A 144,179-nucleotide genomic window follows, 5' to 3' on the forward strand; every position below is an offset into this window, starting at 1 on the left:
TAGGATCTGTGCCTCAGGATCCAAGACGTAGAAATTGCAAATCTTGATACCAGAGGGGACCCTGGGACAGCAGGTCACATCTGTACAGAAGGGGAACAGGATCCTCCAGGGCCATGTAGTGTAACTGGAAACCAACTTCTCTTGGGTCAGAAGGAGACTTATTACCATGGCTCGATCTTCCTCAGGACCCTTGGTATAAGGGGGGAATGTGTACAGAATATCCGTTTCCCAACTCTGAGATAGGGCTTCCACCCCTTCTTGGTTATCTCTTAGATCTATGGAGAAGAACCTTGCCACCTTTGCTTTCTTCCGGGTTGCAAACAGATCTATATGCAGAACCCCCTACCTCTGGATTAGCTGGCAGAACACTTCTAATTCAGCTCCCATTCAGAGGACCATCCCTTATCCCTGGTGAGAAAGTCTGCTACTCTATTTTCAGAGCCTTTCATGTGAGCTGCCGAGATGAACAGATTGTTCCTTTCTGCCCACTGAAATATACTATAGGAGTTGGCCTCTCAGACCTCCCTGACAACGCAGAAAGGAAACTGCGGTGGTGATGTCAGAAAACAACTCTCTTCTTCCTGTCTAGGCCAGATGAATGTCTGTTCCAGATTGAGAGGATCGCTCTTTGTAGGTGTCTTGAGTGGGCCTGACTGCACCGTACGCTTGGGACGCAGGGCGTCATTAGGCCTAGGACCCTCTTAGTTTCCCTCAGATATGCCATCTTCTTCCTCTGCAATGTCCGGATGTTGCCTCTAATCTATTCCTGCTTTATAAGGGGCAGGGAAGACATCCTGCGATGGAAATCGAGGAGGACTCCTAAGAACACTTTTTGAGTACCTGGTCGCAAGTCAGATTTTTCCTAGTTGACGCGCCATGCCAGGCCCTCTAGGATGTCAGTAGTCTGGGCCAGCTGCTGACTGAGGAGGATAGTGGAGTCTACTAATACAAGGATGTCGTCTAGGTATGGAACCACAATAATTCCCTTCTTCCTCAGAAAAGCTGCCACTAGATCTAACTTGCACATGGTGGAATCCTTCCCTATCAACTGAATGCTTGACTTTACTGTCTCCATTTTTAATTTTTTGTACCTGACCCATTGATTTAGGGGTTTAAGGTTTATAATGGTACAATATTTGCCCGAAGGCTTTTTTATGGAGAAAAGGGAGGGGTAGTGACACTGACCTATCTCTGAAATGGGTACTGGATTGACTACTCCTAATTCTAAGAGGTTCCTGACATCCACCCAGAGTCTTTTTGAAGTGAAGAGGGACTGGGGTTTGGTGGTGCAAAATTGTTGAGGGAGATGGAAGAAGTCTATCCTGTACCCTTCCCCTATGGTCTGCAGGATCCACTAATTGTCTGTAATAAACACCACCTTTCCAGAAAAAAACTGTAGTCTCCCCCCCCCCCACACCTTACTGATGTCAAGATCTCCCCTGTGGGCCAGAAGAAAACTGGGTGGATCTAACTCTGCTCGCCTTGGGGTATCTCCACCTTCCTGTCTTCCCCTTCCCTTTATAGTTTTGCCTGTGGGACTGATGGGGTCTACGAAAGGCATGGAATTTTTTAGTTTTTTTTTCTTCTGGGAACCCTTTATTGTCATCAGAGGCCCTCTCTAAAATGTCATCTAGCACTGGACCGAAGACATGTGTGCCTGAGAATGGGATGGAGCAGAGATTGTTTCAATGGCTGTCCCCCAACCACATTTTAAGCCAGAAGGCCCGACTCGCCAAATTAGATAGTAGATTACTCCTAGCTGCGAACCTTACAGATTCAGCCGAAGCCTCGTCATAAATTGTGCCGCCATTTTCAGCATAGGGAGAGACTCTAACATAACCCCTCAAGGGTTGTTGGATTTCAGTTGGGAGGTTAGCTACCAGATACACATGAACCTGGCTACCGAGGTGGCGGCCATATTAGGCCTCTTTCAGACATCCGGTGTCAGGGGTCCGGCGGCCTGCGGCGAATAGCCGGGCCGCCGGATCCGGCCTGCAGCGGTGACACCGGATGTACATGCGGCCCCTGATGCGGCTTGGAGGACATTTAAAGGAGCCGCAGCACCGGGGGTCGAGAGAGCCAGCCGGAGAGAGATCGGGAGGCGAGAGAGCAGCCAGAGAGACAGCGGGGGACGAGAGAGCAGCCGAAGAGAGAGCGGGGGGACGAGAGAGCAGCCGAAGAGAGAGCGGGGGGACGAGAGAGCAGCCGAAGAGAGAGCGGGGGGACGAGAGAGCAGCCGAAGAGAGAGCGGGGGGACGAGAGAGCAGCCGAAGAGAGAGCGGGGGACGAGAGAGCAGCCGAAGAGAGAGCGGGGGGACGAGAGAGCAGCCGAAGAGAGAGCGGGGGACGAGAGAGCAGCCGAAGAGAGAGCGGGGGACGAGAGAGCAGCCGAAGAGAGAGCGGGGGACGAGAGAGCAGCCGAAGAGAGAGCGGGGGACGAGAGAGCAGCCGAAGAGAGAGGGCGGGGGACGAGAGAGCAGCCGAAGAGAGAGAGCGGGGGACGAGAGAGCCAGCCAAAGAAAGGTATGGAGCGTATAGAGAGAGAGAGAGAGAGAGAGAAGGGGAGAGAGAGAGAGATGCGCGCCGGGCACTTGTGGGGTTAAAACTCATAGTGCCCGGGCATGCGCAGTTGAAAAAGCCGGTCCGGCGCTGCAAAAAAACGTTGCAGCCAACGTTTTTTGCAGACGCCGGACGGCGCATGTTTGCCGTATCCGGCAAAACCCGGAGGCGCCGCATGTCCATCCGGCATGATGCGGCGATCATTATATTCTATGTGAAAAAAACGGATCCAATTCCGGATCCGGTTTACACAAATTTCGCCGCATCATGCCGGATTTAAAAAAACGGATGTGTGAAAGTAGCCTAAGGCTACTTTCACACATCAGGTTTTCGGCGTCAGGCGCGATCCGGCGTCGTGCCGGAATGCCGGATCCGGCAAATGTTTTGTAAAACCTGATGTGCCGGATCCGGTTTTCTGCCGGATCCGTCTTGTTCTTGACAGACAAAACCGGATCCGTCTCATCCGGTTCATCCGTTTTTCTATCCGTTTTTTCGACGGATTACGCCGGATCCGGTTTTTAAAATTGACCCTTGTGGCCCCTCGAGGCAGAGTACACTGGCAGGATGACAGAGTGTGAAAGATTTGTGCCCTAACCAAACTTGTGTACCTTCTGGACCAACAGTATATACCTTTGCCAACCAAAGTTGGCTATCTTGTCATGGTCTTACTATTTTTAGCTTTAGGCCACAGGTGTGTACCTGGTTGTGTTTTATGCAAAGTATTTCACCTTTTAACAAAAGTTGTGTACATTGTTAGGAAATCACCAACAATAAACACAACTTTTTAGGTGAAATACTTTGCTTCAAACACAACCAGGAACACAACTGTGGCAAAAAGCTAAAATTTACCCACAGTTATATACCTGGTTTTGAATACCTTTTTACCTTTGAAATACCCTGTATTTAACCTTTTTTTAAACATAGTTCGCCGCAGAAAGAAAAGACAGACAACCATTGTGAAACGATAATTTAACTTTTATTTAAATTTTTTTTTTTTTTGTAAAATGTTTTTAAAGTGCAAAAAACTTTTTTAATAAAGGTTTTAAACCCAATGGGCATTTTTATTAAAAAACACACATTACAATTCTGTGTATTGTGGGGTGGAAATACTGCTGGAGGGGCTGCGGGACACTTCGACACTGGGTGTGTGGAGAGAGGACTGGGATCGTGGTGGGGAAGGAACAGTTAGAGGTGAAGGTGTGGAAAAAACTACAGAATGGGTGGACATGTGGGAAGCAGAAGAGGTGGTGGGTGGTGGAGTGGAGGGTTGGGCCGGGACTGTAGGAGCAGATGATGTTGATGGAAAGTTGTATGGGGAAGGAGTTTGGTACGGGGAAGGAGTTTGGTACGGGGCAGGTTGCTGGAAGTGGGGAGATGACTGGTACTGGGGAGGTTGCTGGTACTGGTGAGGTTGCTGGTACTGGGCAGGTTGCTGGTATGTAGTAGGAGGGGGAGGATGAAAAGTGGCTGGAGGGGGTGCAGATGTAATAGGAGGGGGAGGATGGAAAGTGGCTGGAGGGGGTGCAGGTGGAGGAACTACAGTGGTGGGAGGTGGAGGTTGGGAGGTAACCTGCTGTAGAGCACCGTGGCACGAATGCATTACATGCATCTGCTGGGCAGGAGAGAGCGTTTCCATGCGCTCCACAACAGACCTGAAAAAGGTGTGGTTTGGCGAAGATCTTGCTTCTGAATGCATGGTTTGCAGAAGTGTCTTCACCTCCAGAATGCTGGAGTTGATCTGCTGAAAGCCTGCGGAGATTTGCTCTGACAAGACTTTGAGACAGTTCTGGAAAGATGCATTCAGATGCAATAACTCTTGCGCATAACTCTTTTCCTGACCCCTCTGCCGCTGCCGCCCAGTACCCGCAGGTGTACTAGAGGCGGCAGGGGCAGAAGGGTGGGGTAAAGGGAAAGCGATCTCCTCACCAGCAGCTTCATGTAATGTAGGCGGCCACGATGCTCCTGTGCTGGTGGATGGGACAGATGGGTCGAATGTGTGGGAAGGCAGGGAAGGTGCAGATGTACCGGGGCGGTCGAAGTGTCCCTCGGTGCCGGTCTCCTCAGGGATCGCCTCAGAAGGGTCCAATCGTGCAGGCTCCCGAGTGCTGCTCACCGTGCTGTGGAATAAAGAGAAAAAAAAACAATTAAAATACTGACATGGTATGGCCCTGGCTGAAAAAAAAAAGTTACATCTTTTTCACATGTGGTGTGTAATATTTACCTTCTGGTGAGCATTGTTTCCCGGAGGAACGACAGGGCTTGTGCGTACTTGTACTTGCTCCTGCGTCCTCCAGATCCACTCGGGGCCCGCATCTCTTTATTGAACTCCTTCTTGAAATGATCCCTCACAGACCGCCACCGATTCACAATTCTGTTCCCTGAAACGAGAAAGGAGTGGTTAGTATACAACATCAGTGTTTCACAAACTCCAGTCCTCATGGTCCCCAGGGGTCATGTTTTCAGGATTTCAATAGTAAATAGAAATCCTGAACACATGATCCGTGGGGACCACGAGGACTGGAGTTCGGGAAACACTGGTTTACATCAAGCAACCGTTACTGTATATACTTACGCTCTTTAATCTGGTCCCGAGCTTCGAGGTCCTCCCAGCGGCCCACAAGGAGAGAACAGATTTCCTCCCAGAGTCGTCGGGTAATGATCAGGTCAGCGTGGCGGCGGTCAGCCATATTCCAGAGCGGCTCCCTTTCTCTGACGAGATCGATGAGGCGGTCCACATCAATCCCTCCATCCTCACCGTCAGAGTCGGGAGCACGCTGTGAAGGCTGTTAAAGAAAAAGACAAAAATAACATAATTAGCCTCCACAAAAGAAATGAAATAAAAAGTGCCAAAAAACAAAGCAAAAATATTTATACTTACACGCTGGTGACCGCCGCGTTGCTGTCGCCGACGACCCTGGGAGGCACTGCGAGGACCTCTTGGCCGAGCACCAGATTGGGAAGACTAGAGAAGAAAACAAAAAATGTTATGTCTTTGGATGTAGGCATTTGTTTGCTGTGTGTGGTCTGCAGAACATTGTTTTCTATGTGTTGTGTGTAGTGTGATGTTGTGTTTCTGCGTTTGATGCAAAAAACTTACGAATTGTGAGCCCACTCCAAGCGTCTGTCCACCCCTTCCTTCTTCTTCTGGGAGCTCCTCTTCATCTTGTGATTCCTGTTTTGAAATAAAAGGCAATGAATAGACATATATTACAGAGATGATGGATTTTGGAAATAAAAACTTACCATCAAACGCTGACGATGCGAGGGAGGGCTCCCAGAAGAAGATGTGCTGTCCTGTTGATGGCCAGACTCCATGGCTGTGGGTATTGCTGCTGCCAGTGATGCCATTTCTGCTGCTGCATCTCTTTGGCGGCTGTTGAATAAAGAGAAACAAAGGGCCAATGAATATCTTGATATTCCATGGCCCTAGTTTGGAGGAATGGGGGATTTGATAATTATCGTCTCTCATCTGCTTCTGGACTCCCCTCCCGTTCAGCATGCTGCTCCATTTGGGGTGGTGCTGATGGTGCTGCTGCTGCATCTCTTTGGCGGCTGTTGAATAAAGAGAAACAAAGGGCCAATGAATATCTTGATATTCCATGGCCCTAGTTTGGAGGAATGGGGGATTTGATAATTACCGTCTCTCATCTGCTTCTGGACTCCCCTCCCGTTCAGCATGCTGCTCCATTTGGGGTGTTGCTGATGGTGCTGCTGCTGCAGATGTCTGCTGCCTTCTCCTGCGCCTGGTTGCTGTCTTGGGTGGCATGTTGGGTGTGGCTGAGGGTCCCATTGTCTTCCTTTTATATATCTCCTGTGGGCAGAGCTACTGAGCATGCTCAGACCAAAAAAACCGGATCCGGCAAAGCCGGATCCGGCGCATTGCGGCGCTCATAGGCTTTCATTGTGTGAAAAGCCGGAGACAAAAAACGTTACAGTAGACGTTTTTTCCAGACGCCGGATCGCGACACATTGCCGGATCCGGCGAAAACCGGATGAAACGCATGGCCATCCGGCGCGATCCGGCGCAAATGCAAGTCAATGGGGGGGAAACCGGATCCGGCATTGCATTTCGCCGGATCCGGTTTCTGTCAAAAGCGACGGATCGCGCCTGACGGCGAAAACCTGATGTGTGAAAGAGGCCTAAGCCTTAATGACGGCTGCCGAAGACTCCTAACTCCTCTTTAATAGTCCCTCTGCCTTCCTGTCCATAGCATCCCGCTGGCAGGAAGAGTCTTCAAATGGTATTGAGGTCTTTTTTGCGACCTTGGCGATAGGGATGTATACTTTTGGGATATCTTCCTAAACCTTGACTTCTTCTGAATCAAAGGGGAGACAGGCTTTAAAATCTCTTGGAATGAAAATATTCTTCTCTGTATCTTCCCATTCTTCCAGGATCATTGCCTTAATATGTTGGTTGACCAGGAGCACTATTTCTTTGTGTCCTCAGCCCTCCAAACCTTTCATCCTGAATCGTGTGAAGCCTCTGAGCCTTATCGACCTTCATGGTGGCTCGTACAGCCCTCAACAGATCATCCGTATTTTCAGATGAGATAAAATACTTTTTCTTCTCCTCCGAAAGCATCTGGGGAATACTTTGTTCCTCCCCTTCAACGTCCTCCTCTGTATAGTGTGAGTATGGGTATGCCTTCTCTGAGTATTCCTCCTCCCATCTGGCTCTCTTATGACGGGAGGTACTCTGAGCTGGATGTGGTGGTACAAGATTAGCGACGGTGCTCTGGACCTCTTTCGAATCATAGCTCACATATCTGATAGAATGGACGCTTGCTCGTCCTTTAGGAACTTCACAATACATTCCGCGCATAACTGCTTTTTATACGATTCTGCGAGTTTCGTATTGCATGTCGGGCATTTTTTTGGTCTTTTCTGGGAAGAGGAGCCTGATCCTAAGGCAGTCCCTCTGTCCTATTTAAAAGATGGAAAATTTGTGCTCTTTTAACTAAAGTGGTTCACACCATGAAACGGATCAAAAAGGATGCTATGGAGTTTCACTTACACTGGCCAAGGACTGCTCGGCTAGTGCTTCTGAGCATTGTGATAGGAAAATTTTCCTATTGTTGCCTGGTACTGGCTGGCAGATCTCAGTGGTTGTACTGCGCATTGCGCCTGCCATTTTTTTTTCCAGGTAGATAACGCCAGGCTGGAAGACTGATCAGGAGGGACTTGGGGGATGGCGGAGGTGTCTGGCTGACTCAAGGGGCAGCATTTCTGTCTCCTCTGACATGCATATCATGTCAGAAGCGAGAGAAATCATTTAAACAGCTGGCACACTTTGTTTTTTGTGATTGGACGCCGGGAAATCCGGCCCTGATCATGTTTTCCATCTCTGGGGGGTGCTACAGCCTTATTCCCTATCGCCCTTTTAAACCAGCGATGAGGGAATAAGTACCCTTGGCGGCTGCCATTTTAATGTGTATCAGTGGTCACTAAGGAGTTAATGGGACCCTAAACTTAACATTTATAAAACATGCTCCTCTGGGGCTATTTCCTACAAATTTGAAGGGCACGTAGCATCTAGCATTAATTATAGAATTAGATTCATCGTAGGAGTGCACTGTCAGAAATGGAGGCAATAACAACCTTCAATAGTAAACGACAAAAAATTACCCTGCACCTCTGCATAGAATAAAGCAAGTGTGAGCAAGGTGCCACAACTGCATAATAAACAAGAGAATACAGAAGCTTCTGTGAGCGCTGGTCACATAAGGTATCTACAGCTAGTCAGCAGCTGAAGCAGTGAAAAAATAGCCAGTGAATTGGACAAGCTGACTGTCACCAATTCAACTAATGTCCCAGTGTATACGAACTAACAGTACAACATCTACATGTTATATCTCCTCATATGTTCCGCTATTATATGCAGTAATTGTATTATTACACTGGATCCTTTATGATGTTACATCGCCATCTTCTCCCCATTCAGGTCCCTCAAAAATCGGAACTTCTCAGTGGAGATCTTTTATTTAATACAGTTTTCCTGATTGACACAAAAAGGATGGATAGGGACAGGGACAAGATGGCTGAGAGAATATTACACCTCAACCTAGAAATCCTCTTCCAGCTTACTGGAGAGGTGAGAGATTCTGATGACGTCACATTACACCATTCTTATCTATGGGAATAACAGATGGACAGAACTGGAGAGGTGAGGACTCTGGAAATGTCTGTAGTCAGATTTATTAATGTGTCTCTCCATAACCAGGATTACACAGTAGTGAAGAAGACCTCTAGTGAGCGCTGTCAGGACCCTGTGTCTGAGGGATGGGGAAGACCCCTGAGCCCAATCACAGGGCCTCCACTCCACCCCTTGATACTTGAGAATATCAATGACCAGAAGATCCTAGAACTCGCCTACAAGATGATTGAGCTGCTGACTGGAGAGGTGACACTGCTGGGACATTATACTTCAATGCTATGAAGGGATCAGGGTTATGACGGTATCATTGTATGTGTCAGGTTCTTATAAGGTGTCAGGATGTCGCTGTGTATTTCTCAATGGAGGAGTGGGAGTATTTACAAGGACCCAAAGATCTGTACAAGGACGTCATGATGGAGGTTCCCCAGCCCCTCACATCACCAGGTAATAGACCAGACTAAATACACACGGCCTATAATTATCTGTATGTAAAGAATGAATTCAGACCCTGTATGTGTTTCCTCCAGTTCTATCCAGTAAGAGGACAACACCAGAGAGATGTCCCCGTCCTCTTCTTCCACAGGACTGTAAACAAGAATATCCTACTGTTCCTCAGGATCATCAGGTAGATGGAGAGAAGGTGTCATGAGATCTCCCCTATGATGTGTAGACGGCTGTGAAGGTCTTGTGCTCAGTCTTGTTTTATCCACCAGTATTATATGTTTTATACTTGTGTAATGAGAACGGTGGAGATGGCAGGATTAGAGCTGATCATAGGTGTGACTTCTCCATCTGTCTGTGACTTTTACAATATTTGTTTCAGGGAGAATATCTGACCAATATTAATACTATAGAGACATATGTGAGGGGTGATGAGTTGTGTAAAGAGGAGATTCCTACAAATGGCTACCCAGGTGAGTAGTAATCGCTAAATGCAGAGAAGTCACAGATTATTCTCAGTCACTGGATGTGGCTGCTTTATCTTTGTTATTGTCCACCCATATCACAATCAAGAAGCCACCATTCTCTTTCTAAACTAAAACTGTCCCGATTACTATGAGCATTGGAAGTCTTTCTGTTGGAGCAAGGCCTGTCCTGAAAGAGCTTACAGTCCGGAGAATGCGCGCTACTACCTGGAATTAGAAGGTGCTGACCCTTACCTTCCCAGATCTCTAAACTGCAAAGCCAAATGTCAGCTTACATAGAATGTGCTGATAACATAGAAAATCATGTGAAGAAAAATATAATCCATATGGTGGGCTTGCTTTTATGATGAGACACCAGACCATGTCCTTTTTATCCGTATGGTGGGCTTGCTTTTATGATAAGACACCAGACCATGTCCTTTTTATTTTTATGCTCAAATATAAACACACACATATACAATTATAATGTTTCTCCTCCTTTCTTTTTTTTTTATTTAAACGCATCCCTGACAGCCCCCCAGTCAGACGCTAGACAAGAGAACACCAATCAATTATTCGTATTTCCAAACTTATATTTTAAGAAGTTATAAAGTTCTTAAAAATTACTCCCCTTGCAGATAACAACCGTGAAGAAATTAAATCCCTAATAGAACAATCCATATTGACTCCTATAAAAAAATGAAATGCCGAAACAATATTCAGCCTCTCCGCAACAAATGGTTCCCTAATTACCCGACAGTCCCAATACGTGAGATGTGCCGCCTCTGAGTTACACTTGAGACATTTAGATTTTTTTATTTTAAATCAGATGTTTCTCTAGCAACCTTCCATGACGGCATAGGAGGATGTCGTCTCCACGCCGTAATGGGGGACAGGAAGCACGAGAGATTAAAAGGTCTCTCCCTCCTCCCTCTCACCAGTGTCTTTCCTGTCCCCCATGGAGCATGGAGAGGTCTGGTATGCTGTGTGGCCGGCTGCTGCAGCGTACCTGGAGATCCAAAAAGCCGGGCAGTGGTGGTCGGTGGCGCAGCCTTCCCTCCTCTGTTCTGCTCCCGTCTGCTCCTGCATTCGGGACCGTTTCATGGCCCTCCCGCGCTCCCCTTTGGGGAGTAAAGCGGGCCAGTGATCCCCGCCGGAGGCCTCCCGCAGCTCTCCGGCGTCTCCTCCTCCCCTGCGTGCTGTGCGACCCGGAAGTGACGTCACGCGCGCGGATCACTTCCGGGGTACGTGGAGGGCGCACTGTCATAGAATCGTAGAGTTGGAAGGGACCTCCTGGGCCATCTGGTCCAACCCCCTGCTCAAAGCAGGATTCGCTAAATCATCCCAGTCAGATGTCTGTCCAGCCTCTGTTTGAAGGCTTCCATTGAAGGAGAACTCACCACTTCTCGTGGCAGCCTGTTCCACTCATTGATCACTCTAACTGTCAAAAAGTTTTTTCTAATATCTAATGTGTCTCCTCCCATTTTGTTTCATCCCATTGCTTCTAGTCTTTCCTTGTGCAAATGAGAATAAAGTTGATCCTTCTACAATGTGACAGCCCTTTAGATATTTGTAGACAGGTATTAAGTCTCCTCTCAGTCTTCTCTTTTGCAAACTAAACATTCCCAAATCCTGCAACCTTTCCTCATAAGACAGGGTTTGCAGACCGGTCACCATTCTGGTCGCTCTTTTCTGAACTTGCTCCAGTTTGTTGATGTCTTTTTTAAAATGTGGTGCCCAAAACTGGACACAATATTCCAGATGAGGTCTGACCAAAGAGGAGTAGAGGGAAATAATGACTTCACGTGATCTAGACTGTATGCTTCTGTTAATACATCCTAGAATTGCATTTGCCTTTTTTGCTGCTGCATCACACTGTTGACTCATATTCAGTCTGTGATCTATTAGTATACCCAAGTCTTTTTCACATGTGCTGTCACTTAGCCCTATTCCTCCCATTCTATATATGCTTTTTTCATTTTTATTGCCCAGATGTAGTACTTTGCATTTCTCCCTGTTAAAAAACATTCTGTTAGTTGCTGCCTACTTCTCCAGTTTATTTAAATCTTTTTGAATCCTCTCTCTCTCTTCTCTAGTATTAGCTATCCCTCCTAGCTTTGTGTCATCAGCAAATTTAATCAGTTTACCCTCAATTCCTTCATCTAAATCGTTGATAAAGATGTTGAACAATACAGGGCCCAGGACAGAGCCCTGTGGTACCCCACTTGAGACATTCTTCCAACTGGATGTGCAGCCATTTACGACCACTCTTTGGGTCCGATCACTAAGCCAGTTATGAATCCACCTAACAGTTGCCTTGTCCATTCCATACTTAGTCATTTTTTCAATAAGGATTGTATGAGAGACTTTGTCAAATGCTTTGCTGAAGTCAAGATATACTATATCTACGGCATTTCCTTGATCCACCCAATCAGTGATACCGTCATAGAAGGAAATTAAGTTAGTCTGACATGACTTATTAGTTACAAACCCATGCTGACTCTGTTTGATCACTTCATTCTTATCCAGGTATTGACATACATGTTGTTTAATAATTTGTTCAAAGATCTTTCCTGGTATAGAAGTCAGACTCACCGGCCTATAGTTGCCTGGGTCCACCTTCTTCCCCTTTTTGAAGATAGGAACAACATTTGCTGGCAGCAAGATGGCCCCCATCTTGCTGCCAGCGCGCGGAGCTCGCCAGCACCTGCTGTGCCTGCTCCAGGACCCAGGGAGGAGGAGGGGGAATCAATCTATTGCGCTGAGGGCGGAGTTAACCCTTCATTAACCCGCCAGAAAATGCCGACAGGTAAAGCAAATCCCCTGCTGTCATGGACGCTTCCTGCACTGCATCTGCAGAGCCCAGCGCTGCCCCAGCCACGGTGAGTGTTACCTGGGGGGGTCCTAAGGGTGCGATCTGGGATAAAGGTCCTTAAAATACTTCTCCCCCTCTTTCTTATAGGGAGAAAAGTCTGCCCATAAAAGCACCAATACGTCCAGCAAAACGGCCAAATGTGCTATATGCAGTACCAAACTTCCCTCTAATTGGGAGAAAAAGTTATGTCAGGCATGCACTGATAAAGTGGTCAGGGCCGAGCACCCATCATTAATTGACGAGATCCGCAGCTTGGTCACCCGTCAGGTTCAGACCTCCTTAGCCGCCCTGTCCCCCCTCCACCCTCTTCGATTATGGGCTCACCACCTTCAAAAAAACGGAGGATTCAGGTGGAGGATTCAGAATCCGAGTCGGAGAGATCATCCAACTCGAGCTCCGAAAATTGGGAGCAACCGGGGACCTCTAGGGCACCTGACGTTAGAAGGTATTTCCTTTCCACAGAATACGTGGAGGAGTTGATTAGCGCAGTACGTGCCACTATGGGCCTACAAGATGAACCTGTCACGCAAACGGCACAGGATCGCATGTTTGGGGGACATGAAGGACCTAAACGAGCAGGCTTTCCAGTTCATAAAAGCATAGTGGACATGATCTCCCAGGAATGGGAATACCCTGAAAAACGCTACTCAGCCCCTTCAGAGCTCCGCCATAGGTTTCCTCTGGAAGGAGAGGACTTTAAATGGGACATCCTGAAAGTCGATGTCCAGGTGGCAAGGGTGGTAAAGAAAACGGTGTTACCGTTTGATGATGCGTCTCAGCTTAGAGACCCGATGGACCGTAAAGCTGAAAGCCTCCTGAGGAAAACATGGGAATCCTCCGCGGCCACCTTAAAATCAGGAGTTGCGTCCACTTGTGTCTCTAGGTCCCTCTTTCAATGGATTGAGGAGCTAGAGAACCATATTTCGCAGGGTACCTCAAGGAGTGACCTCCTTAACTCACTCCCTATCTTGCAGAGAGCTACGGGCTTCCTGGCAGACGCATCAATGGAGATGATCCATACTTCTGCCAGAGCCATGGTACAATCAAACTCTGCCAGGCGAGCCCTCTGGCTGAAGACGTGGAGCGGTGACATTACATCCAAGGTCAAGCTATGCTCTTTACCCTTTAAAGGTGAACATCTCTTTGGCCCTGCCTTAGACGAAATTCTGGAAAAAGCCACTGACAAAAAGAAGGTGCTTCCAGAGCAGAGAACCACAAGGAAACCTCTTTTTCGTGGCCCCCAGATCAGTCATCCCAACCACGAGGGAAGGGAAAGACGGGAAGATGGGGCTACGCTAAAGGGAGAGGCAGGAACATCCTGGTCCCCCAGCAACTGCAATCCCAAGAAAAACAATGACTCGATCCCGGTGGGGGGAAGGCTTTCGAGTTTCTTTCCTGCTTGGCAGTTGATTTCCAACAGCCCCTGGGTCCTCAGTGTGATCATAGAATCGTAGAGTTGGAAGGGACCTCCTGGGCCATCTGGTCCAACCCCCTGCTCAAAGCAGGATTCGCTAAATCATCCCAGTCAGATGTCTGTCCAGCCTCTGTTTGAAGACTTCCATTGAAGGAGAACTCACCACTTCTTGTGGCAGCCTGTTCCACTCATTGATCACTCTAACTGTCAAAAAGTTTTTTCTAATATCTAATCTGTGTCTCCTCCCATTTAGTTTCATCCCATTGCTTCTAGTCTTTCCTTGTGCAAATGAGAATAAAGTTGATCCTTCTACAATGTGACAGCCCTTTAGATATTTGTAGACAGCTATTAAGTCTCCTCTCAGTCTTCTCTTTTGCAAACTAAACATTCCCAAATCCTGCAACCTTTCCTCATAAGACAGGGTTTGCAGACCGGTCACCATTCTGGTCGCTCTTTTCTGAACTTGCTCCAGTTTGTTGATGTCTTTTTTAAAATGTGGTGCCCAAAACTGGACACAATATTCCAGATGAGGTCTGACCAAAGAGGAGTAGAGGGAAATAATGACTTCACGTGATCTAGACTGTATGCTTCTGTTAATACATCCTAGAATTGCATTTGCCTTTTTTGCTGCTGCATCACACTGTTGACTCATATTCAGTCTGTGATCTATTAGTATACCCAAGTCTTTTTCACATGTGCTGTCACTTAGCCCTATTCCTCCCATTCTATATATGCTTTTTTCATTTTTATTGCCCAGATGTAGTACTTTGCATTTCTCCCTGTTAAAAACCATTGTGTTAGTTGCTGCCCACTTCTCCAGTTTATTTAAATCTTTTTGAATCCTCTCTCTCTCTTCTCTAGTATTAGCTATCTCTCCTAGCTTTGTGTCATCAGCAAATTTAATCAGTTTACCCTCAATTCCTTCATCTAAATCGTTGATAAAGATGTTGAACAATACAGGGCCCAGGACAGAGCCCTGTGGTACCCCACTTGAGACATTCTTCCAACTGGATGTGCAGCCATTTACAACCACTCTTTGGGTCCGATCACTAAGCCAGTTATGAATCCACCTAACAGTTGCCTTGTCCATTCCATACTTAGTCATTTTTTCAATAAGGATTGTATGAGAGACTTTGTCAAATGCTTTGCTGAAGTCAAGATATACTATATCTACAGCATTTCCTTGATCCACCCAATCAGTGATACCGTCATAGAAGGAAATTAAGTTAGTCTTACATGACTTATTAGGTACAAACCCATGCTGACTCTGTTTAATCACTTCATTCTTATCCAGGTACTGACATACATGTTTAATTATTTGTTCAAAGATCTTTCCTGGTATAGAAGTCAGACTCACCGGCCTATAGTTGCTTGGGTCCACCTTCTTCCCCTTTTTGAAGATAGGAACAACATTTGCTCTTCTCCAGTCTTCTGGCACTTCTCCTGTTCTCCAAGAATTTTCAAAGATTATGGAGAGGGGTTCAAAAATTTCTTCTGCTATCTCCTTCAGTACTCTGGGGTGTAATTCATCTGGACCTGGAGACTTGAATTCATTTAGGTTAGCTGTTTCCTCACTATCTTTCTGTTTATAGATATCCTGGATTCTTCTATTCCCTTAATAGGACAGTGAATAACAGTTGATGTTACATTTCCTTTCTGAGAGAAAACAGATGCAAAATAGGAATTTAAAAGTTCAGCCTTCTCAACATCCTGTCTTACCATTTCATCATTTTCATCCTGCAAAAATCCTATAGCATCTTTGACTTTTCTTTTACTTTTGACATATCCCCAAAATCCTTTATAATTGCTTTTGACATCTCTTGCAAGCCTCAATTCATTTTCAGCTTTAGCTAATCTGATTTGTGCCCTGCAGGTTCTGCAGACCGCATTATATTCTTCTTTAGATATGCCTCCCTCTTTCCATTTTATAAACATTTTTTTCTTCCTTTTTAGCATGTGCTTAAGTTCTGTGTTCATCCATCCTGGTTTCCTTAAATGCTTCCTATTCTTCCCTCTTTTCGGAATTGTTAACAACTGTGCTTTGAGAATTTCATTTTTCAAGATTTCCCATCCTTCCTGGACATTTTTGTCTTTAAGGATATCCAGCCATTGGATCCCTCCAATTCTCTTTCTGAATCCCTTTAAAATCTGCCTTTCTGAAATCTAACCTTGATGTCTGAGTCTTCACAGGTCTTCCGCCTCTAGTTATCCAAAATTCTAAAATAGCATGGTCGCTACCTCCTAGGGTCCCAGCCACTTTTACCTCCTCAACCATTTCCTCCCTGTTTATAAGGATTAGATCCAAGGTAGTAGTTCCCCTTGTTTTCTCCCTTACCTTTTGGAAGATAAAGTTGTCAGCAAGAGAGGATCAGAATTTCCTTGACCTGTTAGTTTTGCCTGAGAGAGATTCCCAACAAATTTCTGGATAGTTGAAATCTCCCATGACAACTATGTCATATTTTTTGGAGAACTTGGCCATTTGATGCATAGAGGGCCTACTGCTAGAACTCGAATCCTATCCCCCGCGGGGTATAAGTCACCTCCATACCATCTTGGGAGACCCCAGCTCTAGATTCCGGCATTCTGCAGTTGCTACAGTCAAATGCCATCTCTCGAGTCCCTGTGAAGGAGCAAGGAAGACGGCATTATTCCTAGTAAGAAAGCCCACAGGAGAGTCGAGAATAATAATAAACCTAAAGGGCCTCAACCGACACATTGCATACCACAAATTCAAAATGGAGTCGGTAAAGACCGCCATTCCTCTGATAGGGCAGTCTTTATGGCAACTATAGATCTGAAGGATGCCTATTTCCACATCCCCATCCATCCTTCCCACAGAAAGTATCTGAGGTTCGCGGTCCACCAGGGTCCAGAAATAAAACACTTTCAATACAACGTACTTCCATTTGGGATATCATCTGCTCCTCGAGTATTCTCCAGGATCATTACGGAGGCTGTGTCCCACATCCGAAGTCAGGGCATATGTATTGTACCCTACCTCGAGACCTACTAATAATGGGAGCCTCCTACCGCACTCTGGAACTACAGGTGACTCAGACCCTGAGCATGCTCCAGTCGTTAGGATGGATCCCGAACATAAAGAAATCTCAGACCCAACCCTCCCAGGAGGTGAAATTCTTAGGAATCCTACTGGATTCAAAAAATCAAATGTCCTTCCTCCCGAAGGAGCACCAGAGATCCATAATATCAAGGATCTCAGAGTTCAGGGAACAGAGGTTCCCGACCCTCAGGTCAGCTATGTCCATACTAGGATCTATGACCTCCTGTATCCAGTCAGTACCTTGGGCACAGGCCCACTCCAGAGCGCTCCAGTCCCATATTTTAAGAAATTGGAATCGGGATCACACCTGTCTGAACAAAAAGGTCCAAACCCCGGGGGTAGTGAGAGCCTCGCTGGCATGGTGGATGGACCACAAGAACCTGTGCAGAGGAATCAACTGGTCTCAGACGCCTTTAGTCATGGTAACAGCAGATGCCAGCAAAAAAGGCTGGGGAGCTGTAGTGTCTCGTCACCCACTCCAGGGGTTATGGAGCCAGAAAGTGAGCGCAAGATCCTCAAACTTCAGAGAACTGAAGGAAGTGGAAGAAGCTCTACTGACAGCAAGGCACCTGGTCCGGGGCCAGCACATCAGAGTCTACTCAGACAATATAACGATGGTGGCCCATCTCAGTCACCAGGGTGGTACGAGATCCAGCAGCCTGGAGGGCATCTCAATCCGAATATTTTCCTGGGCCGAAAAGCACCTTCGCTCTTTGACGGCAATTCACCTGAAGGGTACCGCCAATCTTCAGGCAGATTTCTTAAGCAGAAAAAGCATCCAGCCTGGTGAGTGGACCCTGAACAAAATAATTTTCCAGAAACTGGTCGACAGGTGGGGCCTCCCGGAGGTGGGCCTCCCGGAGGTGGACCTGTTAGCCTCAGGAGAAAATGCTCAAGTGGGAAAATACTTTTCACTGAACCCCAGGGAAAGGCCCTGGGAGTGGATGCCTTCGCCCTCATGTGGAGGTTCCATCTAGCTTACGCCTTTCCACCAGTCCCAATCCTCGCCGCAACCCTGAAGAAGATTCGGGACGATCATACCCCAACCATCCTAGCAGCTCCGTTATGGCCAAAGAGGAGCTGGTACTCTCTGATCACGGAGCTGGTGGTAGACGGATCATTCATCCTACCCATGGAACACGACCTTCTCTCGCAGGGCCCCCTACATCACCCAAACCTTCGGGGAATGAGGTTAGCAGCCTGGCTACTGAAGCCCAGATCCTGAGGGCCAATGGCTTATCAGAGGCGGTAATAAAGACCCTACAGAAATCCCGAAAACCGGTCACTATCACCATATATAATAAGATATGGAAGAGGTTCTCTTCATGGTATCTACCAGACTTGCCTGACCCCGAGAAACCTAACATTTCTCGTATCCTGGATTTCTTGCACAAGGGGCTAGAGCTAGGTCTAAAACCTACCACTTTGAAAGTTCAAGTGTCAGCATTAGGTGCTATGTTCGACTGTGACCTGGCCAACCACAGGTGGATAAGAAGATTCATGACATCGGCCACTAGACTTCATCCAAAGAAGCTTATAGCGGTCCCAACATGAGACTTTAATGTGGTGCTTAAGGGACTCACTCAATCTCCCTTTGAGCCCTTGTCATCCTGCACGTCTCAGCTTCTCGCCTGTAAAGTCACCTTCCTGGTAGCAATAACTTCAGCAAGACGAGTAGGAGAGCTGCAGGCGCTCTTAGTTAGGGAACCCTACCTAACTATTAGAGATGATTCCATAGTTCTCTCTCTTGACCCATCTTTTCTGCCGAAGGTACTGTCTGACTTCCATAGGTCACAGAATATAGTCCTCCCGTCATTTTGTCAAAACCCAGCAAACCCCAAAGAAGAGGTGTTTCATACACTGGATGTAAGACGTGTAGTTCTCCACTACCTGGAGTGTACCAAACCCTATAGAGTCGACCACAACCTATTTATCCATACCTCTGGCCCAAACAGAGGGAAGAAGGTGGCGAAAAACACCATTGCCAATTGGATTAGAAAGGCTATCTCTGAAGCTTACCTGATGCAAAACATCACTCCTCCTGCTGGAGTCAAGGCGCATTCAACACGATCTACCTCTACGTCATGGGCTGAGAGGGCAGGCGCATCTTCAGAGCAGATTTGTAGGGCCGCAGCTTGGTCCTCCTTACATACATTTACTAGACATTATAGATTAGACCTTGTATCCAACAGAGATCTAGTCTTCGGCCGAAAAGTTCTTCAGGCCGTTGTCCCCCCCCCCCCCCCCCCCCCAGTGCAGTATAGGTTGTTATGCCTCCTATGCTGTCGTGGAAGGTTCCTAGAGAAAATAGAATTAGTTTTACCGGTAATTCGGTTTCTAGAAACCTTCCACGACACCACTATTTCCCTCCCTGCATTCTTGGACAAATTCTGAGAATCTTAAAGGTAACCGGTGCTATGGTAATCAGTTGTAAGTCACTGGTGAGAGGGAGGAGGGAGGGACCTTTTAACCTCTAGTGCTTCCTGTCCCCCATTAGGGCGTGGAGACTACCTCCTCCTATGCTGTCGTGGAAGGTTTCTAGAAACCGAATTACCGGTAAGTCTAATTCTATTTCTTTATTGAAAGATTTTGAATATAAACATTAGAATACACAAAAGTACACACGCAAGTTCCCGATCTCTCCCTCTCCAACAAAATACAAGATACAGTATATTAAAGTTCATCATGGCCAGTAAAGTGGATTCATGGTTCAGGAAAGGAAAGGAAGGTTGGAATGGCCGCTAATATGCCATTTGTTAGAATGTATTTTGTCATTTACTAATATGGTTCAAACAACATTGATACCGCATATACAATGCCTTGAAAAGTATTCGTACCCCATGACCTTTTCCACATTTTTTCATGTTACACACGCAAATATAAATGTAAATATAAATGTATTGTCTTGCGATTTTGTGTGCTATACCAATTGCCTTATGGCATCGTAGATGACTAAACAAAGCAGTTTAGACTGCATGTTACTGCATGGCAGCAAGCCTTTTATTCAGCTCTGAGCTGACTCAAGTTGTTAGATCTGTCATTCATAGGCCTTTGAGGCTTGACCCTCATGGTGAGAGAGCTGCACAGTGAATGGGGTGTTATTCGCTCATCTCTAATTATATGTTCGGAAAACGATCGCCAAACATAAATTCGGCACGAATATGGTACATTTGGATTTGTGATTGGTAACATGCGCGTTTTTCTTAAAATCGGAATAAGTCGGTAACATGCTCAGTAACTAGCGGTGACGTCACAGAACCTGTGCGCGCTGCTTCCATTCATTCCCCAGTAGTTCACAGTCGGAGCGGTCACATTAGCAGCACTCCGGCTGTAAACTGATTAACCCTCTAGATGGTTTACGCAGTGGGTCTTGACTGAGCACCGGACAGGTATGGATATTAATAGTTTATTATTTTTTTATTTTTTACAGGAAATCAATGGCTTCGATATGTGATTAGGAGTCTAATAAAGATTTTAAAATTGTGTAGTGTATTCTTTCCTTAAAATACTTTGTTCATATTGTGTGTGTTTATTTAACCCTTGAGTAACTCTAGGATTAGTAAAGGATAGGTGTCTTATTGACACCTCTCCATTACTAAGCCGGGCTTAATGTCACCTTACAATAGCAAGGTGACTTTAACCCCTTATTAACTCCACTTGCCACCACTACAGGGCAAGTGGAAAGAACCCGACAAAGCTCCAGAATAGGCGCATCTAATAGGATGCGCCTTCTCTGGGCAGCTGCAGGCTGCTGTTTTTAGGCTGGGAGGAGCCAAGATCAATGGCCCCTTATCAGCCTGAGAATAGCAGCCCCCAGCTGTGAGTTTTGCCTGGATGTTCCACAAACAGAGGGGGACCCCACGTCGGGTTTTATTTCATTCATTCTCTCCTGCTCGCTGTTGCCGGCAGAGCAGGAGAGAAGAATGACAGCCGGGTTCAGCACCAGCCGCAGGGGAACAGCGCTTACTGTAGCGCTGTCCGTGTGGTCCTGATGCGGCACACGGTTGCCACACGTGTGCCAAACTGATGTACCACATATAAACACGGACAGCTCCGATACCGTTTTTTCCAGTTCCAGAATTATCTGGACGTGTGAGACTGCCCTGAAGCTGAGAGGCATATAGTATAATATAAGCATCTACAAGATGGATCCAAGCCAATTGCTGGGAATCATCCTGTGTTAAAGACTCCCTCTCCCTTAGGGAGTCGACAAGCAACAAGTTCTACCAGTGCAGTTGTGAAGTCCCCTGGTTTCGGTGCGGCCAGTGCCTGAACTTTATTCCCCGGTCCATGTGCGGCCAATCCCTGATCCAGTATCTTAGACCGATGTGCTTGAACACAGCCCTAGCCCTAATCACCCCTGGCTTCAGCAGCTGCAGTACTGGAATCTCCCCAGGAGTGGTACCTGCAGCCCAGTCTTTCTCCACCATCAGGAGCTCCAGTGAACACCTGGTAGCTGCTTATTTAAGCCCCTCCCTGAGCAGGCTCGGCCCTGTAGCACATGGGTCCATAAATCCACGTGCAACACCGTTGAGTGTAACAGAAACTAATTCTGCCTTTACAGATTTCACTTGACAATAAATAATTCATGAAAGCATGTTACCCCAAAATGGGGTGAAGACTGAATAAAACGTATTGTGTCCATCTAAAGAGAGAAATCTGAATCCTCTAATCCTATTTGTATAACAAATCCCTGTATTAATATCTGTGACAGTAATTTTTCCCTTTTTTATCCAAAGTTCGGCACTGTAAGAAATAAAGGAGATTGGTTTTATCCCACAGTGGGCACATGCATGCCAGGCAACCCACCCACATGAGCTTTTATAAATTCCTTACAAAATGGCGTTAGAAAAAAAAAAAGACAATAATTACTATATAAAGGTCCGTTAATTTACCGTCAAGAGCCTAAAATATATCTTCTCTATTAAGAATTCTACAAATGTCCATTATGCAATAACTTGTACTGGAGCCATCCATGGATGAGGCCAGAAAATAAAAAAATGTTCATTATCAGAATAGTAAATGAACCTAACCCCTTAAGGACCAAAGTATTTCTCTTTTTTTACACTTTTGTTGATTCCTTGTCTTCTTCCAAGAGCCATAACTGTGTTTTTTTTCTGTCATCATTGACTTCTTAGTGCTTGTTTTTTTTTCTAGGACAAGTTGTAGTTTTGAATGAAACCATTCTGTTTACCAGAGAATATAATGAAAAACGGGAATAAAGTACTGATTGGGACGAAATTGTGAAAAAATTCAATTTTTTTTGTTTTTCTTTCCTATTTAAGTGATGAAAAAAGAATCTGAATATTGCAAAATATTTTTTTCCCTTTTGTGTTCACATTTTCCGAGACCCTTTTACTGTTGAAGTAAGCTTTATTAGTATAATTTTGGCCTACATAATATTTTTGCTGGTGTATTATTCCAGGATCTTACAGGCAGAACAAACAAACTGAGTTGAACATCATGCTCTACTTAAAAAATGTATAGTTTAGAACTTGCGCTATGATAATAAAAAGCTTAGTAATAAAAATAAGTGCCAATAAAGAGTTACCTTGGTATGAGTTCTGAAACTGAATAGATGAGTAGTAGCCTGTAGAGGAAAGTCCTCTTGGGAAAGCTGGATAGTCCTCTTTTTAGCGCTCCGTTCACAGTTGAAACTCTCCAGATGGTGAAGTGCTGCAGGAGATACAAATAGGACGCTGACCCGGCCGGTGACAGACGCCCGTGATATAAGATACCAGCGCCTGCTTGTGTTCAGTCCAAGCGCTGCATTCAGTTTCACATTAAGCTCTGAAAAGCGGATCATCCAGCTTTTTCAGAACTCATACCAAGGTAACTCTTTATTGGCACTTATTTTTATTACTAAGCTTTTTATTATCAAGTTTTTTTGTTTTTTTTTTTAATTATTACATAGCTGATAGTATTTATCTATTTATTATTTTATTTTAGGGTAAATTCATAGCGCAAGTTCTAAACTATGCAATTTTTAATTGTTTTTATTGGACAAACTAGGTGGTTTTGTCTTGTAACCTGCAGCTTTGTACCTTTAATTGCGCTTAGCGCCCTTGACTCTTTATTTTATCGTGCTCTACTTGTTCGTGCGCAGAGGTCTAATATTTGATCGTCAACTGGTTTTGTCTACATAACTTGCAATTTTTATGTATATTTTAGAAATATACAAATATATTTTTTAAAGATATTTTATTTTAAAATATTCTTTATTGGCAGATGACTGTACCAGGAGATCACAGGGACAAGTGACATCTGCAATTTCTAAATCAGATGACCTTGATATTACACAAGATATAACTGAAGTGAATGCCATTACTCCAGATATTACATCATCTCTTGACAGCAAAGATCTATCATCTGATCCTTTTCATCTGGTCCTATCTTCTGATTTATCACAAACTATTAAGAAAAATAAAAGTCCTGAAAGAGGCATGAAAAATCAAACTGCTCTTACACCAAATAATCCATTATCAACTGCAGAAAACATAAATTATTTTTCCCTCAAAAATCATATGAAAGAGAAAAGATTTTCTTGTGCAGAGTGTGGAAAATATTTTGACAACAGATCAGAGCTTGCTAGACATGAGAGAATTCACACAGGGGAGAAACCTTTTTCCTGTTCAGAATGTGGAAAATGTTTTGCAGTTAACTCAACTCTCCTTAGACACCAGAAAATTCACACAGGGGAGAAGCCTTTTTCATGTGTAGAATGTGGGAAATGTTTTACAAGGAAATCACTTCTTGTTATACACCAGAGAGCTCACACCGGGGAGAAGCCTTTTTTATGTTCAGAATGTGGGAAATGTTTTAATCAGAAAGCAAATTTAATTGTCCATCAGAGAACTCACACAGGGGAGAAACCATTTTCATGCTCAGAATGTGGGAAATATTTTGCAGATAAATCAGGTCTTCTTAGACACCAGATAGTTCACACGGGGGAGAAGCCATATTCCTGTTTAGAATGTGGGAAATGTTTTGCAGATCATTCAAGTCTTCTTAGACACCGGATACTTCACACAGGGAAGAAGCCATATTCATGTTTAGAATGTGGGAAATGTTTTGCAGATCATTCAAGTCGTCATAGACACCGGATAACTCACACAGAGGAGAATCCATTTATTTATACAAACACTGCAAGACAACACATAAGAGACAATCAGTAACGACAAATAAGGAAAAGCAACTTGGTACTTACATTACAATTAAAGTGTATGCAGTTCCTAATAGACCTCTCTTATCAAAAAAGCAATATAACATTAGCATTATATATTTCATATATATTATGTATATTTATATATTCACTATATGCATAAGAGTATCACGAACACCCCCCTCCCAAAAAAAAAATACCCAACATTTCTTCCTTTTTTTTTTTTACTAACACCCTAACTGGCAATCTGTGATCTGCCTTTCATTGTGGTTTCTTTAAATCCACAATCTCCATGTCTGAACAAATGTTTTTATATTGTGTAAATTACAGTAATAAACATATTGCAATTAATTATTTACATCTATGATCCATTTCTTCTTTGTAGAAACATTTGACGGGAGCCATTTTTTTTTTTTTTGAGTATAGTAGGCTTACATCATCATTAGGAACTGATTCCCTTTTCTATACCCCAATACTCATACAGTTGTGTGACAGTGTTTGCCCCTTCCTGATTTCCTATTCTTTTGCATATTTGTCACACTTAAATGTTTCATATCACCAAGCAAATTTAAATATTAGACCAAGATAAAACAAGTAAACACAAGATGTCATTTTAAAATGAAGCTATTTATTATAAAGGGAAAAAGAATTCCAAGCCTTCAAGGCCCTGTATGAAAAAGTTCTGCCCCTCTAAACCTAATAACTGGTTGGGCTGCCCTTAGCAGCAACAACTGCAATCAACCGTTTGCGATAACTGGCGATGGATCTTTTACAACGCTCTGGAGGAATTTTGGCTCACTCCTCTTTCCAGAATTGTAGTAATTCGGCCACATTGGAGGGTTTCCAAGCATGAACCGCCTTTTTTAGGTCATCCCACAGCATCCTAATTGTACTAAGGTCAGGACTTTGACTAGGCCACTCCAAAGTCTTAATTTTGTTTTTCTTAAGCCATTTAGAGGTGGACTTGGTGCGTTTTGATCATTGTCCTACTGCATAACCCAAGTGCGCTTCAGCTTGAGGTCTCAAACAGATGGCCATACATTCTCCTTCAGGATTTTTTGTTAGGCAGCAGAATTCATGGTTCCATTTACCACAGCAGGTCTTCCAGATCCTGAAGCAGCAGAACAACCCCAGACCATCAACTACCACCAACATATTTTACTTTTGGTATGATATCTTCTGAAATGCTGTGTTACTTCTTAACCATATGGATAATGGGACATACACCTTCCAAAAATTTCAACTTTTGTCCAGCTGCTTCCTGGCAAAACTGAGACAAGCCTTTATGTTCTTATTGCTCAGCAGTGGTTTTTATCTTAGAACTCTGCCATGCAGGCCATTTTTGCCCAGTCTATTTATTGTGATGGAGTCATGAAAACTGACCTTAACTTGAAGCAAGTGAGGCCTGTAGTTCTTTGAAAGTTGTTGTGGGGTCTTTGTGACCTTGGATGATGTGTGGCGGCGCTCTTGGGGTAATTTTGGTCAACCGGCAACTGGGAAGGTTCACCACTGTTACAGGTTTTCGCAATTTGTGGATAATGGCTCTTACTGTGGTTTGCTGGAGTCCCAAAGCTTTAGAAATGACTTTATAACTTTTTCCAGACACATAGCTCTCAATTACTTTGTTATTCGTTCCCGAATTTCTTTTGATTGCAGCATGATGTCTAGCTTTTGAAGAAATTTTGGTCTTCACTTTGTCAGGCAGGTCCCATTTAAGTGATTTCTTGATTGAGAACACGGGCAGTAGGGAAATTGAACTTAGCTTCCTGAAGATGTGATAAACCACAGATAATGTGTTTTAACCCCTTCACGAACTGTGACACAGCGTATGCGTCATGAAAGTCGGTGCCAATCCAACCCATGACGCATACCCTGTGTCATGACTTCAAAGCCCCCCTGCGGATCGGGTGACCGGGGTCAATGAAAGGTCACCCAACCCGCAGATACAGGGGGCTTTGTTCTTCGCCCCCACGTGGCTACGATCGCTCTGATTGGCTGTTAAAAGTGAAACAGAATCAGAGCGATAGTAATATTTTATCAATGAAAATTGATGAAATATTACAAGCCAGCCATGGCCGATGCTGAAATAGCATCGGACATGGCTGGAAACACTAAATTAACCCCCCCGCCGACTGACGGCGCCGATCGGCCACCGCTGTCACAATCTGCCCCCTCCCTCTTCCCTCTGCTCCCCCCCACCTTCCAATCCCCCCCACGATACTCACTAACCCCCTCTGGCTGTCCCGGTCCATGGGCGCCACCATCCTGGAAAATAGCGGGCGCATGCGCATTTCTCGGCAGCAGATTCATTTTTTTTTATTTTGATCACTGTGATAAACTCTCACAGTGATCAAAATAAAAAAAAGTAAATCACCGCCCCCCTTATCACCCCCCATAGGGACAAATAATAAAATATTTTTATTTTTCAATTGGGGATAGAAATAGGGATAGGGTTAGAAATAGGGCTAGGGTGGGTTGGGATTAGGGTTAGGTTTGTGATTAGGGTTAGAGTTGGGATTAGGGTTAGAGGTGTGTTGGGGGTTATGATTAGGGTTAGGGGTGTGTTGGGGTTAGGGTTGGAGATAGAATTGAGGGATTTCCACTGTTCAGGCACATCAGGGGGTCTCCAAACACGACATGGCGCCACCATTCCAGCCAATTTTGCGTTCAAAAGTCTAGCAGTGCTGCCTCCATTCCGAGCCCCGACGTGTGCCCAAACAGTGGTTTACCCCCACATATGGGGTATCAGTGTACTCAGGAAAAATTGCACAAGAACTTTGGGAGTCTAATTTCTCCTGTTACCCTTGGGAAAATTAAAAATTGGGGGTTAAATTTTTGTGGAGAAAAAAATTATTTTTTATTTTCACGGTTCTGCGTTATAAACTTCTGTGAAGCACTTGGGGGTTCAGAGTGCTCACCACACATTTAGATAAGCTCCTTAGGGGGGTCTAGTTTCCAAAATGGGGTCAAATGTGGGGGGTTTCCACTGTTTCGGTACATCAGGGGCTCTGCAAACGTAACATGACGCCCGCAGACCATTCCATCATGTCGACATTTCAAAACGTCACTACTTCCCTTCCGAGCCCCAATGTGTGCCCAAACAGTGGTCCCCCCCCACTTATGGGGTACCAGCGTACTCAGGACAAACTGGACAACTTTTGAGGTCCAATTTATCTTATTACCTTTGTGAAAATAAAAATTAGTGGGCTAAAAATCATTTTTTGAGGGGAAAAAATATATTTTTTTATTTTCACGGTTCTGCGTTATAAACTTCTGTGAAGCACTTGGGGGTTCAAATTCTTCAGTAACACATCAACATCAATTGATAGTTGGAATAAATAGACTGCATTCACCACCACATCTTCTTATGGTGCAGGCTTTATTTTCAAGTGTAGGGGTGTGAAGTATGAGGTTCTGCAGCAGCTGAGGTGTGCAGTATGAAATTCTGCGGAACAGTATGAGGTTCTGCCCCCCCCCCCCCCCCAGGTTTGATCCTGGCTACGCCCATAGTGTGAATGTAGCCTGAGGATCTAGGCTCTATCTTAGCCGAGATAAGTCACAGTGTGTGTTTATATGTGTGTGTGTGTGTGTGTGTGTGTGTGTGTGTATATATATATATACACACTCACTGGCCACTTTATTAGGTACACCTGTCCAACTGTGTGTTAAGACTTAATTTCTAATCAGCCAATCACATGGCGGCAACTCAGTGCATTTAGGCATGTAGACATGGTCAAGACAATCTCCTGCAGTTCAAACCGAGCATCAGTATGGGGAAGAAAGGTGATTTGAGTGCCTTTGAACGTGGCATGATTGTTGGTGCCAGAAGGGCTGGTCTGAGTATTTCAGAAACTGCTGATCTACTGGGATTTTCACGCACAACCATCTCTAGGGTTTACAGAGAATGGTCCGAAAAAGAAAAAAAAAACAGTGAGCGGCAGTTCTGTGGCCGGAAATGCCTTGTTGATGCCAGAGGTCAGAGGAGAATGGGCATACTGGTTCGAGCTGATAGAAAGGCAACAGTGACTCAAATTGCCACCCGTTACAACCAAGGTAGGCAGAAGAGCATCTCTGAACGCACAGTGCGTCGAACTTTGAGGCAGATGGGCTACAGCAGCAGAAGACCACACTGGGTACCACTCCTCTCAGCTAAGAACAGGAAACTGAGGCTAAAATTTGCACAAGCTCATCGAAATTGGACAGTAGAAGATTGGAAAAACGTTGCCTGGTCTGATGAGTCTCGATTTCTGCTGCGACATTCGGATGGTAGGGTCAGAATTTGGCGTAAACAACATGAAAGCATGGATCCATCCTGCCTTGTATCAACGGTTCAGGCTGGTGGTGGTGGTGTCATGGTGTGGGGAATTTTTTTCTTGGCACTCTTTGGGCCCCTTGGTACCAATTGAGCATCGTTGCAACGCCACAGCCTACCTGAGTATTGTTGCTGACCATGTCCATCCCTTTATGACCACAATGTAGCCAACATCTGATGGCTACTTTCAGCAGGATAATGCGCCATGTCATAAAGCTCGAATCATCTCAGATTGGTTTCTTGAACATGACAATGAGTTCACTGTACTCAAATGGCCTCCTCAGTCACCAGATCTCAATCCAATAGAGCATCTTTGGGATGTGGTGGAACGGGAGATTCGCATCAGGGATGTGCAGCCGACAAATCTGCGCCAACTGTGTGATGCCATCATGTCAATATGGTCCAAAATCTCTGAGGAATGCTTCCAGCACCTTGTTGAATCTCTGCCACGAAGAATTGAGGCAGTTCTGAAGGCAAAAGGGGTCCAACCCCTTACTAGCATGGTGTACCTAATAAAGTGGCCAGTGAGTGTATGTGTGTATATATATATATATATATATCAGTACAGACCAAATGTTTGGACGCACCTTCTCAATCAAAGCGTTTTCTTCACTCTGAAGGCATAAAAACTTATTTTTTTGCCATAATACAAATTCTAACAGTCTATTTAGTAGGACTATCACCTGTGTATCCACCAGACCTCTGCGCAACACAACTGATGGTCCCAACCTCATTTATAAGTCAAGAAATCCCACTTATTAAACCTGACAGGGCACACCTGTGAAGTGAAAACCATTTCAGGTGACTACCTCTTGAAGCTCATTAGGAGAATGCCGAGAGTGTGCAAAGCAGTAATCAAAGCAAAAGGTGGCTACTTTGAAGAACCTAGAATATAAGACGTTGTTTCATACTTTTTTGCTAATTATATAATTCCACATGTTAATTCATTGTTTTGATGCCTTCAGAGTGAATCTACAATTTTCATAGTTATGAAAATAAAGAAAACTCTTTGAATGAGGTGTGTCCAAACTTTGGTCTGTACCGTATGTATGTAATCGATATTACATCGTGTATTACATATTTACAATTTATTACAGTTTTTTGTGTTCTATAGTTGTATTCCAATAAATATATATTATGTTCTATCTAAATATCTTGATTATCGGATCATAGAAACGATTAAATGTCTGATGTTCACATTGTACTACAATAAATTTTTCACTTAAATATAAGCAATATATGTGGGAGTCGTGAAGTTGGAGTCGGTGTAAGGGAAATTGAGGAGTCGGAGTCGCAGGTTTGGCTTACCGACTCCACAGCCCTGCTCCAAACACGACATGGTGTCCGCTAATGGAGCTAATTTTCCATTCAAAAAGTCAAATGGTGCTCCTTCCCTTCCGGGCCCTGCCGTGTGCCCAAACAGTGGTTTATGACCACATATGAGGTATCGGTGTACTCAGGAGAAATTGACCAACAAATTTTAGGATCCATTTTATCCTGTTGCCCATGTGAAAATGAAAAAACAGGCTAAAAGAACATTTTTGTGAAAAAAGTACTTTTTTTTTTTTTTTTTTTTTTACGGATCAATTTGTGAAGCACCTGGGGGTTCAAATTGCTCATTATGCATCTAGATAAGTTCCTTGGAGGGTCTAGTTTCCAAAATGGGGTCACTTCTGGGGGTGCTCCAATGTTTCGGCACGCAGGGACTCTCCAAACACAACATGGCAACTGCTAAATATTCCAGCATATTTTCCATTTAAAAAGTCAAATGACGCTCCTTCCCTTCTGAGCCCTGCCGTGTGCCCAAACAGTGGTTTATGACCACATATGAGGTATCCGTGTACTCAGGAGAAATTGCCCAACAAATTTTATGATCCATTTTATCCTGTTACCCACGTAAAAATGAAAAAATTGATGCTAAAAGAAAATTTTTGTTGGAAAAATTAAAATGTCCATTTTTTCCTTCCACGTTGCTTTAGTTCCTGTGAAGCACCTGAAGAGTTAATAATCTTCTTGAATGTAGTTTTGAGTAGCTTGAGGGGTGCAGTTTTTAGAATGGTGTCACTTTTGGGTATTTTCTGCCATATAGACCCCTCAAAGTGACTTCAAATGCGAGGTGGTCCCTAAAAAAAAAATGGTTTTGTAAATTTTGTTGTAAAAATGAGAAATCGCTGGTCAACTTTTAACCCTTATAACTCCTTAACAAAAAAAAAATTTTGTTTCCAAAATTGTGCTGATGTTAAGTAAACATGTGGGAAATGTTATTTACTAACTATTTTGTGTCACATGCCTCCCTTGTTTAACAGAATAAAAATTTGAAATTTGAAAATTGCGAAATTTTCAAAATTTTCGCTAAATTTCCATTTTTTTCACAAACGCAAAAATTATCGACCTAAATTTATCACTAACATGAAGCCCAATATGTCACGAAAAAACATTCTCAGAATCGCTAGGATGCGTTGAAGCGTTCCTGAGTTATTACCTCATAAAGGGACACTGGTCAGAATTGCAAAAAATTGCCAGGTCTTTAAGGTCAAAATAGGCTGGGGTTAAGAGAGGGTGGTCACACAGTGAAACAGGTTTGGATTTCTTTTTCCAATAATAAAGACCTTCATTTAGAAACTGCACTTTGTGTTTACTTAAACATTTAAGTGTGACAAACTTGCAAAAGAATAAAAATCACGAAGCGGGGCAAACGCTGTTTCACACAACTGTATTAATGAGTTTAAGATGACCCCAATTCACTAAACGGAATCTGTCAGCAGGATTGTGCACAGTAACCTACAGGCAATGTCAGATTGGCGCCATTATACTGACTAAAATGATACCTTGGTTGATGAAATCCATATTTGTTGTTTAATCTTTATTTTCAGTTTTAAGTTAATGATATGCTCGTGCTTCGGGGGGCCTTCATCGGATCACCGGTGCCGTTTTTAAACTTTTTTTTTTTTTATTTCCATGAATTAAATTATTACATCAAGAAATTATATTCATTATATAAAATAGGGGGCAGGTCACTGAGGGATCAATGACCTGTCAGCAGTCTTCATTATGAATACCTAATCTGAGCACCACATGAAGATCCCCCCCACAGGCCGCACCTAAGCACGAACTTATTAACGCAAAACTGCAACTAAAGATTAAACAACAACCACAAGACGGATTTAATAAACCAAGCTATCATTTTAATCAGTATAACAGCACAGACCTGACAGTGTTTGTAAGTTACTGTTCACAATCCTGCTGACAGGTTACCTTTAAGACTGATGTTTCAAAATACACCGGTCATAATGAGGAAGATGGAGAAATAAGATGTGCCAAATTCATTAAGAGACGTTGTTTAATTAATTTGGTGCATCTTCTTAGTGGTTTGCGCCTCACCTGAAATAGTACTTCAGTTAGGCATTGGAGTAATATTTCTGGTGTAAGAAACAAGAAGCAATCAGATATATTTCATTACAGATTTTTCTAAAACCAAAATGACGACAAATTGTCCGCGCCTCTCTCCTTTTCCAATCCAAAATTATGTTGTAAGGTTATCGCTACAGCGTAAAAAAGAGAGTAATGCGCACCGGCACTGCAAGCTCCAGATAACAGCTACTTAGTAGGACCGAGAGGGAAACACCCATCCACACATATTAACCCCTTACTGCCAGCTGACGGAATAGTACGTTAACTGACAGTATCACCCCGCTTTGAGGTGGGCTCTGGCGGTGAGCCCAACTCAAAGCCGTGACATGTCGGCTGTTTTTAACAGCTGACATGTGCCCGCAATAGGCATGAGTGGAATCACGATCCACCAGCGCCTATTAAGTAGTTAAATGCCGTTGTCAAAATCTGAATGCGGGCATTTAAATGCACTTCTGGATGCTTGTCAGGAAATACGTGCAGCGACGACCCCCGTCACGTGATCGGGGGTCATCGCTGCGTTGCCATCAGAACCAGAGGTCTCCTCGAGACCTTTATGGTTGTTGATGGCAGATTGCTATGAACGTCACCCTGTGGTCGGCGCTCATAACAATGATGTCATTCTGCTACATAGATGTGATCTGAGCATCACCTCTATGTAGCAGAGGCGATTGCGCTATGGCAGCTTCTAGCCTCTTATGGAGGCTATTGAAGCATGCCAAAAGTAAAAAAAAAAAAAAGTGTTTAAAAAATATGAAGAAAAATAAAAGTTCAAATCACCCCCCCTGTCGCCCTAATCAAAATAAAACAATAAAAAAAAATCAAACCTACACATATTTGGTATCGCCATGTTGAGAATCGCCCGATCTATCAATAAAAAAAAGAATTAACCTGATCGCTAAACGACGTAGCGATAAAAAAGTCACAATTAAGTTTTTTTTGGTCGCCGCGACATTGCATTAACCCCTTAGTGACAGCCAATTTGCAGCTTAATGATCAGGCCAATTTTTGCAATTCTTACCACTGTCACTTTATGAAGAGAAAAAAAAAAAAACAGCGAGTAGATCACAGACTAAAATATAACCTTTAATCCATTAGGTTAAAACATGAATGGCACAGGATTGCCGGGCATGTAGGAAAACACTTCAGAAACAGATGACGCGTTTCGACGTAACAGTCTTCATCAAGATCTGTGTTCTGGTTACAAAGCATGTGAACATATACTTGGAAGTCAAACATAATTGGTCAGACAATTAACATCATTTAAATAATGAGTGTACCATAGTAATTAAAACCAAAGGAAAAAAGAAAAAAACAGAATTTTTTTTTTTTTTTTTTTTTTAAAACCTCTGAAGGAAAACAGTATATATACATGAGAAAAATTATCAAGCAATTTTAATTCAGGGTGGATAAAAATCTTGATTTTTTTTTAAAAAAATCAGATTTTTTTGATTTAAATCAGATTTTTTTGATTTAAATCATTTGATTTAAATCAGATTTTTTAATCAAGTTGTACACAAGCAAAACTTTGTCTTTTTGCAAATCTAATTGTTTTACACAAATAAAAATATTAAAACAGTTGATTATGAAACCTAATAATTTTTATTTGCACTATTAAACACTCAGAATTGAACTACAGAGAGTAAGTACTTTTTAACAATAGCCTATCTCTAACGTTTGAAGTAAGCAAACATCTTCAGTGAATACATCAGTCCTTTAAGCCTACTGTTTATTTAGGACTTTTAATAGGAAAACCAGTTGTCCTGCTTTAGCAGTTCCTAAGCGGTTTCGGACTGTTGTGTGCACAAAACCAAATGAAGAAAACAATCTCTCTACTCCTGCGGATGAAGCCGATGCAGTCAGTAGCTGAGTAGCTAGATTTATTATCTTTGCTGGAAGAACAAGTGATTGCGACTTCCACCAGTCCAGTGGTTTTAGTTCATTAACGACGTTATCTGCAAACATGTATTTTTGAAATGGTGCAGATTCACACTTCAATTTCAGCACAGTTGCCACAATGTCATGGTTAGTATTGGCGAGCCACTCCATTGCAGAGTTGATTTCCGCCTCAGATAATTTTTTCCCTCTGTAGATGGGATGCAAGATATTGGCTAAATAGTGTTCTTCTTTTAATGCTTGGTCCTTGCGGTGCTGTATTGCAACCTTTACATTGTTTGAGAGGTTCAAGAGATCTAGAGAACCTTCTAAATCTTTCCAAACTTCTGTGGCATCAGCTATGGTTGCAGTATCTTTCTGCATTTTATCCAACGCAATCGATATTGGCTTTAACCTTTCCAAAAGGTCCTCGGCATTTCTCTTCACACCAAGATTTAATACTTTGCTTCGTATATTAGCATCAATTTTATCCCGATGTGTTTCGCAAATGGACAGTAATTTTGACCAGTTGTTAATAAACAGTTCCAAGCAGTCAGCCGAGGTATTCCATCTAACATCTTGTGGTAGAACCAACTTCAGTCCTCCCATTTCCTTGTAGGTTGCATGTGCAAAATGATTATTGCGGAAATATTTAACAATTTCTACAACATGTTCCTTGACACCCAAAATATGCAGGTCTTTTGCCAAAAGATGCAACAAATGGGCAGAACAACCGTATGTAATGACATTTGTGTCATCCTGTGCCAGTTCCGCACAGGATGATTTAATCATGATTAATCATGATTTAAATCGATCCGATTTAAATAGAAAAAAATCTTTTGATTTAAATCATGATTTAAATCATGATTTAAATCGGCGTGATTTAAATCAATCCACCCTGTTTTAATCAATTGTAACATTTTATCAAGTCCTGTTTATAATTCAAACCTGACGGTGTCCTGGTGTTCAGTGTGAAAATCCAAAAGGATTCTCTATTAAACAGCTTGCGTTTGTGATTGCCTCTTCTCAAAGGTCTGTGAACTTTTTCTATAGCGTTAAATCTAAAGGAGTCAACACAACCTTTATGGTGTTTTAAAAAATGCTTTGAAGCTGCAGATGGAGCGATAGAATTCGGATTAACCGCATAATTTAAATGTCTCCTGATAGGAACTTTGAGAGGGCATGTGGTGCAACCTATATATTGTAGCTTGCAAGTAAGGCACTCTATTTGGTAAATGACAAATGAGGTGTTACAATTAGCATAATCTTTTACATAAACTGAGGGATCCTGCGCTGAACAAAATTCACATTCACCACTGTTTGGGCGCGCGTCTGGCCTCGGAAGGGAGGGAGCACCATTTGACGTTTTGAACGCAAAATTGGCTGGAATCAATGGTGACGCCATGTCGCGTTTGGAGACCCCCCTGATGAGCCTAAATAGTGGAAACCCCTCAATTCTAGCTACAACCCTAACCCCAACACACCCCTAATCCCAAACCTAATCCTAACCCTAGTTCCAACCCTAACCCTAATGGAAAAATGAAAATATATTTTCTTTATTTCATTATATTTCCCTAACTAAGGTGGTGATAAAGGGGGGAGTTATTTACTATTTTTTTCATTTTGATCACTGTGATAGTATATAATAATAATAATAATTTTATTTCTATAGTGCCGACTTATTCCGCAGCACTTTGCATTTCAGAGGGGACTTATACAGACAATAGACATTACAGCATAACAATAATCACATAGATCATAACAGATACCAAGAGGAATGAGGGCCATGCTCGCAAGCTTACAATCTAAGAGGAAAAAAGGTAGACACGAAAGGTGGGTGGTAACAATTGCCCTGATTGTTTGGACCAGCCATAATGTTAAGTGTGTAACAGTACAGACACAGAGGGCTAATAGATGCATAAAGCATGTGGGAACATGATGCGGGGAACCTGGTTATGGTAAAACGTTTGACTGTGCCGCACAGGGATCGTTAGGTTAATGTGTGGAGGCGGTAGGCCAGTCTGAATAAATGCGTTTTTATCGCACGCTTAAAATTGTGGGGATTGGGGACTAATCGTAATGACCTGGGAAGTGCATTCCAAAGAATTGGCTCAACACGTGTATAGTCTTGAAAACGGGAGTGGGAGGTTCTGATTATTGAGGATTAGTGTTGAGCATTCCGATACCGCAAATATCGGGTATCAGCCGATATTCGCGGTATCGGAATTCCGATACTGAGTTCCGATACTTTTTGCATATCGAATACCGGAATCGGAAGTTCCCATAATGCTATGAGCCAGTTTGATTTGATTCAGCCAATGAGGAATCCTCAGACGTGTGGGCACATCCTGTTAGGCATGTTATCTAATGGCATGGCTGTGATTGGCTGCTGAAATGATGTCATGATGCACTATAAAAGCCGCTGCCGCCATTTTGGGTTCACTCTGCTGTGAATTCAGTTAAGGACAGGCTGCTGTTCAAGACTCTGAGGGACAGTTAGAGATAACGATTTGCTATATAATATTGTGCTTTACCCAGACTTCATTATCAACCACTGTAGCTTTCTAATCTGGGTCTGTGGTGAGTTGGGATTGTCAGTGTGTTCTTAGGGACGCTTCTGTTTTCTCCACCTCTCCTCAGTCTCATGATATTCCTGATTATCTAGCCGATTTTTCTGATGTATTTAGTGAGAGCAAGTCTGCGTCTTTGCCTCCTCATAGGAGTTATGACTGTGCAATTGAGTTGATGCCTGAGTGTAAATTTCCCAAGGCTCGGCTTTTCAACTTATCAGTACCCGAACATGATGCTATGCGATCCTACATTAAGAAGTCATTGGAGAAGGGTCATATTAGACCATCCTCGTCACCTTTAGGTGCTGGGTTTTTTTTGTGGCCAAGAAAGATGGTTCATTAAGACCGTGTATTGATTATCGTTCCCTTAACAAGATGACGGTTAAATATCAGTACCCGTTACCTCTGATGTCTGATTTATTCTCCAGAGTTAAGAGTGCCTGCTGGTTTACTAAGCTTGACCTCAGGGGGGGTGTATAAACTTATTCGCATCAAGCACGGGGATGAATGGAAGACGGCGTTTAATACTCCGGAGGGACATTTTTGAGTACCTGGTGATGCCTTTTGGGCTCACTAATGCCCCTTCTGTCTTCCAGTCCTTTATGAATGATATTTTCCGTGACTTTGTGGATAAGTTTTTGATCATTTATCTGGATGATATTTTGATCTTTTCTAGTGATTGGAATTCTCATGTGGAACACGTCCGGACTGTGTTCCGGATTTTGAGGGAGAATTCCCTGTTTGTTAAGAGATCGAAATGCCTCTTTGGTGTACAGAGGATTTCATTTTTGGGATTTATCTTATCTCCATCGACTATTGAAATGGACCCGGCCAAGGTACAAGCCATTTATGATTGGGTTCAGCCTACTTCTATGAAGGCCCTCCAGAAGTTTTTGGGTTTTGCTAATTTCTATCGTAAATTTATAGGTAATTTTTCTGGTATTGTCAAACCACTGACTGATCTGACCAAGAAGGGCGCTGATGTGCTGAATTGGTCTCCTGAGGCTATCTCAGCATTTCAGGAGCTTAAGCAGAGATTTACTTCAGCTCCAGTTTTACGGCAACCTGATGTCTCACTTCCATTTCAGGTGGAGGTAGATGCTTCTGAGATAGGAGCAGGATGTCATGATCCAGGACGGGATTTCGCTTTGACCCGTTAGACTATGGGTTAATTGTGCTGCCTCTCTCTGGCAGCAGGAGGCTATTTAGTGCTCACTGGACCTGGGTCCGGTGTCAGTTATACTCCTGCCCTCGGCTGAGTTAAGTGACCTCTTGTATACGTGTGCCTTGTGCGTGATATCTTGCTTGCTTGTTCGGTTGTGATCTGGTTCTGTCCCTGTTACGAGTTCTGCCTGACCCTCTTGTACTGCGCTACCTCTCGTGTATGACTCTCTGCTTGTGACCCGACTCTTCTCTGCTTGTCCCCTTGGTACCACGTCGCCCTCTTGTGTATGACCTTTGGCTCTGTCTGACTACCCGTCTGTTTGTCCCTCCTGTACCTCGTTTGCCCGTACTGCTGTGACCTCTGTTTTGCCTGACTCTGAGTTGTTGTATGGTGTCCTGTCCTATGTGAATACAGGACGCTAAGCCCCGCCCCCTTGCAGTCACATGACCATAGGTCCCGTGCAGAGTATTCATTTTCAGTGTCCGCAGATCCTATGCCTCTTTACTTTCCAGTGCTGACTGGACCCTAACACTATTAGCCTGAAGCACGCATGGTCACCTCTGCTGCCCGCCTCTACAGGTATCTTTTAGCACTGCTTCTGTTCTCAGGACACACGCACTGGCTCTATGAGCAAGTGCAGTGCGGTGTCGCTGACATTATAACTGACCCATACCATTTTTTTTTCTCTGCTCCCATTCACCTGTGTATGTGATGGATCCTATGCACGCTCTTTCTGAACAGGTTAAGCATCTGACACAGATGTCTCAGAAACTCTTTGGAGAACAAAGAGTCCTGGCTCAGTCTCAGCAGCTGATCGCCGACACTGTGCAGGGGGTTCTTTCATTGGGGGCTCGGGATGTTACATTAATTTCCCCTGAGTCTCCAGTGAAGTTACCAGATACCTTTTCTGGAGATAAAAATGACTTCAGAGTTTTCAAGGAGGGCTGTAAGCTTTTTTTTTCCTTAAGACCACACTCTTCTGGGGATGAAAGTCAGTGGGGGTCATTATGTCTCTGTTAAGGGGAGCCCCCTAAGCTTGGGCTTTCTCCCTTCCTACCTCGGCCCCTGAGCGTATGACTGTGGATGCATTTTTTGAGGCCCTGGGGCATATTTATGATGAGCCTGATCGGGTGCGTATGGCTGAGGACAGGCTGATGAATGTTTGCCAGGGGAAACACTCAGCCGAGTGGTTTTGCTCAGAGTTCAGACGCTGGGCTGCTGAGGTCTGCTGGAACGATGCCGCTCTCCGGGGGTTGTTCTGTAGAGGCCTGTCTGAGCATCTGAAAGACGCCTTGGCTCTCCACCCCCCACCTGATGCCCTGGAGGAAGCTATGACACAGGCCGTCCGAATGGATCGCAGGTTACGGGCAAGGGGAGTGATACAAACCGAGACATCATTATTCTCCCAAGGAAGGGGAGCCAGTTCTTCATTGAAAATCACGGAGATGGGAACCATCAACCTTAAGGAGGAAGAAAGACAACGGCACGTGAGAAAAAGCTGTGTTCACAGTGGCGAGTCTGGACATGGGAAAAAGGATTGCCCCTCCCGGCCACTAACCAACAAGCGACTGAGCCCGGGTGATTATCGTGGTGGTCACCCAGGCTCTCAGGTACCCTTTTCTGCATTTTCTAAAATGTCATTTCAAGTGGAACTTTGTTGTGGGGGTGTCTCCACATCCACTTCTGCCTTCGTGGATTGCGGTTCATCATTGAACTTTATTGACTCTGACTTGGTGGCCAGGTGTAAGTTAGGGACAGTTAGGTTGGAAACTCCGATTCACCTTGTTGCTATTGACAAAACACCACTGGTTAAGAATGACATTGTGTTTTGTACTGAAGAGTTTCTCCTTAAAGTGAGTTCCTTACATCAGGAACGTATTTCATGTTTTGTAATGAACAACCTGCCTGCGGGACTGGTGTTGGGGTTCCCCTGGTTACAGCTGCATAATCCTGTGATTAATTGGGAATCTCGGGATATTGTTAAATGGGGTCCCTATTGCTCTGAGAAATGTCTTGTTTCTGTGTCTGTGTCGTCCGTGGGTCTAGAAGGCATTCCGGAGTGCCTGATAGATTATACTGACGTTTTCTCCGAAAAAGAGGCTGAGGTTTTACCACCACACCGCCCATTTCATTGTGCCATTGACCTGGTTCCAGGTGCTAAATTGCCCAAAGCCCGCCTGTATAACCTCTCGGGTCCGGAACGGGCTGCGATGAAGGAATATATTTCCGAGAGCCTCCGTAAGGGACATATTCGTCCTTCTGTTTCTCCTGTGGCGGCAGGGTTCTTTTTTTGTAAAAATAAAAGACGGTGGTTTGCGCCCATGCCTCGATTTTCGTGAGTTAAATAAAATAACTGTGAGGAATACTTATCCCCTTCCACTTATTCCTGATTTATACAATCAGTTGTCCGGAGCTAAGTGGTTTTCGAAATTAGATCTACGGGGAGCGTATAACCTTATCCGAGTCCGGTACGGAGATGAATGGAAGACCGCTTTTCTCACTACTGAAGGGTTGTTTGAAAATTTGGTCATGCCCTTCGGCCTGACCAACGCTCCAGCGGTCTTCCAAAATTTCATAAATCATGTGTTCTCCGATTTGATTGGACGTTTTATGGTGGTGTATTTGGATGACATTTTAATCTACTCGCCTGATAAACAGACTCACATTGGTCATGTTCGGGCAGTTCTCCAAAGGCTCAGGGAGAACTGTCTGTTTGCTAAACTTGAAAAATGTTTATTTTTTGTTCAGGAACTGTCCTTTCTGGGGTTCATCGTGTCTGCTGAAGGGTATCGCATGGATCCTAATAAGGTGCAGGCCATTCTCGAGTGGGTTCAACCGTGTGATTTGAAGGGTCTGCAACGTTTCCTAGGGTTCGCTAATTATTATCGGAAATTTATAAGGGGGTTCTCACAGGTGGTTAAACCCCTCACAGACATGACTCAAAAGGGGGCCGATATCAAGAATTGGTCAACCGCAGCGGTAGCGGCATTTCAGTTTTTGAAAAAATGTTTCATGTCGGCCCCGGTTCTTATCCAACCGGACCCCTCTGAACCATTTATTGTTGAGGTAGACGCCTCAGAGGTGGGGGTGGGGGCGGTATTGTCCCAGGGACCCGCCACTTTGACCAATTTAAGACGTTGCGCCTTTTTCTCAAAGAAGTTCTCCCCTGCGGAGAGAAACTATGATGTGGGGAATCGGGAACTTCTGGCCGTAAAATTGGCTTTTGCAGAATGGAGGCATTTTTTGGAGGGGGCTGTTCATCCTATAACGGTAATCACGGACCACAAAAATCTAGCTTACATTGAGTCAGCTAAAAGGTTGATTCCCAGACAGGCTAGATGGTCACTTTTTTTTTCCCGATTCAACTTCTCGATCACTTTTCGACCAGGATCCAAGAATATCAGAGCGGATGCGTTGTCACGCAGTCTTGATCCGGTGTCCCCCCCCCCCCGGAACCTCCATCCTCCATTCTTCAGCGTGGGGTGGTGGTGGCAGAGGTTTCTAATGTGTTGGAACGGGAGATTTGAGAAGCCCAGGCTCTTGCACCTTCAGCTAAGCCGGTGGATAAACTTTTTGTGCCAGCTCAGTTTCGTCTCAAGGACCTCCAGGAGTTCCATGACTCTGTTCTGGGTGGACATCCAGGGATCTCAGCGACCCGGAAGGCCATTGCTAGAATATTCTGGTGGTCTTCTTTAGCCACTGATGTTGGGGAGTATGTGTCTGCGTGTGAGGTTTGTGCCCGTGCGAAAACTCCCCATAACCGGCCGGCCGGGGAATTGGTACCACTGCCAATTCCTGAGAGACCATGGACTCATCTGTCCATGGATTTCATCACCAACCTTCCCCCTTCCAAGGGTAATACAGTGGTCTGGGTCGTAGTGGACAGGTTTAGTAAGCAGGCACATTTTGTACCTTTGGCAGCTCTACCTAATGCGGAAACATTGTCCAGATTGTTTGTGGAGCATGTGGTGCGGTTGCATGGGGTACCCCTGAATGTCGGTGGTGTCTGATAGGGGAGTGCAATTTGTGTCCAGATTTTGGAGAGCTTTTTGTAGGAGGTTGGGTATTGGTCTGTCCTTTTCATCCGCCTACCATCCAAAGACTAATGGGCGGACTGAGCGGACCAATCAGTCTCTGGAGCAAATTCTGCTTTGTTTGACCACAGCCCGACAGGATGATTGGTGTTCTGTGTTACCATTGGCTGAGTTTGCATTTAACAACCGCACTAACCAGTCTACGGGTACATCTCCTTTTTTTTGCAATTATGGGTTTCATCCTCATTTTGGAGAATTTTCCCGCTTGAATTCTGGGTGTCCTGGGGCGGACGAGACGATCCAGCTGTTGGGGGAGGTATGGCGGGAGGTCCAGAATAACATTACGAAGGCACAGGACAAATTTAAATTTTTTGCGGACAAAAAACGATCCGTGGGTCCAGTGTTTCAGGTCGGAGATAAGGTATGGTTAGCCACCAAAAATATAAGGCTCAAGGTCCCCTCTGCGAAGCTTGGACCCAAGTTTATAGGTCCCTATGTAATTACTGAAGCAGTTAACCCGGTGGCTTTTCGGTTGAGTCTCCTGCCATCTCTAAGGATCCCTAATGTTTTCCATAAGGCCCTTTTGAAACCTGTGAGGTCCAGTGGGGAGGGATCATCATCTTCCCCGACACCGGTTCTGGTAGATGGGCAGGCTGAGTACGAGGTGGAACGAATTGTCGACTCCAGGTTGGTCCGTCGCTCCCTTCAGTATCTGATACATTGGAAGGGCTACGGTCCTGAGGAACGCTCGTGGGTTCCTGCTCGATCAGTTCATGCGGATCGGTTGATCCGAGCCTTTCACGCCAAGTACCCTGAGAGACCTGGGGGTCCGGTGGCCCCCCATTGAGAGGAGGGTACTGTCATGATCCAGGACGGGATTTCGCTTTGACCCGTCCTGGTTAGACTATGGGTTAATTGTGCTGCCTCTCTCTGGCAGCAGGAGGCTATTTAGTGCTCACTGGACCTGGGTCCGGTGTCAGTTATACTCCTGCCCTCGGCTGAGTTAAGTGACCTCTTGTATACGTGTGCCTTTTGCCTGATATCTTGCTTGCTTGTTCGGTTGTGATCTGGTTCTGTCCCTGTTACGAGTTCTGCCTGACCCTCTTGTACTGCGCTACCTCTCGTGTATGACTCTCTGCTTGTGACCCGACTCTTCTCTGCTTGTCCCCTTGGTACCACGTCGCCCTCTTGTGTATGACCTTTGGCTCTGTCTGACTACCCGTCTGTTTGTCCCTCCTGTACCTCGTTTGCCCGTACTGCTGTGACCTCTGTTTTGCCTGACTCTGAGTTGTTGTATGGTGTCCTGTCCTATGTGAATACAGGACGCTAAGCCCCGCCCCCTTGCAGTCACATGACCATAGGTCCCGTGCAGAGTATTCATTTTCAGTGTCCTCAGGTCCTATGCCTCTTTACTTTCCAGCGCTGACTGGACCCTAACACTATTAGCCTGAAGCACGCATGGTCACCTCTGCTGCCCGCCTCTACAGGTATCTTTTAGCACTGCTTCTGTTCTCAGGACACACGCACTGGCTCTATGAGCAAGTGCAGTGCGGTGTCTCTGACACAGGAGCTGTATTGTCCCAAAAAGACCCTGTGGCTTCTAAGATGAATCCCTGTGCCTTCATTTCTCGAAAGTTCTCCCCATCTGAACGCAACTATGACGTGGGGAATCGGGAATTGTTGGCCATGAAGTGGGCATTTGAGGAGTGGAGACATTGGTTGGAGGGAGCTAGACATCAAGTTGTGGTCCTCACCGATCACAAGTATTTGATTTATCTGGAGTCGGCCAAACGCTTGAATCCTAGACAGGCTAGATGGGCCTTGTTTTTCACGCGTTTTAATTTTGTGGTCTCTTTTCTTCCAGGCACTAAGAGTGTTAAGGCAGACGCCCTTTCTAGGAGTTTCTTTGCCGATTCTCTTAGTGTGACCGAGCCTACTACCATCCTAGTTGAGGGGGTAGTTCTTTCTGCCATTTCGCCCGATTTGAGACGCGCCCTGGAGAAATTTCAGGAGGATAAACCTGAGCGTTGCCCTATGGGAAAATTGTATGTTCCTGACCAGTGGAGAGAGTGATGTCTGAAATTCATTGCTCCGCATTGGCTGGTCATCCAGGTATTTTTGGTACCAGAGATTTGGTGAGTCGGTCCTTTTGGTGGCCTGCCTTATCTCGTGATATCAGGAATTTTGTACAGTCCTGTGGGACTTGTTCTCGGTCTAAACCCTGTTCTCGTTCTAGTGGGTTGCTGATGCCCTTGCCGGTGCCCAAGAAGCCATGGACCCATATCTCAATGGATTTTATTTCTGATCTTCCTGTCTCTCAGAGAATGCCTGTTATCTGGGTGATTTGTGATAGATTTTCGAAGATGGTCCATCTTGTACCACTCCCAAAGTTGCCATCTTCCGCTGACTTGGTGCCCTTGTTTTTACAACAGGTGGTTCGGTTACATGGGATTCCTGAGAATATTGTGTCCGACAGAGGAGTCCAGTTTGTTTCCAGATTCTGGAAAGCCTTTTGTTCCAATCTGGGAATTCAGTTATCCTTCTCCTCCACGTTTCATCCCCAGACCAACGGACAGACTGAGAGAACAAACCAGACCTTGGAGTATTATTTGAGATGTTTTATATCTGCTGATCAGGATGATTGGGTCTCATTTTTGCCCTTGGCCGAATTCACACTGAACAATAGAGCTAGCTCTGCTACTTTGATGTCACCCTTTTTCTGTAATTTTGGGTTTCATCCTCAATTCTCTTCAGGGCAAGTGGAATCTTCGTCCTGCCCAGGTGTGGACACTGTGGTTGAGAGAATGCAGCAGATATGGGACCAAGTGGTGGATAAGTTGTCACTCTCTCAGGAAAAGGCCCAGCGTTTTTCCAACCGGCATAGGACCATTGGTCCCCGGTTTAAAGTGGGTGATATGGTTTGGTTGTCGTCTAAGAATATTCCTATGTTATGAATGAGTCACCGTAGGAGGCAAAAACAGAAATGCTAGCTAAGTCCAGAAAACCAGAGAAGTTGGCAGCTATCGGATTGCAGACCCCTGAACCTATCAACACAACTAGCAGTTGCCGTGGGGGGTTCCTACGATGCCCTAGACCCCTCGATCACAGCCGGAGAAATAGCTAGGCCTAAAGAAAGAAATGGGAAAACTAAACTGCCCCAGAGCAGACCCCAAAGCAATAGGCAGCCCCCAACATATAATGACGGTGAAGCAAGATGAAAACACTAACACAGGCAGAAAGATAGACTGAGCAAAGACGGGGCCCAATCTAGCTAGATAGAAAAGGACAGGAAGGCTACTGTCTGCAATCCGTGAAAAACCCTATGAAAATAAGAGCCAACAGACTGACAGTGAAAAAGGCCCTGAAGACGCTAGGCTTCAAAAAAGCTATGTCAGTACTCAGGAATATTCTGAAGACAGAGCTACAGGCAAAAGGAAATTCGGCTCACCCCAGCAGGGAATGGCAGAATCCAGAAAAGCAAGGAAAACAAAAACAAAACACTAATGCAAACAGGCAAAGCAGAAAAACTTAGCTTAGAGGAGCAGGAATCAGACTGGTGTCCTAGAAGTCCACAGAGAAATCACCCGCAGGGCAGAAGGGCGTCGGCAGCCTTATATCCAGTCCGTGACTCCACTCAGCCAGTCATCCTCATCAGGTTCAGGTGCCTGATAATCAGGCTCATTACCTTCTTTCACCAGAATAGGGAGTTCACCAGACCTCAGTGACTAAGGGGAAAATGAACTCACAACAGTACCTCCCCCTTGAGGAGGGGTCACCGAACCCTCAACCACGCCACCAGGGCGATCAGGGTGAGCCCGATGAAAGGCACGCACCAATCTTTTGACATGAATGTCAGAGGCAGAGACCCAGGAATTATCCTCCTGACCATAACCCTTCCACTTAACCAAATACTGGAGTCTCCGTCTAGCCAGACGGGAATCCAGTATTTTCTCTACCTCATATTCCATGTTACCTTCAACCAATACAGGGTCCGGAGGTGCCACCCCAGGAACAACTGGTTCAACAAACCTCTTCAACAAGGACTTATGGAACACATTATGGATTTTAAATGTGACAGGAAGAGCCAAACGGAAAGAGACCGGATTAATAATCTCCAAAATCTTGTAAGGTCTAATAAATTTAGGCTTAAACTTAGGAGAAGCCACCTTCATAGCAATATTTTTTGATGATAACCACACCATATCACCAATCTTAAACTGGGGACCAATGGTCCTATGTCGATTGGAAAACCGCTGGGCCTTTTCCTGGGAGAGAGATAACTTATCCACCACTTGGTCCCAGATCTGGTGCATTCTCTCCACCACAGTGTCAACACCTGGGCAGGCAGAAGGCTCCACCTGCCCTGAAGAAAATCGAGGATGAAACCCAAAGTTACAAAAAAAAGTGACATCAAAGTGGCAGAACTAGCTCTATTATTTAAAGCAAATTCGGCCAAGGGCAAAAATGAAACCCAATCATCCTGATCAGCGGAAATAAAACATCTCAAATACGACTCCAAGGTCTGGTTTGTTCTCTCTGTCTGCCCATTGGTCTGAGGGTGAAAAGCAGAGGAGAAGGACAACTGAATTCCCAGCTTGGAACAGAAAGTCCTCCAAAATCTAGACACAAACTGAACTCCTCTGTCAGATACAATGTTCTCAGGAATCCCGTGTAAGCGATCCACCTGTTGCAAAAACAGGGGCACCAACTCAGAGGAAGATGGCAACTTAGGGAGTGGTACAAGATGAACCATCTTAGAGAACCTATCACAAATCACCCAAATAACAGTCATTCTTTGAGAGACCGGCATATCAGAGATGAAATCCATTGAAATATGGGTCCATGGCCTCCTGGGGACAGGCAAAGGCATCAACAACCCACTAGAACGAGAACAAGATTTAGACCGGGAGCAAGTCCCACAGGACTGCACAAAATTCCTGACATCATGAGACAAGGTGGGCCACCAAAAAGAGCGACTCATCAGATCTCTAGTACCAAAAATACCTGGATGACCAGCCAATGCAGAGCAATGAACTTCAGACATCACTCTCTTCTTCCACTGGTCAGGAACATACAACTTTCCACTGGGACAACGCTCAGGTTTGTCCTCCTGGAACTCTTGCAGAGCAAGTCTCAAATCGGGCGAGATGACAGAAAGAACTACCCCTTCGCCTAAGATGGTAGCAGGCTTGGTCACCACAGGAGAATCAGCAAAGAAACTCCTAGAGAGGGCGTCTGCCTTGACATTCTTAGTTCCAGGAAGAAAAGAGACCACAAAATCAAAACGTGTAAAAAACAAGGCCCACCTAGCTTGTCTAGGGTTCAAGCGTTTAGCCGACTCTAGATAAATCAAATTCTTGTGGTCAGTGAGGACCACAACTTGATGTTTAGCTCCCTCCAACCAATGTCTCCACTCCTCAAATGCCCATTTCATGGCTAACAGTTCCCGATTCCCCACATCATAGTTACGTTCAGATGGAGAGAACTTTCGGGAAAAGAAAGCACAGGGATTCATTTTAGCTGTTACAGGATCCTTTTGGGACAAAACAGCTCCTGCACCAATCTCAGAAGCATCCACCTCTACCTGGAACGGGAGTGAGACATCAGGTTGCCGCAAAACCGGGGCGGAGGTAAATCTTTGCTTCAGCTCCTGAAAGGAAGCAACAGCCTCCGGAGACCAATTCAACACATCAGCACCCTTCTTAGTCAGATCAGTCAATGGCTTGGCAATACTCGAAAATTTTGCTATAAATTTCCGATAAAAGTTAGCAAAACCCAAAAACTTCTGGAGGGTCTTCAAAGAAGTGGGCTGAACTCAATCATAAATGGCCTGTACCTTGGCCGGGTCCATTTCAATAGTTGACGGAGACAAAATAAATCCCAAAAATGAAATCCTCTGTACTCCAAAAAGGCATTTCGATCCTTTGACATACAGGGAATTCTCCCTCAAGATCCGGAACACAGTCCGAATATGTTCCACATGAGAATCCCAATCCTTGGAGAAGATCAAAATATCATCCAGATAGATAATCAAAAATTTATCGACAAAATCTCGGAAAATATCGTTCATGTAGCACTGGAAGACAGAAGGGGCATTCGTGAGCCCAAAAGGCATAACCAGGTACTCAAAATGTCCCTCCGGAGTATTAAACGCCGTCATCCATTCATCCCCCTGCTTAATGCGGATAAGATTATACGCCCCCTGAGGTCAAGCTTGGTAAACCAGCAAGCACCTCTAACTCTAGAGAATAGATCCGAAATCAGGGGTAACGGATACTGATATTTAATAGCAATTTTATTGAGGGCACGATAATCAATACAAGGCCTGAAAGAACCATCCTTTTTGGCCACAAAAAAAACCCGGCACCTAAGGGTGAAGAGGATGGTCTAATATGACCCTTCTCCAACGCCTCCTTAATATAGGACCGCATAGCCTCATGCTCGGGTACAGATAAATTGAAGAGCCGACCCTTGGGAAATTTACACCCCGGGCTTAGTTCAAGTGCACAGTCATATCTCCTATGAGGAGGCAAGGACGCAGACTCATTCTCACTAAATACATCATAAAAGTCCGCCAAATAGTCAGGAACATCATGCGACTGAGGAGAGGTGGAAAAAAACGGAGCCTCACTAAAGGTACACCGACAACCCCAACTCACCACAGACACAGATTTCCAATCCAAAACTGGATTATGAATTTGCAACCAGGGAAACCCCAGAACAACGGCATCATGCAGACCATGCAACACCAAAAATCTGCAATTTTCTTGATGGTCTGGGGCGACCCGCATGACCACCTGGGTCCAAAACTGAGGTTTATTTTTAGCCAAAGGAGTAGCATCAATCCCCCTCAAAGGGATAGGCGTCTGCAGAGGTGTCATCGGAAATCCAAAACGTTTAGCAAAATCCAAGTCCATTAGGTTTAGCGCTGCTCCCGAATCCACAAAAGCCTTGGCGGAAAATGTGGACAGGGAGCAGATCAGAGTAATTGCCAGAAGAAACTTAGGTTGAACACCACCAACAGAAAACGTGTGTGCAAAGCGTTTCTCTCGTTTAGGACAAACAGAAATAATATGCGAGGCATCTCCACAGAAAAAACACAGCTTATTACGCCTTCTGAACTCCTGACGTTGCGCCTTAGGCAAAACTCTATCACATTGCATAGGTTCAGACGTCTGTTCAACCGGTGGCAACACCTCTCGTGCAATCATGCGTTCACGTAAACGCCGATCAACCTGAATGGCTAATGACATAGAATCGTCCAGACCAGAAGGAACAGGAAATCCCACCATAGTATCTTTTACGGCTTCTGACAAACCCTTCCGAAAGAGAGCAGCCAAGGCATTATCATTCCAGGTAGTAAGGACCGCCCACTTTCGGAACTTTTGACCGTACAACTCTGCAGAATCTCGACCCTGGTTCAATGCCAACAGGGTCTTTTCAGCCTGATCAATAGCATTAGGTTCGTCATACAGCAACCCCAAAGCTTGAAAGAATGCGTTCACATTAGTCAAAATAGGATCATCTGGTTTCAAAGAAAATGCCCAATCCTGGGGATCGCCACGCAGCAAAGAGATGACAATTTTAACCTGCTGCGCGGAGCTCCCTGACGAGTTAGGCTTCAAGGCAAAAAATAATTTACAATTATTTTTGAAACTCAAAAATTTAGATCGATCCCCAAAAAATACATCAGGTGTAGGGATCTTTGGTTCCACAGCATGCGAATGAGCAAGGTAGGCGGAAATTCCCCGCACTTCCGCAGCGAGCTGCTCCACATGATCAGACAATTGCTTTATCTCCATTGAGAGAAAAAAAATTCCCCCTACGGCCTCAGAGATATAGAGGAAAAAATATACAAACTTTTATTTTTTTTTTTATTTTTTTTTTTTTTAAATTCTTTCCTGCAATTGAGTACCCTAGGATCTGCGGTATGGCGGGTGATTCTGTTATGATTGAGTCACCGTAGGAGGCAAAAACAGAAATGCTAGCTAAGTCCAGAAAACCAGAGAAGTTGGCAGCTATCGGATTGCAGACCCCTGAACCTATCAACACAACTAGCAGTAGCCGTGGGGGGTTCCTACGATGCCCTAGACCCCTCGATCACAGCTGGAGAAATAGCTATGCCTAAAGAAAGAAAGGGGAAAACTAAACTGCCCCAGAGCAGACCCCAAAGCAGTAGGCAGCCCCCAACATATAATGATGGTGAAGCAAGATGAAAACACTAACACAGGCAGAAAGATAGACTGAGCAAAGACGGGGCCCAATCTAGCTAGATAGAAAAGGACAGGAAGGCTACTGTCTGCAATCCGTGAAAAACCCTATGAAAATAAGAGCCAGCAGACTGACAGTGAAAAAGGCCCTGAAGACGCTAGGCTTCAAAAAAGCTATGTCAGTACTCAGGAATATTCTGAAGACAGAGCTACAGGCAAAAGGAAATTCGGCTCACCCCAGCAGGGAATGGCAGAATCCAGAAAAGCAAGGAAAATAAAAACAAAACACTAATGCAAACAGGCAAAGCAGAAAAACTTGGCTTAGAGGAGCAGGAATCAGACTGGTGTCCTAGAAGTCCACAGAGAAATCACCCGCAGGGCAGAAGGGCGTCGGCAGCCTTATATCCAGTCCGTGACTCCACTCAGCCAATCATCCTCATCAGGTTCAGGTGCCTGATAATTAGGCTCATTACCTTCCTTCACCAGAATAGGGAGTTCACCAGACCTCAGTGACGAAGGGGAAAATGAACTCACAACATTCCTATGAAGGTCGCATCTCCTAAATTTAAGCCAAGATTTATTGGTCCTTATAAGATTTTGGAAATTCTTAATCCTGTTTTCATTTCGATTGGCTCTTCCAGTTACGTTCAAGATCCATAACGTATTTCACAAATCTCTGTTGAAGAGGTTTGTTGAGCCAGTGGTTCCTATGGCAGCACCTCCTGACCCTGTGTTGGTTGAAGGCAATGTGGAATATGAGGTAGAGAAAATATTGGATTCTCGTTTGGTTAGACGGAGACTCCAGTATTTGGTCAAATGGAAGGGTTATGGTCAGGAGGATAATTCTTGGGTCTCTGCCTCCGATATTCATGCCAATAGATTGGTTCGTGCTTTTCACCGGGCCCATCCTGATCGGCCTGGTGGCATGGATGAGGGTTCGGTGACCCCTCCTCAAGGGGGGGTACTGTTGTGAGTTCATTCTCTGGTTCACCAGTTGTGAGTTCTCCTTCCCGACTCCCTCTGGTGGTAACAGGAGGTAGAGAGGCTGATTTGATCGGTGGAGATCTGCCACCTGAGAATGAGGAAGATGATTGGATCTCAGGAGTCTCAGATTGGATTTAAGATGGCCAACGCCCTATTCTGGTGCTGGTGATTCCTTCTGGCTTGTCAGCTCTTGTTTTTCAGCTCTGTTCCAGTCATCTAAAGCTAAGTTTTTCTGCTAATGTTCACACTTGATTTTGTTGGTCTATTCAGTTTTTTTTGGTGTGGTCAGCCAGCCCCTGCTGGGGACTGTGCTGAATTTCCACTCTTATTTATCAGTATTTTGCCAATTGGCTTTTTGTCCCTTACTAGTTAAGTCTCTTTTTGCTCTATCTCAGAATATTTCAGAGTGCTGATATAGAGGGAGAAGTCTAGTGACTTCAGGGTTAATTTTGCTATCAGAAGTGTTTGGACATGATTTTTGTAGGGTTTTTTGCAGGTTGCAGACAGTGTCTCTCCTTTCCTTTCCTGTATAGTTAGTTTGGGCCCCATCATTTGCTCAGCCTATTTTCCTGCCTGTGTTTGTGCCTTCAGCTTGTTTCACCGTCAATACATGTGTGGGGGCTATCTATTCCTTTGGGGTCTGCTCTGGGGCAGTTAGTTTTCCCTTTTCTTGCTTTAGGCTTATTTAGTCCTCCGGCCGTGACGAGGCATCTAGGAACATCGTAGGCACGCTCCACGGCTACTGCTAGTTGTGTGGTAAGATCAGGGATCTGCAATCTGCATAGTTACCAACCTCTCTGGTTTTCTGTGACTTAGCTTGTTTTGCCTTTTTCTCCTCGGTGACCCATTCATAACACCCTGGGCTCCAACACCGCCAGTTGTTGCTCAGAAGTGCCGTCTGCACAGAGAAAAACATGCTCCAGTGTTAGTGGGGTTCAGTAACGTCAGCTGATCCCCTGCTGTGTGTCCGGCAATTTCGCCTGCTCTGTCCACACTCACACTACTCCAGATTTTAAACTTGTTCCAATTAGGCCTCTGCCTACACTCTGTTTCTACTGTAATCCCTGGGCTCCAACACCGCCAGTTGTTGCTCAGAAGTGTCTTTGGCACAGGTACTCCCTCCTGCCCAGCCTGGTTCCAGCACGCCAGCTGTTTCCGGGTAGTGTCAACGTCACTTTGCCACCAATACGTTGTCCTGTCGTGTTGCGGTCGGGTTAGCCGACTCTATTCTGCCTGCAGTTTAGGTGGGCTGCGGGATCTGGCAATAAAGGCTGGTTCCGTAGTGCCAATAGGACAAGCACCCCCTGTAGGATTGTGGGTTTTGGTAACTGCGGACGCTCACGGCCTTGCAACTTTGTTTTTCATGGGTACCTTCTGCTACCCATCCGGGTTCCAGCACCGTCAGCTGTTTCTCGGCAGTGCCTTTGGCTTAGGTGCCTCCTTCTCAGTATCCGAGTTCCAGCAACGTCTGCTGGTCATTGGTAGTGCTTTCTAGCACAGGTACCTCCTGCTTAGTCACCGGGTTCCAGCACCGTCAGCTGTTTCAGGGAAGTGTCAACTCCACTTTGGCACCAATACATAGTCCTGTCGTGTTGCGGTCGGGTTAGCGGACTCTATGGTGCCTGCAGTTTAGGTGCTTCCTATGTGGGCTGTGGGTTCTGGCAATAAAGGCTGGTTCCGTAGTGCCAATAGGACAAGCACCCCCTGTAGGACTGTGGGTTTCGGTAACTGCGGCCGGCTCGCGGCCTTGCAACTTTGTTTTTCATGGGTATCTTCTGCTATCCATCCGGGTTCCAGCACCGCCAGCTGGTTCTCGGCAGTGCCTTTGGCTTAGGTGCCTCCTTCTCGGTATCTGAGTTCCAGCAACGTCTGCTGGTCCTTTGTAGTGCTTTCTAGCACAGGTACCTCCTGCTTAGTCACCGGGTTCCAGTACCGTCAGCTGGTCCTCGGTAATGCCATTGGCTCTTGTTCCTTCTGCTACCCAACCGGGTTCCAGCACCGTCACCTGTTCCTCGGTAGTTCCATTGCCTCTTGTTCCTTCTGCTGCCCCTCCGGGTTCCAGCACCGTCAGCTGGTTCTCGGCAGTGCCTTTGGCTTAGGTGCCTCCATCTCGGTATCCGAGTTCCATCAACGTCTGCTGGTCCTTGGTAGTGCTTTCTAGCACAGGTACCTCCTGCTTAGTCACCGGGTTCCAGTAACGTCAGCTGGTCCTCGGTAGTGCCATTGGCTCTTGTTCCTTCTGCTACCCATCCGGGTTCCGGCACCGTCAGCTGGTCCTCAGCAGTTCCTCAGCCTTCTTGTACCTTCTGCTACATTTCCATTTTCAAACTTTTTGAAATGGTCTTTGGTAATCACTCTGGATCTCCCTGACGACGACCCTGAAGACCACCCCAAGAAGACCAAAAAGATGACCCTGAAGATGACCAAGAGGACAAAACATGAAGACAGCCACCAAGATACAGAACAACAAGAGACAAAAGAACAAAAAGCAGAAGAACATTAAGCAGAAGACTAAAAATCAGAGCAAAAGATATTATCTAAATTATAAGCAGAAGAAGACAAAACAGTGTATGGGGGTGAGTCCGTTCCTCTTCGTGGTGCCCCAGGAAAATGCCTGCTGCTGCAGGCCAAACTGAACGCGGACAAATCCTGTTGTAAATCTTTTGTGACAGGCAGAACGGCTGGTGTAATCTTCAAACTTTTATAGATAACTACAGGAATGCCTGTCACAAATAAGAATATGATGAAGAAGAAGAATAGTAAGAAGATGAAGAAGTAGAATATGAAGAAGAATAATAGTTGAATAAGAAGAATATGAAGAATGTAAAAAAAAAAAAGAAGAAGAAGAAGAATCTGCCAAAATATAAAAAAGGTTAACATAGTCAATATCTTTGTAACTCCGAACGTCTTAAAAAAAAAAAAAAAATATTTCCTGCTATTCCATTTGATTGGGCTAACCCTCTATGCCTTTAATGTCTCCTCCAGCTCCCCCAATACATTCTACATTATTATTAGTTGTTTTTCTTCATGTAGAATTAACCTACAAAGAAAGAAAGGGTTTATTTTAATTCCGATATTTCTGTCCCATTGACTTGCATTGGTTTGCAGTATCGGAATCAGCGATATCCGATACTTTTTGGGTATCGGTCCGATCCAATATTTCACGATATCGGATGGTATCGCTCAACACTATTGAGGATGCTAGCCTCAGGTCATCAGCAGAACGGGGGGCACGGGTAGGGTGGTAGACTGAGATGAGGGAGGAGATGTAGGGTGGTGCTGAGCTATGGAGTGTTTTGTGGGTGAGGGTAATAAGTTTGTACTGGATTCTGGAGTGGATGGGTAGCCAGTGTAATGACTGGCACAAGGTAGAGACATTGGTGTAACGATTGGCGAGGAATATAATCCTGGCTGCAGAATTCAGGACAGATTGGAGCCGGGAGAGTTTGTTAAGAGGGAGACTGATTAGTAGAGAGTTACAATAGTCCAGACGAGTATTAATAAGAGAAACAGTAAGAGTTTTTGCGGAGTCAAAAGTAAGAAAAGGTCGAATTCTAGAAATGTTTTTGAGGTGCAGATAACAAGAGCGAGCCAGTGATCGGATGTGGGGGGTGAATGAAAGCTCGGAGTCAAGTATGACCCCAAGACAGCGGACATGTTGCTGGGGAGTAATAGTGGAACCACACACAGAAATGGCAATGTCGGGTATAGGTACATTAGTAGAGGGAGGAAACACAAGGAGTTCAGTCTTTGACAGGTTCAGGTTCAGATATTGTGAGGACTTGATGTTAGACATAGCGTTTAGACAATCGCTGGTGTTTTCTAAAAAGGTAGGCATGATGTCAGGAGAGGAAGCATATAATTGGGTGTCATCAGCATAGAGATAGTACTGGCTTATCACAGTCATCAAAATGTACGTTCAATGAATGAATGGAATGTGCCGGCAGGAAGAAGATGTCGGCGCCCACAGGAGGAGGCAGGAGGGCCGAGGACCACCGGGAGGTACCAGGCGGGGATAGGGGACCCCATTTCTCTCTCTTCTGATGTGCAATCACATCAGAGGAGAATCGTAGAATCATAGAATCGTAGAGTTGGAAGGGACCTCCTGGGCCATCTGGTCCAACCCCCTGCTCAAAGCAGGATTCGCTAAATCATCCCAGTCAGATGTCTGTCCAGCCTCTGTTTGAAGACTTCCATTGAAGGAGAACTCACCACTTCTCGTGGCAGCTTGTTCCACTCATTGATCACTCTAACTGTCAAAAAGTTTTTTCTAATATCTAATCTGTGTCTCCTCCCATTTAGTTTCATCCCATTGCTTCTAGTCTTTCCTTGTTCAAATGAGAATAAAGTTGATCCTTCTACAATGTGACAGCCCTTTAGATATTTGTAGACAGCTATTAAGTCTCCTCTCAGTCTTCTCTTTTGCAAACTAAACATTCCCAAATCCTGCAACCTTTCCTCATAAGACAGGGTTTGCAGACCGGTCACCATTCTGGTCGCTCTTTTCTGAACTTGCTCCAGTTTGTTGATGTCTTTTTTAAAATGTGGTGCCCAAAACTGGACACAATATTTCAGATGAGGTCTGACCAACGAGGAATAGAGGGAAATAATGACTTCACGTGATCTAGACTGTATGCTTCTGTTAATACATCCTAGAATTGCATTTGCCTTTTTTGCTGCTGCATCACACTGTTGACTCATATTCAGTCTGTGATCTATTAGTATAACCAAGTCTTTTTCACATGTGCTGTCACTTAGCCCTATTCCTCCCATTCTATATATGCTTTTTTCATTTTTATTGCCCAGATGTAGTACTTTGCATTTCTCCCTGTTAAAAACCATTCTGTTAGTTGCTGCCCACTTCTCCAGTTTATTTAAATCTTTTTGAATCCTCTCTCTCTCTTCTCTAGTATTAGCTATCCCTCCTAGCTTTGTGTCATCAGCAAATTTAATCAGTTTACCCTCAATTCCTTCATCTAAATCGTTGATAAAGATGTTGAACAATACAGGGCCCAGGACAGAGCCCTGTGGTACCCCACTTGAGACATTCTTCCAACTGGATGTGCAGCTATTTACGACCACTCTTTGGGTCCGATCACTAAGCCAGTTATTAATCCACCTAACAGTTGCCTTGTCCATTCCATACTTAGTCATTTTTTCAATAAGGATTGTATGAGATACTTTGTCAAATGCTTTGCTGAAGTCAAGATATACTATATCTACAGCATTTCCTTGATCCACCCAATCAGTGATACCGTCATAGAAGGAAATTAAGTTAGTCTGACATGACTTATTAGTTACAAACCCATGCTGACTGTTTAATCACTTCATTCTTATCCAGGTATTGACATACATGTTGTTTAATAATTTGTTCAAAGATCTTTCCTGGTATAGAAGTCAGACTCACCGGCCTATAGTTGCCTGGGTCCACCTTCTTCCCCTTTTTGTAGATAGGAACAACATTTGCTCTTCTCCAGTCTTCTGACACTTCTCCTGTTCTCCAAGAATTTTCAAAGATTATGGAGAGGGGTTCAAAAATTTTTTCTGCTATCTCCTTCAGTACTCTGGGGTGTAATTCATCTGGACCTGGAGACTTGAATTCATTTAAGTTAGCTAAGTGTTTCCTCACTATCTTTCTGTTTATAGATATCCTGGATTCTTCTATTCTCTTAATAGGACAGTGAATAACAGTTGATGTTACATTTCCTTTCTGAGAGAAAACAGATGCAAAATAGGAATTTAAAAGTTCAGCCTTCTCAACATCCTGTCTTACCATTTCATCATTTTCATCCTGTAAAAATCCTATAGCATCTTTGACTTTTCTTTTACTTTTGACATATCCCCAAAATCCTTTATTATTGCTTTTGACATCTCTTGCAAGCCTCAATTCATTTTCAGCTTTAGATAATCTGATTTGTGCCCTGCAGGTTCTGCAGACAGCATTATATTCTTCTTTAGATATGCCTCCCTCTTTCCATTTTATAAACATTTTTTTCTTCCTTTTTAGCATGTGCTTAAGTTCTGTGTTCATCCATCCTGGTTTCCTTAAATGCTTCCTATTCTTCCCTCTTTTCGGAATTGTTAACAACTGTGCTTCGAGAATTTCATTTTTCAAGATTTCCCATCCTTCCTGGACATTTTTGTCCTTAAGGATATCCAGCCATTGGATCCCTCCAATTCTCTTTCTGAATCCCTTAAAATCTGCCTTTCTGAAATCTAACCTTGACGTCTGAGTCTTCACAGGTCTTCACAGGTCAGGTGGTGTTAGGTTGAACAATAAGAAATGTTCACCAGTTGCCTGCTCCTGGCCCAATGGATATTGATCAGTGCGCACTAAAGAAATAACACCAGAGACAGTCATGCTCCGAGTAGCTTACGGCTACTCGCCAGCGCGTATGCCACTATGACAATTCCTTCCTGTTGGGATAGGACCACCCGGATTCCTCTATGGGTGCGTACTTCCCACTTTTCTCACGTTCAGCATCTCAGCGCAATGACCAAGGCCTTTTAACCTTCTAAGTCACAGTTCGTTGCCCTTTTTCCCTTTTTGGAGTGCAATGACCGAGGACTTTTAACTTTCCATGTCATAGTCCGCTTCCCTCTCTCTTTTGGGGTGTTCGTGGTACTCAGGACCTGATCTATGGACCGCTGTCTGTTTCAATTCCACCTGTTTCCTTGTCCCTTCAAGTTAAATCAGTCATGGTCGGCGTTTTTCTCTTCACTTAGTACCCGGGACCTGTTGAACATTATTTTTATGCAAATAACATTTCAAACTATCTTATACATACTATACGTAATTTCAACCAGATTACATTTAATACTGTTATTTTAAACTTTTTCCTCTCTTTTCGCTCTTACTTTTCTCTTTTTTTCATTTTTAAGTAAAGCATAACATTTTAACTTTCTTATTTCTAATCAAAAACGTAAACATTAGTGCTCCCCCTTCCTTTGAGGAAAGCACTCCCCCACATGCATCCCCACCACATCAGGAGTGGGCATATGTTACCCCATTTGAGGACGTAGAACTGTCCCCACGCCGTGCAACGGCGCACAGCAGTCCCAGCAGTCCATTTTTTAAGGATACTTCAGGCCATCTCCTGACGGCCGATGTTTCCGCCAACAGCAGGGAACTCCACAGCCGTGAAGTCCACGGAATGCTTTTAACTGCCCTAGGCCCCGATTGTCCCTGTTGCCTGGGACCCAGGAGTCCTATTCTCCTTTATGGGGGTGCATACCCCTCGGGGTGAGCGATGACTGCCACAGCATAGTAGCCGCGGGGGCAATACTCCTTGTAGTAGGAGACCAGGTCTTCCTCCCGCAAAGCCCGCTTGTGCTTGATGGAAGCCACATTGAGGTATACTTTGTGGCTGGTTGCAAGGTCCCGAATAAAGCCATAGCCCTTTGCCGGGTTGGTGTGCACGAGCCACCCGGTAGACCGGGGGACGGTCATGGCTGCTTCCCCCTTGGCATGCAGCAGCGCCCAGACCTTCTGCTCCTTGGCCTTCTTCTGTTCAATGACTTAAGCAACCCCGGCAGAAGGCCCGGTGTAGGCCTCGGAGCTAGACAAGTGGGGGATGCGGCCGGGGCCGAGAGCGGAGCAGAGACAGCCGCAAGTGCTGGCAGACCAGCCGCAGCTGGGGCCGGACGTGGGACAGGGGCAGCAGCGGGTCCCGGTAAGTAGGCCACGACCGGAGCCTGGAGCGGAGTAGAGGTGGCTGGGGGTACCCCGGGTAGGCCGGAACAGAGACCACAAGTGGAGTAGAGGCAGCAGCAGGTATCGGCGAGCAGGCCGCAACCGGAGTCGCGGATGGGGCAGAGGCGGCCGCAGGCATCGGTGAGTAGGCCAAGGCGCCTGACAAGTAGGCTGCAGCCGGCACCGGGAGTGAAGTGGAAGCAGCCGCGGAGTAGGCCGCAGCCGGGACCAAAGCGGCCGCGGGCACCAGCGAGTAGGCCGCAGCCAAGGCCGAGGATGGAGCGGCGGCCGCGGATGCCGGTGAGTAGGCCGCGGCAACTGGCGGCCCGGCCACCGCGGCGATCTGGAGCGGGGCCGAAGCGGCGGCAGGCTTCAATGGATAAGCCGCCGCAGGAAGGTCGACTGCGGCAGGGGCGGCCGCGGGTCGATTCCGCGCCAGGGACGTGGTGCCGCTGGGCGGCTTGGGTTCATTGGCGAGAGCATCGGTCGGCCTTGCAGGGGCCACGGAATTTTCTGGATCCGGGGTCGCTGGAGAGCGAGAGGTCGGGCGGGGAGGCCGAGGGCCGGTGTTGGGGCCCCGGGGCCTGTCTCATGCATGGGGTGTGAGGGCGGGAACTGCCTGTGGTGCCGCTGGCTGGGCCAGGGGAACGCTCACCTTCCCCGGCGCCGCGGCTCCCGACAAGCCATCCCGCAGCTCCTTCAGCAACCGATGGTCTTCGCCCCGCCGTCCTACAGGGCCAACCTACAGGCCTGATGGCTCCGGGGGGAGACTCCGTGAAGATTCCTCCAGCGGGTGTTCCAGCAGGGTCCGGGGTCGTTCCTCTTCTCGGGCAGGTCTCCCGACGGGACTCGGTCTCCTGGCGCCACCTCCATTCCAGGCGTCCGAGGCCACGGCAGCTGCAGCGTCGCATCTCGTCTGATGTCCAGCAGCTCAATGGCGTCAAGCAGCCGCACCCAGCTTTTCCACCTAGGCCACTCCCGTCCTTGGGTGGGGCATTGGTTGGCCCCTCCACCCATCTTTCAGGGTCCAGCATGAGGGGGCGGGTTCGGCTCAGCCCCTGATGATTCAATCTAGCAGCAAACTCCTGTGATTCCTTCTGGCGCTGGTATGCCACGGCCATCCTGCAAAGTCCTTTTCTGTTCCAGAACCGCCTGATGGAAGCCAACAATCCCGAACACAGTCCACGTTTGTAATCCACAAGGGGAAATCTTCAACCCATTCAGCTTGGTTCCTTTGGATCTTCGGTGCAGGCTTTCCGCTGAAGATGGGGTGTTAGCGGTGATGGTCCTGCCGACTGTGCCAAATGTAGGTACATGTGCCGACTGGGGGGTGGTCCCTCTCCACCGTGAACAGACTGAGACAGAGACTGAAGTGTGTCCAACAGGTCTTCTTTATTGGCCGTCCTCTCGACGACCCGCAGCACCACACAGCAGCTGCACGACAACTTCCGCACACAGACCCGGGTACTTTCACTTCTCTTCCTTTTCCTAATTGACATCCCTCCCGGCTCTTTCACTGTGGCTGCCCTAGGCCTACCATCACAGCGCTTCACCCATCCAAGTCCGTCCATCTCTGGTACCCCCGGGCCTCCTCTGTTCTGCGGCTTCTCCTGTCAGGGCCACCCCCCTGACCGTCTTTGTTATCAGTCCCTCCTGGAGCTTCTTCTCGGTCTTTCTCTCCTTTCAGTCTTCTCCTCTCCTGAGCTCCTCTCCCTGGACTGACTCCTTCTGGAACTCTCTACACCTTCTTAGGCCTGTTTCACACTTCCGTTTTTGTGTCCGCCAAACGGATCCGTTTCCGTTTTTTTGACGGAAACTGATGCAAACGGATCCGTTTTTAAAAAAACGGATCCGTTTTTTTGACGGATCCGCGGTAACCACTAATGGAAGTCTATGGGACAAAAAACGGATCCTGCAAAAAAATGGCGGATCCGTTTTTTTACGGAAACCAACGGATTTTGACGGATTTGAAAAAACGGAAGTGTGAAACAGGCCTTATATTCCCTCTCTATGGAAATTCCCCTCTAGAGCTCCTGTAACCCCGCCCCCCATGACTCTGTGGTTTCATAGCCTACGCTGATGTAAAGCCCTTTTCTCACTACTCTCTGCTGCCATCCTGTGGCCAAACTACAGCACTACACCTCCTTCTGTTTCTGCTGTCTTTAGTCTCCCCCAGTGGTCAAACCCAGTACTTCACCATCCTTCTCCTATTTCTAGCTGTCTCCCAACTTCATATCCAGCAGTCCAAGTCAAGCACACTGTACATTACCCTCCTGCTGGAGACAAGTCCATAGGTCAGTCCACTTCCCCTACACCATCATGCTTAAGCTGATGCGGATAAAAAACACGGCGTAAACATGCGCTTGTATGTGTTTGCGCATGCAGACGAAATGCTGCGCACACAAACGCTAGTGTGAACCTTCCTCAGTCCTCAATCTACTAAAACTCTTGTACATGCCCTCATCATCTCCCACCTTGACTACTGCAACACCCTCCTCTGTGGCCTCCCTGCTAACTCTCTTGCATCACTCCAGTCTGTCCTCAATCCTGCTGCCCGACTAATCCACCTCTCTCTTCGCTACTCCCCTGTCTCTCCCCTCTGCAAATCCCTCCATTGACTCCCAATTCCGCAACGAATCCAGTTCAAACTACTAACACTGACCTACAAAGCCATCCACAACCTTTCCCCTCCCTATATCTCTGAACTAATCTCCCAATATCTTCCCTCACGTACTCTTCGATCCTCCCAAGACCTCCTACTCTCCTCCACACTTATTCGTTCCTCACACAACCGCCTCCAAGATTTCTCCCGAATATCCCCTATCCTCTGGAATGCCATGTCTCAACACGCCCGATTATCCACCACCCTCGGATCCTTGAAACGGAACCTGAAAACCCATCTTTTCAGGAAAGCTTACAGACTGCAATAATCATGCTGCCGCCTCATCACCACCCGAGCTGCTGCACCCCCGACCTTCTGTCTTTTCCCCGCTATCCCGTAGAATTTAAGTCCGCAAGGACAGGGTCCTCTCCCCTCTGTACCAGTCTGTCATTGTAAATTTGTTGTGGAATCTTGTTTACTGTTAACAATATCTATAACTTTGTATGTAACCCCCTTGTCATGTACAGCACCATGGAATTAATGGCGCTATATAAATAAATAATAATAATAATATAACAGATAAAACAGCCATTTCTCTGCCTATCATAAAATCATAGGCTCATTCAAGTAAGCAGTAGAGCAATAGGAATCGGCAATCCCCAAGGACAAATATAGGTGCCTATATACTGTCTCAGACAGAAAAACAGCTGTTTAGTCATATTCTCATAAGCTTAATATAGCAAGCATGCAGTAGAGCAATAAAGTAGACATTAACAGTCACAGATAACAAATATAGGTGCCTATATACTGTCTCAGATGGAAAAACGACTGTTTTAACATATATTCATAGGCTGTCCATAAACTGATGTGGCCGGAGGAGCATGGGCTACGGCACACTCTGAGCCCGACATGGCCCGGCAGACATACCCTGGTGAATAGGGGCCCAGATGACAGTCCTGCACCCGATCTCTCTCTGGCAGCACATATGCAGTACTCAATAGCCTGGAATGTTCAACACCTCACTCCTTGGTGACCAACAGTCACACTGCACGTTTCTTCTCACAGTCTGTCAGTGGTGGCGGTGCTTGGGTGCGGACTTGCTGTACAGATGCTCCAGGGCCAGAGCACTCACTGGTCCCTGGGTCAAGAGGTTGATATGGCTCCTTCTTTCTTCATCCAGGCAACGGGATGTAGGGGATGCAGCCTCAACAGTTCTGGACACTGGCACGCAGGTACCTGCGGTCCGGTCTTCCTCCTCATAAGTACGTGGGACATGCATGCTCACTCAGACACACACACACACAGACCAGCCACCAGAGTAAATGGGACACACACACTCACGGACACACACACATGCACAGACACTGACCAGCCACCAGAGTACATGGGGCACACACACATACAGACCAGCCACCAAAGTACATGGATCACACACACACATGCTCACAGACACACACGCACAAATGTAGTAAGATGGTCCGGGCCAGTGGTGCCTCTTCTGTGCCGGTCCCGGAACCAAAGGGACTGTCACCATTGTTGCAGGGGGAAAGACATTCAGACCTGGACCAACCTCTGCACTGGACTGAAGGGGGTGTGACGGAGATAAAAGGGGCTGTGCGCGGGAGCCGGGGAGACTTGGCGGGAAGACAGAGTACGCAGCAGGAGACAGTTAACTCTCTCTCCGTGAGACGACTCCTGGATGCCGTTCCTCACTGCCGTACTCTGCCGGACACCTCCCTTGACTGTGCTGTTCCACAAATCAGCGTGGGCGGATGGCCAACCTTGAACAGCGTTGTCCCGCCTCCAACACTGAACTATGCGTAACTCCAGTGGAGTTAGACTGCTCCCCGATCCGCACATTGCTCCGTCTCCGCAGGACCTCACCCAAGGATGCCCGGACACACTGCTTTTATTAGGTGATAGTGCCTCGACTCTCTTCAAGACCAAGCCAGAGACTTCACGCACTTCCTTCGGTGCCACTGTGGAAGCACCAACCGGTATCGCCCTGAAAACTTCAGACTGATAAGTTTGCCAGTTACTTAGCCAGCTTTATTATTTCCCCTGTGTTTTATGCGGTCTACGTCCACCCCATTCATTACCAATAAGCTCCCTGTGTGGAGTATCCTCTGTAATAAATCTCCTTTAACTCTTGATCTGCCTCTTGCTCATCACTGCATCCCGCGTTCCTGTGGTTTCCTACACTTGGCGTAGTCGGCAGGATGCAGTCTAGCAGCATTGAAGCGGCAGATCAAGCAGTTGGGGTGAGCCCAAGTACCAGCATTTCACTGGGGGCAATGTTGAATAATTTGCCCAAATTCACAGGGAGTAATTCTATGTTATGGAGCTGGACTGAATGCATGAGGGGGATGCTTAGAATGCACCACATGGCCCCTGGTCTGGAGGCTGAGGTGGCCATGATGGCTTTGGATGGGGAGGCTAGAGAGTCCGTTATGTTCAGGGCTGCCACTAGGAATTTCGGGGCCCCATACTGGCAAAATTTATGGGGCCCCCTTGAGACTCCGCCCAGGCTCCACCCCCAGTTCCGCCTCCACCCTAGCTCCTCCTTCACCATGCGAACCTTCCAAAATCCCTCCGCGCTTTCATCGAAAAACTTCACCATGCCCTCAATCAGACCAAATATATCGGGGATCCAACCGCTGTATGTCAAAAAGTAGATCCAAATAGAAAAAAAGAAAGCATAGTAGACATACACACATGCAGGGATCACCCTTATAAAGTTAATTTTTAGTACATATAGATGTGCAGAAAAACACCACAAATGATAAAAACATTTAAAATATATGCAGGTGTCACCAAACGTGACCTGTATATAAGGGAGCGGCTAGACGGTCCTGGGCAATATATAAATGTACAACAATATTCAATAAAAGTTCCGTATTCTATGTAGCATGCCAGAGCTACAAGTACATAATAAACACATATATTCAGTGTATTAGTTGTGGCCAATGAAATCCTCCGAATTTCAAATAACTCTACAATCAAAAAAGTCTTATGCTTAAACAAGAAATATTGATGATATTACAACAAGCCACCTTATAAATAACAAACAGCCATGTTAGCAATAGGATTGGCACCTAATAAAAACCAGATACAAGCGGATAGTATGTTAATCAAAAGCCCAAGACAATAGAAAAGGCCACTTTGTAATACCCTTTTCTTATGATAAGCCACCCTTGCTACTAGCAGAACAAAGACATGCTCACTGAACATGACGAGCCATAATGAATGCCCTGGTCCCAGGAACGGGATGCCACTCTTGTTACTCGACGCGTTTCGTCACTAACGTGACTTCATCAGGAGTGGAAGAAGTCACTTTTCATAAGAAAAGGGTATTATCATTGACCCTAGTATTTCTAGTAACCCCTTTTTTTCTACTCTAACTTTAACCCTGTTTACAAAGCGGCCTTTTCTATTGTCTTGGGCTTTTGATTAACATACTAACCGCTTGTATTTGGTTTTTATTAGGCGCCAATCTAAAATCTAATTTTATTTTCACAAAAATGATCTTTTCACACCCAATGTTTGTTTTTCCCCAAGTGTAACATGAGAAATTGGACCCTAACAGTAGTTGTGCAATTTGTCCTGAGTAGGCTGATACCCCATATAGGACCACAGGCTGAGCTACAGATGGAGACAGTCAACATGCTGGTACTGGTAAGCACAGTCTATGCTGACTAAAAGGATAGGACTACAGGCTGAGCTGCAGGTGGAGACAGTCAACATGCTGGTACTGTGCATGTGCAGCACAGTCTGTGCTGACGGAAAGGATAGGACTACGGGCTGAGCTGCAGGTGGAGACAGTCAACATGCTGGTACTGTGCATGTGCAGCACAGTCTGCTGACGAAAAGGATAGGACTACGGGCTGAGCTGCAGGTGGACACAGTCAACATGCTGGTACTAGTAAGCACAGTCTATGCTGACTAAAAGAATAGGACTACAGGCTGAGATGCAGGTGGAGACAGTCAACATGCTGGTACTGTGCATGTGCAGCACAGTCTGTGCTGACGGAAAGGATAGGACTATGGGCTGAGCTGCAGGAGGAGACAGTCAACATGCTGGTACTGGTCAGCACAGTCTGTGATAACTAAAAGGATAGGACTACGGGCTGAGCTGCAGGTGGAGACAATGTGCCTACTAATCTTGGCACTGGAGATCTGTCCCCCTGGGCCCTGGCTCACCCCATCAGCCGGGCCTCCTGAGCCCCCCCATCAGCTGGGCCACTCAGACCCCCCCATCAGCCAGGCCCCTCAGACCCCCCCGTGAACAGCCAGGCCCCCCCATCATCAGCTGGGCCCCTGGCTCCCCCAGACCCCCCCACGGACAGCTGTGCGGGCCCCTGGGTGACCCCCCACGGACAGCTGTGCGGGCCCCTGGGTGACCCCCCACGGACAGCCGGGCGGGCCCCTGGGTGACCCCCCCACGGACAGCCGGGCGGGCCCCTGGGTGACCCCCCACGGACAGCTGGGTGGGCCCCTGGGTGATCCCCCACGGACAGCCGGGCGGGCCCCTGGGTGACCCCCCACGGACAGCTGGGGGGGCCCCTGGGTCCCCCACATCATCAGCTGGGCCCCTGGGTCCCCCCATGGACAGCCAGGTGGGCCCCTGGGTGATCCCACACGAACAGCCGGGCGGGCCCCTGGGTGACCACCCACGGACAGCCGGGCCCCTGGGTCCCCCCATCATCAGTTGGGCCCCTGGGTCCCCCAGGCCCCCCAATGTCCCCATGATAAGACACAACCAGCCCCCCCGGGCCCCCAGACTCCCCCCTGTGATCAACCAGCCTACGGCGCCGGGGCCCCCAGACTTCCCCCCCATGTTGAGACAGCAACCAGCCCCAGGCGCCGGGGCCCCCAGAGACTCACCCCCATGATCAGACTGAGACAACAGGCCCTCGGCCCAATGTCCCCATCCCCATGATCAGCAGGCTGCAGCCAGACATACAGACATAAAAAGAATTCACTTACCTCCACAGCACCGTCAGACTGCCACCCAGCCCAGGGGCCCAACGTCTTCTGCTCTGCTGCAGGCCTGCAGCCGCTCCCACACCGATGCCACGTGCACACCGCTCTTCAGCTTTCTCAGGAATGAGGAAGTGAAGAGGCAATGTGTGACGTCACATCACGTGAGCCGGGGCGGTGCTGCAGTGACCATCCGACACAGGCAGAGCAGGCTGAGGGGGAGAATGGGGGCCCGAACCGCTGAAATAATTGTAGGGGGGGCCCGGCCAGGACCTGAGCGGCGAGCGCAAACCAGGCTGCAGCGCCCAGCTTGCTCAGGCGCCGCCGTGGCCGCCGGGCCCGGGCGGGCCCCCCTGATCACCGGGGCCCCATACAGGTGTAATGCCTGTCATGCCCTGATGGCGGCCCTGGTTATGTTACGACCCCCGGGAGACTGAAATACATTTAACAAGGTGCTGCAAATATTAGAGGAGACTCATGGGGACCCCACGGACGTAGGGAAGTTAAGGTCACATCTATTCAGCCGAATGCAAAGGGCGGGGGAGATGGTTACACAATACGTGAATGCCCTCCAAGAGATTCATACTGCTATCATTAGAAAAGAGGGAATGGGCGTAGGACCAACTGACGTAGTGCTGCGCGATCAAATGGTGACGGGCTTGCAGGACGTGCTGACAAAGCAGGCTCTGCGGGAACGTTTGTGGGTTAACCCTCACATGACCTTGTCTGAAGTGGGTAGCGAGGCACACACACTCGAGCAGGAACAGGGTGTGACAGTCTTGGTGGGAAAGGTCCGGAGTGAAGAAGTATCAGTTAATCTGACCAGTGAACCCCAAATGATGGAAGAATTACGGTGGGAAAACCAAGAAATTCGGGGAGAGCTGGCTGAAGTAAAGGAAACCAGTAGGAGCTGCCAAAACAACCAGGGGTAGAGGGGGCCCCAAACCTCATCCAGAAGTCAGGATGTTCTGTAGAGGGAGACCTCTCACTTGTTACAATTGTGGAGAAGTTGGACATTTGGCTCGGGAATGCCCACGGCAGGGTAGGCCCTGACGTCCATTAAACTAGAGGGCTCTGAATCCGGGGGAAGCCGCCCGGGGCCTGAATTGTCACGAAGGACTAACAAAAGTCCCATAAATTTAGTTTCCACATGCCCCCTCGTGTGGGTCGAACTGGATGGCCGAGTAGTACTTTGCCTGATGTATATGGGCTCACAGGTCACTACAATGTCTGAAACCTATTAACGAAGACATTTCACTTGAAGCGAAGCAGCCTGAGTGGGGCCCCGTGATTAAATTAATAGCTGCCAACCACTTGCCTATCCCGGTCGCAGGGGTGGTCTGGATGCAGGTAACCATCTGTGGCAAAGATCTGGGGCATAAGGGGGTAGTGCTGACTCGGGGAGAAACCGGGAACGGACAAGCTGTCACCCTGGAATGAACATTCTGACAGAGTTGGGGAATCTTCTTCTTAACGAGCCTCCAGAAGTAACACTGAAACAGTGGAGCCCACACACCCCCCAACGAAGAGTGTTCCAGCAACTGATATGTATGGCGCAGGCCCAAGAAACAGCCAGTGATGGAGGAACGTTGGGGAAGGTCATTGTACCGACCTCTGCCAAACATCTTGCCACCAGGACAGACTGTGCTTACCTTACCTGTGCGGGCTTGCACCCCATTGGAAGGGGTTGAGATTCAAATTTAACCAGCTACTACTGAACAACTGCCCTCGGGCCTCCTTGTGGTGCGAACACTGGCCATTGTATGTGAGGGGACAGTACCAGTACATTGTGTAAACTTAGGAGAAGATAACATCACCCTAACACCCAGGAATGAGGTAGCCCGAATCACTGGGACGCCAGAAGAGGTGATACCATCCCAGGCTGTGCAATTGACTGTGAAACAGAGTGACCCCAGGGTTGTAACGGTAGATACATCCCTAACCAAGGATCCTCAGCATGTCTGTGAAGGGCGGTGTATATTAGACCAAGTGTTGGCCGAGTTGACCGACCTTACCGTTGCAAATTCAATCAGTGGAGTCCCTGTTGGGACGATATCAGGACGTATTTGCCCATCATGAGGATGAGTTTGGCTGTACTACAGCAATCACTCATGAAATTCAGACTGGGGACGCTGCACCCATCAGGGAGCCGTACCGACAGATTCCGCCACAACTATCAGGAGGTGAAGGGTATGCTAACTCATATGCTTCAGAGGGGTGTTATACGGGAAAGCCAAAGTCCGTGGGCCACCCCCATTGTGCTTTTGTGGAAGAAAGACGGCACTCTGCGGTTCTGTGTACACTATTGGAGGCTCAATGCTTGCAACGTGTGGGCTTCTTACCCACTATCTCGGATTGAAGAATCACTGTCTGCTCTGGGAAAGGCCAAATTTGAGGATCATCTGCAGAGATTGGAACAGGTTTTGAGTTGTCTCCAGAGACATGAGCTAAAAGTAAAGGCACAGAAGTGTCATTGATTCCGTCCCCAAATAGAGTATCTGGGTTATGTCATTTCCGCGAGAGGGGTGAAGCCATCTCAGGACAAGATCGCTGCAGTACGGGATTGGCCCACGCCAACGACAGTAAAAGGTGTCCGAGCATTCCTGGGGTTGACCGGATATTATCGACACTGCGTGAAAAATTTTGCCCGCATAGTGAGTCCCCTGCTGCAGCTTCTGAGGGGTGTGCCCTCTGGTGCCAAGCATCAGAAAATTTGATGGGAAGAACATCAGGAAAAAGCATTTCAGGACCTGAAGAAGGCATTAATGGAGGCACCTGTGTTGACTTACGCGGTCTTCTCTCTGCCATTCATTCTCTACACCGAAGGTAGCTTACATGGATTGGGGGCTGTGTTGTCACAGATGCAGTACAGGAGAAGGTGATCACTTATGCAAGTCGGACCCTTCATGATTCCGAACAAAATCCCAACAACTACAGTTCCTTCAAGCTAGAGTTGATGGCGTTGGTGTGGGCTATGACAGAGAAGTTTGCGGAATATATGTCCAGGTCTGAAGTGCTTGTTCGTACCGATAACAGTCCTCTGGCCCATCAGGAGAATGCGAAATTAGGAGCTCTGGAACAGTGGTGGGTGGCTAGGATGGCAAAGTTTCAGCATAAAATTGCCCACAAGAGAGGAGGTGAGAACACTCATGCAGATGCCTTGTCCCGGGCAGAACATGCACAACCATGGCAGAACAGGGATGAAGAATTGGAAAATGAAGAAATCCCCAGATTCCAAAACTCTACCAGGATGGTGGTAGCTACGCAGGAACAGATGCAAGTGTTGACCCGTCAGGGAGTTTTGAGTCGCTCTCGTGATGAACGGGTTCAATTTCAACAGGAAGATAAAGACCTGGTCCAACTCCGGTGGTGGGTGATGTTCAAACAGCCTCCCAGTCAGGCAAGAAAGAGATGCTTTATCTCCAGAGACACTGAAGATTCTTCAGCAATGGGAAAGACTTCAGATGCGGAATGGACTGCTGTATCGAAAGGTTCAGTTACGGCAGGAGCTTGGCACCACCTGGCAAATATTGATCCCGGAGATGCTGTTATACGATGTGGCCATAGAAGCACATGAACAGGGGCACACTTCGGCCAGGAAAAGACCTTCCAATGGTTACAATGACTCGTATACCATCCCCTGTTAAGAACAGTAGTGAAGGAGACTTGTGGATTGTGCAGGAACTGCGAGTTGGCGAAAACACCTGAGCAGAGAGCGCCCATACAAACCGTCGTGACCTCGGCTCCCTGGAGGTGCTAATGATTGACTACCTGATGATTGGGCCTGCCCATCAAGGATATGAACACTGTTTAGTGTTGGTGGACGAGTTTGCAAAGTTTTCTGTTGTAACTACTACCCAAGATCAGATGGCCGAATCCACCCTGTATGCCATATGTAAATACTTCATTCAAGTATACGGCTGCCCAAAACGAATCCATTGTGACCAGGGGGCCTTTTCTTGGGAAAAGTGATGGGAGAGTTACACCGGTTATATCAGATCGAAAAGTCTACACCCTACCATCCACAAGGAAATGGAGCCTGCGAGCGATTCAATTGTACTTCCATTCGGATGCTGAGAACACTGGAAGATCGGAAGGCTCGATGGCCCGAGTACGTGGCTGAATTGGTATGGGTGGACAACAACCGGGTCAACCGAGTCACGGGCTATGCCCCGTACACCTTGCTGTTTGGGTGTCCCGAGAAAGACATCGCTGAACTGGAGCTGGAGACTGAGTACAATCCCCGGGTGGGGGTGTCTACCTGGGTTCGAGAGCATCGTTATCTGTTGCAGACCTTGCATCGCCTGGTGCAGACCAAACTACAAGAATTGGAGCATGCAGAGAGAAGCCCGTTTCAGGGAACAGATCTTCAAGTAGGCGATCATGTGCTAATACGGGAGAAATGCCCTCGAGATAACAGAGGTCCACCCGGGTGGACCTCTGTTACACACCAGTAAAAAGGTAATACTATATATTGAATTTACTCTGTCTCATTAATACATCATTTGTATACTATGTGTGGTGGTATGCCCTACCATTTGGTATTATGATACTTATGCCTTGATTTTGCATACCATGACTGGTCATATTATAGCAATACGGGATAATGTAAAACTTTCAAATCTTGCTATTATGTTCTGATGAAACTATATCCCTTTGGTCCTTTTACCCTTTTGTGTGCCCCATTTTTTGCCCATGTGCTTTCTATGTTCAAATTGACTCTCATCCCATTATTTTCCTGTATTCCTGATATACTTTAATAAAATTATTTTTGTATTTTATTGTCTTGGACCCTGTTTTTTGCTTCTTTTTTTCATATATTATATATTTTTTGCGATTGTCCTATCATGTCTATTTACACACCCATTTCGTAGCATTATACATTAGTATATTTGCTTATTAATCTCAAATGGGTATTGTTTCCATGAAATTATTATGAAAAACCTCACCCGTGGAAGGGCGAGCACAAAGAGAGGGTGAATGTAGGAAGATGGATCGGGCCACTGGTGCCTCTCCTGTGCCGCTCCCGGAACCACATGGACTGTCACCATTTTTGCATTGACTTGGACCAACCTTTGCACTGGACTGAAGGGGGCGTGATGGAGATAAAAGGGGATGTGCGTGGGAAACGGGGAGACTTGGCGGGAAGACAGAGTAAGCAGCAGGAGACAGTTAACTCTCTCTCCATGAGACGACTCCTGGTTAACGTTCCTTACTGTCGTACTCTGCCGGACACCTCCCTTGATCGTCAAGGCATTGACTGCGTGCCTACAACTAACTCTGAAACAGAATTGACCGTGTGTGCCGTTCCGCAAACCAGCATGAGCACGCGGCCTACCCTTGAACAGTGTTGTCAGCCGGAGCCGGCTAGCTCACATCCCACCTCCAACACTGAACTATGCATAACTCTGGTGGCGTTAGAGACTGCTCCAAGATCCGCACATTGCTCCGTCTCCGCAGGACCTCACCCAAGGGAACCCGGACACACCACTTTCGTCAGGAGACAGTGCCTCGACTCTCTTCAGGACCAAGCCAGAGACTTCACACACTTCCTTCGGTGCCACTGTGGAAGCACCAACCGGCATCTGTTGTGAATTCTCTTTCAGGGCTCCCTCTGGTGGTTACTGGAGGTAGTGGAGCTGGCCAGATTGACAGAGGTCTGCCACCTGATGATGATGACTATTGGAGATCTTGGGTTACTGATTGGAGTATTTAAGTCAGCAGACTTCCTTCAATCCCTGCTGGTGATTTCTTTCCTGTGCATTCTGAGGTCTTATGTCTCCTGCTCTGATCCTGCATTGTTCAGCTAAGGCCTCTTTCACACTTCAGTTTTTTGCATCAGTCAAAATCCGCCAAAAGGACGGATGCTGGATCTGTTTTAGAACTGATGACAACGGATGCCACCCATCCGTTTTTTTTTGACGGATCCGCAAAATGAAGAATTTTTAAAGGAATCGCAGGAGAGAGAGAGAGAGAGAGAGAGAGAGATTTTTTTTTTTTTTTTGTCCGGCACCCAGAAAAAATTTCGGGTTAAATTAGTGTCTGGAGGATCCGCCAGAAAAAAAAAACGTTGCAAGCTCCGTTTTGAAATCTTTGAGGATGGTGACGGACAGCAACTTTTGGCGGATCCTCAAAAAAAACGGATGCAACGGACAGCAATCCGTCACAATCCGCCATTAATGAAAGTCAATGGAGAAAAAAAAATTGAGGATCCGTTTTTTTTCAAAACCTGGCGGATTGTGACTGATTGTAAAAAACTGAAGTGTGAAAGAGGCCTAAGTGGTTCATTTGCTAATCCTTTGCATCTGATCTGGTTTTGTCTATCTCTGCTTGTTGTGCGGGTTCAGCTTGCTCCTGCTGGGGACTGTGCTGGACCACAGCTCCATATAAGGAGTGACTCTGTAAGAAGAATTTAAAGGTCCTGGAGTGGCCTAGCCAGTTTGCAGACCTGACCACAATAGAAAATCTTTGGAGGAAGTGTTGCCCAACAACAGCCCTGAAACCTGAAAGATCTGGAGATCTGTATGAAGGAGTGGGCCAACATCCCTGCTGCACCTTGTACACACACGGCTCCGCTCCGTACACCTCATACACACACGGCTCCGCTCCATACACCTCGTGCACACACGGCTCCGCTCCGTACACCTCGTGCACACACGGCTCCGCTCCGTACACCTCGTGCACACACGGCTCCGCTCCGTACACCTCGTACACACACGGCTCCGCTCCGTACACCTCGTACACACACGGCTCCGCTCCGTACACCTCGTACACACACGGCTCCGCTCCGTACACCTCGTACACACACGGCTCCGCTCCGTACACCTCGTACACACACAGCTTCACTCCGTACACCTCATACACACACGGCTCCACTCAGTACACCTCGTACACACACGGCTTCGCTCCGTACACCTCATACACACGCGGCTCCGCTCAGTAACACGGCTCCGCTCCGTACACCTCGTACACACACAGCTCCACTCCGTACACCTCGTACACACGCTGCTCCGCTCAGTACACGTCGTACACACGAGGCTCCACTCCGTACACGTCGTACACAGGCGGCTCTGCTCTGTACACCTCGTACACACACGGCTCTGCTCCGTACACCTCGTACACAGGCGGCTCTGCTCCGTACACCTCGTACACAGGCGGCTCCGCTCCGTACACCTCGCACACACGCGGCTCTGCTCTGTACACATGCAGCTCCCCTCCGTACACACGTGGCTTCCCTCCGTACACCTCGTACACACACGGGTCCGCTCTGTACACCTCGTACACACGCGGCTCCGCTCTGTACACCTCGTACACACGTGGCTTCCCTCTGTACACCTCGTACACACGCGGCTCCGCGCAGTACACGTCGTACACACGAGGCTCCGCTCCGTACACGTCGTACACAGGCGGCTCTGCTCTGTACACCTCGTACACACACAGCTCCGCTCCGTACACCTCGTACACACACGGCTCCGCTCCGTACACCTCGTACACACACGGCTCCGCTCCGTACACCTCATACACACGCGGCTCCGCTCAGTACACCTCGTACACACACGGCTTCGCTCCGTACACCTCATACACAGGCGGCTCCGCTCAGTACACCTCGTACACACACGGCTTCCCTCTGTACACCTCGTACACACGCGGCTCCGCTCAGTACACGTCGTACACACGAGGCTCCGCTCCGTACACGTCGTACACAGGCGGCTCCGCTCCGTACACCTCGTACACACACGGCTCCGCTCCGTACACCTCGTACACACACGGCTCCGCTCCGTACACCTCGTACACACACGGCTCCGCTCCGTACACCTCGTACACACACGGCTCCGCTCCGTACACCTCGTACACACGCGGCTCCGCTCAGTACACCTCGTACACACGCGGCTTCGCTCCGTACACCTCATACACAGGCGGCTCCGCTCAGTACACCTCGTACACACACGGCTTCGCTCCATACACCTCGTACACAGGCGGCTCCGCTCCGTACACCTCGCACACACGCGGCTCTGCTCTGTACACATGCAGCTCCCCTCCGTACACACGTGGCTTCCCTCCGTACACCTCGTACACACACGGGTCCGCTCTGTACACCTCGTACACACGCGGCTCCGCTCTGTACACCTCGTACACACGTGGCTTCCCTCCGTACACCTCGTACACACGCGGCTCCGCTCCGTACACGTCGTACACACGAGGCTCCGCTCCGTACACGTCGTACACAGGCGGCTCTGCTCCGTACACCTCGTACACACACAGCTCCGCTCCGTACACCTCGTACACATACGGCTCCGCTCCGTACACCTCGTACACACACGGCTCCGCTCCGTACACCTCGTACACACGCGGCTCCGCTCCGTACACCTCGTACACAAGCGGCTTCGCTCCGTACACCTCATACACACGCGGCTCCGCTCAGTACACCTCGTATACACACGGCTCCGCTCCGTACACCTCGTACACACACAGCTCCACTCCGTACACCTCGTACACACGCGGCTCCGCTCAGTACACGTCGTACACACGAGGCTCCACTCCGTACACGTCGTACACAGGCGGCTCTGCTCTGTACACCTCGTACACACACAGCTCCGCTCCGTACACCTCGTGCACAGGCGGCTCTGCTCCGTACACCTCGTACACAGGCGGCTCCGCTCCGTACACCTCGCACACACGCGGCTCTGCTCTGTACACATGCAGCTCCCCTCCGTACACACGTGGCTTCCCTCCGTACACCTCGTACACACACGGGTCCGCTCCGTACACCTCGTACACACGTGGCTTCCCTCTGTACACCTCGTACACACGCGGCTCCGCTCAGTACACGTCGTACACACGAGGCTCCACTCCGTACACGTCGTACACAGGCGGCTCTGCTCTTTACACCTCGTACACACACAGCTCCGCTCCGTACACCTCGTACACAGGCGGCTCTGCTCCGTACACCTCGTACACAGGCGGCTCTGCTCCGTACACCTCGTACACAGGCGGCTCTGCTCCGTACACCTCGTACACAGGCGGCTCTGCTCCGTACACCTCGTACACAGGCGGCTCTGCTCCGTACACCTCGTACACACGCGGCTCTGCTCCGTACACCTCGTACACAGGCGGCTCTGCTCCGTACACCTCGTACACAGGCGGCTCTGCTCCGTACACCTCGTACACAGGCGGCTCTGCTCCGTACACCTCGTACACAGGCGGCTCCGCTCCGTACACCTCGCACACACGCGGCTCTGCTCTGTACACATGCAGCTTCCCTCCGTACACACGTGGCTTCCCTCCGTACACCTCGTACACACACGGGTCCGCTCCGTACACCTCGTACACACGCGGCTCCGCTCCGCACACCTCGTACACACGCGGCTTCCCTCCGCACACCTCGTACACACGCGGCTCCGCTCCGTACACCTCGTACACACGCGGCTCCGCTCCGTACACCTCGTACACACGCGGCTCCGCTCCGTACACCTCGTACACACGCGGCTCCGCTCCGTACACCTCGTACACACGCGGCTCCGCTCCGTACACCTCGTACACACGCGGCTCCGCTCCGTACACCTCGTACACACGCGGCTCCGCTCCGTACACCTCGTACACACGCGGCTCCGCTCCGTACACCTCGTACACACGCGGCTCCGCTCCGTACACCTCGTACACACGCGGCTCCGCTCCGTACACCTCGTACACACGCGGCTCCGCTCCGTACACCTCGTACACACGCGGCTCCGCTCCGTACACCTCGTACACACGCGGCTCCGCTCCGTACACCTCGTACACACGCGGCTCCGCTCCGTACACCTCGTACACACGCGGCTCCGCTCCGTACACCTCGTACACACGCGGCTCCGCTCCGTACACCTCGTACACACGCGGCTCCGCTCCGTACACCTCGTACACACGCGGCTCCGCTCCGTACACCTCGTACACACGCGGCTCCGCTCCGTACACCTCGTACACACGCGGCTCCGCTCCGTACACCTCGTACACACGCGGCTCCGCTCCGTACACCTCGTACACACGCGGCTCCGCTCCGTACACCTCGTACACACGCGGCTCCGCTCCGTACACCTCGTACACACGCGGCTCCGCTCCGTACACCTCGTACACACGCGGCTCCGCTCCGTACACCTCGTACACACGCGGCTCCGCTCCGTACACCTCGTACACACGCGGCTCCGCTCCGTACACCTCGTACACACGCGGCTCCGCTCCGTACACCTCGTACACACGCGGCTCCGCTCCGTACACCTCGTACACACGCGGCTCCGCTCCGTACACCTCGTACACACGCGGCTCCGCTCCGTACACCCTGTAAACCCCTCCTGACCCCACACAGAAACTTCCCCTCATCCAGCACCATGACAACCAGCACAGCACAGTCCTGCATACACTGAGACCCCTGATCATGTGACCCCCTGACTCCTCCCCTCCTGTGACCTCATCCCAGGTCCTGTGCGCACAGAGCAGCCATATATGTGGAGTGCGGCTCTGCAGGTGGAGGTAGGTGCTGGAGATTCCCCATTACTGGGCTGCACAGGGGGCAGTAACCCCTCCATTCCCGGAGATAGCGCCCCCTGCAGGTGGAGGTAGGTGCTGGAGATTCCCCATTACTGGGCTGCACAGGGGGCAGTAACCCCTCCATTCCCGGAGATAGTGCCCCCTGCAGGTGGAGGTAGGTGCTGGAGATTCCCCATTACTGGGCGCAGGGGGCAGTAACCCCTTCAGTACTAATACTGGGTGGTCCGGCTCTGCTGGACCCCTATGTAATGTGTGTTCTCCCTCAGGTGATCTCATGTGTTTGGTAAAATCCCCATGTTCTGATGCAGTCGGCCTCCCATCCCCCCTCAGGCCTCTTTCACACATCAGTTTTCTATAATCAGTCACAATCCGTCAAAGTGTGAAAAAAACGGATCCTGTGCACATTGTAAAAAACTGTTGCTCTAGATCCGTCTCAGCAGCATCCGTAGGAATTTTAAAGGAATCAAATTCTGGAGGGAGAGAATTTTTGTGATGTGCCAGAATGGAAAATGCAGCTGTGAGGGTTAAATGAATAACTTAAAAAAACGGAATCCGTTGCCAGAGTCTGTCTTTTGACGGACAGCAACGGATCCTGCGCCCATAGGCTTCCACTATAAACAACGACGGACGGTGCTGGATCTGTCGCTGTCCGACTTTTTGACATACACAAAAAACGTTCTGTGGTCTCCGGCCGACGGACAAAGGTTTTCCAACTTGTGGCCATCTGTCACAATCCGTCGCTAATGCAAGTCTATGAGAAAAAACGGATCCAGCGCTGGATCCGGTTTTTTCAAAAAGCGACTGATTGTGACTGATGGCAAAAAAAACTGATGTGTGAAAGAGGCCTCAGGCAGCCATTGCTGAGCATTCTCCTTAGGGTGGGCTTTCTGCTCCATGTGAATATGGCCATGTCATCCCCAGTGAGAGGCCAGGGTTACATCGGCTGGTAACAGACAAAGCTCCGCCAGATTGGGCCCCAGTTTCAGAAGCTGCTCCCCTTGCCTTTAACCCCTTACCTACAATGGATGTAATATTCCGTCCATGTGACCCTGGACCTAATTACCATGGACGTAATATTACGTCACAGCGATCAGCGGCGCCCACGTGGTGAGCGCCGCTGATCGCGGCCGGGTGTCAGCTGATTATCACAGCTGACACCCGGCACAATGTGTCAGGGGCGGTCACGGACCGCCCCCGACACGTTTAACCCCTTGCACACCGCGATCAAACACGATCGCGGTGTACCGGGGGTTAAAGGGAAGCATCGGCAGGGAGGGGGCTCCCTCCGTGCTTCCCTGAGCCCCCCACGGCAGCGCAATGTGCAGCACTGCTGCGGGGGGCTCCTTTCCTGCAGGTCCCCGGATCCAATATGGCGGCGGGGACCTCCGGGGGCCTGCAGGGAGCTGACTTCCTCAGTGCCTGCAAAGCACAGGCATGAGGAAAGCCTGTCCAGTGCCTGTGACAGATCAGCGATCTGTCAAAGGACAGTTATGTCCCCCCTGGGACATTGTAATAAAGTGTAAAAATAATTTTTTAAAAATCGCTAAATAAATTAAAAAAAAAAAAAATATTCCCCAATAAATTCATTTTTTGGAAATAAAAAAAAAACAATAAGTACACATATTTGGTATCGCCGCGTCCGAAACAACCTGCCCTATAAAATTGTCCCAATAGTTAACCCCTTAAGCGAACCCCTTAAAAAATAAAAATAAAAAACGAAGCAAAAAATAATGATTTATTATCATACCGCCGAACAAAAAGTGCAATAACGCGCGATCAAAAAGACGCATATAAATATCCATGGTACCGCTGAAAACGTCATCTTGTCCCGCAAAAAACGAGCTGCCACACAGCATAATCAGCGAAAAAATAAAAAAGTTATAGCTCGCAGGATAAAGTGATGCAAAAATAATTATTTTTTATATAAAATTGTTTTCATAGCATAAAAGCGCCAAAACATAAAAAAAATCTAAATGAGGTATCGCTGTAACCATACTGACCAGAAGAATAAAACAGCCTTATAAATTTTACCGCACCCGGAACGGCGTAAACGCACCCCCCCAAAAGAAATTCATGAAACGCTGTTTTTTGTAAATTCTGCGTCCCAAAAAACAAAATAAAAAGCGATCAAAAAATGTCACGTGCCGATTGAGCCTTGGGGGCCACTGAGCCAATTTCTTCAAACTATCTAAGGTCATAATTATAACAGATGTGCATGAGAGAGCGTTATATCGGCTGAGGCGACATTCTGGTGGGGGCGGTTCATCGGGCCTCTTCACTAATATTTTTATCGGAGAACCTCAAGAGCTTGTTTTTCTTTGTAAAGTATGCCCTAGAGCATCAAGGATACCTGCCTATGTAATGGTTTAGTTTTAGTTAGGTTATTTACCTCGTTAAGTGTTATATCGTTTGAAAAGAGTAAAACTGTATAATTTAATGCTCTGTAATTCTACATACAGACTTGTACCTCATAATTTGAACATGTCTTGCTTCTGTATTGCTGTAATCTCTCTTTATTAATAAAATAAAGAATTACAAAAAAAAAAAATGTCACGTGCCCGAAAATGGTACCAATAAAAACGTCAACTCGTCCTGCAAAAAATAAGACCTCACATGACTCTGTGGGTCAAAATCTGGAAAAATTATAGCTCTCAATATGTGGTGATGCAAAAACTATTTTTACAATAAAAAGCGTCTTTTATCGTGTGACAGCTGCCAAATATAAAAACCGCCATAAATAGTAAAGCAAACCCCCCGTTATCACCCCCTTAGTTAGGGAAAAATAATAAAATTAAAAGAAAATGTATTTATTTCCATTTTCCCATTAGGGCTAGGGGTGTGTTGGGGTTAGGGTTAGGGCTAGGGTTAGGGCAGAGATTAGGGTTAGGGGTGTGTTGGGGTTAACGTTGGAGTTAGAATTGGGGGTTTCCACTGTTTGGGTACATCAGGTGCTCTCCAAATGCAACATGGTGTCTGATCTCAATTCCGGCCAATTCTGCGTTGAAAAAGTCAAATGGTGCTCCTTCCCTTCCAAACTCTGCCATGCGCCCAAACAGTGTTTTACCCCCACATATATGGGGTATCAGCCTACTCGGGACAAATTGCAAAACAACTTTTGTGGTCCAATTTCTCCTGTTGCCCTTAGGAAAATAAAAAATTGGGGGCAAAAATATCATTTTTGTGGAAAAAAAATGATTTTTTTATTTTCACGCCCGGGCATTATAAACTTCTGTGAAGCCCTTGGGGTTTCAAAGTGCTCACCACACATCTAGATAAGTTCCTTAAGGGGTATAGTTTCCAAAATGGGGTCACTTGTGGGGAGTTTCCACTATTTAGGTACATCAAGGGCTCTCCAAAAGCAACATGACACCCGCAGACCATTCCATCAAAGTCTGCATTCCAAAACGTCACTACTTCCCTTCCGAGCCCCGACATGTGCCCATACAGTAGTTTTCTCCCACATATGGGGTGTCAGCGTACTCAGGACAAATTGGACAACAACTTTTGGGGTCCAATTTCTCCTGGTACCATTGGGAAAATGAAAAAGTTGGTGACTAAAAGATCATGTTTGTGGAAAAAATACGATTTTTTTATTTTCACGCCCAGGCATTTTAAACTTCTGTGAAGCACTGGGGGGTTCAAAGTTCTCACCACACATCTAGATAAGTTCCTTGGGGGGTCTAGTTTCCAAAATGGGGTCACTTGTGGGGGGTTTCCACTGTTTTGGTACATCAGGGGTTTTCCAATCGCGACATGGTGTCCAATCTCAATTCCAGCCAAAAACGTCAAATGGCGCTCCTTCCCTTCCGACCTCTGCCTTGCGCCCAAATAGTGGTTTACCCAAACATGTGGGGTATCAGCGTACTCAGGACATATTGCACAATAACTTTTAGGGTCCTGTTACCCTTGGTAAAATGAAAATTGGGGGTGAAAAGATCATTTTTGTGGAAAAAATATGATTTTTTAATTGTACCGCTGTACGTTATAAACTTCTGTGAAGCCCTTGTGGGTTCAAAGTTCTCACCACATATCTAGATAAGTTCCTTGGGGGGTCTAGTTTCCAAAATGGGGTCACTTGTGGGGGGTTTCCACTGTTTAGGCACATCAGGGGCTCTCCAAACGCGACATGGCGTCCGATCTGAATTCCAGCCACTTTTGCATTGAAAAAGTCAAACGGCGCTCCTTCCCTTCTGAGCTCTGCCATGCGCCGAAATAGTGATACCCCCCCACATATCAGGTATCAGCGTACTCAGGACAAATTGCACAATAACTTTTGCAGTCCAATTTCTCCTGTTACCCTTGGTAAAATAAAAAAAATTGAACTTGAAGTATTTTTTTGTGAAAAAAAGTTAAATGTTAATTTTTTTAAATATTCAAAAAATTCCTGTGACGCACCTAAAGGATTAATAAACTTCTTGTATGTGGTTTTGAGCACCTTAAGGGGTGCAGTTTTTAGAATGGTGTCACTTTTGGGTATTTTCTATCATATAGACCCCGCAAAGTGGCTTCAAATAAAATGGTGTTGCAAAAATGAGAAATCGCTTGTCAATTTTTAACCCTTATAACTTCCTAACAAAAAAAAATTTAGGTTCCAAAATTGTGCTGATGTAAAGTAAACATGTGGGAAATGTTACTTATCAAGTTTTTTGTGTGCCGTATCTCTGTGATTTAAGGGCATAAAAATTCAAATTTGGAATATTACGAAATTTTAAGAATTTTCGCCAAATTTCCGTTTTTTTTCACAAATAAACGCAAGTTATTTGAATGAAATTTTACCACTAACATGAAGTACAATATGTCACGAGAAAACAATGTCAGAATCACCGGGATCCATGGAAGCGTTTCAGAGTTATTACCTCATAAAGTGACAGTGGCCAGAATTGTAAAAATTGGCCCGGGAGTTAACGTGCAAACCACCCTTGGTAGTGAAGGGGTTAAAAGTGGAAAAAAATAACGCTAGCAGTTATTTTTCATATTTTATACATAAAAAAAATTGCTATTTTCTTTTTTTAACCCCTTCACTCCCGTTTTCACTTTCCTGACCAGGACAAATGTTAGGCTGGGTTCACACGCTGCGTTTTTTAACGCGCGATTTTGCCGCGAAAACGCAAAAAAAACAGCATCCCATGCAATCCTATTGGATTCCGCAATGCTGTGCTAATGCTGCGGATTTTCCCACGGCGGAATCACATCGCGGAAAAATGCGCAGTATGCTCATTAATATGCGGAATCGCGGCGATTCCGCCCACATAGGAATGTGGCTGTGCCCACCATGTGAAGAGTAAGCAGAATATTTGCGGATGGTACCCACGGTCTGGAGGAGAGGAGACTGTCCTCCGGGCTGGGGGTACCATATCCCTGTAAAAAATAGAATTAAAATAAAAAAATTGGGTTGTATTCATCTTCCGATGTCCCGTGCAGCGTCCCCAGGCTTCAGCGATACACACGGCAGCTCCCGTTCCCAGTGATGCATTACGATGACCTTTGCTGACGTCGCGTCTCGCGAGACTGCAACGTCATCAAAGGTCATTGCCGCTATGCATCACTGGGAATGGGACCTGCCGGAGCATCGTGAGGATCGGGGACGCTGCGCGGGACGTCGGAAGGTGAGAAAAACACCATTTTTTTTTTTTTTTTTTACTTTTTTAAAATTATTTTTAACATTAGATCTTTTTACTACTGATGCCGCATAGGCAGCCTCAATAGTAAAAAGTTGGTCACACTTGTCAAACACTATGTATGACGAGTGTGACCAACCTGTCAATCAGTTCTCCAAGCGATGCTACAGATTGCTTGGAATATGCTAGAATTCTGCAAGCTAATTACGCTTGCAAATTGCTAGCTTTTCCGCAGGAAAATTGCGGGAATTTAAAATGCGGTTTTCCCGCGGAATGGAATTCCAGAATTCTCACGGTAACTTCCGCTAGAGTTCCGCGACGTGTGAACCCAGCCTTACAGTTCTGACCAGTGTCACGTTGTGGTAATAACTTAAACGCCTCACTGTATCCCAACTATGCTGAGTGTTTTTCTGTGACACATTGTACTTTATGTTAGGGGTTGGTGAAAAACTTGAAAATGTAGCAGTTTTCAAACTTTTAATTTTTAGGCCCTTAATCCAGAGAGTTATACCACACAACATAGTTAATAAATAACATTTCCCATATGTCTACTTTACATCAGCACAGTTTTGGAAACATAATGTTTTTTTTGTTTGTTTTTTTTGTTAGGAAGTTGTAAGGATTAAAAGTTAATCAACAATTTCTCATTTTTCCAACAAAATTTACCAAACCATTTTTTTAGGGACCACCTCACATTTGATATCACTTTCAGGGGCCTATATGATAGAAAATAGTCAAAGGTGACACCATTCTAAAAACTACACCCATCAAGGTGCTCAAAGCCATATTCAATGAGTTTATTAACCCTTCACGTGCTTCACATGAATTAAAGCAATGAAATGAAGGAAGGAAAAAATTACAGTTTTACTTATTCACACAGAAATGTTGATTCAGCCCTAAAGTTTTCATTTTCACAAGGGTAACAGGAGAAAATGGACCTTGTAATTTGTGGTGCAAGTTCTCCTGAGTGTGCCAATACACCGTATATGATTGGAAACTACTGTTTGGGAACACGGCGATGTTGTGTTTTCAGAGCCCTGATGTGCATAAACAGTGTAAACCCCCAACACGTGACCCCATTTTGGAAATTATATCCCTTTAGAAACTTATTTAAAGGGAATCTGTCACCTATTTTTTCGCATATAAGCTGTAGCCACCGCCATCAGGGGCTTATCTACAGCTTTCTGTAATGCTGTAGGTAAGCCCCCGATGTAACCTGAAAGATAAGAAAAACAAGTTATATTATACTCACCGGGGGGGGGGGCGGTCCATTCCCGGTCCGATGTTGAGGGCAGAGCAGAGTACTGCAGTGTGCAGGCACCGGGAAAGGTCTGAGCCGCGACGGGGAGCAGAGAAGAGGACGCCATCGCTAGAAGATGGGAGGACCCGGACCGGACCGCCCCTGGGTGAGTATAATATAACTAGTTTTTCTTATCTTTCATGTTACATTGGGGGCTTATCTACAGCATTACAGAAAGCTGTAGATAAGCCCCTGATGGCGGTGGCCGCATCTTATATGCGAAAAAATAGGTGACAGATTCCCTTTAAATGTGTGGTGAGCACCTTGAACCCAGAGGTGCTTCACATAATTTTATAACTCTGACCAGTGAAAATAAAAAAATACATTTTTCCCTCAAAATTTTTAAAGAGAAAATGGACCATACAATTTTTGGTGCAATTTCTCCTGAATCCACCGATACCCCATATGTGGTGGAAAACTACTTTTGAGGCACAGTGTAAAGCTCAAAAAGGAAGAAGCGCCATTTTGGGAGTTCAGATTTTGCTGGATTTGTTTGAGGGTGCCATATCACATTGGCAGAGCCCCTGAGGTGCCGTAGAACCCCATATGTGACCCCATTTTACAAACTACACTCCCCATTGAATTCGTCTAGGGGTGCAAGTGAGTATGTTGACACCACATATGCCTCACAGGATTTTATACCATTGGGCGGTGAAGAAATAATAAAAAATTTTTAACACTAAAATGTTGTTTTCGCCCCAAGTTTTTAACTTTTATAAGGGCTTATAGGAAAAAATAGACCTCATAGATTGTGGTGTAATTTCTACTGAGCGCGGCAATACCCTACGTGTAATCGGAAAAAAGCTCAGAAGGGAAGCAAGTGCCATATTATAGTGCAGATTTTACTATTATCATTTGCCGGTGCCATGACTTAAATTGTGAGACAGTTTTATAAATCAGGTCTTTACGGATGTGACGAAACCATGTTTTGTTTTGTTTTTGGTTTTTTTTTAGTAAATTTACCTATTTGTTAGTTTCATTTTTTCTATGGCACTTTAACTTTTATTATTCTGACAGCGTGGACCTGGCTGCCAACATGCTCGGGCCCCCTTAATCACCGGGCCCCATACACTTGTAAGGGCTGTAATGCCCTTGTAATGAGAGTGGCTGTGGTGTATCGTCCTCCCGGCCCCTCCCATCAGTACCTGGATCATTTTGCCACTTGGCTTCCACATTTTCTCTTCTGTGACATCCCTACCCTCATCATGCGAGATTTCAACATCCCCATTGCTCTTCCCCTCTCCCCATCTGCTACTCACCTTTTATCTCTAATTTCCTCGTTTGGCCTTTCGCAGCTTACTAATTCTCCAACGCATGAAGACGGAAACTCTCTCGGCTTTGTACAGTGGATGATTTTGCAAACTCCCCTCTCCCGCTCTCTGACCACAATCTTCTTTCATTCTCTATCAAGAACTGCCAGGCTGCTCAGGTCACCCCCACTGTCCATATTTATAGAAACATACAGGCCATTAACACCCAGAAACTTATGAAGAACTTGCAGTCTTCATTGGCCCCTATCTCCTCCCTCATGTCCTGATTCTGCATTGAAGCATTACAATGAAACACTTCAAAGTGCCCTGGATTAATTTGCACCCCCTATAAATAGAACACCACAACAGACGGCGACAACCCTGGCACACCCTGCAAACACGTTTCCTGCAGCGGTGCTCCAGGTGCGCCGAACATCTGTGGAGTAAATCCAATCTACACAAAGATTTCATCCATTTTAAGTTTATGTTTAGAACATACAACATTGCCCTTCACCTCTCCAAACAAACCTATTTCAACACCCTCATCACCTCACTATCCAATAACCCGAAACGTCTCTTTGACACTTTTCATTCTCTACTCAACCCAAGAGTACAGGCCCCAACCACGGAGCTCCATGCTGACGATCTGGCCAATTACTTCAAAGAAAAAATTGACCAGATTCGACAGGAAATGATCTCCCAATCACCTCATACCATGCACTGTCCTCCCTCCCCCACTGCATCTAGCTCACTCTCTGATTTTGAACCTGTCACAGAAGAAGAAGTAAGCAGGCTCCTTGCATCTTCTCGCCCAACCACTTGCACCAGTGACCCATTTCCATCACATCTCCTCCAGTCCCTTTCCCCTGCTGTCACCGCTCATGTAACTAAAATATTTAACCTCTCTCTCTCTTCTGGTATCTTTCCCTCATTTAAGCATGCCATCATACATCCACTACTTTAAAAAACCATCTCTCGACCAAAACTGTGCCTATAGACCTGTCTCTAATCTTCCCTTCATCTCTAAACTCCTGGAACGCCTGGTCCACTCCTGTCTTATCTGCCATCTCTTTGATAACTCTCTTGTCGACCCTCTCCAATCCGGTTTCCGCTCTTTACACTCTACTGAAACTGCCCTCACTAAAGTCTCTAATGATCTACTAACAGCTAAATCAAATGGTCATTACTCCATGCTAATTCTATTGGATCTCTCTGCAGCATTCAACACTGTGGATCATCAGCTCCTCCTCACTATGCTCCGTTCCATTGGCCTCAAGGACACCGTTCTCTCCTGGTTCTCCTCCTATCTCTCTGACCGCTCCTTTACTGTATCTTTTGCTGGTTCCTCCTCCTCTCACCTTCCCCTTACTGTTGGGGTGCCTCAAGGATCGGTTCTAGGCCCCCTCATCTTCTCCTTGTACACTGCCCCTATTGGTCAAACAATCAGTAGATTTGGTTTCCAGTACCATCTCTATGCTGATGACACCCAATTATATGCTTCTTCTCCTGACATCACGCCAGCCTTTCTAGAAAACACCGGCAATTGTCTAAACGCTGTGTCCAACATCATGTCCTCACTACATCTGAAACTGAACCTGTCAAAGACTGAACTCCTTGTGTTTCCTCCCTCTACAAATGTACCTATACCCGACATTGCCATTTCTGTGTGTGGTTCCACTATTACTCCCCAGCAACATGCCCGCTGTCTTGGGGTCATACTTGACTCCGAGCTTTCCTTCACCCCCCACATTCGATCACTGGCTCGCTCTTGTCATCTGCACCTCAAAAACATATCTAGAATTTGACCTTTTCTTACTTTTGACTCTGCAAAAACTCTTACTGTTTCTCTTATTCGTTCTCGTCTCGACTATTGTAACTCTCTTCTAATTGGTCTCCCTCTTACCAAACTCTCCCCTCTCCAATCTGTCTTGAATGCTGCAGCCAATCGTTACACCGATGCCTCTACCTTGTGCCAGTCATTACACTGGCTACCCATCCACTCCAGAATTCAGTATAAACTTATTACCCTCACCCACAAAGCCCTCCATGGCTCAGCACCACCCTACATCTCCTCCCTTGTTTCTGTATACCACCCTACCCGCGCCCTCCGTTCTGCTGATGACATGAGGTTAGCATCCTCAATAATCAGAAGCTCCCACTCCCGTCTCCAAGACTTTACATGTGCTGTGCCAATTCTTTGGAATGCACTTCCCAGGTCAATACGATTAGTCCCCAATCCCCACAATTTTAAGCGTGCCCTGAAAACACATTTATTCAGACTGGCCTATCGCCTCAACACATTAACCTAATCTATCCCTGTGTGGCACAGCCAAAAGTTTTACAATAACCAGGTTCCCCGCATCATGTTCCCACATGCTTTATGCATCCTTTAGCCCTCTTTGTCTGCACTGTTACACACTTAACATTATGGCTGGTCCACACAATCAGGGCAACTGTTACCACCCACCTTTCGTGTCTACCTCTTTCCTCATAGATTGTAAGCTTGCGAGCAGGGCCCTCATTCCTCTTGGTATTTGTTATGATCTATGTGATTATTGTTATGCTGTAATGTCTATTGTCTGTAGAAATCCCCTCTGAAATGTAAAGTGCTGCGGAATATGTCGGCACTATAGAAATAAATTTATTATTATTTTATATTATGCCCTGATGGCGGCCCTGATGTAGGATATTAACCCTTTAGTGACAGCCAATTTGCAGCTTAACCCCTTTACACCCAAGGGTGGCTTGCACGTTAATGACCGGGCCAATTTTTACAATTCTGAGCACTGTCCCTTTATGAGGTCATAACTTTTGAATGCTTCAACAGATCCTGGTGATTCTGAGATTGTTTTTTTCCTGACATTTTGTACTTCACGTTAGTTGTAAAATTTCTTTGATATAACTTGCTTTTATTTGTGTAAAAAAGGAAATTGTACGAAAATTTTGCAATTTTCAAACTTTTAATTTTTATGCCCTTAAAGCTTCACACAAAACTGTTAATAAATAATATTTCACACATGTCTACTTTACGTCAGCACAATTTTGGAAACAAAATTTTTTTGTTAAGAACTTATAAGCATTAAAAGTTGACCAGCGATTTCTCATTTTTACAACAAAATTTACAAAACCATCTTTTTAGGGACCACCTCACATTTGAAGTCACTTTGAGGGGTCTATATGGCAGAAAATACCCAAAAGTGACACCATTCTAAAAACTGCACCCCTTCACAGTAGAAACCCCCAAGTGACCCCATTTTGGAAACTAGACCCCCTAAGGAACTTATCTAGAAGTGTGGTGAGCACTTTGAACCCTCAAGTGTTTTGCTAAAGTTTATAATACCCGGGTGTGAAATTTTTTTTTTTTTTTTTTCCACAAAAATGATTTTTTAGTCCTCAATTTTTTATTTTCCCAAGGGTAACAGGAGAAAGTGGACCCCAAAACTTGTTGTCCAATTTGTCCTGAGTACGCTGATACCTCATATGTGGGAAAAAACTTTTTAGGCACACGTCGGGGCTCGAAAGGGAGGTAGTGATGTTTTGGAATGCAGACTTTGATGGAATAGTTTGCAGGTGTCATGTTCCGTATGCAGAGCCCCTGATGTGCCTAAACAGTAAAAAAAAAAACAACCCACAAGTGACATAATTTTGGAAACTAGACTCCCAAGGAACAAATCTAGATGTGCCCCCATTTTGGAACTAATCTACTGTTTCAGGTAAAGTAAATTAGTAGTGCACGGAGGTGTGGTACAATTTAAAGCAATCCTTCATACACAGGCCAGGTTTTTGGGGGCTGGTGTCGCATTGATAAATGGTGTCCTTGCGTATTCCCCTTTTGTAACACACTAGGCACCTTTTTTGCGGCTTACCTTTTCTTCCAGTTGGCGGTACCACCCACGGAAAATGCTAACCTGGTACGATACGAGCTCCTTCAGTTCCAGAAGTACTGGGTCCTGCTCCTTCTGGAGTGCCAAATATCAGGGCCTTAACCACTACCCCCTGGAACTGAAGGTACGACGTATCGGTGTGGTGTGCACAGCGTGACAGCAGGAAAGCGTTGAGCATTGCCATTTGTGCGATGTGCACAGACAGCTTTTTGTACCACACCTTGGCCTTTCTCAAAGCACTCTACGGTTGGAGGAGTTGATCGGAGAGATCATTGCCCCCCATGTTTTTGTTGTACCCCAGTACACAGTCCGGTTTGCAGACCTGTGTAGAGGTACCCCGTACAGTGCTGAGGGCGCTGCCATCACCGTGTATGGTGGTCAAGAGAAGGACATCCCTCTTGTACTTGACCACCAGCAGGTGGTCGCTACATTCGGCTCTGCTATCACCCCTTCTGAGCATCTGCCCAAGTAGCGTTTTTGGGAGGCCACTCTGATTTTTACGGAAAGTACCGCAGGCTGCGGTACCTTGTGCAGAGAGGGATTTGTAGACTGGGATGCTGGTATAAAAGTTATTGGTGTAGAGGTGATAACTTTTATCCAGCAGTGGGTGCACCAAATCCCACACAAGTTTCCCACTCCCAAAACAGGGGGACACTCGAGGGGGGGGGGGGGGGGGGGGAGTTCAATCCTGGTGTCCTTCCCTTCCCTTCCCTGAGGTACTCTCACACAGTTTGTAGAGTTTGATTCTGTACCTGACAATCTTGCTGGACAGGTACTGATGGAATCTGAGGACTCATCCACGCAGATGTCCTTTGAGGCACGTACACTTCAGCAAACTTTTTGTTGAAGTGTTCGATGACCGGCCAAACTTTGACCAGTTGGGGTCATCTCGTGCGGGACACTGTGCATTATCCGTAAAATGCAGGAATTTGTGGATGGCCTCAAAACGCGTCCGGGCCATGACCATTCGGAACACTGGAGTTTTATATAAAATATCAACACTCCAATGTTGCCGAAGTTCTGACTTCTTCAGGATCCCCATATGAAGGACCAGGCCCCAAAACTGCGTGATTTCAACTGCGTCTACAGGAGACAAGTTAGAAAATGATGAACGCGGGTTTTGTTCCAAAAATTGACGAGCATACAAATTTGTTTGCTCCACCATGAGGTTAACAAAATCCTCAGAGAAAAAGACTTTGAAAAAGTCTATTTCTGTGAGGCCGATGGTGTGAAACTTGATTCCTGATTCTGCCACAAAATCAGGAATCAGTGGCTCGTAATTTTCAGGGGGCTAGGTCCATACGGGGTCCGCAATGGGGTGCACTGGTTCAGCTGCGGGAATGGTGGGTGCTGCCTCATCTTCTGTCCTGTGATGTCTGCATGGCAGTTCTGCAGGACCCGAGGAGGAAGAGCATGAGGACTAAGAATCGGGAAAAGTATAGAAATGTGGGATCCTCTCCCTCGCTATCAGTGGCGGAGGCAAGGAAAGCATATGCCTCCTCCAGTGAATAGCGCTGTTGGGACGAATGTGATGAGTGGGACATTTTTTTTTTAGCATGGTGCTTGTGTGTACTTTATTTTTAGCTATGTGTTTGTGTGGGGGGGGGATGGTGATTGGTGTAAACTATTGTGAAAAGAAAAAAGGCAAATAGGGAGAAAAAAATGCCTGTGAAAAAAGGCCCTAGCTCTGTTTCAGTTATTAAAGTTCGGCGGCAGCTGTATGTGCGCACGGGGGTGGCGCAGGGGGGGGAGGAAAATGGCAGGCACGAGCCTGATAAATGAACTGCATCACTTACCAAAGTTTGGTGGCTGCGGGATGTGTGTACGGAGTTGACGCAAAGGGGGCTGAGAAAAAAAAGCGAGCACGAGTGCTGATCTGATCGGTGAACTGCGTCATCAATCAACGCTCGGCGGCTGCACCAAGGGGGTAGAGGGGGGTAAAATAGGGGGAAGAGGGGATGGGGGATTGGGGTGGATGAAGAGAGATCGGGCAGGTATCAAAACTTGTGGTTGTAGTCAGGTGGCACAAAGGGGGTGAAAAAAATGGAAAGCGGCAGGCTTCAAGCTCTGATAAATGAACTGCGTCACTTATCAAAGTTTGGTTGCGGGATGTGCGTACGGAGTTGGCGCAAAAGGGGCTGAGGAGAAAAAAGGAGCGTGAGTGTTGATCGGTAAACTGTGCCACTAATCAACGCTTGGCGGCTGCACAGAGGGGGGGTAAAAAGAGGGGGAAGGGGAGAATGGGGAGATTGGGGTGGATGAAGAGAGATCGAGCAGGGATCAACAGTTAGAGTTGTAGTCATGTGGCGCAAAGGGGGGTGAAAAAAAAAGGAAAACGGCAGGCACAAGCTCTGATAAGTGAACTGCACCACTTATCAAAGTTTGCCGGCTGTGGGATGTGTGTAAAGGGGGCTGAGGAAAAAAGCGAGCACGAGTGTTGATCGGTGAACTGCGTCACCAATCAACGCTCGGCGGCTGCTAAATGTGCGCAAAGACGGGTAAAGGGGATAAAAAGTGGGGCGACGGGGAAGGGGGGGATTGGTTTGGATGAAGAGAGATCAGGCAGGGATCAGGGATCAACACTTACAGATGTAGTCTCTCTTTTTTTATTTTCTTTCTTCTGTCTTCTTTCTTTTTTCTTCAGCAGGGATTGTGGTGTCACAGGCTGCTGTGGCACCACAAAGCCCAGCACAGCAGGAGGTCCAGCAGTATGACCACTCTGTAGGAATCCAGAGCGGTCATACACAGGTTAGAGACAGGTCACAGTGCGGTCACACCGCTGCTGTGACCTGTCATTGGTGGGATCGCATGATCACATCGATCCTACCAATCACTGCTGGCCCTGGTGACCATGGCAACTGCCTAGGATCACTCCAAACCTAGGCAGGTCACAGCCAGGTCACCAACAGGGCACAAAGCGGTCATCACCTTTCTTCCACCTGTAAAGCAATCTTCAATATGGCTGCAATGAAGCAAAGAGTGACAAATTTAAATGGGTCTGAATACTTTCCATACCCACTGTAGACATCAGAGAAAGCCAGGTAGGATTGCATCCAAATTGTTTATTAAATATGAACAATAGATTAGGGCCATACAACAAACAGGCACAAATTCATCCCAGGTAGGGCCGGGGTCAACGGCGATACGGAAGGCGGGCCCCGATGGGAGGGGGCTTTATCCGGTATTTATCCAAGCATGTGAAGGCAAGCGCCGTTGTAAAAAAGCAGTAATCAATGCGTAGCGTTGACCTCCAGAAATAACGGATAAAAGTTCACATCAGTAGCCGGCCATGTATTTGAAGATAGAATTTAAGGTCAAATCGACAGAAGCATGTAACATGCAGCAGAGATCACCAGATAGCACTAAAGGAATGCAGGATGTTATATGCTACGTACTGAAGGGCCTACAGTTGTTTTGGATTAATAAACTGTTTTCAGCTGTTCATCTATTCCAGCCAGTCCTGGCCTGTCAGTGCTGCTTCTATAAGGAAATTATAGTCTATTTCTGTGATACAGCTCTGTGAATGTGTGAGATATGTCTGGCTGCATTGATGACATGTTATCTGTGAATATGCTTGCTGGGTAGATAACACTCCTAGGAGATAAGACCTGTCACATCTGTGTGAGCACACACTACAGTATCTCTCCGGCTCACTGCAGTTCTGATGTACACTGGCCTTCAGCTTACCAGGATACAGGGTCACTGGCTGCAATTGATTACCCGGACCTCCTGCATGCCCAGATGCAGCTTGCACTAACAGCTGGTCTCTGTCTTCTTCTCCACCTCAGACTTCCTGGACTGCAAGGCTGGGTAGGTGTAGCTAGGGGAAGCCATGGTTACAGATCCTTATGAAGGCCGCAAAAAATCCTCCTCCAGGGCACAATAGTGGTCTCATAAAGGCCCCGTCTCACATAGCGAGATCGCTGAAGCGTCACCGATTTTGTGACGCAACAGCGACCTCTCCAGCGATCTCGTTACGTGTGACACTTAGCAGCGACCAGGCCCCCGCTGTGATGTCGCTGATCGTGCTCGAATGTCCTGGGCCATTTTTTGATCGCTGTTGTCTCGCTGGCCAGCATGCATCGCTGTGTTTGACACTGACGAGTGACCTTGTTAGCGACTCAGAAATCATTTACGCAGGCGGGAGTCGTCAGAATCGCTGCTGTGTGACAAGGTCCTAACGACCGCCAAGGTCTTTATACGGATTGCTGGATTATTGCGTCGTTGGGTAAATCTTACTGTTTGACAGCTTACTAGCGACCATTTAGCGACGCACCAGCAATTCTTACCAGGTTGTATCGTTGTCGGGATCGCTGGTGCGTCGCTTAGTGTAACGGTACCCTAAAGGGGGCTTTACACATGGCGATATCGCTAAAGCATCACCGATTTTGTGACGCAGCAGCGATATTGCTAGCGATATCGCTACATGTGATACTCACCTCCGACCGGCTCCCCAGCTGGCTATCGCTGATTGCGCGAGATCGGCCTGGTCCATTTCTCGACGGCGGCTTCCTGCTGGGCTTCCTGCTGACGACGATGAGCAACGGGTGGACGCGGGCGGAGGACGTCATCATCGCCGCGTCTGACAGGTAAGTAACGACCGCTGCTGAGATCTGCCTGTTTGGCAGCTCACTAACGACAATTTAGCGATGCACTAGCGATCCTGACCGGGTCACATCGTGGTCGGGATCGCTGGTGGATCGCTAAATGTAACAGGGCCCTAAGAGACCACTCTGTTTCCCTAGGTGTTAGCAGGCCTGGAGAGCGGCTGGCCCTTGTAATCTTTGACTTGAACTATTTTGAAGCAATTGAGTCTGGAGCTCACATCAGAGGCATCCGGCTAGCCCAACTTCCGGTCCTTCCCCCCCATCTAAGTTATTTTTCATTTAAGTGGTGAAAAAAATCCAAAGTTTGTTAAAGAAGAAAACTTGCGTCATTTTCCGAGACCCGTAGCGTCTCCATTTTTCGTGATCTCGGTTTGAGTGAGAGCTTATTTTGTGCATGCCGAGCTGACATTTTTAATGATGCCATTTTGGTGTGGATATGATCTTTTGATCGCTCGTTATTGCATTTTAATGCAATGTTGCGGCGACGGAAAAAAAAGTAATTCTGGCGTTTTTTTACTTTTTTTCTCGTTATGCTATTTAGCGATCGGGTTAAGTCTTTTTTTTGATAGATCGGGCGATTCTGAATGCAGCGGTAACAAATATGTGTATGTTTGTTTTTTTATTGTTTTACTTTTGACATTCTTAATAGTCTCCATGGGAGACTAGAAGCTGCCATAACCTGATTGGCTCTGCTACATACAGGCGATGATCAGAGCGCCTGTATGTAGCAGACTTGCTGAAAGCATCGACCACCGGGCGAAGCTCTTAGCCATCCGGCAGTGACATCCATAGAGATCTGCTGAAGGCCTCTGGTTGTTATGCCGACCATCGCTCTCAGCGTTTGACAGCGGCATTTAATGGGTTAATAGCCGCAGGTGGATCGCGATTCCACCCACCGCTGTGCGGGCACATGTCAGCTGTTCAAAACACCGCCGGAGCCCACATAAAAGGGGGAGACACGACATGTGCCGTACTAGTACGGCGCATATCGTGAAGGCGTTAACAGAAATAAACACTTGAAATAGATCACTCTGTTTGAAATGACTCTATATAATATACGAGTTTCACTTTTTGTATTCAAGATCTGAAATAAATTAACTTTTTGATGATATTCTCATTTAGTTAGAAGCACTTGTATATAATGAATATCATTCTTCTGGCTGCATAGTTAGATAGGGAAAGGGTGAGATAGGTAGTCTATGTACAGTGGGTACGGAAAGTATTGAGACCCCCTTAAATTTTTTTCTGTTTTATTGCAGCCATTTGGTAAATTCAAAAACGTTCTTTTTTTTTCTCATTAATGTACACTCTGCACCCCATCTTGATGGAAAAAAAGCAGAAATGTAGAAATTTTTGCAAATTTATTAAAAAAGAAACACTGAAATATCACATGGTCATAAATATTCAGACCGTTTGCTCAGTATTGAGTAGAAGCACCCTTTTGAGCTAGTACAGCCGTGAGTCTTCTTGGGAATGATGCAACAAGTTTTTCATACCTGGATTTGAGGATCCTCTGCCATTCTTCCTTGCAGATCCTCTCCAGTTCCGTCAGGTTGGATGGTGAACGTTGCTGGACAGCCATTTTCAGGTCTCTCCAGAAATGCTCAATTGGGTTAGGTCAGGGCTCTGACTGGGCCAGTCAAGAATGGTTACTGAGTTATTCTGAAGCCACTCCTTTATTATTGTAGCTGTGTGTTTAGGGTCATTGTCTTGTTGGAAGGTGAACCTTTCACCAAGTCTGAGGTCCAGAGCATTCTGGAAGAGGTTGTCATCCAGGATATCTCTGTACTTGGCCGCATTCATGTTTCCTTCAATAACCAGTCCTCCTGTCCCTGCAGCTGAAAAACGCCACCATAGCATGATACTGCCACCAGCAGGTTTCACTGTTGGGATTGTATTGGGCACGTCATGAGCAGTGCCTGTTTTTCTCCACGCATACCGCTTAGAATTATCGTCAAAGAGTTTTATCTTCGTCTCATCAGACTAGACTATCTTATTTCTCATAGTCTGGGAGCCCTTCATGTGTTTTTTAGCAAGCTCTATGCGGGTTTTCATGTGTCTTGAACTGAGGAGAGGTTTCCTTTGGGCCACTCTGCCATAAAGGCCCGACTGGTGGAGAGCTGCACTGATAGTTGACTTTGTGAACTTTCTCCCATCTCCCTACTGCATCTGTGGAGCTCAGCCACAGTGATCTTGGGGTTCTTCTTTACCTCTCTCACCAAGGCTCTTCTCCCACAATTGCTCAGTCTGGCTGGACGGCCAGGTCTAGGAAGACTTCTGGTGGTCCCAAACTTCTTCCATTTAAGAATTATGGAGGCCACTGTGCTCTTAGGAACATTGAGTACTGCAGAAGTTCTTTTGTAACCTTGGTCAGATCTGTGCCTTGCCACAATTCTGTCTCTGACCTCCTTGGCCAATTCCTTTGACCTCATGATTTTCATTTGGTCTGGCATGCACTGTGAGCTGTGAGGTGTTATATAGACATGTGTGTGCCTTTACAAATCAAGTCCTAGCAGTTTATTTACACACAGCTTGACTCCAATGAAGGAGTAGAACCATCTCATGGAGGATCACAAGGAAATGGACAGCATGTGACTTAAATATGAGTGTCTAAGGAAAGGTGATACTTATGACCAAGTTTTTGTTTTTTTTAATAAATTTGCAAAAATTTCTACATTTCTGCTTTTTTCCATCAAGATGGGGTGCAGAGTGTACATTAATGAGGAAAAAATTAACTTTTTTGAATATACCAAATGGCTGCAATGAAACAGAGTGAAAAATTTAAAGGGGTCTGAATACTTTCCGTGCCCACTGTAAATCTATTATATAGACTATGTAAGCTACTTCAGCTAAATCTCAGCTGTAGTATCCCCCTCACTTTTTACATGCATACCTTATGACTACATACTCCTCTCCATCCCCATTGATAAATTTGTGAACTCTGGTAGCTCTAAATCTATTCAAACCAGAGCTCAGGTTGCCAAATCACCTCCTAAAATAATGGACTCTAATGCTGCCATGTCTGAGGAATCGCTGCAAGCCATTGTCGCTTCTATTACGATAAAACTCATGCCGGCGATTGACACCAGACTTCAGTCTTTCCAATCCTTGCTAAAAACAATCACATCCCAGTTGACTGAACACACCAGTAAAATCTCAGCAGCAGAGCAGCTGATTTCCGATTTGGAAGATGCTAAACATTCCTACGCTGCTCAAGTAATGGACAGAGACCATGTAATAGAGCAGCTCGAGGAAAAATTCGATGAATTGGAGAATCGGAGTCGTCGAAACAATTTCCGGATCATTGGCGTCCCTGAGTCAGTGGAAGACTTGCATTACTTTACTTCATCTTGGCTCCCTTGGGCACTCAATTTGCCTGACCTGCCTGGCTCCATGGTAGTGGAACAAGCCCACAGGACTGGACCTGAGCGGTCCGATCCAAAAACCTGCCAACGCTCTGTTATTTTTAAGTTGCTCAGCTACCAGGACAAAATGCAACTGCTCTTGGCATTTCAAGCTGCCTCCTCGTTGAAGTATGAGGTCACTCCCTTCTCATTTTTCAGGACCTCTGCGCTTTGGTTGCGACCAACGCTGTGCTTTTTCATCAGTTTGTAGACTGTTACATGACGCTGGCATACGTTTTGCCCTTCTATACCATGCACACCTTCAGCTGGTGCTTCATGTTTTTTGACAATCCTGATACAGCCTTGGAGGAAACAGAGCGTTCCTCCCGGGCATCCTCTCCAGTTGCTTGAGTTTGGTTTGTGGTCATATGTTCTATTACCTTTGGGTACTGGGATCTGGGTGGTGATGTGATCTTATTACACAATTATTACCTATAATTTTTTTTTTTTTAGTTTGCACAATATTTGTTCTTATCTTGTAAATTTCCTTTCTAAGGGTTGCTATTAGTCAGGATAATGTAACCTGATGTTCAGTATTTTGGTTTATATGTTGTTTTTCAGTTTGTTTGGGGGTGGGTTCCCCTTCCTTGGGCACACTCTGTACTCAGTCTTTTTGGTTAATTTGGGTATTAAGGTTTCTACGCTCGGATGGACATTTGTCCTTTTTTTTTTAAAATTTCTACTTTTTGACCTCCATGTGGGATAGGCTAACTTAGCTACCTTCGATGATAAAGGTTCTCATATTAATATAGACTCTCTCAAGCTTTTATCCTGGAATTTGCCGGTAAAGCGCAGAAAGGTATTAGACCATATTACCCCCTTATGCCCGCATATCATCTTTTTACAAAAAACAAAACAATGAAAAGCAGTCAATACATGAGAAGATAGTATTCTGCTACAAGATGGATCTGGATAAGTTGGAAATTTTGGCTGAAAGGTGGCAGATGCGGTTTAACAATGATAAATGTAAGGTTATTCACATGGGAAGAAGGAATTAATATCACCATTACACACTGAATGGGAAACTACTAGGAAAATCTGACATGGAGAAGGACTTGGGGATCTTAGTTAATGATAAACTTACCTGGGGCAGCCAATGCCAGGCAGCGGCTGCCAAGGCAAACAGGATCATTGGGTGCATTAAAAGAGGTCTGGATATACATGATGAAAGCATGATACTGCCTCTGTACAAATCCCTGGTTAGAATGCACATGGAGTACTGCGTGCAGTTTTTGGCATCGATGCTCAGGAAGGAAAGAAAGGAACTAGAGTGAGTACAAAGGAGGGCAACAAAGTTAATAAAGGATAGGGAACTACAATACCCAGAGAGATTAGCAAAATTAGGATTATTTAGTCTAGAAAAAAGACGACTGAGGGGCGATCTAATAACCATGTATAAGTATGTAAGGGGAAATACAAATGTCTCCGAGGATCTGTTTATACCAAGGAATGTGATGGTCACAAGGGGGCATTCTCTGCATCTGGAGGAGAGAAGGTTTTTCCACCAATATAAAAGAGGATTCGTTACTGTTATAGCAGTGAGAATCTGGAATTCCTTGCCTGAGGAGGTGGTGATGGCGAACTCAGTCTAGGGGTTCAAGAGAGGCCTGGATGTATTCCTGGAGCGTAACAGTATTGTATCTTACAGTTATTAGGTTCTTTAGAAAGACGTAGATCTGGGGATTTATTCTGATGGAATATAGGCTGAACTGGATGGACAAATGCCTTTTTTCGGCCTTGCTAAGTGTTACTAAGTTACAAGAAACTCACTGGCTTTGCAGAGGTCACCCAGCGCTCTGTAGTAGACATTATTTGGAGTGCTTGGAGGCTTCCTTTTCATGGAAGAAGCGTGGGGTGGCCATTTTGTTTCATAAGGACCTCAAATACTCTATTCAGGATGTAGTGAGAGATAAGGCAGGACGATATTTACTAGTCAGAGTCCATATTGAACAGCGGGAATATTGCCTCATTAATGTTTATGCGCCTTAGGGTGGTTTCACATTAGCGCTTTTTAAGCGCACGCACGGCCGGGGGTAGCTCCGCCCCCGAGCCGGCTCTCTGCCCGGCGTGCCCGCCCCTTGCTTGTAGCGCCGCCTCCTAGCGGACAGCGGCGCCTGCGATCGGCGCACCCTATCTTTAGCATAGGGTGCGCAGATCGTGCGCAGGCCGTGCGCTAGTTGCGCTTTGACCTGCGCTGCGCACTTTTGACGGTGCGCCGTGCGCGCCAAAATCCGAAAAGTTCGATTTTGGCGCGCACGGCGCACCGTCAAAAGTGCGCAGCGCAGGTCAAAGCGCAACTAGCGCACGGCCTGCGCACCCTATGCTAAAGATAGGGTGCGCCGATCGCAGGCGCAGCTGTCCGCTAGGAGGCGGCGCTACAAGCAAGGGGCGGGCACGCCGGGCAGAGAGCCGGCTCGGGGGCGGAGCTACCCCCGGCCGTGCGTGCGCTTAAAAAGCGCTAATGTGAAACCACCCTAACACTGCCAATCCTTCCTTTTTTGTTAGACTGTTGGAAGTTGTTCATGGCTGGCATCCCACTAATATATTAGTAGATGGAGATTTAAATACCCTTCATGATATCTTCCTTGATAGATCTACACCTCTGCCTTCATCTCTGCCTTCATCTCCTTCTTCAACTGGAGCGATTTCTACCCTACTAGGTAGGCTTGATCAAGTTGATGCTTGGAGATGCTGCCACCTTACGAAGAGAGAATACACTTTTTATTCTAGAGTACTTGACGTTCATACTCGTATTGATTATTGGTTAATCTCTGTCCCTCTTCTTTCCTTCTTAAAAACAGTTGATATCCTCCCATTGGTTATTTTGGACCACTCTCCGGTTTTACTTACTTTGGATCTTCCCACTAGTAGAACTGTATCTTTCGTTGCCATTTTCCCTCATATCTTTACACTCCGGATGACTTCAAATGCTATATGACTGGTTGGTGGGAGACTTTCATGGAGCATAATCTGGAACACCTAGATGATATAAACTTATTCTGGGCCACTCCTAAGACGGTGCTTAGGGGATATCTTATCTCCTTTTGGGTCCCAGAAAAAAAAGAAATTGTTGTCCTCCTTGAGGCCTCTTAGACCGGCTTATTCAATCATGTAGAGATTTTAAATGTCATAATACTCCCTCCTTCAGAGAGGCTTACCTTACAGCTAAACAAAACTTAAAACCGTATTGCATGTACGGGCACTCAATCAGTTAGCTCATCAACGCAAACGATATTTTCGGTGGGGTAATAAACAAGGCCGTCTTTTGGCATCCCTAACGAAGTCATTCAAAGCGGCTACTAGAGTGTCTAATATTGCATTACCCGATGGCTTTATTACCTGTGATCCGACTCAGATTTCTGCGTTTTTTAGAGATTTTTACGCAGACCTTTATGGCCCATCCCTAGACTCCCAGGAGGATGGATACAAATTTTTACATAAGGTTGATCCACCAAAATTTTCCACTTCCTAAAGGGAAGTTTTAAATCAGCTGTTTTCTCCTGGGGAGGTGAGATCAGTCAGGAAGTATTCAAAGTTGCATAAAGCACCTGGCCCGGATGAGTTTTCGGTTGAATTTTATAAAATGTTACAACCTTAACTCACTCCCCACTTTTCTTCTCTTTTTAGTCAAATTATTGATTTGAGTTCTATGCCTGACCGATTCAACAAAGCTTGTTTATCTTTGTTGCTAAAGCCAGGCAGGGACCCACTTTTCCCTGCTTCGTACTGTCCGATCTCCTTCCTAAACGTTGATTTTAAATTTCTTACCAAAATCATGGCTAATAGACTTCAGTTTATACTTCCTGATATTGTCACCTCATCTCAAACAAGTTTTGGCCATGGTCGGTCTATTACTTATAATATTAGGACGGCATTGGCTGCCATTATACATAGTTACCAGGCTAAAGCCAAGCAGCATATCTGGTCAGCCTTGATGCTGATAAAGCCTTCGATCGAGTGTCTTGGTCTAACCTCATTCGAACCCTTAAGTATAGATTGTTTGACTTCACCTTTTTCAACTTTGTAAGGACAATTTACACCAACCCCCAATCTTCGATTTGGGTTAATGGTATTCAGTCAACCTCTTTTTCCATCTTCGGGGATACGAGGCAGGGATGTCCCATCACATCTGTTATTTAATATTGCCCTGGACCCTTTGTTGAGATACCTGGAGATGATCCCTTCCTTTGGGGGTATTGGGATCGGTCACCATATGCTTAAAACATTGGCCTTTTCTGATGATATTTTACTCATAATAGCAACCCTAAGGAATCCATTTCTTCTATAGGATGCCTTTAACGAGTTTGGAGCAGTTTCGGGATTTCTCATAAATTACGACAAATCTCATGCTTTCGCTATCTTCAAAGCTGCTCAGAAATTGTGGCCGTTCCCTTTCCCCTTTCAGTGCAGGAGAGACTTCCTGTGTTATCTTGCGGTCTACCTACTGTGGTGCAGCAAAGGGTATAGTGCTGGATGGAAGATATATTTCTCCCAGGAGGATAAAATTTGGCTGGGATTTTCCCTAAGGTTGAGGACCTTCAGTGATGTTACGATCACGTGATCAGTCCATGTGATGCGTAGCTCACCTGTGGGTGTGGTTATGGGCTATGTAATGGCGTTTATTGTTTGGCACATGGTCTGTGTGTGCAATGTGTGAGGAGCTAGGCTGGAGTTAGTCTGAACTTGTTGTATTGGACTACACCTGCTGCAAAGGTTTTGCGACTAGACTCATAGCAACCCTGGGAATGGCACCTGTCTGATGCCACTGACCAGGCAGCCTCTTAGTTAAGCTCATCCCTTGCAAGGGTGAGTCTGAGACCAGTGGTTCTCCAAGTTGGAGTATGTTTGTTTGTTTTTTTTTTCCTTACTTTCTGCTACTTACTGTTTAAAGTGTCATTAAACCACTGAAGTTTGGGCTCCAAGCCTGTGTGTTGCCTCATTACCGCGGCCCCGCCACTAGCTACCGGAGCAAATCCCTACACTACCCTCAAATCTCCATGACATTTATAAACTGAGTGTTCGACTTCTCATTTCTGTGATTGTACAGGAAATGCAATCCTGGAAATCTCTTAAACTATCCTTTGCGGGCAAGGCCCATCTGATTAAAATGATCACTTTCCCTAAAATACTTTTTCCCTTGCAGATGCTGCCGGTTCTATTATTTAAAGCTGATGGCAGGCTTTTAACAAAAGTCTTCCATCAATTTATTTGTGGCTCAAATTGGGGCTCTAGCATTAGTATTTTTAAGCTGCAACAAACTAAATCTTTAGGTGGCTTTAATTTCCCTAATATACGTCTATACAGTATATCGACTGTCTTCTGCCTTTGGTGTTTCTTCTCTTTCGAGGCAATTTCTCCTTTCTACAGGGCAGGCCACCCTCCCATCTATTGTGTGCTTGGGAATAACGAATGTAGACTGGTTTGCGGCATGTTGACGGACAATCAATGTCCCCTTACTTGTCACACTGTCTTTAAATACCCAATCCTGGTGGGAGATAACTTTACTATTACTCAAATTAGACATTATGTAGGCTCAGTACTGCGGACCCTCTAAACTTAATTTCCATTAAATCTCACACGGGGAATTATTCATTGTTTTTTATATACAAGTCACTGAAACCTTCCATACAGTGGTCAGACTCTTCACCGGACCTGGGAGATGGGTAGCTCAACAGACTGTCAGGTAAAAGACCTCTTCAAAGCCACATTACGTATTACCTCTGTTACCGTATGATAGTTACATAACCATGACTCTCATGATATTCCATAGAGCATATACTGTATCTCTCCAGAGGTTAAATCTAAAATGTTACCCTCAGGTGATTTTCCATGCCCTAAATACTTACATTCTCCAGCTGATATTTTTCATTGTCTCTGGGACTGTTAAAAAATATGGGCGAATTGGGATACACTCTTGCTACATCTCACTAATACCTTTGGTGTATCTATTTCTCTTTCTCCGGAGTTTGCCATATTCAACATTCTCCCACAAGATCAGTTGGTGAGGTGGCTTTCTGTTCAGCAGCGCCACATTTTATTCATCTGGGCTGCAGATACCCGCAAAAGTATTCTTAATCTATGGTGTAGTGCCGCGGTAGCATGCTGTGCAATGATGAGGCAGTAACCCACAAAGTTCAAACACAAAAGGCCTTTAATGTGTTTCTTCACAGCATTAAAAGTCCAAATTTACACAAGTGCATATAATCTCAGTGCATAGTAGTAGTGTCCATTTCACCTCACTACATACTACATGACATCCTTCTGTTTACAGTCACTAAACACTCTGGACTTCCCTTTGACCAGTAGCCTTGGGCGACTGCACCGCCAGGTCAATGTCTCTTACAGCCGTACACAGTCCTTGATATCCTCCGGATTACAACCGGGTACCATATCCACCTGTTTGCAGCCGTTAAACACGCTAGTCCTCCTTTGGGCACAGGACAGTTTACCTCCGGTTCACTTCCTGGTACAAGACAGTCCACCTCCGAGACCAGTCACCATAGACTGCAGCACCACTGTGTACACTGTGGTGCCAGGCCTATTGGCCCTGCTTTGTCCTGTGTTTGTTCACACAGACAAAGCTCTGCAGAGCACTCTCACCTACACCAAACTGAACCTGGCCCTTACACACCCAAACCTTTTCCTGCAGGGCTTTTAACAAACCTGTGACCTTCAGCCACATAAAAATCCCGGGCCTAGAATGAAACGAACTGCACGACTACCATCCTGCAGTCTGTTTCAAAACACAACATCTCAGAGCAGGTTTCCCTACATCTGCCTTGGACACTAGCTATTCCAAGACTACACTAATTTTTATTATTTCTAGGACTCTGCATTGCAGTCACCGCTATGTCTGTGACTGCCATGCACTCCTGTGGCCTACAGATGCCTCCATGCATATCCTGGGAGAACATGCAGTGACCCCTAATTGTGACATCGGTCACCATTGCAATCACAGCTACACCTGCGACTGCAATGCCCCCTCTTGACCTCAACACGCCTCCGTGTGCTTCCTGGGGAGAACAAACAATGATCCCTACCTGTGACACCGGTCACTGCCTCACAATGGGCACAGGATAATACTCCCTTTTTGGCTACCTTTGTAGTAATCAAGCTCAATCTCTTCAAGATAGATTGGATAGAGTCCATATCGGAAAAAGAAAAATACACTGAATGGTTTTTTCTTACATGGTCTTCTTTTATTAATGCCCAGATATTATCTATACGCAAGGCGATTCATGGCTGCTTCCAATTTACAGACTGGTACATGAAAGAGCAAATTGACGGCAGAATTCCTGTTGTCCTCGATTGATATTGTGCTATGAAGGTATGGATGTGTGCCCGGGGAGAGTTGGCTAAAGTTATAATACACTGTCTAATGTTGAAAGTACTGTGAAACTCTATTTGTCAGATCTTCTCTAATGCTTCTGAACAATTTATGTACCCTTTGTCTATTGTTTAATAAAGACGGTTTTATAAAAAAAAAAGAATCTAGACGTGTTTCATGTCTATGAACTCGTAATGACCTGGAGAATCATAATGGCAGGTAAGTTTTAGCATTTGGTGAACATGGTTAAAAAAAAATCCAAACACAGTTGTGGAGTTGGATTTTATTTTGCAATTTCACCCCACTTGAAATTTTTTTCCTGTTTTTGAGTACACTATATGGTAAAACCATATGGTGTCGTTCAAAAGTAAAACTTGTCCCACAAAAAACAAGCCCTCTCATGGCCATATTGACAAAAATAAAAAAGTTATGGCTCTGGGAAAAGGGGAGTGAAAAACAGAAACGCAAAAACAAAAAAGGGCTCCATCATGAAGGGGTTAATGTTGATGATATTATGGCTTACAGCCAATGAAAACCCAAAAGTCATTATCTCAGTAAATTAGAATACTTTATAACACCAGCTTGAAAAATGATTTTAAAATCTGAAATGTTGGCCTACTGAAATGTATGTTCAGTAAATGCCCTCAATACTTGGTCAGGGCTCCTGTTGCATCAATTACTGCATCAATGCGATGTGGCATGGAGGCGATCAGCCTGTGGCACTGCAGAGGTCTTATGGAAGCCCAGGTTGCTTTGATAGCAGCCTCCAGCTCATCTGCATTGTTGGGTCTGGTGTTTCATCTTCCTCTTGACAATACCCCACAGATTCTCTATTGAGTTAAGGTCAGGCGAGTTTGCTGGCCAATCAAGCACAGTGATACTTTTGTTTTTAAACCAGGTATTGGTACTTTTGGCAGTGTGGACAGGGGCCACGTCCTGCTGGAGAATTAAATTTCCATCTCCAAAAAGCTTGTCGGCAGAGGGAATCATGAAGTGCTCTAAAATTTCCTGGTAGATGGCTGCGCTGACTTTGGTCTTGATAAATCACAGTGGACATACACCAGTAGATGACATGGCTCCCCAAACAATCACTAATTGTGGACACTTCACACTAGACCTCAAGCAGCTTGGATTATGTGCCCTTCCTCCAGGCTCCGGGACCTTGATTTCCAAATGAAATGAAATGCAAGTCCACTCCATGTGAATCTCCCCAAAATTTTTGAATGTTATTTTCTTAACAATCCTTTCAAGGCTGCGGTTATCCCGGTTGCTTGTGCACCTTTTTCTACCACACTTTTTCCTTCCACTCAACTTTCCATTAATATGCTTGGATACAGCACTCTGTGAACAGTCAGCTTATTTAGCAATGACCTTTTGTGGCTTACCCTCCTTGTGAGTGTGTCAATGACTGCCTTCTGGACATCTGTCAAATCAGCAGTCTTCCCCATGATTGTGGAGCTTGCTGAAATAGATGAAGGGACCGTTTTAAATGCCTACGAAGCCTTTGCAGGTGTTTTTTGTTAATTATTCTAATTTACTGAGATAATAACTTTTGGATTTTCATTGGCTGTAAGACATCAACATTAACAGAAATAAACACGTGAAATAGATCACTCTAATGATTCTATATAATGAGTTTCACTTTTTATATTGAAGAACTGAAATAAATTAACTTTTTAATGATATTCTAATTTAGTGAGAAGCACCTGTAGTTTATTGGGTTGAACTTGGTTTTCTTTGTAATATTATACCGCTCATCCGATTGTTGCATTCACTGGCAAGATATATTGGGCAGCGGCCTTTTATTTCTTCCCTTCTGAGTTCACCTTCACTGGTCCTTTTCTCATAGTAGGCGGCGCATGCTCAGATTAAGAAAGATCAATAAATTGGAGATGCATGCGGCGCCATTTTGTTGGTAAAATACTGTTTTTTGGAGACCACAGCAATTACTACGCTGACGCGATAATTAAGATAGGAGACCCGTCACTGATGGAAAATAGGAGGATGATTAAGGGACTAGAGCACCAAGAAAAGACCCAGCTCACAGGCAACCTCAGTGTACAAAGATATGATTAGAGGAAAACTTCAAACACTGATTAAACAAAAACCACAAAATCGATTTCTTCACCACAGGTATCAGTGTAATCAGTATTATACCACCAATATGACCATGTCTGTACTTTACTTTGCAAACCAGATGACAGGTTCTCTTTCAGATGTAACTTGTTGGACGCTGAATTTTTTTTGTTCAACCAATATTTAACATGTATTAAAAATTAACACCATTGGTGCAATTCATCAAAGCCATTACTTCAGAATAATAGCATAAATCGCTTTGAAAAATCGCAACATTTTTACACATCGTGGAGTTTTGGTGGGTTTCTAAAAGACCAAAATGTGCAGAGCTGGAGTAGAATAGGGGCTCACTGGCAGGATTCTAAGGCAACTTATGTTTCAGTCCATACAAGAAGAGTAAATACAACATCTACTCATTATATCTCCTTATGTTTCCCCTTATTATCTTGAGTATTTTTTTATTATTACACTAGAATCTTTATATTATTACATCAGCTCCTCTTCTAATTCAGATTTCTACAATATCGGATCCTCTCAGTGGAGATCTATGTTAGAGAATTTTCCTGATTGACCTCACAAGGATGAACGCTGACAAAAACAAGATGGTGGAGAAGATATTGCACCTCACCCTAGAGATCCTCTTCTGGCTTACTGGAGAGGTGAGAGATTCTGATGACATCACATTACATCATTCTTATCTATGGGAATAACAGATGGACAGAACTGGAGAGGTGAGGACTCTGGAAATGTCTGTAGTGAGATTTATTAATGTCTCTCTCCATAACCAGGATTACACAGTAGTGAAGAAGACCTCTAGTGAGCGCTGTCAGGCCCCTGTGTCTGAGGGATGGGGAATACCCCTGAGCCCAATTACAGGGACTACACCTCACCACCTGATATATGAGGACATCAATAACCAGAAGATCCTAGAACTCACCTACAAGATAATTGGGCTGCTGAAAGGAGAGGTGACACTGCTGGGAATGCTGGGACATTATACAGTAACACTGTGATGGGATCGGGGGATGACGGTATCATTATATGTGTCAGGTTCCTATAAGGTGTCAGGATGTTGCCGTTTATTTCTCCATGGAGGAGTGGGAGTATTTAGAAGGACACAAAGATCTGTACAAGGACGTCATGGAGGTTCCCCAGCCCCTCACATCACCAGGTAATAGACAAGACTAAATACATACAGCCTCTAATTATTTGTATGTAAAGAATGAATTCAGTCCCTGTATGTGTTTCCTTCAGATCTTTCCAGTAAGAGGACAACACCAGAGAGATGTCCCCGTCCTCTTCTTCCACAGGACTGTAAAGAAGAAAATCCCAATGTTCCTCAGGATCATCAGGTAGATGGAGAGAAGGTGTCATGAGATCTCCCCTATGATGTGTAGATGGCTGTGAAGGTCTTGTGCTCAGTCTTGTTTTATCCACCAGTATTATATGTTTTATACTTGTGTAATGAGAACGGTGGAGATGGCAGGATTAGAGCTGATCATAGATGTGACTTCTCCATCTGTCTGTGACTTTTACAATATTAGTTTCAGGGTGAAGATCTGACCCATATTAATACTACAGAGACATATGTGAGGGGTGATGAGCGGTGTAAAAAGGAGATTCCTACAGATAACTACCAAGGTGAGTAGTAACCACTAAATATAGAGAAATTGCAGATTATTCTCAGTCCCTGTATGTGGCTGCTTTATCGTAAGTGTAGCTCGTCCATATCACAATAGAGCAGTCATCATTCTCTTGCTATACCAAACTGTCGCCATTACTTTGGGCATTTGAAGTCCTTCTATTGGAGTGAGACCTGTGTCGGCCAGAGCTTACAGCATGGAGAATGCACCCTGTTACCTGGAATTAGAAGATGCTGACCCTTACCTTCCCAGATCTCTAAACTTCAAAACCAAATGACAGCGTATGTAGATTGTGCTGATAACATAGAGCGTCAGATGAAGAAAAATATAATCCGTATGGTGGGCCTTGCTCTTATGAGACACCAGACCAAGTCCTTTTTATTTATATGCTCAAATATAAACAATAGACACAAACACAAGAAATATAATACAATTGTCATGTTTTTCTCCTTTCTTTTTTTATTTAAACGCTTCCCTGTCACCGACCCGCCCTCATTCAGAGAAGAGAAAATCCTTCAATCAATAATTTTTGTCCATATTTCCTAAACTCTTTGCTTCTACTTATCCCAGCAATTAATTTATTGTGACGTGTAACTTGGCCCAAGTTGTTGTTAAAATATAATATTTTTAGAAGCTATCCAGTCCTCAAAAATCATTCCCGTCAGATAACAACCGTGAAGTAATTAGATCCTTAGTAGGACAATCCATCTTGACTCCTATAAAAAAATGAAATGACAAAACAATATTTGGCCTCTCAGCAACAAATGTGATAACTGGTTCCCAAAATTCCCTTATTTCCCTGCAGTCCCAATACATATAAGATAGATCCGCCGCCTCTGAGTCCCACCTGGGACATTTAGAATATTTAATATATCTGATCTTCGGCATAAAAGCTGAGGACATTCTCTCATGTGAAGTAGAGAAGAATATTAGCAGAATTTACAATTAGTATTATCCCACAGGGGCACATGGAGGCAGGGCAGCCTACATTTTTAAATCCTCATGAAATTTAGTTAGCAAAACAAAAAAAGAACAGTAACTAAAGGCAATCTGTCACCAGTTTTCCCCATATAAAGTACGGCCACCACCATTAGGGCCTCTGACAGCATACTAAAAAGATGTAAAAAAAAAAAAAAAAGTCCCAAATCCACTCTGCAGATCCCAAGAAAAGACCTTGTAACTATATTCACAGTTGGCTTTGTCCCATCCAATGGGTGTCACTGGCCTTAATCCAGCGCCTCCTCTCTTGATTTGGCGCCACCTCTCTTCTTATGATCACTCTCCTCTTTCCTCGCTTCATGTGGGTCACACATCCTATGTCTCCCACAAAATGTCTCCATCTGTGCTGTTGCGCTTTTCTCTGTGCTGCAGAGCACAGAGCTAATTACTGTAATGCGCAGGGAAAGGACAAAGATGACCGATGACCCAGCAGTAAAGCTGAGGCATGCACCTTACAGTGCTTTACTCTGCCCACGGCTGGGCTGAGAGGAGTGAGATAGCGCAGGAGCAACATGGGGACACTGTGGATGACATAGGACATGTCATCCACGTGAAGCAGGGAAGGAGGAGGGCGCTCTTAAGGAGATAAGGTACCGGATCAAGACCAGAGACACCACAGAGAAGTTAAAAGGCCCCTCCCACTTCCACCCTCTAGTGTTGCTCTCTGACTTCCTTTTCCCCTGTCAATTGGTCCGAGGCTGACACCTCTCTGTGCAGAGGTCCCCCAGCCATCAGCCAGCCTGTGCTTCATCTGCAATAATGCAGCATTCCTGGTTGTGACACTGCTTCCCTTCAAGGAGGGCTCTCGGCATTACCAGCTGAAAGACCTGAGACGTGCCTAGGTTATGTTTCATGGTTTTCTGCTTCTTGTAATAGCCTCCGATCTTCAGCTGTTTTCTTTGTTTTGCTGCTCAGGGCCTCCTGATTAAACTTCTTTTTCACAATACAGTGTCCTACTTTTAGAATCTATTAGTGTCCTCCAAAAAAAAAACCCCTAAGGCTAGTTTCACACTAGCGTTTATTTCCTGCAGCGCACAGCGCCGCTAAGCCCCGCCCCCTCCCGGCTCCCTGCCCGCCCCATCTGGTCATCACCGCCTACTAGCGCACATGAGCGCTTGCAATCTGCGCACCCTATCTTTAGCATAGGGTGCACACATCGTGCGCTGGCCGTGCGCTAGCATGATTTTGCCGTGCGCTGCGCACTTTTGAAGGTGCGCCGTGCGGGCCGAAATGCAACATGCTGCGTTCGGTGCACACGGGCGCACCTTCAAAAGTGTGCAGCGCATGCCAAAATCCTATTAGCACACGGCCAGCGCACGATCTGCGCACCCTATGCTAAAGATACGGTGCGCAGATCGCAAGCGTCCATGTGCGCTAGTAGGCGGGGCGGGCAGGGAGCCGGGAGGGGGAGGGGCTTAGCGGCGGCCGTGCGCAGGCCGTCGCTGCGCTATAAAGCGCAAATGTGAAACCGGCCTAACTGATTAATATCAGTGGATAGACTGCACAAAAGCACGATGGATAGTTTATATATTATTAGTTATCATTAAAAGTTATATTTTATTAGTTTTCCACAACAGTCACTTGGTAAATTTGGTGGGATATTAACCCCTTTTCCTCCAAGGGTGGTTTGCAGCTTAATGACGAGGCCAATTTTTACAATTCTCATTTTTACAACAAAATTTACAAAACCATTTTTTTAGGGACCACCTCACATTTGAAGTCACTTCGAGGGGTCTGTATGGCAGAAAATACCCAAAACTGACAACATTCTAAAAACTGCACCCCTCAAGCTGATCAAAACCACAGTCAAGAAGTTTATTAACCCTTCAGGTGTTTCACAGGAGCAGATGAGCCTAAACAGTGGAAACCCCCCACAAGTGACCTCATTTTTTGAAACCAGACCCCCTAAGGAACTTATCTAGAAGTGTAGTGAGCACTTTTAACCCCCAAGTGCTTCACAAAAGTTTATAATGCCTGGGCATGAAAAACGTAGAGCCGTAAAAATAAAAAATCATATTTTTTTTCACAAAAATGATCTTTTCGCCCCCATTTTTTCATTTTCTCAAGGGTAACAGGAGAAATTGGACCCCAAAAGTTGTTGTCCAATTTGTCCTGAGTACGCTGATACCCCAAGTGTGGGGGGACCACTGTGTGGGCACACGGTAGAGCTCGGAAGGGAACGAGCACCGTTTGATTTTTTCAAACTAAACTTCGCTGGAATTGAGATCAGACGCCATGTCGCTTTTGGCGAGCCCCTGATGTGCCTACACAGTGGAAACCCATGGTCTGCGGGCATCATGTTCCGTTTGCAGAGCCCCAGATGTGTTTAAACAGTAGAAACCCTCCACAAATTACCCCATTTTGGAAACTAGACCCCCTGAGGAACTTATCTAGATATGTGGTGAGAACTTTGAACCCTCAAGTGTTTCACTTTAATATTATAATGCCTGGGCGTGAAAATATAAAATTCTATTTTTTTTTCCACAAAAATGATTTTTTTAGTCCCCAATTTTTTATTTTCCCAAGGGTAACAGGAGGAATTAGACCCCAAGAGTTGTTGTCAATGTGTTGTGAGTACGCTGGTACCCCATATGTGGGAAAAAACTGTTTAGGCACACATCGGGGCTCGAAAGGTAAGTAGTGATGTTTTGTAATGCAGACTTTGATGGAATGGTCTGCGGGCGTCATGTTCCGTCATAATTTTTGGAAACTAGACCCCAAGGAACAAATCTAGATGTGCCCCCTTTTAATACAAGTAATACCGCTGCTGTGCCCTGCGAGTGGTGCGATCGATGCAACGGTACTCGATCCTAGCCTGAGACCTCATTGTTTCAGCCTATCTGATTGACTGAAACAATGAGAAAGGCTGCGATTGGCTGTTAAGAATTGAACAACCAATCACAGCGCTCAGAAGGCTGGGAGGGCGGGATCAGAGCCCGGGATGCCGACACCATCTTCCCTAAGGTAAGATGGCATCGGAATTTTAATGCGATCAGTATCGCAGTAAAGGGCATGGTCATACGGGCCCGGGTCACATGGATGGGATAGTACGTCAGATGACAGAAAGGGGTTAAATTTGGCCCCTAGGGTGCTTTATCAGTGATACTTTCGTTCCTCTGTCATCATGCCTCACACCTTGTGTCTCTATCCTCCACTCCGGTTGGGGGGGCCTTGTTAATCTGGACCTCGATTCAGCTTCATTTTCTTCATTCTGTCGGATTCGGCCCTTAATTAATAAACTCTTGATCTATTTTACAGTTTATGGTTGAAGGGAAACAATTGTCTATCAAGTTCGTCCTAGAACATGTCATACTATTGATCCAGGTTGAGGAGTTAAAACCCCCTTGAAGCAGATGCTAATTTCCCCATGTTAGGTGAAAAGATCCTACCAGACTCCACATATGGCAATCAGACTAATTCAGGGATCAACGTCCCATCAAAGAATCTAGTGCCCATAACCTGTTATATATTTATCAAGAAAGGCGTCTAGGCCCCCCTTGTACTTTGTTGGGTAGCAAACATTACAGCATAATGTTATAGTAGAGAATCCATAGTCTCACTGCTCTGACAGTAGAGTGGTCCTCTGTGATTTGGAAGAGACCTTTTTTCCTCTGGACGTAGAGTTTGGCCCCTTGTCACTGTTGTAGGCTAGGCCTAAAAGATCATTGGGATGTTCTTTTTCTGTTCCCTCACATATTTGCTCGTTGTAAAGGACATGCAGTAGGTCTTTGTTTTTCCAAGCTGAGTGAGCTCACATTTGATAACCTGTCCAGTTTACCAAGAGAAAAATATGTCCACACAATTCTCTTGTATAGGCGCAAATTCAAACCCATTGTCCTGGGGATGTAGCCCAGCCCTGGTTATGCAGTCTGTCTCTTGTGGGAATAATTATTTCTAAGAGCTCTCTGAGTTGGACTGAGGTCCTGTATTAGGGCTTACGGATATAGCAAATCAGTTCAATATTTTGTTCCTTATCATATATATATATATATATATATATATATATATATATATATATATATATATATATATATATATATATATAGCATCGCCGATAAGTGCATTTAATGAGGCCGCTTTCATCAAACTAATTAACATCAATATCAAAGGAGTGATGAACCACCCTCCTCTTCCAGATGGTGTGTGTATTGGTAGGGGAGGTTACCTGCCAGACGTAGTTGTATATTTAAGCTTCAGTGGTGGTCCAACTCTTGACTTGAGGCCTAGGGATTTATTGATTTAGAAAAGGTGTCAGTGGGCTTCTGAACGTGTAATGTATAAAGCTCCCAATGTTGTGCCCATTTATCCATATCCTAAAGGCTATTGGATTAGTCTTTCTGTCCTACAGGACTCCTTGTGGTATGGTAAGCTGGTCTGCACCCAGGGATTAGGTCACCATCCTTTTCTGTGCAATAAGAGGTGTTTAATGTCTGTTCTTTGGCTGCTGTGTTTATAAGTATTCCTCTATCACAGTTGCTCATTACTGGTGTTGTGGTACAGTAGTGAGGCGTCGCACTCTATTCAGGTACTGCTGTATAATTCGTCTACCACATTTGTGCTGAATATTAGGCATTATACATATATCAGACACTCACTACGGTAGTGTATCTTTCCAAAGATTTGATCCTAATCTAATCTGTTTCATCATGGCTTTGCTATTCCGGGGTATTATGGATGTAAAACTGGGCATGTTGCTCCTGGTTAGGGAGAGGAGAGCAGCGAATATTCATTCTGTTAAGTAGCGGGCACATGTGATCGTCCAGCCGCTACAGGAGCTGGCTGCTGCGGCTACTGTGCCCGCTATTAAAGATCACACCCATAGTCCAGGCGTGGGGAGTGGTGAGTATTCTGGCAGCTGTCCACTGCCTATAAACAGCGCATGACGCTGCTTACAAGCATAAATCAGCTGCTGGCATCAGAACAGGATGCTGTGAGGGAGCGAAAGGAAGTTAATTAGAATGTTTTGGGGTTTTTTTTTCTGATGGGGGGCCATGCGTACCAGAATAGGGATGAAGGGGGGCCATGCATACCAGGAAAGGGATGAGGGGGCCATGCATAACAGGATGGGGATGAGGGGGCCATGCATACCAGGATAGGGATGAGGGCGCCATGCATACCAGGAAATGGAGGAGGGGGCCATGCATACCAGGAAAGGGAGGAGGGGGCCATGCATACCAGGATGGGAATGAGGGGACCATGCATGCCAGGATGGTGATGAGGGGGTCATGTATACCTAGATTGGAAACATATACCAGGATGGGGGACATTAGTACAGAATTGACCACAGTTTTTGCTTCAATTTTTTTCTATTTTCCTCCTCTAAAACCTTGGTGCATAATGTAAAAAAAATTCTGAATTGTGCAAAAAAAATTTTTTGCAAAAAATTTTTTTTCCTTTTGTGTTTTCAGAGTCCTATTTATCTGGTAAAAATATTGGTATCGTTTTGGCCTACATAATATTTTTTGCTTGTGTATTATTTCAGTATTTCAGAGGCACAATGAACAATTAGGGTTGAACATCATGCTCTCCTCGCTCGTGCTCTGAGATCTAATGTTTGTCAAATGGTTTTGTCTACATAACTTGTAATGTCTATCTATATTTTAGAAGTGTTATACAAATATATTTTTAAGGATATTTTATTAAAAAATAAACTTTATTCTTGGCAGATAACTGTACCAGGAGATCACAGGGACAAGTGACATCTGCAACTTTTAAATCAGATGACCTTGAGATCACACAAGATATACGTGAAGTGAATGCCATTACTCCAGATATTCCATCATCCCTTCACTGCAAAGATCTATCATCTGATTTTTTTACACAGATCCGGCCTTCTGATTCATCACAGACTACTAAGAAAAATAAAAGACACAAAGGAGGCAATAAAAGTCAAACTGCTCTTACAGCAAATAAGACATTATCAAGTGCAGAAAATAGAAATAATTTTTACCTCAAAATGTCTTTTGTTCATCATGAAAAAATTCACACAAAGGAGAAAGGATTTTCTTGTTCACAATGTGGGAAATATTTAAACCGGAAATCAGAGCTAATTAGACATGAGAGAGTTCACACAGGGGAGAAGCCATATTCATGTTCAGAATGTGGGAAATATTATACAGCTGACTCAAGTCTTGTTACACATCAGAAAGCTCACACAGAAAAGAAGCTCTTTTCATGTTCAGAATGTGGAAAATGTTATGCTCAAGAATCAAGTCTTGTTATTCATCAGAAAATTCACACAGGGGAGAAGCCCTTTTCATGTTCAAAATGCGGGAAATGTTTTGCAGATAAATCAAATTTTGTTAGACATCAGAAACTTCACACTGGGGAGAAGCCGTTTTCATGTTCAGAATGTGGGAAATGTTTTAGTCAGAAATCAATTTTAGTTGTCCATCAGAGAACTCACACAGGGGGGAAACCTTTTTCATGTTTAGAATGTGGAAAATGTTTTAAGCAGAAATCATATTTAGTTATCCATCAGAGAACTCACACAGGAGAGAAACCTTTTTCATGTTCAGAATGTGGGAAATGTTTTAATCAGAAATCATATTTAGCTGTCCATCAGAGAACTCACACAGGGGAGAAGCCTTTTTCATGTTTAGAATGTGGAAAATATTTTTCAGGGAAATCATATCTTGCTATTCATCAGAAAATTCACACAGGGGAGAAAACTTTTTCATGTTCAGAATGTGGAAAATATTTTTCAGGGAAATCACATCTTGTTACTCATCAGAAAATTCACACAGGGGAGAAACCTTTTTCATGTTTAGAATGCGGGAAATGTTTTGCAGATAAATCAAATTTAGTTAGACATCAGAAACTTCACTCTGGGGAGAAGCCATTTTCATGTCCAGAATGTGGGAAATGTTTTAATCAGAAAGCAAGTTTAGTTGTCCATCAGAGAACTCACACAGGGGAGAAGCCTTTTTCATGTTTAGAATGTGGAAAATATTTTTCAGGGAAATCATATCTTGCTATTCATCAGAAAATTCACACAGGGGAGAAAACTTTTTCATGTTCAGAATGTGGAAAATATTTTTCAGGGAAATCACATCTTGTTACTCATCAGAAAATTCACACAGGGGAGAAACCTTTTTCATGTTTAGAATGCGGGAAATGTTTTGCAGATAAATCAAATTTAGTTAGACATCAGAAACTTCACTCTGGGGAGAAGCCATTTTCATGTCCAGAATGTGGGAAATGTTTTAATCAGAAAGCAAGTTTAGTTGTCCATCAGAGAACTCACACAGGGGAGAAACCTTTTTCATGTTTAGAATGTGGGAAATGTTTTAATCAGAGATCACATTTAGTTATCCATCAGAGAACTCACACAGGGCAGACACCTTTTTCGTGTTCCGAATGTGGGAAATGTTTTGCAGAGAAATCAAGTTGTCTTAAACATCAGAAACTTAACACAGGGGAGAAGCCATATTCATGATTCCAATGTGGGAAATGTAAATGAAAGTCACTTTCACTTGTCCATCAAAAAACTTACACAGAGGAAAACATATATTTTGACAAACTGTACAAGAAAACACATAAGAGGCAATCAAAGTAACGACACATAAGTAAATGAGGAAGAAAAGCAAGTTAGAACTTATATTAGAATTAAAATATATGTAGTTCCTAATAGACATCTCGTATCTAAAAAAACAAATATAACATTAAATTTTTCATATTGTTACATATTTATATAGGTAGTAACTATATGGTCAAGAGTATTGCAACCTCCTCCACTGCCACCCACCACAAAATACCATACATTTCCTCCTTTTTTCTTAATTTTTGTGATTTGCCATTTGTTACAGTTTCTTTAAATCCACAATCTCTGTCTGATGAAATGTCTTGTATGTATATTACAATAATAAACAAGTTCATATTGCAAGTTATTCTTTACATCTACAATCCATTCCCTTTTTGCAGGATCATTTAATGTGATCCATTTTTTTAGCCAGGTATGGTAATTTTTCACCATATTTGGGAACTGATTCCTTTTTCTATTCCCCATATTATTGGGTTACGAGGATTTGATTTTAAAGGCTTCCTCAATTTTGTCAATAACTTGATCACAGAAACGTACATTTTTTAGCACAAACTTATCTTATTTTTCGCTTTACAAGACGCTCCGGATTATAAGTCGCACCCCAAATTTTGAGGAGAAATATAGGAAAATAAACTTTTTAATAAAATGGTGATGCTTCTTATAATCCATGCGTCTTATTGCTTACCGGGGGTGGTGGCTGCGGTGAAGCGGGGTCCCAGGGTTGCTGCTGGAGGAGGCAGGAGTGGAACGCTGCTGCAGGCTGGGATGAGAGGGTGTTCCGATATGCGGCACACCGCTGCATGTGTCTGATGCTGCTGCTGTGCTCTGTCCCCGGTGTTGCCGGGTGTTGCTGTCACCGCTCTCTGTCCCTGGTGCTGCCGGGTGTTGCTGTCACCGCTCTCTGTCCCTGGTGCCGCCGCGCTCTGTCCCTGGTGCTGCCGCCATGCTCTGTCCCCTGGTGCTTGCCGCGGCGGTGCTCTGTCCCGTGCTGCGTGGGGGGCTCTGCTGTTCCATCCATGCTTTGCTGTGCGTGTGCGGTGGATTCCGTCCAGGAAAATGGCCGCATTCGCAGATGGAGATCTCGGCACTGAAATCTTGGGAGATGAGTGCAGCACCCCTGCAGCAAGCAGCATCCACCACGCTCCAGAGTGCAGCACCATGCCAGCACACTGATACAGAGGCCAAAACTCCCACTCATACAACAAAGAAAGACTCCCACTAGTGACTCGGCGCAGCACCGAAAAATGAAGACCCGGAGCAAGAAATGTTGCCCAAAAATGGTCCTAATACCTCCACCTCACTTCCCAATGTGTCTTTGTTGTCTAATATGTCACTACCTTCCCTTTGTTCTGTCCCTTCCTATTTGTCTATCCCTTCCCACAGTTCAACTGCTAATGTGTCGTCTACTCCCAATGTGTCCAGTCCCATCCAGGAGCCAATCCTTCAATTTATTGCCCTTTCCCCTGTAACCCCTTCATCATCGAATGTTACCAAATCATCACAGCTCCACACCAATGTTCCCAATAGTTCACTGTCATACAGACCCCAGACATAAAACTAATTGTTGTTTAATGCAAAATAATCAGATGGTGATGGTTGTTGTTATACAAAATTTTTATTTTGTTTGTACAATCCCAGTGTGTTTTTTGTCGCTTTATGTGAAAACACACGTGTGTATTGTATTGTTGAGTCAAGTTGTAACGGGTGTTTAACTCGAGGTGTTTTATTAGTAGTAAAATCAGCAAACATATAATATTTACTTAAAGTGTATTATACCATATCATCTTGCCATGCAAGACATCCAATATCCGAAACAAAGTAAGCAGCAAACTTATCCCTCATCTGGGCAACTTCCACTGTAGACCTCAGAGGGAGATCACGGTAATCCTGCAAAGTGCTAGCAACCGGTTCGTCAAGTTCGAATTGTTGTCGCTCATTTTCCAGGTTGTAATTGTGCATAACAACACACGCTTTGACCACATCATAAATTGTCTCAGTTTTTAGATTGATTGGTGTTCCCAAAATGCACCATTTATATGCCAGCAAACCAAAGGCACACTCCACAGTTCTTCGTAACCTTGTCAGTCGGTAGTTGAAAATCCTTTTGGTGTGATTCAAATCCCGACTCGAGTACAATTTTATGAGGTTTGCACACATTTGAAACTCCTCATCCCCAACCACAACAAATGGCATTGGTGGCCCGTCAGTGTTCGGAAGAGGTTGTAGTGGTAGAAAATTAAAATAATTACCATACAAACATTGGCCAAGTCTGAGAGTCATTTCCTTGTCCAAAGGAGCCAACGTCAACGGTGACAAATCGACAGCATCTGCAATCGCCATGAGAACACTCGAAAAGTATTTTTTGCAATTGAAATAGTAGGATCCACTTCCAGCAGGTTTCAGAATCTGAATGTGTTTGACGTCTACAGCCCCCACACAGTTTGGAAAATTACAAATTTCCTCGAATTTTGCAGCATTATCCAGCCAGAGTTCAGTTGTGGGTTGGGGGAGGAATTCTGCACCCAGAATTTCACATAAAGCACAGCAGGTGTCTGCAACAGTCCCAGAAAGGGTGGACACTCCAATCCGGAATTAAAAATGTAGAGATCTTAAAGTTTTTCTGGTAGCCAGGAATCTGCCAAACAGAAAATGGAAACAAAAACTCAGTACATGGCTGCTATAAGAATAATACAAACGACGTGTTTATTGTTGAAAATTACGTACCTCAGGGTCACCAACAGTCGTTCCTCAGCAGGAATTGCTTGATGTGGTTGTGTGCCCTGCCTGGTGACATATCCTCGGACATGTAGCAATTCATTGAAGCTCTGTTCCGACATCCTCATGTATTTGAAAAACTCCGGGTTTTCACGCAGCTCGGTGTACAACGAGTGGTAGGCTCCATGACTCTCTCGGACTTCAACGATGGGGTGTTGCCAGTAGTGACGACGATGTCTTCTCCATCTTGCACTTCTTTCTTCATCACAAGCCACAGCAAAGACAAAAGCCAATTTCAATTCCAAATCCAGATTATGATAGAAGCTATCCATGCCAAGATCCATCTGGATACAGCAGCAAAAGATGAGGATTTCATCTCTGTAGGGTCTATATATACAGATTCCCCATGAGACATGCCCAGTGGGTGTGGCTTTTGTCAAGGAAATTCTGGAACAGCATTTGCCCCATTACAAAATTCTTTGAAAATTCGAACACATGCACTGAAAAAAAACAAACGCATGCAAAAACGGATACAAGCGCATGCACATGCAGAGTTTTTTGTTATGCGTAAGCTGATGCAGATAAAAAATGGCGTGTAACCATGCGTTTGTGTTTTGGCATGTGTTTGCGCATGCAGATGATATGCTGCGCACAGAGACGCTAATGTGAACTTAGCCTAAGGCTGGAATCACACTTAACGTATAAAAAATCGGTCCGATTTTGACGGCCGAGAATCGCACAAATGTTCCCTGAACAGTGATCAGTATGTAACCCGTTTGCAATGCGAGGATGCAATTTCCTTGCATCTAGTAACAGTGTGACATCCGTATGGCATCCGTATGCAATGCGATTTTAACAAGAGCTTTTACATGCAGCAGTTCTATGTAAAAGCTCATGTTAAAATCGCATTGTAAAACACAACTGTAAACATCGTTTTAATAACAAATAATTTTCAAAGTATGTATATATATATATTAAAAGCTGGCAAATGATCTGCCGCGTACATTATAGAATAAAATAGGATAGAATAGATAGAATAGATACAGTACCTTGTGAAAGTATTCGGCCCCCTCGAATTTTTAAACCTTTTCTCACATATCATGCTTCAAACAAAGATACCAAATGTAAATTTTTGGTGAAGAATCAACAAGTGGGACACAATTGTGAAGTTGAACGAAATTTATTGGTGGTTTTAAATTTTTGTGGAAATTCAAGAAAACTGAAAAGTGGGGCGTTCAATATTATTCGGCCCCTTTAACTTAATACTTTATTGCACCACCTTTTGCTGCCTTTACAGCTGCAAGTTGCTTGGGGTATGTCTCTATCAGTTTTCATCAGTATGTCTCTATCAGTACATCAAGAGACTGAAATTTTTGCCCATTCTTCTTTGTCAAACAGCTCGAGCTCAGTGAGGTTTGATGGAGATCGTTTGTGAATAGCAGTTTTCAGCTCTTTCCACAGATTCTCGATTGGATTCAGGTCTGGACTTTGACTTGACCATTCTAACACCTAGATATGTTTATTTGTGAACCATTCCATTGTAGATTTTGCTTTATGTTTGGGATCATTGTCTTGTTGGAAGACAAATCTCTGTCCCAGTCTCAGGTCTTTTGCAGACTCCAACAGGTTTTCTTCAAGAATGGTCCTGTATTTGGCTCCATCCATCTTCCCATCAATTTTAACCACCTTCCCTGTCCCTGCTGAAGAAAAGCAGGCCCAAACCATGATGCTGCCACCACCATGTTTAACAATGGGGATGGTGTGTTCAGGGTGATGAGTTGTGTTGCCTTTACGCCAAACATATCATTTGGCATTGTTACCAAAAAGTTCGATTTTAGTTTCATCTGACCAGAGCACCTTCTTCCACATGTTTGATGTATCTCCCACGTGGCTTGTTGCAAACTTTAAACAACACTTTTCATGGATATCTTTGAGAAATGGCTTTCTTCTTGCCACTTTTCCATAAAGGCCAGACTTGTACAATGGACAACTGATTGTTGTCCTATGGACAGACTGTCCCACCTCAGCTGTAGATCTCTGCAGTTCATACAGAGTGATCATGGGCCTCTTGGCTGCATCTCTGATCAGCCTTTTCCTTGTTTCATATGAAAGTTTAGAGGGACGGCCGGGTCTTGGTAGATTTGCAGTGGTATGATACTCCTTCCATTTCAATATGATCGCTTGCACAGTGCTCTTTGGGATGTTTAAAGTTTTGGAAATCATTTTGTATCCAAATCCAGCTTTAAACTTCTCCACAACAGTATCACGGACCTGCCTGTTGAGTTCCTTGGTCTTCATGATGCTCTCTGTGCATCAAACAGAACCCTGAGACTATCACAGAGCAGCTGCATTTATACGGAGACTTCATTACACACAGGTGGATTTTATTTATCATCATTAGTCATTTAGGACAACATTGGATCATTCAGAGATCCACAATGAACTTCTGGAGTGAGTTTGCTGCACTGAAAGTAAAGGGGGCGAATAATATTGCACGCCCCACTTTTCAGTTTTTGAATTTCCACAAAAATTTAAAATAACAAATAAATTTCATTCAACTTCACAATTGTGTTCCACTTGTTGTTGATTCTTCACCGAAAATTTACATTTGGTATCTTCATGTTTGAAACATATGTGGGAAAAGGTTGAAAAGTTCCAGGGGGCCGAATACTTACGCAAGGCACTGTATATACACATATAATAGGTGTGTATATATATATATATGTCATTGACACATATATATATATCATAGAGATATAGATAGCAGAATAGCCGATAATTCATTTGTTGGTGTAAAAACCCTGCTGGCATCACTGCATGGCCTCCCATCCCCCGCACACCAACTTACTTTGCTTCAAGCCATGCTGTGAATTCTGTCTGTTACCAGTCCTGTGCTCTGTGCCTCTGCTCTCCTGTATGTTTCATGGCTATGTGTGTATAGGGGGGCGGCGCCAGAGCTCTCTGGTTCTTATGCAGTCAGGGTGCACCTGTCTAAACTGTCCCTGACCAATCACCTAGAGCCCTTGACTATTTAGTTCTGCCACACCCACTGAAACATTGCCTGTGCAATGTCTATACTCAGTTAGTATCTTGCTGCTGAGGAAACCAGGCCCTGTTGTGTGCATCTCCTTCTCTGTAGGAATACTCTTAGCCTTGCTTTGTGTTCTTTGCCTGCCTGCCAGGAGGCTGAATATCCTGGCCCTTGAGTCTTGGTCCCAGTACCTTGTCTGTACTCTGTCCTACCTTTGTCTCCCTTTCTCCTTGTCTGTGGCTTCCTTCCCTGCTGTGTCTTTCCTTGTGTCCTCCCTGTCTGTGCGTCTGCACTCTTGCAGCACTGTCTGTGTATCTGCACTCTTGCAGCTCTGTCTGTGTATCTGCACTCTTGCAGCTCTGTCTGTGTATCTGCACCCTTGCAGCTCTGTCTGTGCATCTGCACCCTTGCAGCTCTGCTCCCTAGCCGCTCTGCCTGCTCGGCTCCCTAGCCGCTCTGCACGGCTCCCTAGCCGCTCTGCCTGCACGGCTCCCTTGCCACTCTGCCTGCCCGGCTCCCTTGCAGCCCAGCCTACTCCGCACTCCTGCGGCTCCACCTACTCCACACTCCTGCCTATATCCATACCTGCACCTCCTGTGTGAACAGGTCAAAATCCTGTTTCAACCTACACCACTCCCTCCTGCCTACACCTGCTGTGTGAACAGGTCCCTACCTGTCCCTTCTCATACCACGCCAGTCCGTCCTGTGTCTCCAAGCCGTGCCTGCTTGCCCTGTGTCTCCAAGCCGTGCCTGCTTGCCCTGTGTCTCCAAGCCGTGCCTGCTTGCCCTGTGTCTCCAAGCCGTGCCTGCTTGCCCTGTGTCTCCAAGCTGTGCCTGCCTGCCAGTGTACCAAGCTGTGCCTGCTTGCCCTGTGTCTCAGCCGTGTCCGCTTGCCCTGTGTGTCACAGCCTGCTTGTCACTCACACCTGTCCAGGTGTCCTGTTCCCAAGTGGGATCAGCAGCAACAGCCAGACACCACCCTGGAGTGGCACCCGGCAGCTACCTGCCGCACAAACCTGACCTCACCATCAGAGGCTCCATTGAAGACCGAGGTAGCTGCTGTAGTTACGCCCCTTCCAGGGTAGTCTGGTTTGTGGCACAGTGGGGCCACAACCCCCCGGCTCGCTCCATTCAGCCAAGGCGCGAGCGTGACAGTTTGCACAGGCCATGGTCCCTGCTGAGTCCCATGTCCTTTCGCTCTCGGAACAAGATGAGCTTTTTTGTCAGTATGGGCAACCAAATAAATTTACCCAGTCTGAAGCCCAATCCTTCACTGCTCCACTCACCATTGTGGTCTCCAATAGACTGTTTGCTCAACTAGAGGCTGGCATACCTAAAGTTGAACCTCCCTCAGACCCGCCAAGACATGATGGGGACCCTAAGCAGTGTCGTGCCTTTATGGAGCAGTGCCTACGCTATTTTCAATGGCATGCTCCCTACTTCACCAGCGATCGGGTAAAGGTAGGATTACTAATGTCCTACCTAACAGGAGATGCATTGCAGTGGCTTAACCCCCTTTGGGAAGCGGTGGATCCCATCACCTTGAGCTTACCGGCCTTCCTGGTGGCCTTCTGCAAAGCCTTTGACAAGCCAAGTACAGTGTCTCCTGAAGAGTTTTCCCCCTAAGCTTCCAGGAACGGACCGGACGATAGAAGCCTTGGGCCAATTCATCTTCTCCGTCGGTGACCGTCCATGACCAATCTATTCCTCAACCTGCCAGAGCAGCCCCCCATGCAAGAACCAAGAGGTCTAAAAAAAAGGGGCTGGCTAGTTTGTCGCCAGAGGCCAGTCCTGAGAAGGAACAATCTGACGGTCTCTGCCCTGTGAAGCCAAAGCTCCAGAACCTTGGGTCAATAGGAGAGACTGCCCTTGGTGAGAGTACCTCCTCTCCACTAAAGTCTGTGACTGTTCCGGTGCCTGGTGGGAGTTTCGGCCTTGCAGATGTATGTAAGCTACAAGCCAGATGGAGTCTGTGCGTGGTTCCTGCTCCACAGTTCCAGAATCCTTTGAGGGTGTTTGGTGATGGCCGAGCCCTACTTGTGAACAGTCCAGTACTGAGGGGTCAACTACAACTCCTAATCGGAGCATTATACACGAAGACATTTCTTTTCCACCTGCTGTCCAGTTTGCCCACCGGTAGTTCGGAGCCGGGTACTCTACTGCCCCTTCCGGTCCAAAGACCCAGCGTGGTGCTGCATTTGTAACTGCCTAGCCAACAGAGGTTCCTAGTTCCACTACTGCAATGCCAGTTTTCTGTATCGTCACCTTCTCCACATGATCTGCCGGTTATTAATTCATGGTGTGCTGACGTCACTGAAGAAAAGAAAGCAGTGGCGCCCTCTCCGCACACCTCCGGTGACCAGTCCCCAGGAACATCCCTGTCGTTTGATTGTCTTCCCCAGGATAGTGGGCTGAAGATGGATCCTGAGTGGATGCCCTCGGCTACTCTATGGCCAGTGGGTGAAGGTCCCAGGATTAAGCAGTACTCGTTCGCCAACTTGAAAGAAGTGGCCCAGTCTTTTCCGGGTAACAGGCGGAAGTGGCTCCCCGTATGTATGCCTCCAACTTCCATGTGGCAGGTGGATGAAGAGGTGAGAACAGTGGCCTATGTATCTCCGTTTTTTACCCATCTGGAGGAGGAGGTCCAATTTTCTTGGAATAACAGGCTAAATCTTGACTCTGTGCAGGTGTCTTCAGTTTCTAGCTGGCCGGCTGATGTAAGAGCGAAGTTTGAAGTTGCCAGGGCCCCGCTTTTTGCCAATCTGGAGGAAGAAGTCCTTCAACCCTCTGTGCTGGAAGCTGTTGGGCACCAAGAGACTTGGCACTCGGTGATTCCGGATAGCACGCCTACTTCATCTTACCAGAAGGATGCCCTGTCAGCCTAGACTGTGTGTGGTCCCGTACTCCTTCCTCTGGTCATTCTGGCAGGATTGCGGAAGAGGGGCCGTAAAGGGGGGGAACTGTAACAACCCTGCTGGCATCACTGCATGACATCCCATCCCCCGCACACCAACTTACTTTCTGCTTCAAGCCATGCTGTGAATTCTGTCTGTTGCCAGTCCTGTGCTCTGTGCCTCTGCTCTCCTGTATGTTTCCTGGCTATGTGTGTATAGGGGGGCGGCGCCAGAACTCTCTGGTTCTTATGCAGTCAGGGTGCACCTGTCTAAACTGTCCCTGACCAATCACCTAGAGCCCTTGACTATTTAGTTCCACCACACCCACTGAAACATTGCCTGTGCAATGTCTATACTCAGTTAGTATCTTGCTGCTGAGGAAGCCAGGCCCTGTTCTGTGTATCTCCTTCTCTGTAGGAATACTCTTAGCCTTGCTTTGTGTTCTTTGCCTGCCTGCCAGGAGGCTGAATATCCTGGCCCTTGAGTCTTGGTCCCAGTACCTTGTCTGTACTCTGTCCTACCTTAGTCTCCCTTTCTCCTTGTCTGTGGCTTCCTTCCCTGCTGTGTCTTTCCTTGTGTCCTCCCTGTCTGTGCATCTGCACTCTTGCAGCGCTGTCTGTGTATCTGCACTCTTGCAGCTCTGTGTATCTGCACCCTTGCAGCTCTGTCTGTGCATCTGCACCCTTGCAGCTCTACCTGCTCGGCTCCCTAGCCGCTCTGCCTGCACGGCTCCCTAGCCGCTCTGCCTGCACGGCTCCCTAGCCGCTCTGCCTGCACGGCTCCCTTGCCGCTCTGCCTGCCCGGCTCCCTTGCAGCCCAGCCCACTCCGTACTCCTGCGGCTCCACCTACTCCACACTCCTGCCTATATCCATACCTGCACCTCCTGTGTGAACAGGTCAAAATCCTGTTCCAACCTACACCACTCCCTCCTGCCTACACCTGCTGTGTGAACAGGTCCCTACCTGTCCCTTCTCATACCATGCCAGTCCGTCCTGTGTCTCCAAGTTGTGTCTGCTTGCCCTGTGTCTCCAAGCCGTGCCTGCTTGCCCTGTGTCTCCAAGCCGTGCCTGCTTGCCCTGTGTCTCCAAGTTGTGCCTGCTTGCCCTGTGTCTCCAAGCCGTGCCTGCTTGCCCTGTGTCTCCAAGCCGTGCCTGCTTGTCCTGTGTCTCCAAGTCGTGCCTGCTTGTCCTGTGTCTCCAAGCCGTGCCTGCTTGTCCTGTGTCTCCAAGTCGTGCCTGCTTGTCCTGTGTCTCCAAGCCGTGCCTGTTTGCCCTGTGTCTTCAAGCCGTGCCTGCCTGCCAGTGTACCAAGCCGTGCCTGCTTGCCCTGTGTCTCAGCCGTGTCCGCTTACCCTGTGTCTCAGCCTGCTTGTCACTCGCACCTGTCCAGGTGTCCTGTTCCCGAGTGGGATCAGCAGCCACAGCCAGACACCACCCTGGAGTGGCACCCAGCAGCTACCTGCCGCACAAGCCTGACCTCACCATCAGAGGCTCCAGTGAAGACCGAGGTAGCTGCCGTAGTTACGCCCCTTCCAGGGTAGTCTGGTTTGTGGCACAGTGGGACCACAACCCCCCGGCTCGCGCCATTCAGCCAAGGCGCGAGCATGACAGTTGGCTTCTGTAAAATCATTGCAGAATCCGATAGGATAGGAGACATGGTTTACAAACAGTAAACCCATGCAGAACAGTTAGATTTATATATGTCAGTGTCTAATACTGTTAGTAGTATGTGTGTAATATTTGGGACCTGTATGTATTTAATAAAAGAATGTATTCACGGAAAAAAACTGGCATGGGCTCCCGTGCAATTTTCTCCACCAGAGAGGGAAAGCCAGTGACTGAGGGCAGAGATTAATAGCCTAGAAAGGGACCATGATTATTGCCCCTCCCCGCCGGCTACAAACATCTGCCCCCAGAACTAGCAGTTTCCCACGCTCAAGAGTTCACCTTGGGTCAGGCCAGAATGCCGTGCTGATGTCACTGATGGTGCTGCCGACAGCTTCACATTCATTCTTCAGTGGTTTAAAGCCGTGGTGGTCGCATTAGCACAGCTTCCGGTTGTAAACGATTTAACCCCCAGATATGAATTACTGCGTGGGACAAAAAACGCCAGACAGGTATCATATATTGTTGTTTTTTATAATTTTAATTTATTACAAGAGATCGAGAGAATCGTTTGGATTAGCAGAATGAAGATGGCAAAACTGTGGTCTTTCATTTCATTAAAATACTTTATTCTGAGTTCCAAGATGGCCACCGCAGGGATCAGACACACATGCGGGAACTCCACACCCAGAGGAGTCAATCCGTGCCATCCATCCTTAATTTTGCTTCACTAACTATCCTGCTCTGCTCTGGTGGGTGCCCAGTGCCCGGGGGACCAGAAAGCAGCAGTTTTAAACCAACTTCTCCAGCCTGAGATTGCCTGCACAGCCTCTTCAATCTGCGGCCTACTACAGTGCCTGAATCGTCGTCCCCCTGCCGGAAAAAGTTTCTCCTGTGACTGGGGATGGTTCCTGCACTCCTTCCCCTCATCCACCTGTGACAGATCTACAGCGGAGGCCCGGCTGAGGGATGAGTGAACTTCTGGAAGCCTCCAGCACATAGCATTTAGGGAGGCCTGCCACCATCATCCATCACGGGGGGGCCCGCCCTGCAGCATCTGTGGTGAAGACCCTGCTGGCAGTAAGATACCCTCAGGACCAGACCTCTCCCGACCCATCTGCTGTCTTACCTGCTGATGCTGCTGTTTGTTGCGCCCGGGGACGGAGAGAAGGAAGATTGCTTATCGGGGTCTGTGTTATTGCCGCGAGCTGTTTCCTCTCCTCCTGTGCATTTATACAACGGGGGAATTCCCCATCTGCTGAAGAATCACTGAGCAGCCTGGTGCCTTAGAAGGACACTGCAGGAGATTCCCTCTACTGTAGCCTGAGCAGTGCTGTTGCCTCTCCCCAATAGTGGCCAGAGGAGCTTGTTAAGAAACACCAATAACTGTGAGTGAGGGGTTTTGAGGAGATCCAGGCATTGACCTATTATTTGTGGCACTGGTTACCTTTTGTGGGGGCAACTACTGGGACAGAACTTTTTTGACCCCCCCCCCCCACACACACACACTCTCCCCCCAGAAGGACACATATAAAGCAGGAGACTATCTACTCCAAAAGCCACCTGATCCCTGATTTACTATTTCATACAACATAAGAGTTAAGTTGGAGCTCTGCTGCCATCTACTGCTCATAACTAAAATAATTTTTTCTAGGCTGTATTGTGCATAAATATGTGACTTCAGATTTTGTATTAGTCTAGCCTGATGAAGAGACCTGAGTAGTCTCGAAAGCTTGCAATGTGTTACCATCTTTTCAGTTAGCCATTAAAAGGTATCAACTACTGAGGACTCTCAATCCTGAATATTTTTCTAACTAAAATAATGCACTGATACGGGCTGCAATATACTACCACTCCGGATACCACTGTTGAGTGGCACTCAGTGCTCTCTTTTATACACAGACGCCTCTCTTAAGGGCTCATCTTCTAAACTGCTGTGGATACCAGCCCAACTGGGGACCCTTTTCAGCCTGTTTACCTTTATTATCTTCTGAGTGGTCCGTATCCCTTGAACCATCTTGGATCTCCTCGGGACCAATTCTCCATGATGTCCTACCTAAACTACTTAGTTATGTAGGTTCTTGCATGTAAATCTCGACTGAGACGTCTCCTCTCTCCTTACAAGTGCACTTCTATCTTTCTCCATCTACATGGAAAAATTTGTAAATCCTAGTAGCTCCAAGGATACTAATACCAGGGCACAGGCCACCAAATCTTCTCCTGAATCACCAGATTCTAACTCCGTCATGTCTAAAGAATCCCTACAAACCATTGCTGACTCTTATCACAAAGCAACTTATGCCAAAAATAGAAGCAAGATTTCTTTCCTTTCAATCATCATTGAACTCGATCACATCCCAGTTGTCCGACCATTCCACCAAAATTTTGGCAGTAGAACAGCGGATCGGTGATTTGGAGGACACTGTACAGTCCTATGCTGCTCAGCTCATTGATAAGTACCAGGTGATAGAACAGCTCCAAGACAAATTTGATGATCTGGAAAACCGGAACCGCCGAAACAATCTCCGCGTCATCGGCATTCCCGACTCGGTAAAGGATCTCCACCACTTTACTTCCTCCTGGCTCCCACGAGCACTTAATTTGCCTGACCGACATGGCTCGATGATAGTCGAACGAGCCCACAGACTTGGACCTCCAACTCCAGAATCCAATGCCCGCCCTCGTCCTGTTATTTTTAAGTTACTTAATTTTCAGGACAAAATGCTAATATTTCGGGCTTTTCAGGCTATGTCTGCTGTGAAATATGAGGGACACTCTCTTCTTATGTTTCAAGATTATTCTGCCGTGGTGGCGGCCAAGCACCGCGCCTTTGCTCCAGTTTGTAAACTTCTACATGACAGAGGCTCCCTTTTTGCCCTTCTCTACCTGGCACGTCTGAGGGTGGAACTCCAAGGAAAGACGATGTTTTTTGTTGACCCTAATGAAGCCACGGAGGAGGTGAAGCGCTCCTCCCCAGCCTCTTCTCTGGCCTCTTGATTTCAATTTCATGGTTTTTGTAATTTTTTTCTAGTTGATAGCCGTGTTACATTTGTTTATATATACCTGCATGATTAATCTTTCGGTTTCTACTTAATGCACATTGTTTGTTATTTTTTACTGCATTATGATTATGGCGGGTCTTAGTCGAGATACTGTTATATAATACTTATTGTAGTTTCTCTATTGCATGTGGGTTTGTTGGGGTGGAGGGGTGGGCTCTTCCTCCCCAGGCATGATTTTTTATTTGTTTTTATGGGTGTTAGGGTTTGCTTGCTGGGACAGACCTTTGCCCAGTTGTTTCTTCTCTGATATTACTCTTTCAAGGCCTCAATGTGGCATAGGCTAATATGGCTGACTCTAATACTGTAGCTCCTCACATTAATGTAGACTCTCTCAAATTGTTATCTTGGAACATGGTTGGGCTCAATACTCCGGTGAAACACAGGAAAGTTTGACCATGTTACCCATATACGCCCACACATTCTGTTTTTGCAGGAAACTCACTGGATTCGTGGAAAACATCCTCCGCTCCGTAACAAGCATTACCCGGACTTTATAGGGCTTATTTTTCAAGGAAGAAACGTGGGGTTGCCGTCCTGTTCCATAGAGACCTTGAATACTCCATTCAAGATGTGGTAAGAGACAAGGCGGGACGATATTTGCTGATTAAGATCCTTGCTGAGCAGAGGGAATACTGCCTTATTAATGTCTATTCACCTATTCCGGCTAGCCCTTCCTTTTTTTCTAAGCTTGTAGAAGTCATCCATAGCTGGCATCCTACTAATATTTTATTAGATGGGGATTTAAATGCTCTTCATGAAATCTTTTTAGATAGGTCTACCTCACCGCCTGCATCCCTCTCCCCAGTTGGAATTATTCCCATCTTATTAGATAGGCTTGACTTATTGGATTCCTGGAGATGCTGCCATCCTACGGAAAAAGAATATACGTTTTACTCTAGGGTTCACAACGTACACACTCGCATTGATTACTGGCTAACATCTACCCTTCTTTTTTCATCTTTAAAATCGGTTGAGATTCTTCCAATGGTTATTTCAGATCACTCTCCTGTCCTACTTACCCTAGACCTTCCCACAAGGAAAACTCTATCCTTTCATTGACGTTTTCTCTCATATCTTTATATGTCGGATGATTTCAAAAAATGTTTGGCTGGCTGGTGGGAGACATACATGGAGGATAACTTGGAACACTTAGAAGACATCAGTTTATTCTGGGTTACCGCTAAAACAGTGCTCAGAGGACATATCTCATATGTGTCTCAGAAAAAGAAGCAATTGTTCTTCTCCTTGCAACCTCTTCTTGACCAGCTCACTCAAACCTATAGAGATTTCCGGCTACACAATAGCGCCTCATGCAAGGAGGCTTACCTCACTGCTAAACATAATCTAGACACCTTACTGCATGAACAAGCGCATAACCAACTTGTCTACCAACGTAACCGCTTCTTTAGTTGGGGCAATAAACCTGGGTGCCTTTTGGCATCACTAACAAAACCCTTCAAAAAGGCTACTAAAATCACCAACATCAAACATCCTAATGGTTCCATTATCCATGACCCAGTTCAAATATGCGTGGTTTTCAGAGATTTTTAATGCAGCTCTCTATGGCCCACCTGACGATTCTCAAGAAGAAGGCTATAATTTCCGCCACAAGGTTGATCCACCAAAACTTTCCATCTCTCAAAGAGAAATTTTAAATAAGCCTATCTCTCCTGGGGAAGTAGGATTGATCATCCAGTCTCTTAAATTGCTTAAAGCCCCTGGCCCGGACAGTTACTCAGCAGAATTCTATAAAATATTGCGACCATTACTTATACCCCACCTTACCTCTCTTTTTAATCATATTATAGATTCAAGTTACCTTCCTGACCGCTTCAATGAAGTGAGCCTTTCATTACTACCAAAGCCAGGTAAAGACCCCCTTTTCCCTGCCTCGTACCGCCCAATCTCCCTTTTAAACGTAGATTTCAAATTGCTCACCATAATTATGGCCAACAGATTACAATCTGTACTTCCTAATATCCTCTCCACATCCCAAACGGGCTTTGTCCACGGCCGATCGATCACCTACAATATTAGAACGGTATTAGCCGCTGTTATTCATAGTCATCAAACCAAAGCTAAACGAAGCATCTTGGTTAGCCTTGATAACCGAAAAGGCTTTTGACGGGGTATCTTGGTCCCACCTCATCCGAACTCTTAAATACAGAATGTTTGGATTTTCCTTTTTCAATTTTATCCAGAGGATTTACACCACCCTTCAGTCCTCAATATGGCTCCATGGTAATCAGTCATCCCCTTTCTCAATTGTCAGAGGTACGAGGCAGGGATGTCCTTTATCCCCCTTATTGTTTAATATTGCCCTAGACCCTCTACTTAGATATCTGGCGATGATTCCTTCCTTTGAGGGAATTGGGATAGGCCACCTTACACTCAAGTCCTTGGCTTTCGCCGAAGACATACTACTCATGATAGCCAATCCTAAGGAGTCCATTCCTTTCATAATGGGGGGCTTTCCATGAGTTTGGAGAAATCTCGGGATTCCGCATAAATTTTAACAAATTCAAAGCTTTAGCGATCTTCAGGGATGCTCGACAAAAGTGGCCCTTCCCTTTTCCATTTCAGTGGGGGCATGGTTCTTTACGATATCTTGGAATTCCTCTACCCTCAAACCCACATACTGTTTACCAACTTAATTTCCGACTCCCCTTAATATCTGCCATTACTCGGGAAATGCAATCTTGGACGTCTTTTAAATTATCTTTCGCGGGTAAAGCTCACCTTATTAAAATGGTTTCCTTTCCTAAAATACTCTTCCCTTTACAAACGCTATCAATTCTATTATCTAAGGCTGATGATCAACTCCTAAGATTTTTCAACAATTTATATGGGACTCGAGGGGGAGATCTAGGATCAGTATTTTTAAATTGCAGCAAGCTAAATCTTTGGGGGGCCTCAATTTTCCAAGTTTAAGATTGTATAGTGTTGCAGTCATTTTTAGACATTATCTTGATTGGATTTGGGCCCATACTAAATTTACCAACTCCCCATAAGATGAAGCAATGTCTGGACCGATCAGTCTTCCTGCCTTACTCCATTTACAACAAAATGGAGTTCCCACTGCAATCAGGGATAATCCTCTGCTATGGTCTGAAGTATTGGCATGGCGTCATGCTAGAAGGATCAGCGGACTAGACCCTTATACGTCAGTTTTCCTTCCCTTTCAAGGTAACCCTTTCTTTTTAGAAGGCAGACCACCCCCAATTGACCGAGTGCTGGGGGAGAGAGGGTGCAGACTGAACTGCGATCTTCTGACAACTGCTCAATGTCTTCTTTCTTTGCAGGGTATTTTCTCCAAATATTCAGTCTTAGTGGGTAATATTTTTATTACTACTCAGATTAAGCATTACGTTGACTCGGTCTTCCGAGGTATAACAGACAGTGTCAGAACCTGTCCTCTCCATCTCATCTCCCTTGGCGCTCGTGCAGAAGTTTATTCGCTAAGTCTTATCTATAAATCAATCAAACTTTCTATTTCATCTTCAGATTCTTCACCAGGCCCGGGTAGATGGGTATCACAACTATCTAATTATAGACTGACTGATCTTTTGAAAGCCACTCTATGTTTAAACTCTTTATTGCAATATGACAGCTACTCAACTATGGCCCTCATGATTACATCTCCCTGGAGGTCAAATCTAGGATGTCTCTATCGGCTAATCCCTCTTGTCCCAAGTGTTTACACTCTCCAGCTGACATCTTTCACTGTCTCTGGGATTGTCCGAAGATACAGGAGGTTTGGGATATGCTTCTTTGCCTTCTCACTAACACCTTCAACATTCGCTTTACATTATCTCCGGAATGGGCGTTATTTAATATTCTCCCACGGGATCAACTACTCAGACTCTCTGCTCAGCAACGACGTGTTTTAACTATTACTATTACTATTACTAATACTACCCGCAAGAGTATTCTGCATTTGTGGGCACAGGACACAACCCCTTCACTAAATCTAAGTTCTTCAAAGGTATCATATTTGTTTAACCCCTTTCTGACATCAGACGTACTATCCCGTCCATGGGACCCGGGCCCCTATGCCCATGGACGGGATAGTACGTCTAGCGCGATCAGTGGCGCCCACGTGGTGAGCGCCGCTGATCGCGGCCGGGTGTCAGCTGATTATCACAGCTGACACCCGGCACAATGTGTCAGGGGCGGTCACGGACCGCCCCCGACACGTTAACCCCTTGCACACCGCGATCAAACATGATCGCAGTGTACCGGGGGTTAAAAGGAAGCATCGGCAGGGAGGGGGCTCCCTCCATGCTTCCCTGAGCCCCCCACTGTCACAGTGATCTGTGATGTGACAGATCAGCGATCTGTCACAGGACAGTGATGTCCCACCTGGGACTATGTAATAAAGTAAAAAAAAAATAAAAAAAAGTGTTAAAATAATTTTTAAAAAATCGCCAAATAAATTAGAAAAAAAAAATATTCCCCCAATAAATCCATTTTTTGGAAATAAAAAACAAAAACAATAAAAGTGCACATATTAGGTATCGCCGCATCCGTAACGACCCGCCCTATAAAACTGTCCCATTAGTTAACCCCTTTAGCGAACCCCTTAAAAAATAAAAATAAAAAACTAAGCAAAAAATAATGATTTATTATCATACCGCCAAAAGCGTAATAACACGCGATCAAAAAGACGCATATAAATATCCATGGTACCGTCATCTTCTCCCGCAAAAAACGAGCCACCATACAGCATCATCAGCGAAAAAATAAAAAAGTTAGAGCTCGCAGAATAAAGAGATGCAAAAATAATTCTTTTTTATATAATATAGTTTTCATTGCATAAAAGTGCCAAAACATAAAAAAATGACCTAAATGAGGTATCGCTGTAACCGTACTGACCCGAAGAATAAAACCTCTTTATCAATTTTAATGCACGCGGAACGGTGTAAACGCACCCCCCCAAAAGAAATTCATGAAACGCTGGTTTTTGTTCATTCTGCGTCCCAAAAATCGGAATAAAAAGCGATCAAAAAATGTCACGCGCCCGAAAATGGTACCAATAAAAACGTCAACTCGTCCCGCAAAAAATAAGACCTCACATGACTCGGTGGGACAAAATATGGAAAAATTATAGCTCTCAATATGTGTTGATGCAAAAACTATTTTTACAATAAAAAGCGTCTTTTAGCGTGCGACAGCTGCCAAACATAAAAACCGCCATAAATAGTAAATCAAACCCCCCGTTGTCACCCCCTTAGTTAGGGAAAAATAATGAAATAAAAAAAGTATGTATCTGATGTGTGTTGGGGTTCGGGTTGGAGTTAGAATTGGGGGTTTCCACTGTTTGGGCACATCAGGGGCTCTCCAAATGCAACATGGCGTCTGATCTCAATTCCAGCCAATTCTGAGTTGAAAAAGTCAAATGGTGCTCCTTCCCTTCCAAGCTCTGCCATGCGTCCAAACAGTGTTTTACCCCCACATGAAGGTTATCAGCCTACTCAGGACAAATTGCAAAACAACTTTTGGGGTCCAATTTCTCCTGTTACCCTTAGGAAAATAAAAAATTGTCAAAAATATCATTTTTGTGGAAAAAAATGATTTTTTTATTTTCACGTCCGAGCGTTATAAACTTCTGTGAAGCACTTGGGGGTTCAAAATGCTCACCACACATCTAGATAAGTTCCGTGGGGGGTCTAGTGTCCAAAATCGGGTCATTTGTGGGGAGTTTCAATAGTTTAGGTACATCAGGGGCTCTCCAAATGCACATGACACCCGCAGACCATTCCCTCAAAGTCTGCATTCCAAAACGTCACTACTTCCCTTCCGAGCCCCGACGTGTGCCCATACAATAGTTTTCTCCCACATATGGGGTATCAGCGTACTCAGGACAAATTGGACAGCAACTTTTGGGGTTCAATTTCTCCTGTTACCCTTGGGAAAATGAAAAAATTGGGGACTAATTGATCATGTTTGTGGAAAAAATACAATTTTTTTATTTTCATGCCCGGGCACTATAAACTTCTGTGAAGCCCTTGGGGGTTCAAAGTACTCACCACATATCTAGATAAGTTCCTTAGGGGGTCTAGTTTCCAAAATGGGGTCATTTGTGGGGGTTTCCACTGTTTAGGTACATTAGGACCTCTCCAAAGGCAACATGACACCCGCAGACCATTCCCTCAAAGTCTGCATTCCAAAGCGTCACTACTTCCCTTCCGAGCCCCGACGTGTGCCCATACAATAGTTTTCTCCCACATATGGGGTATCAGCGTACTCAGGACAAATTGGACAGCAACTTTTGGGGTTCAATTTCTCCTGGTACCCTTGGGAAAATGAAAAAATTGGGGACTAATTGATCATGTTTGTGGAAAAAACATGATTTTTTTATTTTCATGCCCTGGCATTATAAACTTCTGTGAAGCCCTTGGGGGTTCAAAGTGCTCACCTCACATCTAGATAAGTTCCTTAGGGGGTCTAGTTTTGAAAATGGGGTCATTTGTGGGGGCATTCCACTGTTTTGGTACATCAGGGGTTTTCTAATCGCGACATGGTGTCCGATCTCAATTCCAGCCAAAAACGTCAAATGGCGCTGCTTCCCTTCCGAGCTCTGCCATGCGCCCAAATAGTGGTTTACCCCCACATGTGGGGTATCAGCGTACTCAGATCAAATTGCACAATAACTTTTAGGGTTCTGTTACCCTTGGGAAAATAAAAATTGGGGTGAAAAGATCATTTTTGTGGAAAAAATATGATTTTTTAATTGTACCGCTGTACGTTATAAACTTCTTTGAAGCCCTTGTGGGTTCAAAGTTCTCACCACATATCTAGATAAGTTCCTTGGGGGGTCTAGTTTCCAAAATGGGGTCACTTGTAGGGGGTTTCCACTGTCTAGGTACATCAGGGACTCTCCAAACGTGACATGGCGTCTGATCTGAATTCCAGCCAATTTTGCATTGAAAAAGTCAAACGGCGCTCCTTCCATTCTGAGCTCTGCCATGCGCCGAAACAGTCGTTCCCCCCCCACATATCAGGTATCAGCATACTCAGGACAAATTGCACAATAACTTTTGCAGTCCAATTTCTCCTGTTACCCTTGGTAAAAATAAAAAAAATTGAACCTGAAGTATTTTTTTGTGAAAAAAAGTTAGATGTTCATTTTTTTTTAAATATTGAAAAAAATTCCTGTGATGCACCTAAAGGGTTGATAAACTTCTTGAATGTGGTTTTGAGCACCTTAAGGGGTGCAGTTTTTAGAATGGTGTCACTTTTGGGTATTTTCTATCATATAGACCCCTCAAAGTGGCTTCAAATGTGATGTGGTCCGTAAAAATATAATGGTGGTGCAAAAATGAGAAATCGCTGGTCAATTTTTAACCCTTATAACTTCCTAACAAAAAAAAATTTTGGTTCCAAAATTGTGCTGATGTAAAGTAAACATGTGGGAAATGTTAGTTATCAAGTTTTTTGTGTGCCGTATCTTTGTGATTTATGAGCATAAAAATTCAAAGTTGGAAAATTGCGAAATTTTCAAAATTTTTGCCAAATTTCCATTTTTCTCACAAATAAACGCAAGTTATTTGAATGAAATTTTACCACTATCATGAAGTACAATATGTCACGAGAAAACAGTGTCAGAATCACCGGGATCCATGGAAGCGTTCCAGAGTTATGACCTCATAAAGGGACAGTGGTCAGAATTGTAAAAATTGGCCCGGTCATGAACGTGCAAACCACCCTTGGGGGTGAAGGGGTTAAAATGCATTGGATTGAGTCCATAATTCATAAAGAAAGTCATACGGAACGTTTTTTCCTCACATGGTCCTCCTTTATCGATCTGCAGCCACTATCGGTGCGTCAAGCATTGCATGGTTGCTTTCAATTCACCGATTGATATATGAGAGCTTATATCTGGTAACACACCTATTAGGCTACTTTTGTGAAGTACAGTATTCAGATGTACAGGACATCTTGTTCTCCAGACTCCATCTTTGTGCTTGCGACGCCATTTTGCTGTTTACGAGTTAAATTTTGTAACTTAACTAGATGAAAGTTCACGGCTGTTATGAAACCAGACTGTTCCAGCTTGTACAAGATATGAGATATGAGATGAGACCCTAAAAGAATGTGCTATTGTTCTATATTCTACATCACGCAGCTAGGGACATATTCCGATTTTCTTGCAATACTATTGGCTTAAATGTATTACGATTCTATTGGTAGCTGTATACTTTGCATAATTAAGCAGAATGCTATGTAATGTGAGATTCAGTAAAGGGGCTCAGTGATCTGCCTCGATCCTCCCGTACAGAGACCCCCGTCTCCGTGTGGTCATTCCCAGTTGCTAGCAACACTGGAATAATTTGGAAATCACTGGCTCAACCGTGAAGGGTTAATTTAGCCCTACCTCAACAGTTTTGGCCGCCCAACGTGGGGCCCCCGAACAGGGACGCCTCTGCCCCCGGAGGACAACAAGACAAAGGACCCTCGGAGCGGACACAGGTGCTGGAAAATTGGGACTGATCACCCCCCCACGACAACCACGGTAATTTGGCAGTTATACTGTAAAGACTGACCGTTGGTGTGGTTTTCCTGTGCTTGTTGCTGCAAAGAGGATCTGAGGTTTGTCCCCTAGTGGGGTGATTCATGGGTGGAATCATATAGAGGTGCAGTCCCGTTGGGGGCCCAGTGCTCGAACCATACCTCATAAGGGATGGACACCCCGGATTGACCAGTGATTGTGACTCTCTTTATAGTCAAAATATCCTGAATTCCTGATCATTGTTAGTAATCAGGCGTGGTCAGGTGATCGAAGATGGGTAGGATACGTAACTCAGGTATATATAGATATATATATATATATATATATAACCAGAGGTGTCCGGAGGGATAGTCTGAGACGCCCTCCTCCTTTCACTGAGTACCGCGAATTTTGGGCAATCCCAGAGGGGGATTATTGACCCTGTGGAACAAACTGAGACGGCCACTCCAGTATTGTGCACAACTAAAGGATATTTAGCTCTAAATGAGAGAATCCGTGGAAGGAAAAGAAGAATTTTGTGGCTTGGCACATGAATTGTGTGACGAAGGTGTTAGGAAGAACAGAGGAAGTGAATTCTGATTGTTTGTTACTGCTATGTTGAAGAAGTAAAAATTGTCTATTATGGCAAGGACGGGATGTATTGTGGTTCAAGCAAGTGACTGTGGTGTGAGGAAGTGATTAAAAGAAGGAACTGAGATTAATGATACTAATGTGTTAGGCAGACGAATAGTTAAAAGTGATGATTTGAAAGAAGAGGTCTCCCTGCTAGATGACAATTGTACAAGAAGACCGAGAGGCAGCCCCCATCTTTTCTTTGTTAAACGCTCACAGTATCTACGCTCACTGCTGCCAGCCTCAGTCCCCGCTAAAAAAAAAAAAAAAAAAAAGTTTTCAGAAGAATTTAACCCGTCTGTTCAGCGTGCAGAGAAAAAAAAAGAGCAAACAGCAGCCTCTAGCCCCCACCGCAGCTGCGAGCACACAGTGTGCCCTTCAGCCCACACAGCAAACTCTCGCCCCCCTTCCTCAGACTTCAGCTAGTGGGAACCCTGCTCCTCAGCCCCTCCCTGCTAATTCTCATTACTGCTCAGTTTGTAATCTCTCCCACATGTCCTGTAAATTTACTAGGGGCAGATTTATTATCACAGTTCTGCTCCAGAATACAATTCCAAGATGATGGTCAGATGTTTTTTTTTTTGTTATATAATCCCTATGTAGATGAAGACAGTGAAGATAAATCTGTACTTTGCATGCCCTTCCCACGTTTATGATGGCCCTGATAGGCTCAGATCCACCCCCAATATTGCCTGAGGATCAATGACTCACCCCATACCTCTCAGAGATACTATCTAAACTCTGCTCAAAAGGGCCAAATGATATAGGGAAAATGCCTGTAGAACCAGTAAAAGTGTTTCTCAAACCTGGTGTCTAATCCACATACTCTTTTGTCCCAAATACCCCAGGATGCTGCTTGGTTTACAGTTATTGATCTTACCAATGCCTTCTTTAGCATTCCGTTACACCCAGACTGCCAGTTTCTATTTGTATTCACTTAGCAGGGACGACAGTTAATATGGACAGTTATGTCACAAGGGGCCCAAAACAGTCCTAACCAGTTTGAAAAAAATATGAGCAGGTGTCTTTTGCCATTTCTGCCATTGCTAGCCTCCTTAAGCATCTGGCAGCACTGAACTGTCGGGTTTCGGCCTCGGGACTTCAGTTGTGCCTTGGTCAAGTGATATTCTTTGGTCATTGTCTCCTTCAGGGTGTTAGACACCTCACAGAAGAAAGAAAAATAGCTGTCAGCTCCCTTCCTTTCCCAAAAGATGAAACTGAACTCCAGCGTTTTCCTATGCACCTATTTTTGTCAGTGGATATCGGATGCATCCCGCATAATGCAACCCCTTTACAACGCCTTGAAAGACGGTATAATGAACTAGAAGGAGAGATGGCAGTGATGAGGATTACCTCCAATATGATTGTTCCCAACTTCTGACTGAAGAAACAGCTACTCCACCAAATGTCAGTGAAAATCCACTCCCAAATCCTGATCTGGTGTTATACACGGATGGTTCAAGATATGCTGATGAGTTTGGTAGATTCCACACGGGATATGCTGTTATCACAGAGGACACTGTAGTGCACGTAGCTGCACTCCCGCCCTCACAGTCAGCACAAGAAGCAGAACTCCAGGCTCTGTCTACTGCATGTACTTTGGCCAAGAACAGATGGGCTAATATATACACAGACTCACGGTATGCATTTGGTGTTGCTCACGATTTTGGGTCTCTATGGGCCAATCGAGGGTTTATTACTACTGCCGGAACCCCAGTGAAAAATTCTGAAGCTGTTAAAACCCTCATAGACTCAATCAAATTACCTACTCAGGTGGCCATTATCAAAGTTAAGGCGCACGGTCCTAGGACCAGTCCACAGACTGTTGGCAACACATTTGCGGATATGCAAGCAAAAGCTGCCGCTCTCTTACCCGTTGAACCAACCATACCAACTGTGGTGACCACATGCTCTTAGCGTAAACAGTTACAAGAAGCACCGACCCTACAAGAACCTGATGATCTACAACAGACTGAAGTTTTCTGTCGGACCCCGCGAGACCGCTTAATGACAATGCAGAGAATGTCTCCAAAGGAAGAGGTGAAGCAATGGAAGACTGATGGGGCACGTATGGATAATGGTCTCTGGAAAAGGACCAACTCGTGTGTCTCCCTAAGCGGATGTACCCTGCTATTGCCACATGGGCACATGGACCTACACATCGAGGAAAGAATCAGGCCCTTGCACTGGTGCAAAAATTCTACTGGGCCCCGGTTCTCCAGTTGGCCGGAAGCATTCCCTGTTACCAACATGACTGCAAAAACTACAGCGAAGAAACTGGTGATGGAAGTTATATGCAGATATGGGGTTCCAGAAATTGTTGAAAGTGATCAAGGTCCGGCCTTTTCCACTCATGTGTACCAAGAAGTTCTGACAATGCTTGGATCCACTGTAGCCCTACATACTACGTACCACCCACAATCCAGTGGTGAAGTTGAGAGGCTGAACGGCACACTGAAGGGACAATTGACCAAAATGATGCAGGAGACTACGGCTCCATGGCCAGAGCTCCTACCCATTGTACTATACCATAGTCGTACTACCCCTATTGTAAAATATGGCCTGTCCCCATATGAGATATTGTTTGGTGCAAGGCCCCCAGTTGCAAATTTCCAGCCTCAGCAGTTATCAGAAGAAACTGACCGTGCAGTTCAATGTGTTATTCAGCTTAGCAAGATTTTTTACTAACACCCATGTTCTAGTTTCCTCTTCTTTTCCAGATTCAGCAGAAACCGACACCTGCTATAACCTGAAGCCTGGTGATTTGGTAGTCGTGAAAAGGCATGTCAGGAAGCACAGACTAGAACCCTTGTATGACGGTCCCTATGAAGTCTTCCTCATCACCCAACAAGTCAATAGCAAATGAAGGGGCATAATGTTTTGGTCTTTCGCATTTTCCATATTATTATTGGTAACTGCATGGGACAGCCTAAATTCCCCAATGTCCTTGAATAATAAGTTTATACAACATCATGAAAAATTACTGAGAGATTTGTTGGACAATTCCCAGTCTCTGGCAGACTGTTGGATCTGCACGTATTCACCAGTGTCAGGCACAAGCATCCCCTTTTTGGCTATCCCTGTTCCACCCGAGGAGTTATTTGCTTGGACTGACTGTTCTGAGACACTCGCTAATAATGCCACACATAATGCTAAATTATGGAATTTAACTGTTGGTATACCTATTGGGGGATGGGTAGGATACCCCTGGTGACAAGGTAACCTTTCAGGAAGCAATACACAACTTCAATTTTGGCCTACAAAGGAGGGGCATGGGTCCCTAAGAATAAGACTAGTCTAACCAATCTGGGGCAAGTTCCAACGTATGGTCTACAAGTCAGTTTCAATGTAGCTTCACACTCTACTGATGCCTTCAAACCAATGTTGCTAGAAAGAAGGTTACATAACACGTCATGGGAATTTTCTAATTTGTTTCCCCAGGGTTCTAACGAAACCTGTGCCAGTATTCCTGGCAATATATCTTGTAATGAGTCCTCTGAATATGTGCCAGGAACCTCCACTTGTGGAAATCCCGATGTAGGCTATTGTAGTCCTTTAGGACAATCTCCAGCTTGGTGTATGCTTCAGAATGCATCTGCATTCATAGACTTAACTCATAGATTGGTACTGCAACATTCAGCCCTATGGGATTTACCTGATGACATGTTCTGGGTATGTGGAGACAATGCTTATAAATGGTTGCCAGTAGGGGTAAGAGGTACTTGTACTCTGGGTCGCTTGACCCCGGCCACATTTGTTATTCCGAACAAACAGTTGGATACACAGGCTATACCCAAACATACATTATACAAAAGAGCTGCGGACAATTCACCCTGCCCTTCAGGAAGACCACATATAGTGCAGATGAGTGTGGCCAACAAAATTGTCAGTTCTATTTTCATTTACCCAATGATTACACAAATGTGGGATAAATTGGTTAGGGCCACAGAATATCTAGATGATCAAATTTGGGATATATTGGACATACTTAACACTACTGTTGCTGTCCAAAATCAACTTATAGTCACTAATCAACATCCTATAGTGCTGGACTACTTAACAGCAGCACAAGGTGGTATGTGTCAGGTCATTGGACCCGCTTGCTGTCATTATATAGATCCTAACAGTACTATGAAGTTAAAGTTAAAGTTACAAGATATTCAAGGACTCAGATCAATATGATAAAGACAATGATTGTAATAAGGACAGTTGGTGGTCAGACACCGTCTCCTTTCTCAATCCAGCCAATTGGTTTAAGGGAATTGGGGGCTGGATTGCTGGGATCTTACAAAGCTTGTTACACATTGCTGCCTGTATCCTTGTGGTATGTGAGATACTAAAACTTGTTCTTTGGTGTATTTCTGTATGTATTAGGAAATTCTACACTAAGCCAGCTAATGATGATACCAAAGGCGTCGTTGCCCCTGCTCTTCTCTGCACCGATCTCAAAAGGCTACTTGATGAAGATGTTGAAGCCAAGCACATGGCTACCTACAAAAGATCTCCACCACCGTCATCAAAAATTGTTATTCGTGAACTGCAGTATACAGGGGGGATGGGTGCGCCGCGACAGCCATGACTGATAACACGGCATCAGTCATGTGAAGACCAGTACCCCTCAAGCTGTTAGCTTGGGATAGCACCTCTGATGCTGCATATGTGTTATCAAAATTTATCTAGGGGGGAATTGTGAAGTACAGTATTCAGATGTACAGGACATCTTGTTCTCCAGACTCCATCTTTGTGCTTGCGACGCCATTTTGCTGTTTACGAGTTAAATTTTGTAACTTAACTAGATGAAAGTTCACGGCTGTTATGAAACCAGACTGTTCCAGCTTGTACAAGATATGAGATATGAGATGAGACCCTAAAAGAATGCGCTATTGTTCTATATTCTACGTCACGCAGCTAGGGACATATTCCGATTTTCTTGCAATACTATTGGCTTAAATGTATTATGATTCTATTGGTAGCTGTATACTTTGCATAATTAAGCAGAATGCTATGTAATGTGAGATTCAGTAAAGGGGCTCAGTGATCTGCCTCGATCCTCCCGTACAGAGACCCCCGTCTCTGTGTGGTCATTCCCAGTTGCTAGCAACACTGGAATAATTTGGAAATCACTGGCTCAACCGTGAAGGGTTAATTTAGCCCTACCTCAACACTTTCACACTAGCGTCGGCCGAAGTACGTCGCAATGCGTCGTTTTGGCGAAAAAACGCATCCTGCAAAGTTGCGTTTTTTCTCCATAGACTTGCATTAGCGTCGCATTGCGACGTATGGCCACACGTCGCATCCGTCGTGCGATGGATGCGTCGTGTTTTGGCGGCCGCGACGCACACAAAAACGTTACATGTAACCGTTTTTTGTGCGTCGTGTCCGCCATTTTCGACTGCGCATGTGCGGCCGAAACTCCGCCCCCTCCTCCCTGGACATTACAATGGGGCAGCGGATGCGTTGAAAAACTGCATCCGCTGCCCCTGTTGTGCAAAACTTTCACTACGTGCGACGGTACGTCGGGACGACGCAGTGCGACGTCAGTCGGCCGACGCTAGTGTGAAAATAGCCTTAGGCTTACCTAATTAAACCTGCAGGGTTTCAGATGTGCCTGGG

General features: G+C 45.7%; 1 long non-coding RNA gene and 1 pseudogene across 1 annotated transcript; one reads left to right on the plus strand and one right to left on the minus strand.

The window, feature by feature from the left end:
- Positions 1-8,331: 8,331 nt before the first annotated feature.
- On the plus strand, positions 8,332-116,481 carry LOC141051121 (uncharacterized; annotated as a pseudogene).
- LOC141051141 (uncharacterized) lies at positions 23,858-66,365 on the minus strand. Its single transcript, XR_012220577.1, has 2 exons — positions 65,970-66,365; positions 23,858-24,111 (listed from the first exon to the last, which is right to left on the minus strand). It is a non-coding gene; the product is annotated as an uncharacterized lncRNA (long non-coding RNA).
- Positions 116,482-144,179: the final 27,698 nt, after the last annotated feature.

Source organism: Dendrobates tinctorius, unplaced genomic scaffold, assembly GCF_039654945.1.
Source record: "Dendrobates tinctorius isolate UK_male_01 unplaced genomic scaffold, ASM3965494v1 ptg000155l, whole genome shotgun sequence".
In the NCBI taxonomy this organism is placed as follows: Eukaryota; Metazoa; Chordata; class Amphibia; order Anura; family Dendrobatidae; genus Dendrobates; species Dendrobates tinctorius.